This window comes from Pleuronectes platessa, chromosome 6 (genome assembly GCF_947347685.1).
Source record: "Pleuronectes platessa chromosome 6, fPlePla1.1, whole genome shotgun sequence".
Taxonomy (NCBI): Eukaryota; Metazoa; Chordata; class Actinopteri; order Pleuronectiformes; family Pleuronectidae; genus Pleuronectes; species Pleuronectes platessa.
In genome coordinates this window covers 14,016,515-14,138,410 of record NC_070631.1, presented here as the reverse complement: position 1 = coordinate 14,138,410, position 121,896 = coordinate 14,016,515, and the positions used below count along the sequence as shown (strand labels likewise).

At 41.9% G+C, this 121,896-nt stretch overlaps 10 protein-coding genes across 13 annotated transcripts in view; 3 read left to right on the top strand and 7 right to left on the bottom strand.

Moving 5' to 3' along the window:
- Nucleotides 1-449: 449 nt before the first annotated feature.
- Nucleotides 450-29,680, bottom strand: slc16a4 (solute carrier family 16 member 4). 2 transcript variants are annotated; one of them, XM_053424487.1, is made up of 9 exons: nucleotides 29,543-29,680; nucleotides 20,210-20,342; nucleotides 19,123-19,255; nucleotides 18,759-18,902; nucleotides 18,248-18,409; nucleotides 17,485-18,162; nucleotides 9,565-9,776; nucleotides 6,100-6,193; nucleotides 450-4,269 (listed from the first exon to the last, which is right to left on the bottom strand). In XM_053424487.1, exons 2-9 carry the CDS (start codon nucleotides 20,324-20,326, stop codon nucleotides 4,061-4,063), a joined length of 1,749 nt encoding a protein of 582 aa, XP_053280462.1. In that variant the 5' UTR covers nucleotides 20,327-20,342; nucleotides 29,543-29,680; the 3' UTR covers nucleotides 450-4,060. The 2 variants fall into 2 exon arrangements, with proteins under 2 accessions (XP_053280462.1, XP_053280461.1); XM_053424486.1 differs by lacking the exon at nucleotides 29,543-29,680 and adding an exon at nucleotides 22,701-22,790.
- A 4,174-nt stretch (nucleotides 29,681-33,854) lies between these two features.
- On the bottom strand, nucleotides 33,855-37,115 carry lamtor5 (late endosomal/lysosomal adaptor, MAPK and MTOR activator 5). Its single transcript, XM_053424819.1, has 4 exons — nucleotides 36,972-37,115; nucleotides 36,783-36,844; nucleotides 34,855-34,972; nucleotides 33,855-34,256 (listed from the first exon to the last, which is right to left on the bottom strand). Exons 1-4 carry the CDS (start codon nucleotides 37,004-37,006, stop codon nucleotides 34,196-34,198), a joined length of 276 nt encoding a protein of 91 aa, XP_053280794.1. The 5' UTR covers nucleotides 37,007-37,115; the 3' UTR covers nucleotides 33,855-34,195.
- A 4,434-nt stretch (nucleotides 37,116-41,549) lies between these two features.
- Nucleotides 41,550-44,367, top strand: prok1 (prokineticin 1). The gene is made up of 3 exons (XM_053425303.1): nucleotides 41,550-41,795; nucleotides 42,692-42,817; nucleotides 43,458-44,367. The coding sequence occupies exons 1-3, from the start codon at nucleotides 41,721-41,723 to the stop codon at nucleotides 43,575-43,577; spliced, it is 321 nt and encodes a 106-aa protein (XP_053281278.1). The 5' UTR covers nucleotides 41,550-41,720; the 3' UTR covers nucleotides 43,578-44,367.
- Nucleotides 44,368-45,561: 1,194 nt separating this feature from the next.
- On the top strand, nucleotides 45,562-48,138 carry LOC128442577 (pepsin A). Its single transcript, XM_053425093.1, has 9 exons — nucleotides 45,562-45,635; nucleotides 45,907-46,048; nucleotides 46,214-46,331; nucleotides 46,725-46,843; nucleotides 46,929-47,125; nucleotides 47,222-47,338; nucleotides 47,458-47,602; nucleotides 47,812-47,910; nucleotides 48,004-48,138. The coding sequence occupies exons 1-9, from the start codon at nucleotides 45,577-45,579 to the stop codon at nucleotides 48,136-48,138; spliced, it is 1,131 nt and encodes a 376-aa protein (XP_053281068.1). The 5' UTR covers nucleotides 45,562-45,576.
- Nucleotides 48,139-48,412: 274 nt separating this feature from the next.
- Nucleotides 48,413-50,465, bottom strand: LOC128442191 (uncharacterized). Its single transcript, XM_053424505.1, has 6 exons — nucleotides 50,315-50,465; nucleotides 49,930-50,241; nucleotides 49,600-49,729; nucleotides 49,391-49,509; nucleotides 49,196-49,242; nucleotides 48,413-49,082 (listed from the first exon to the last, which is right to left on the bottom strand). The coding sequence occupies exons 1-6, from the start codon at nucleotides 50,346-50,348 to the stop codon at nucleotides 48,921-48,923; spliced, it is 804 nt and encodes a 267-aa protein (XP_053280480.1). The 5' UTR covers nucleotides 50,349-50,465; the 3' UTR covers nucleotides 48,413-48,920.
- A 1,263-nt stretch (nucleotides 50,466-51,728) lies between these two features.
- LOC128442192 (CMRF35-like molecule 8) lies at nucleotides 51,729-54,853 on the bottom strand. 2 transcript variants are annotated; one of them, XM_053424506.1, is made up of 6 exons: nucleotides 54,774-54,853; nucleotides 54,455-54,552; nucleotides 54,063-54,374; nucleotides 53,726-53,855; nucleotides 53,508-53,629; nucleotides 51,729-52,480 (listed from the first exon to the last, which is right to left on the bottom strand). In XM_053424506.1, exons 2-6 carry the CDS (start codon nucleotides 54,498-54,500, stop codon nucleotides 52,359-52,361), a joined length of 732 nt encoding a protein of 243 aa, XP_053280481.1. In that variant the 5' UTR covers nucleotides 54,501-54,552; nucleotides 54,774-54,853; the 3' UTR covers nucleotides 51,729-52,358. The 2 variants fall into 2 exon arrangements, with proteins under 2 accessions (XP_053280481.1, XP_053280482.1); XM_053424507.1 differs by lacking the exon at nucleotides 51,729-52,480 and adding an exon at nucleotides 53,198-53,400.
- A 380-nt stretch (nucleotides 54,854-55,233) lies between these two features.
- On the bottom strand, nucleotides 55,234-68,391 carry LOC128442190 (zinc finger protein 335). Its single transcript, XM_053424504.1, has 28 exons — nucleotides 68,114-68,391; nucleotides 66,038-66,235; nucleotides 65,636-65,912; nucleotides 65,442-65,519; nucleotides 63,979-65,106; nucleotides 63,706-63,888; nucleotides 63,412-63,576; nucleotides 63,032-63,290; nucleotides 62,766-62,943; nucleotides 62,561-62,673; nucleotides 62,445-62,463; nucleotides 62,237-62,353; nucleotides 61,437-61,513; nucleotides 61,127-61,287; nucleotides 60,803-61,023; nucleotides 60,605-60,704; nucleotides 60,431-60,519; nucleotides 60,058-60,314; nucleotides 59,796-59,910; nucleotides 59,505-59,702; nucleotides 57,434-57,576; nucleotides 57,184-57,323; nucleotides 56,952-57,049; nucleotides 56,746-56,832; nucleotides 56,541-56,624; nucleotides 56,380-56,439; nucleotides 56,187-56,292; nucleotides 55,234-55,978 (listed from the first exon to the last, which is right to left on the bottom strand). The coding sequence occupies exons 2-28, from the start codon at nucleotides 66,227-66,229 to the stop codon at nucleotides 55,866-55,868; spliced, it is 4,758 nt and encodes a 1,585-aa protein (XP_053280479.1). The 5' UTR covers nucleotides 66,230-66,235; nucleotides 68,114-68,391; the 3' UTR covers nucleotides 55,234-55,865.
- A 1,200-nt stretch (nucleotides 68,392-69,591) lies between these two features.
- Nucleotides 69,592-74,064, bottom strand: mmp9 (matrix metallopeptidase 9). The gene is made up of 13 exons (XM_053425360.1): nucleotides 73,724-74,064; nucleotides 73,214-73,452; nucleotides 72,933-73,081; nucleotides 72,689-72,817; nucleotides 72,396-72,569; nucleotides 72,109-72,282; nucleotides 71,849-72,022; nucleotides 71,588-71,743; nucleotides 71,314-71,503; nucleotides 71,081-71,220; nucleotides 70,829-70,979; nucleotides 70,432-70,535; nucleotides 69,592-70,303 (listed from the first exon to the last, which is right to left on the bottom strand). Exons 1-13 carry the CDS (start codon nucleotides 73,859-73,861, stop codon nucleotides 70,179-70,181), a joined length of 2,043 nt encoding a protein of 680 aa, XP_053281335.1. The 5' UTR covers nucleotides 73,862-74,064; the 3' UTR covers nucleotides 69,592-70,178.
- A 10,590-nt stretch (nucleotides 74,065-84,654) lies between these two features.
- On the bottom strand, nucleotides 84,655-95,562 carry adora1b (adenosine A1 receptor b). Of its 2 annotated transcripts, XM_053425172.1 has the most exons (3): nucleotides 95,541-95,562; nucleotides 89,239-89,548; nucleotides 84,655-87,722 (listed from the first exon to the last, which is right to left on the bottom strand). In XM_053425172.1, exons 1-3 carry the CDS (start codon nucleotides 95,560-95,562, stop codon nucleotides 86,933-86,935), a joined length of 1,122 nt encoding a protein of 373 aa, XP_053281147.1. In that variant the 3' UTR covers nucleotides 84,655-86,932. The 2 variants fall into 2 exon arrangements, with proteins under 2 accessions (XP_053281147.1, XP_053281149.1); XM_053425174.1 differs by lacking the exon at nucleotides 95,541-95,562 and having other exon boundaries at nucleotides 89,239-89,785.
- A 23,214-nt stretch (nucleotides 95,563-118,776) lies between these two features.
- dclre1b (DNA cross-link repair 1B) overlaps nucleotides 118,777-121,896 on the top strand; it is a 5,024-nt gene continuing 1,904 nt past the window's right edge. Inside the window, exons 1-4 of the mRNA XM_053425633.1 lie at nucleotides 118,777-119,299; nucleotides 120,554-120,719; nucleotides 120,830-121,012; nucleotides 121,188-121,896. The exon at nucleotides 121,188-121,896 is cut by the window's right edge and continues 1,904 nt beyond it. Coding sequence (XP_053281608.1) covers nucleotides 119,102-119,299; nucleotides 120,554-120,719; nucleotides 120,830-121,012; nucleotides 121,188-121,896 — 1,256 coding nt within the window. The 5' untranslated portion in view covers nucleotides 118,777-119,101. The remainder of the gene's footprint in view (nucleotides 119,300-120,553; nucleotides 120,720-120,829; nucleotides 121,013-121,187) is intronic.

Genomic DNA, 121,896 nt, shown 5'->3' with positions numbered 1-121,896 from the left:
ATCTGATTCACTGGTGGGAAAAATAAAGCTACAAAAGTCATAATTAGGATATCACAATGATGTTCATCATCTGTACTGCAGTTCACTGTAGTATGAAAAAGTTAGAGGGATGTTGTTACATTGCCAATCAGAATATACATTTAACTTTGTAATAACAAACATTTTTACTTTTTTTTTAATCAAAACAATTAAACCGTTGATTGTGACCATTTCACACTGTTTACTTCTGTTAACATTATAACCTTTTTGCATGTCGCCCATACAGATCTCCACTAGATGGCCGCTGCATCTGATAAACACACCATCAGGTCTCATCTCCTGTAAGTAACCTTGCTTTGATTAATGAAATTAAATAACAAAGTGTTTCTTACGTTATAAAGTTGATATTTTCCGAGTATTGATTGTAACAAGCCTTTGCTGGGTCCAAGATAAAAATGAATGCCATAATATTCACAAATAATCTTGTTTATTCACTGTAGTATGTCATAATAATGTGTCAATAAAAATGTTAAATCCATTGAGACTTGTGTGTTTTTTGCATTGAGATAAATTGGTCTGGTATCATTGCATTTATTACTTTGAGTCGTCTTAATGACACAAAAACAGACTGAGTTACGCGTCAGTTTATTAGAGCTGAGTGTGCACTGTTACATTGTTTGGAAAAAATGATATCTATGATGGGTTAAGCATATTTTCTAAACTCAGTTTGCAAATCCAGGAGCAAACAATGCTTCACCCATGAATGCATCTGCTGCAACGAACACGTCCAACATCATTGAACAGAACTCACTTCCTTACCAGGGAGGTTTGAGACATTACCAAAGAGCCATAGAAAGTATTGCTTAAAGATACAGTTCCTTAACATACCCAGATAACTAACAAGTAAAGTAATTCCAAATGGAATCTACCTTTTTAAAGCATCAAATACATTTCATAAAAGATTTATTAAGGTACAAAATATACAGAGGCCCTAAATCCTGATAGCATACTGGTGGTGAATGCAACCCGTGAGGCTAAAGAGCTTTTGTGCATGACTGTCGTTATTGAAACAATACAAAGAGCCTTGCTCAGTATTGTGAAAGTGAGTTGAGGGGGAATAACTTGGTACTAATTGACACGGCATTCTTTGAGTAGATGCATTCCTCTGCCATAAGAGGGCAGCATAACAAAACACATGTCCATCTCTCGATTCTGGGCCATCCATAATCAAGACTGGGAAATGACATGCATAATGGATGGTAATAGTGGTCTAAATTATACACGCTGTCCAAACTCATAATGAGCTTCAAGTTGTAGACAGGTTTCTAATGTCTTTGGCTGACATCACAGGAAGTTAAGAAAGATACAGCACAGTACCCTGTAAGGCAAACCGGTGAAAAACAAGGAATCCCCTGACAAAACAAAAACCTCTGCTATATATATAAAAAAAGATTCAACAACCAATAGACTCCCATGTATAAACAAAATAAAATGATATAACATGTTGCATTGCCATTAATTGGCTGCCTGCAGGCACTGTAAAGGTTCGGCAACAGTCAGTGTGGTGGGCCCTTGCATTCATACGGGCGACATTGTCAAAACATCTTTGTAACACAATTGGTCAGAGATTTACAGATATAAAAAGTTGATAAAATGACACGTTATCACACAGAAGCTCCGGCTGTTCAGCGGACAACATTTCCATCAGCTCTCTCTGTGATTGGTATGTTCAGGAAACATTAAGAGAGCTGGAATCTTTGCCTGGGTTAGAATGTGTAGGCGGATGGTAAAAAGAAAAACCTGCTCAGTTTGTATTTGCCTAGAAAAGCTCACAGGCGATGACGAGCAGGGCGTGAGTGTTCTCTTAACAGCAGGTACTACCACATACCATTTTAAATGCTTATTATTATTATTACTGACAGACACAAGCAGCAGTTTCTAGTTGCATCATTTAAAAAGGCCATCACTGAGGTTTTAATTTAATATCAACATTACTGAGGGAAATTAAGTGACCTCCCCTGTGTAGAAAATTGCCAATGCAATGAGTGTAAATAGGTTAAAAAGGTGGTAAATGTGGTGTGAGGAGCTGAAGGGTTGGTTGAAGTACTGTAAGCAGCGCAGGTGTCCGCAGCAGAGTTTGCACTACCTCTGCCAAGGAGGTTACGTTCTCACCCCAGATCAAACAAAGACAACTGAGCAGTTTTGCATGAAACTTGGGTGAAAGATGTGGCGTCACTCAGGGAAGAAGCCATTTAATTTTGGGTGAGTTCCAGATCAGGGGCCGGACCAGGATTTAGTTTATGAATTCCCATGGAATCAATTGTGGATCTAGATCAGAAAAAACTAAATCTGGCATGTATTGGCAGAATTAAGGGTCGAACAGAGTTTAAGCAGATGTCAGCCCCTTTTTGTGAGCAATTTAAATGACATTTTATGAAACATGTTTCGGTTGGACATTCCAGTGATGAATTGTAAGCTATTGGAATTCACCTTAAGCTAACGTGCAGGGTACAGTGGACGCATGTGCCCTGTGAACGGTTTCAGTACAGGTTCGTCCAACATGTCAGCACGGACCCTGAAGGTATCTGAGCTCTCAGTTCAGGGACGAGAGATAATAGTCAGTTTATATTACGGGGTTTTGAAAGGGTTGAAGGGTTAAAATGTTACAGTTTTTCTGAATTGTTAAAACAAATTTTACTGAAACCTCCTCTCCAATTATCAATAAGTAAAAAACAAACACATAAATTCAAGCTCCACTCACAAAACGTTTGACTTCTCTTGCAAAATCAAACAATTGATTCAAAACTATTTTATCTTTACCCAGAACCAAACACTGCCATCAAATAACAAAGAAAGCCAGCTAATGCATAAACAGGACTCAGCAATAATGACACACTACACAAATAAATGCAAAACACTGCACTCTGGGCAAATCTGTACTGAAAAATTACAGGGAAATATTTATTGTAGGATATCGGAACATTCCTGCCAAGTAAGTCATCGGTTCGATAAAGTTGTTTATCAAGGTGACAGTTTTGTTTAGAGAACAGGGTGTAGTGTTTTGGCAATTCAGAAAAACTGTAAAGCCCTTTCCCTTGGGTGCACAGATCAGTGTCACCAGCCGTTACAGTCTCAAAAAATCTCCTAAAAAAGAATAAAACTTCAACTTCCAGTAAAACTGTAAAAGGTATGAAAGAGCTGAAGGTATAAATGAGTATGTAGGGGTTAGGGATATAAAAAAAATGCCAAGCCAGAATCTCAATTCAAAATAAACTGCCCATTAGGTATATTGGGCAGTTTATTTTTGTATAAACTGTCCATTATACAAAAAAATTATGTATAAACATAAATATGTTTGCAATACAATTTGTTTGGGTTAAGAGAATATTTTTCTTTCTTTTTTGTGGATCTGTATGGAGCAAACTACACATTGTGTCTTCAGAGGCAGGCTGCAATTCCGTTGTTCAGTATCTCAACTGTCTGAGAGTAAAAGGTCAGAAGAAAAATATCATGCAGCGTGATCTCAACTTGGCCCCAAAGTGCATGTCAGTGAGTGAAGGTGTAAAGACACAGCTAAAGGCATTCAGGGAGATCAGGATCCCCTTGTGGATATGTGCTTGCATTAATGTCATCGCAGAAAATTTGTATGAAAACAGGAAGTCAAGCTAAACTGCATAGCTTAGTTTCCAGCTATGATATGTTTCTGCAAAGCTGTTGCATTAGAAAATCAGATCATGTTTCCGTAAGTCGTGGTTGCTCAGCTGCTAACATGCTGGCTGTGGTCTGTGGGGGGTTGTTCTCGGTTGGGATGCATAAACCTCTGATAATATAAAGATAGGGGGTATAATATTTTACAGTTTTACAGGAACATTTTGGCCTTTTAAAAGTTCAACACAATAATCTAATAATGTCCATACTACCGTAGTCTCTTAGAAATCATGCTACTGTGGTCATATTCCCCTCCCCCCAGCCTAAGTGACTCTCTTGCAGACATTAAGAGTCACTTAGGTTCCAACTTTAAGTTGCAATCCATGGTCCAAGGTTTGCAGGCCCACTGCGAGGCTCTCCCTGGGTGTCATTCTTACACAACGCCGTTCTGCAGGCGCTCCAGGGTGAAGCAGCCATTTGTCTTGCAGCTGCTTTCTGCCGTCTTGGCCAGGGCCAGTTTATTCTTGGCCTTCCAGCGCTGAGCCAGCGGCTCCAAGAACAGGGAGAGGGAGGAGATCAGGTAGCAGAGCCCGGCCAGGTAGAAAGAACAGTCGTAAGTCTGAGTGTAGTCGTAAAGGAACCCTGCAAAACACCAACAACACAGGATCACTTCAAGAGCCAAATGTAGAGACAATTGCTGAGGTGGTGCTTTCACAATGTGTCTAGTTTGTCTGAGTATTATTATTAGAGAAAAAATACATGCATCTACACTGCTTATGTGGCCTCAGACGTGTTGTTGTAAAAAACAAAATTCCAACTCAATGGAAGGATCAACCACACTCTCAAATCTGGGCAAAAAGTTTTCTACCGACTGACAAGATCGACCACTTGGAAATGATATGTTTCATCTCTCATCTCGTGGCCACGACTTATCTCATTCCCACACGTAATAATTTCGTGACCACATCATATTTCCCCCCCAGATATCACAACAGCCACTGTAGCCCATTATTAAGTAAATAAAAAACACCATAAACCAATCAATTACCATTTACAACTGCATTAGCAACAAATCAAAAAGCCATTTCAGATGACGTTAAAGATTACTTGAGATATTTTCAAGGCCTTGCATAACAATTATTCTTATTAATCCTTCATAACAGCTTCATAAAATGTAACCATTACCATTAGTTGCATTATATTATATGCATTTATATTTCATATTGGAACTTTTTTTTTCATTCTTCACATGTCACAGATAGTGAGGTCTCACCTGTTTGACATATGGCTGACCCACGTGTCGACTACACTGCAGGTGACAGTCTACATAATTTCATTCCTGTGTTCATATTTGTTTTCTTTAACGATGAGTCATGTTTAAATTTAATTTCAAACAGGTGAATTGTGAGGTGCAAACGAAAAGCAGGCGTGGCAGCAGCTGGTCAAACAGTTGACAGTTGGAAGAACTGGTCAACAGGGACTTTATCACAACCTGTGGCCCGAGGGCACAACCACACTTCACCTAAAACCAGTTTCTAACGTGAACCGCTGGGATTATAAACAGAGCCTCACGCTGTTTCCGTTTCACCTTAAAGGGGGTCATTAGTCAAATTTCAATCCTGAAACACCCATACAGGGACCATGTCAATAGACCCCCCCCCCCCCCCCCCCCCCCCACACACACACTACACTTTAACTGGGGCCAAATGTTGACAACAAGAGCAGAGGAGTTGCTTTTTCCTGGGAATACCTCAAACAACCACAGAAAGCTCTTTGCAAAAGTTCCAGTGCCCGGTATACTAAAGATTAAAAATTGGTTTCTCTCATGATCGGTGTTGCTGGTATTTTCTGAGCTGACCTAGAAAAGACATTGTCAATTAGACGAAATATGCAACAACCTGATCGGACCAAAACACACTGTAACAAAAAACTGATGTCCGATTAGAAACAGCTCCGTGCGGCTAACAAGGACAATCTGCCATCACTTAAACAGAGTGACTCATACCATGCCACGCACACATGATTCGCCCATGGGCTGCGTAAAATCTGATCCGGCAACCCCCAAAGTCCAAGTCTGCATTGAGGGCTGGACTAACTATAAGCTGTTCCCCGGTGCATTTCAGTTTCACACACCTTAGTCTCTTTGATGCTCATCTAGGCAGGCCAACACACACTTAGAAGCAGTGCAAGGGATTCAAGGCCCCCTGAAAATGAGCTGCGCAACACCCTAAAGGGTTTTCCCTAAGCTGGGCTCTTCAGACCCATCCCCGATCCCTCCGCTCACTTACTGCCTGTCTGAAGCTATGACACCTGTGTACAAGCCTCTCACTCTCACTCTGGGCTTTTGGCTCCAATCCCACGCACATGCAGTGCAAATGTCTAGTAAGTGTTTGTTATTGTGTGCGCACGTGTAAAAAAGTGGTTTAACACATGTACAAATCCTGAAGGTTTTCAACGGCACGGTCCACTCACCGGATAAAGGAGGCCCCGTGAGGCAGCCCAGGCCGACAAAGAACATGGAGAAGCCCATGGAGTTGTTTAGTTTCTCCGCCCCCACGAGATCCACCTGAAGAGCAAAACAACACATGTTACGACTGTGCTTACTCTAACTGCCGATAGTGAGTGTTTTGTTTATTTGATCTCTGCACAACTCACATATGCTTCATATTACTATGACAATACGATAAGAAAAATGTTCCAAAGCATCTATTGATTTGAAATGAATAGCGATTAGGCTGGTCAATAAAACGCCAGCACAAAAGCCTTTTGTAGGCACGGCGAGGAGGTGATGGACATGAGGGATCTATTTCAGATGGTTTAAAGGTCTTGCTGTTTTGTCATTCTCTGCTCAGAAAGAAGAGTTAAAGACTAAAAGAGTTAAAAGAAATAATAATGGGACATTTATCATGAGAATTATCGATGTCGACATTAACATTTTTATCTGTCTATAATTTTTGGCCATAGCATCTAATCCTGGAGCAATCAATTACGTCCGGCAAGCGAGTCCTCGAATGACCAAATGTCCAAATCACAGTGTTTTCTTTTACTGATTCTGAACCAGCACTGAGTTTATAAACCTGTTCAGTAACTCAGATCTATTACTTGTCTTGAGCTGAAAGAGTCAATAATCTGTTTGGGCGTGACAGCGGCTTCCAGGCCTTAGGGTTGCACATTGGCCTTAGTGTTATCCTTAACTTAGCCTGATATGACGACAGCATGTTTTATGATATGATGACACCTGCCCTACTTTTTAAACACATCCTTTAATTCAAAGTGTCCGTATCTGCAGCTTCATAATTGGGACATTCTGGTAGAATAGGTTTATATTATAGTAAATGTACATGACTTAACTTTATAAATTTAACACATTATTTGCCCCACTGCTGAGGCGCTTCCTTTCACCCTACAGCTATAAGTTACAGCTTCTGTAGTAAACACTACTGTGGCACTTTGACAGTGTTGACAAAAATAGTTCACTGAAGGAAAGGGAATGTGTGTGTGTGTGTGTGTGTGTGTGTGTGTGTGTGTGTGTGTGTGTGTGTGTGTGTGTGGGTGTGTGTGTGTGTGTGTGTGTGTGTGTGCGTGTGCGTGTGTGTGTGTTTAAGGCTTAAGTCTTTTAGGTTTTTAGTTCATAGTTACAAATAGTTTTAGATGGAAATAAGGCTAAGGGCTGAGGTTAGGCATTGGTGATGGTTCAAGCTTTGGGTTAGGGCCAATATGAGCAACCTCAAAAAGAGTGTGTGAGGCGAGTGTGTGTGTGTGTAATCATGGCAAAATGTAGTCTTGCCATGATGGGAGCAACAACTGAAGTGGGTTTTGAACACTTTGTGTTAATGTGTATCACGATATCGAAACCCAGATCCCCATGAAGTCCCAGTTTGAAGATGGGTGTGGATAAACCCATGAGTACAAATCCAATAATGCAGTATTGACTACTGAGCACTGGCTCAGGACGTCAACATGTTGTCGGTGTGATCCCATCCCAAGATGGTCTCCAGTCACGCTTCTCATCTCTTTGGCCCTGAGGCACGTCATGGCCTTTGAGGCAACACCACTGCCAAATGAAGTCACACCACATATGTTCTCATGTTTTGGTTATCAGGTGTGATGTGACTTCAAGACACTGGATACTCGCTGACCTAATGCGTTGTTCCACCCATAACGGCAGCTGAGGAATATCAACGATCAACTGCTTCAGCTTTTCTCTTTCAGTGCGTGACACAATGATGTGATGGTGTTATTTCACCTTTACGTGGTACAAAAGTTCCCCGCACACAAATAGACGTTACTGCGAATTCACCGGATGTAACCGTCTAATACTGGAAGGTCTCACAGGGTAAATAATCTACCCTCTGATAATAGAGAGAGTGACGCTGATGGTGTCGTGTGAAAAGTCAAGTGATATAGAGAGAGCTCTGTTTGAGAACCACGTATTCACAGCATCTTAACTCTAACTGCCCTGTGACCATGATAATGGCTAAAGATGAGCTGACACATCTTTGAATTAATCAGTGAAAGTTTGGCAACAGTATATTTCATGTTTCTATCCTGAAAAAAGTACAATACTGGTCAAAGATTTTAGAATACTTCCATTTTTGCATATTTGCATATTTCAGTGTCTCAATGCTTCTGAAAGTACAAAAGGGAACAAATTAACAATGGATGATATTAAATAGATATAAAATCTTGTTGAGACAAATTTGATCTAAATTATTTTGCAAACCCAGCATCATAAGCCATGCTGTTTGGTTCATCTCAAACCTGCTCGCTGGGGTTTAAGTTGTAATTTAATTCAGTTTTTTTGTTTTACCATGGGCAGTTTACTGTTCACATTTGTAACAGCCTAACTGGCAAACACCAGTAACGTTTGCTGAGAAAAATAACGTATTTAGTCAAAAACGAGTTAGCTTTGTTGGATTTGTAAGAAGTTGTTGATTTAAGAAGAAACTATTTTAAAGAACAGCTTCATTCACACTTAAGTGCAAATATGTATTCTTTCATTCTTAGCCATGATGTGATATTTCATCACTTTGGTCCAGACAGAGGAAACCTTTTTCACGATTGCACTGAAATTCTTATGTTCTTTTTTAAATGATATAGTATCGCAATGATTGAGGCGATTCCTTTTCTTGGCTTTGAATGAACTGTCTCAACAACTATTGGATGAAATTCTATAAAATTTGGTGCAGAAATTCATTATCTCCAGAGAATGTCGTGTATTCACATGTGTTATACTCTGACTTTTCATCTAGTGACATCACCGGGTTAAAATGTGTCCAATTCTTTGGTTTGTGACCAAAAGTCTACAAAAAATGAAGACATCCCCTTCTGTGTGTTAATTGCTAGTTGTCAACTTCTTGCATGCTAATGGTGAGCATTGGTTAACATGATACATACTTAACATGAGCTGCTAGTACCTCTGCAGACTAAAGTCTTGTTTTTTCATTGGTTATTATTATTATTTCCACTTCATTATGTTGTATTGTTTGCTTCTTGCATGTTCAGTTTAACTGCTGTCAACAGATCTGAATACAGGAAAACAACTCCACTATGGTATGATCTTGATAAAGACATTTGATAAATAATCATATTATTAATTAATTAAGTAATAATATTGGGTTAATGCACTTGTATTAGAGATGGTAATAGTAAAGTTATAGTTTTTATCTGGACAGTGAAAAGTTTGTTAAAGTTTGGATGAGCTGGAGGAAAGTGCGATGTGTGATGAGAGTGGGCGTGTCAGTTTGAGCCTTCACCTTTACGGACAATTTATTTTTGTTATTATTTCATGCTAAACAAACTTGACCCAATAAATCCATCGATCTATTTATCTATTACTGATTTAAAAAGTACAAGCCTGGTGAACTATAGTAACAGAGTTTGATTGAAGTGAGAACAAATGCACGACACATTTCTCGGATAAGACGGCCTCCTTACTAGAACAGGCAGCAGCAGCGCCATGTAGCCGCCACAGAAGACGGCAAAGAAGATGGCGTAGACCATGAGCAGGATGTAGGTGTTTGCGAGTGGCGACAGCAGGTTGACTATGCCACAGAGGATCAGGTAGGCTTTGTGGTAGTGGTATTTATGAAACAGGTTCTTGTCTGTCACCCAGCCTGAGGCTAGCTGGGCGATGGTCTCTGTGATACCTGCAACAAAAAGCAAACAGGTGAGGGGGATGGGTGGGTGGAGTGAAGACATGTGTGAGATTTGTGTACATTTACATATATATATATATATAGAGGAATTTATAATGCAGCTTGATAACAATTAGAGGAAAGTTACTTGGAAATTGGAAGAAAAAATTGTTAAATCCAAAATTAGAAACGTATATTGACGTCACGCACTTAACCGTATGTTACAGCAAACCTATGGAGGAGTCAAAGGTCAACATCTCTGAGGACAACAGGTAAATTGTTTGAATCAAGAGAGGTTAAGAATGAATCACATTTTCTTCTGTATTGACCTTATTATGAAGCGTTCAGAATATCTATATTATATAACTGTTCCTGGTCGCTCTCTCTTTCTTCTCTCCCCTCTTTTCCACCAACCCACCTCTCCTCTCTACCCCATTTTTATCCTCTCACTCCAACCCGGTCGAGAGACATTTAGATGATGTCTGCTGTGATTTGGCGCAATACAAATAAAATTATTAATGTCTTATCAAAATCTGTTTCACGGATGACGACAGAATGGAATAGTTGTTTAATTTTACTGCTTTTAAATTGCTTTTTAAATATTGGGGGAAAAAACAGATGGTTTATTTGTTAAATAATGTTCTTGATGCTGCTACCCTGGCTTCTTTCTTATTCTTTTTCCTTTCTCTAAATAATGGTGTCCTGCATAACCTCTACACAAGCTCCCTGGAAGAGCAGCGGTGATACTGAGTGATCCTGCTGGAGTTTCTTAATAGGAAGGAATGAGAGACGGGGGAAAAACATTCACCACAATAAAATATTCAGGTAGTAACAGGAAGCTGCTGTTTGGAAAGAGCAGCTCTCTTCTCCTTTCGAAATCCGGAACCAGTCCAGTCCAGAAACCAGAGTGATTTACAGTTATTTAAAAACCTAGTTACTGTTTAGACTTAGTGGTGAAGATGCAAATTTATCTGGTTATCTGTCAAACACATGACCTGATGGGAGGTAGTGTAGTTTCAATTCACCTGAGATAACCTGTGAAAGATGAACGCAGGGAGCTCGGAGCATACAAGTGTAGTGTCTTTAGAATATTTCTCCTAATTGTCTGCTTTATAAAAACATAGGCAGGACGATGTGTGGGCAGTAATTGCATGTGCGTGTGTATGATGGTAGGGCAAAGAAAGAATGTGACGCACCCTGTAAAAAAGGGGCGTAGATGTTACTTGCACCAAGTCCAGACAAGTCCCTGTTGTCCCCGGTCTGTGAAACGAAAAAACTGCCGTACCATAAGAAGGCGAGGGCACTATAGAATTTGCATGTTAACATCTGTATAACACCCCGACAACTGCCAGCTCAGCTAAATTCCAGCCCATCCTGATTGATTGTATGCTCCATGCAGGTGCAGTATGATGACTGGCCAAATATGTGCTGCTCAGTGCTGAGGTCAACTGGAACGCGATAGGCGCTGCGGAAACTGCAGTGGTGTATTGACCCGTCACAGGAATAGCTACAAGCAGGCTGCGCCACTGATCAATGAAACAAGCTGGTTCTGTGCAGATCGGAGTTACCCATCCTCTCTCTCAGCCTCTGCAGCACAACTGCAAACTGAGCTTGAACCCGATGCAGGAGAAACGACTGAGCTTTCATGCAGCACTGATGTGAACGTACTAAGTTAGGGATGCATATTTACACGTCATCTTACATCCATCAACACGTGGATGTTAATTAATGATCAGGTACATATTCAATCTTTGAGGCTCCGAATGAAACCCCAATGAATGGACGGTGGAAAGTCCCGTCAGTGAACGCCTCCGCTTTCCTTACATAAGAGAACCGTGAGCGTCCCTCTCGTCCGAGGTTAGAGAGATGACATGATGCAGCTGTGCTATGTTTGTGTGTCCTCCTCTGGCGACCCAAAGACAATGTCCCGGGGTGTCCCCTGCTTGCGTACAGATGAGCAGTGAGTCTGTTTGTGTGTCTTAGGCTCAGCAGGTCGGCCCAGGCCTGCAGCTGTTCGTGTTCAAACACAGCACAATGCAGTTTAGATGTGGCCTCTCCAAGTAGCAGCTGAAGCTGAGTGCACTGGGGACATTATCACTTTTGTCCGGTTCTCTCTGTAGTTCTAGCAGGTATGGGTTTATTAGCTGTCACGTCTTTCTGCTAATGTCGTGTTTGTCTAGTCCTTAAGGGCCCCATCTCACAATAAAAATCAACGTCACTTGCGAAGTGAGTGTAAATTTCAGGCTCATTCAGACGTACATTTTCTTGTCCGAACAGCAGATGCACTTGTGTCATGTGCTTTAGACCATGCTATTATAGAGTTTAAGTAGAGACCCTCGTGTTTCTGTCATTATTTCCTGTTTTATTATGAAATATTCACCTCTTGTCTTGCATTTATTTGTCTCCCCTCCCCAAGAGAACAGTGTCTGTCCTGATCTAGTCTCAATCGCTCATTGTAGGACCACGGTGTGTCTAGCGTTAAAACCCCTGGTTCCTTATCTGGTTTCATGTGTATGATCAGATTTTCAATTTGTGATTTGGGTCTTTAAGTCTGCTTGTGCCTGTTTCTTACACAGGGAGAATTTCAACAAATGGGAGCTGCATTCCCTCGGATTCAAAGCAGGACATTTCATCAATAGATTAGAGCAGCGGCTCATAAAAGGAATATTGGTTCTTCCAGCTTCTCTGAGGTTGTTGTTGGCTCGTCTTGCCTCCTCTTTTGTACGTCTTGCCGCCTCAGTGCTCCTCTGAAAAGGATCGGCCACTTTAGAGCGGGACATGAACAACATTGAGAGCCCCTGTTGTCACCACGCCAACAACTTTACTCGGTAAGCTGTTGCTTAGCGACTTCAGCTAGCTCCAGTGACGGTGGCTGAGAGTTGACGAACAGACCCGACCCGGATGATAGTGGCCTCCCTCGTTCATCCAAGTCAATGGGCCCCTATGACGAGCGCTGGGCCCGGGGGAAGAGACACAGTGGGACACTGGGATTCGGGCTTTGTGGTGCGGGTGGCACCCCGTCTCCCTCGCTCTGTCTCTCATTACAGCGCACATGACCAGACAATGTGACAGAACAAACGTTCTGCTCGCTGCTCGCTGGCACGAATCCTCATCTTGGTAAACCAACAGCCCATCAGATAGTGTTTGTTTACAGCTCCATAGATGAGGTTCCATAGAAACTGGTCTAAAACCTGTTCATTTTACACAGCAATATTATTTGACCCCAATCCTAGTTTGGTCTCGATCTATCAATGCTTCCATCCCAGCTGCCTTTCTGGTGAGGGACATATTATTTTGAGGCCTCTGTCTTTTTTCTCCACTTTCTCTTGCAGCAGCGGTGCTCAGCTGCTGTTTCTTCTGCGCTAACAAATGTAACACTGTATTTTTCCTAGAAGTCTACATAACATACGGTGGACATAAAAAATCTACACAGCAGAGGTAGGGTTATGTGATGTGAACAATTTAACCAAAATAAATAATTTCAGAACTTCTCCCTTCAATGTGACCTATAACCCAAAAAAACTTGGGGAATATAAAATACTGCACACTTGTTGCATAAGGGTGTTACAATGAAGGACGTGGCTGTGATCAGAATCAACCAATCACATTCTTATTCATGTTCAACAGTCGTTTGCATTCCTGCAATAAATTTAAATGACTGATAAAACTCTAAATAAATAAATAAAATAAGATTTTCTCAGCTGTGCAAAATCCATCCTCCACAAGGATCCTGAAACATGAAAGAGATCAAACTGTGGCTCAGCAGTGACATCCCTCCAAAACAGATGACAAGAGAACTGGTGAGTGAGGATTCAGCCATTAGACCTAAACCAACACTAAAGAAGGAACTGCAATTAAAGAAATAACGAAGCCTAGAACCAGGCATGGAAAGGACTCTGACACAGGAGGAGCAAATAGTGGTGGTTGCTTCCTACATGTGATATCTCCATCTCCAGGAGACAAATATCTGGGCTATATAAAGACATGTCATGCTAAGTTAAAAATTATTCTGTCTCTCAAAACCACATGAAAAAACGTGTTGTCTGATAAGAGGTGAAAACAAAATTTCCACCAGAGAGAAACCGGCACAGTGTTCGATACTAATCACCAAGTGGTTCCATTGGAAATGCCCATCTCAAGTAAATGCAGCATAAAATGACAATTACCGAGAGTGAAACATAAGACAGAGTGTAGTGTGTCAGTGTTACTATAAATGTTAACGGGTACTATCACGGTGTCAGCATCATGCTTTTCTTGTGTCAGCGTCAGGGTCGTAAATAGCTCCCAAAACTGGAGTGTAATCCTGAAGGTTACCTGAGGAAAAGTTTACGTAAGGACAAGGGGCCAAATAAGGTTAAGTCAAGATGTGGCAAGCTGAAAAACTGGCACATACAACCAGGAGATTGTACAAATGTTTTAATTAGAGCTGTGAAAAATAACGCGTTAACGCGTTATGATTAAATTACAGGATTAATTCGTTTTTTTTTTTTTAACGCATTTAACGCATGCGCAGAAGGACCTTCCAATTCCGCCGCCTCTGCACTAGTCGCCGCTCTAATGCAGTCAGACGGCAGCTGCCATTCAAACAAACAAACAACATGGATAATTCTGATGAACCTGAGGACCTTCTGGACGGGAAGATCGTGTTCCAAAAAAACAAAGATCGAACATTCAGTAAAACCAAGGTGATATGCACACTCTGCGAGAAGACGTTATCGTTTCACCGTAGCAATACCCGCCTAACCACCGCAACGCGAAGCATGTGTTGGTCGGCGAGGGGCGTTCAAGTGGAATGCGCCAAACCAGACTCACTCGCCGGACACATTGTGCAAAAGAAGCGGTCAGCTTTACTGTCAGAGAATTTGAACAAGTTAGTTTGCCTCACCAACTGGCTAAAGACCGAGTAGCTAAGAGGGCCTTTAGAGGCATTAGATTGTATCATGGTGTGGTTAATGGTTGTGTGAAAAAAATATAAAAAATGTCAACCATCCTATGGCTAAGAAGCTCAAATAATTTCTGTTTAATTTTTAAAAAAAAGTTTTATTCAACCACACAATGGCTAAGGAGCCCGAATATTGTTTAGGATGAAGATTATATTAATGTTCCATATGGAAAAGCAATGATAACTGCTGAAGAACTGCTGAGTTGCAGCACAAAAGAAAAGTTAAATGTCATAAATCTTGTTTTCACAAAAATATTCCGAAAAAATCGGTAATGTGATTAATCATGATTAATCTATAGAAACCTGTGATTAATTTGATTAAAAATTTTAATCATTTCACAGCCCTAGTTTTAATTTCTATTTAGTTTTACCCTTTTACCCGAAGTAAGATAACGCAAAGCGGACGGATAACCAAAGCAAAAACACCAGAAAGAAAACATAAATGCCTCCATACTGCTCCTGTGGTGTTATACAATTGTCCGTAAGCCCTGGCATTCCGGAAGCGGACATTTACGCTAAAAACATGGTATAAATGACACTGTTTCCAGTTGAATATGAATGTCGAGGCTGACACCAAAAGAGCAGTATGGACGCATGTTATGTTTTTTTGCTGGAATGCTGTTTTCCCCTGAAACTCTTAAAGTGTGTTTGTAGACTCAAACACTTTACCCACCTTTCCATCGGCATAGTGCTGAGTAGCTAACGAGTGAATTTTCAATTTTCGGAGAACTATCCCTTTAAGGAAACAACCAGATGCAACTTTACATCATGCTCTGTGAAAAAAAACTCCTTGCCTAACCTCACAATCACATCTCGCACACCATCAACTTCATTACATCTTCAGACCTGGGATCACAAATGTGTCTCGTACCTTGTGAAAGTCACATCTAAAAGGTAATACTCTCTCTGTCTGCTGATTGCCCAGTACTGAAGGAGAGACTACAAAACAGAAGCCTGTAACTTATAAATGCTCGACCCCATCTGGAGCACTTCAATTATTAACAAAGCCTGACCAAGCACTCATAAAGAATTACACGTGCACATGTGGCGTGTGGTCAACATGTTAATGCTGTTTTCTGTTCATATGGAGTGGCCTCATCAATGGCGTACTGCTGAACCCACACACCCTGGCCAGTGGACTAAAGTTCAGCTTTTATGTAAGCACATTCATTACATAAGACTGCAGAGACTGAGCAGCTCACAAATAATTAATGCCTAGAAGTTGACTAGGGAATTTTTTTTTTGGGATCACCATTTAAACCTGGACCTCCTGCCTCACAGTCTCTGTGCAATTCCAGCTGGAAGCCACAGTCGGAAAAGATCAAATGGCAACAGTCAGTCAGTTCATAAAGAGTGCGGTTGTTTGACTTTGATCTTTATCCACATGTGTAAGTGGCGTCTTATCTAATAGACATTGATAAGACAGCTTGTGTGATGAGACTAGCTTTGACCTTCATAAGGTCATTGTCGTGTATATTCGTTAGAGAAGATCATTTTGGTATGTGCTTAAAACATAATGACAGGCTTACATTTATGATGCCTGCTTTCTGGACTCTCAGACATTCTCAGAGAGTCCTCCAGATGTTTGTTTTTAGAAGTTCTCTACCTTGTTGGAAGGACCTTCAACTTAGGGAATGATCTCTGATCGGCTAATGGATGGGTGAAGAAGGAACGTTCTTGACCAATGTTTCTTCATCTTCAGACACAAAAACATGCCCTTCTTTAGTCAGAAATCCCATTGGGGACGTCATTCACCTGAAGTCATGGGCGGAACTAACCTCTCTATATAAATGTGTGTAAGGCCCCGGCTAGTCAGACTTCACTATTTGGCCTGGGTGATTTCTCCTATCATCTAGAGCTCGTCCTGACCTGTACTACTTTTGTGTAATAAACATTATTATACTAGTAAGTACTTAGTCCGCGGTGTCCTTCCTTCACAACAACTTCAACAACAACATCGACCTCTCGGCTGGATAGAATATACCATATCATACTTAAAGAATTACTCACGTTTAAAAAGTATGAAGCGGTAAGACAAAAATGTAAAGTTACAGGGAACACAGCAGCGGTCGCTACACGTGAACTCCAGATAATGTGCAAATCAATTCGTCTAGACATTTTCCTGACTTTATCTTTCACATCTGCAGAACGCAGTGGGAGATTGTCCTGGTCCATCGTGTTAAAACAACAGGAAAATGTCCGGAGTGTTCAGGTTAAGGGTGGTGCCTGCTGGGTAGATCATACAGGAGGCTGTACGTGACGTATACATTCCTCTACATGTTTTTATCACCAAAAGCTCTCAAACATAGCTGTGTTTCATTCTGCCATATTTTAGTTATTTCTTTCGTTTTGTGTCTGTCACATGCTAGGAACATCATCATCATCATGCCCACTCACTCACTCTCTATAAAATATCAATCTCCACTCTCACACAGGCTCACTCTCTTTTTACCAGGGGGCCAGCAGAAAGAATATCCACAGAGACTGACTCTGACATTTGTGTCGTCACATAAGAAGTCCAGTGAATGTCTGCAAACAGCTCTACAGAGGTAACCAGGGAGGGAAGTCTTGTGAAATGGGTGCTGCTATTAGATATTAGGATTTCTGGTAGAATTTCTATTGAAATATGGTGACGAGAAGCAGCTCTGCTAGTAAACATGATAGTGTTTTTAATCATATCATGTAACCCTCATCAAAAGAGCAAATAGACTTCTAACACACTATTCCTCTAGGTGGATAATAACAGCACAGTACAAACATTGGACCGATGTGTCTCACCTGCCACAGAGATGATAAATGAAGCATCCATGGCATCGATGCCCAGGGTTCTGGCTCGGGCAGACAGGTGGAAATAAGGGATGAAGTAGGCCAGCTGGCTGAAGACCACGGACCAAGTGTAGATGCAAAAAAACGGGTCCTTTAGCAACGAAAAGTCCAGCACTTTGGTTTGTACGACGGCCACCTCGCTGGGTGTGCAGTCATGCGAGGGATGTCCAACAATGCTGGACCCATTCATGCCGCCATTGTGCTCGGCTGAGCTGTCCGGAGTGCTGGGTTTACACTGAACCGAGTCATGGTAAGGCTCGTGGCCATTCACACCACTGAGGACCAGGCTTGTCAGTTCAGGTTTCACTGACTGGTCCTCGGGCCCCTGAGTACATTGGCCCCCCAGGTTCTCAGTGTCCCTGTGAGGGAGAGGAAGGGAAGGGGATGAGTCTGATTTGGCGATGCCATTGGATAAGTGAGTGGAGCCGTTCAAGCAGCTCTTGGAGTATTCCTTCTCTAAGGAGCTCTTGGAGTATTCCTTCTCTAAGGAGCTCTTGAGGGAAACAGCAGGGCTCTTTTGGTCGGGGGAAGAGGTAGCGTTTGGCACAGGAGGCTTTACATTGAGTGGTCGCAGAAGCATCCCAGAGGCCACCAGGTTCAGCATTAGACCTCCAAGAATCAGCATCGCCCCTGTGGAACAGAAATAAAACTCAACCGTCCACAAAAAATGCTAAGAAAACCCTGCTTGCTAAATTAAAAGATGTGTGCTGCCTACCTTGCCAGGCATATAGGTCCAGGAGCAGCTGAGTAAATGGGGCAAGGGCAAAGGTCAAACCCATCCCAGAACGTCCAATCGCATACGCTGTTGCTAACCGCTTTCGAAAGTACAGAGCTGTGACCACTGAGAAGGCCTGGTATAGTAGTGCGAAACCCATCCCTAAGCGAAAAGAACGTGTCAGCGATCGGAATGTGAGCAGTCAAGAGAGAGTCGTTCACAAACAATGACCTTAAATCAGTAGTTGTCAAACTTTTCTTGTTGTGACTCACTTCCGAAGTCACAAAAACAATATATAGGTCATAATGAAAGGGCAAACAACAAATAAAGAAATTCCAACTTGAATTTAACTTGTTTATTTACCTTCCCAGCCACCATTGCATTGGCTGTATGCCCCCACCCTCCAGTTTGAGAACCACTGACTTAAATAACTGTCCTCATGCAGAGGAGGACCTTTGTCCTTTTAGAGTCATTAGGAAAACATTTTGGTTTGAATCTCATTTGTACTTACCAACTACCACTCCCATGCTGACGTAGAGGAACACCAAGCTGTTTGCGTAAACACTCATGATGAAGCCTCCGCTGACCAGCAACGCCCCAGTGATGGAGGTCTTCCGGGTTCCGAACTTGGCACACGCCACAGAGGCCATGGGTGCTGCAAAACACGCAGAGGAAGAAGCACAGACCCTCAGGATCTAAAAATACCACTTGTTTTTCTGCTGTTCAATCCTTAAGAGTAAACATGCATAAAGAGGAAAACAGAGTTCAAGTGATATAGATACATACAGCTTGAATCTCGTCTTTCTACATTAACAGCAGATACAGAGGAGAGAGAATTCAATCAAATGAGCTACATAGATGATGCAGATTCAAACCTCCAGACAGCCGCATGCTTGACATGATGGAACCAATCCAGCTGATGCTTTCTGACGAGCCTCCAAAGTCGTCTTGGAAAGCCACAAAGAAGATCCCAAAGCTCTTCAGTGTTCCCATCACTAGGACATTCACCTGATTGTACACATGGAAATAAAAATCATTATTAGCCGAGGCTGTCTCTGAGGTAGATGAACTTTTCTCTATTATGTTGTCATTTCAGGTTTTGTGCTCAAACTCTGCAAAACACACATATGGGCAAACACATGAAAATATAACATAAATCAGTGTTATCAAAAAGTGGCACAAGTACTGCAGTACAAGTTGGGACCTGTACAATGTTATTGGATTTAATATTTCCTCTTAACACAAACTTCTATTTGTCATAGTATCGAAGCAAATTTGTGCTAAAATTCCCCAATCAGCTCATCACGTGAAGCTAAACATCATTGTGTATCCGTTACCTTAGAATGAGCCTTTTATACTATACAGGTAGAGGTGAACGGTACACAGTGATGTACTGGTGTTTTGAAACGGATGCGGACAGCCACTGGTAACCAGTGAAGGGAGCAGAGGAGCGGAGTAGTGTGAGTGAACTTAGGTTAAAGATCAGCCGAGCTGCTGCATTCTGGATGAGCTGCAGAGGTCGGATGGCACTAGCAGGCAGACGAGCCAGCAGGTAGTTAAAATAGTTTAGGCGTGAGGTGATCAGGACCTGGACAAAAAGCTGCACCATTGAGTGAGAAGGGGATGTATACTCCTAATGTTGAGCAGCATGTCTCTACAGGAACCGTCTGTTGCAGTAATGTTGGCAGTTAGGGAGAGGTTAATGTCGAGTGTCACACCCAGTCTGGGTGGAGGCTTCAAAGGAAGGTCAATGGTAATTGCCAGCAGGCAAGATACATTGTATCTCAACACACTGCTTGGCTAATCCAGGGAACATCCAAAGAATGGCGCCATCCACGTCAAGCATAACTTTATATTACATTTTGTGCAATAAATGGGTAAAATCATGACAGTGTTCTGACTGAATTGACGTTATTACACTGCATAAGCCACCACCATATCATACAAATGAGGCGGACATACCAGGAAGCAATGCAGCACCACCATCCAGCCCCAACCTCCATCTGGAGGGTCCTCGTATTGGATCTCTTTATCCTTCTCCTTCTTTGAGCTCATGGCGTCCTTCCTGAACAGGTTCATGGCTGCCTTGGTTTAACTAGAGGGGAAAAAAAGGGAAATATACATAATTTTCATCTCAGGCTGAATAATACGAAGCATCCACAATCACAAGGTAACATGATTATAAATACAAATGGTGCATCATTCTAAGGTCATGTTCGAGATTCATTGAAAAAATAAATCAAAATGAACGGTATTTTGAAGCGTTGCATGCGTTTTGCGCACCTGCGTCCGTCACGTGATGTTGATTCTTGCCTGCTAACTGCTCATTACGGTCAATGCTATCAATTGCACATCACACTGTGAAAATATTATGTAAATTGAATAGTTGTAAAACAAAGCTTATTTCCTGTTACCAGTGGGTGGCGCCATCGGTATTATTACATACAGTCTAATAGATCTGTTCAAGTCTGGGCTCTGATGTAGGGTGAGCAATTTTGTGTCAATGAACAACTTCATTTTCACATTGATCAATAGGTGGCGCTATTACCCTGAGAAAATATTGACACATAGAGCTGTTCAGGCTTGGACTCCTATCAGGAGACAGAAGTTTGCTGGTGATAGGACAAAGGGAGAGAGAGACGTCACCTTTGAAAGACATCAAAGATTCCTATGAACTATGACCTCTGACTGTCACTTTAGGAGTGGAGTTGTTTGTTGACGGCTCAGCATCAAAGGATTCATGGTCCATCAAACTTTGACGCTATGCCACTGTCACACCATGTCACGAAAAAAACTGTCTTTGAGTTTTTATCTCCATCAAGTTTAGATGACACTCATCTCAATTTGAAGTTGATCTGATGTAAGCCCTGGTACAAGTACCTCAAAGTAAAAATGTGGAATATGGCATAACTGGTCACCAAGATCTGTGTGAAGATCGGTCAATATGAACGCGTTCCAGGGGTCTCGGGGGGGGGGGGGGGCATTGTGCCATTTTTCCACGGCCATATAAAATTACTCCAGAATACATACATTTTCACCACTTCCTAATTTTCTGACCATTTTTGTACGAATTTCAGCATGTTAAAGCCCTCAAAAAGCCAATTAATTTCCCTTTTTCAATAGGGCCTCCCACTGTCTTCTATTGCTCGGTGCGCGGGACCTAAAAATAACAATTATATATTCACATAGTAACCCACATGGATTTCACAGTTGAATCCACCAGTTATAGCTTTTTACATGTTAAAGAAAAACATGGAGCATATAAGAGTTAAAAAATAAACCACTGATATAATATTTATTTTTCTTCATGCAACCACCTAGAAACCGGCATGACATAAACTCGATTAAATCCATTTCATCCATTCAAAATATGATATGTGACATCAAATTGCTGCTTTGAGGGTAACGACAGACGACAGTTTTATTGTATTAACTTGAAAAGGCACTGAGCTGTGAAACTGCTCAGTTACAGTGCGGCTTCCCCACAGGACTGTGTCTCAGCAGTGTTTACATTAAGTGTGACTATGTCTGAGCAAGAGCATTATTCAAGATCCCTTTCAGCATGAAACAGCATGCATGAATTTGCTTTGCTTTGATGATGTCTCGTGATGATTTACTCTGTGAACGGTAAACTCTGGGGCTTTTCCAGGAGGCGGTTGTGCAAAGTTTATCTGGAAACTTAGCGGAGTAAAACCACGAAACCCTCAGTTATTCACACTCAGCTAACAGAAGCAGTGTTTGAACAACTTGAAACAACACAGATGAAAAACAGGACCGACCTGCTCAAACGTACGCTGCTGTTTCCGTCAGAATCAGAATTTAATTATTTCGGATAAGAGGAGTGAAGCCCTGTGGGGGTTTTTTTTTCCTTCTCATGCTGTCACAGCAAAACCTTTGTAATGCACATATGATGTAAGAGTCGGCGGTTGTAATGTAGCAATGTGCTAAAAAGGAGAGGTGTAAAGTAACGAACTACATTTGCTCACGTTACTGTAATTGAGTAGTCTTTTTGTGTACTTTGTAATTTTTTGAGTAGTTTTTGAAATGGATAATTTTACTTTTACTTAAGTAGATTTTGACTTAAGTATTGTACTTCGCTACATTGGAAATTACGTCCGTAACTGAGTCAAAAAATAAAGTTCAAGGCGCAAGGCAACTCTCACTGCAGTGGTAGATGCTGCATAGAGAGGATAACGTTCCTTCACGTGCACGTTCAACATATGAAAACTGATCGTAAAATTCACTGTTCGCAATAAATATGCGCGACATGCACAACACTGCACAGGGAGCCACTGCAGATGGGCCTAAGAGCCGCGGGTTGCCGACCCCTGGCTCCGGCGAAAAAGCGACTTGTTAACTGCTCCGCCGTTAAAGAGATGCGGACGTCAAAGCATTAGTTCGGCTATAATATTAGTTCATCCTCGCATTTTCACCTCCCGGTCGCGCGCCCCACCTGTTATGTCTCCGTGCTCCGTGTTATGCCTCGATAAGGCGCACCACACAGTTTGAGAATCACTGCGCTACACAGGGCCGGCCCTAGCACATTTGGGGCTCTATGCAAGCTTCACTCCTGGCTGTTCACTTCAAAGCGAGCCCGGATGAGCTCTACTCACCTTGAAAATCAGCTGCTGCTTAAACTCAACAAGAAGTGTGTAGACTAGTTATCAAAAGGTCAACCAAAGTTTAAACAAAAGTTTAAATATACAGTGGGACAGCGGCATTTTAACTTTTATTTTAGCTGTCATGTGGTTCATGTCTTGACATGTCCTCCCAAAAGTTCTTAAATGTTGTGTTGACATGTTAAATGTTTGACATGTTTAATGTCATTGCACTTATATCTGTAAAGATTCTCCTTTAATTAAAAAAAAAACAGTTTTGGGATTGGATTTATGACCCCTTGTCCTTTTTTGCACTGTATAGGAGCGGCCCCCATCAAGTTGTTGGAAGTAACTAAGTAACTTTTACTTAAAGTACATTTTAAATGAACTACTTTTGACTTTTACTTGAGTAGATTTTTAGATGGGTACTTTTAATTGTACTTAAGTAAAATGTCATCAAAGTAAAGGTACATTTACTTGAGTACAATATTTCAGTACTTTTTACACCTCTGCTAAAAAGGCCTGGGATGAAAACTGCTGGGGATCTAGGGACGTAAACAAGGATATAAACAATACGCATTTAAAATTCCTCCCAAAATTAGCAACTTTATGGATGGAATGCATCCCACACAAGGCCTCAAGGGTAAATAGAAATGGTTCTAATGGGAAAAAGGAAGAAACCCTTTCTTAAGAGACCTTTAAGTGAATCAATTTTGTATTTACAACGTGACATTAATGTAGAAATCTTAATAAGAAGGCTATAAAGTGCATTAAAAATGAAAATAAACAAGCTATTTAAATGTGTGTTCACACTTGTGGTCTGTAGGATAGGATGTTTGTATTGTGTAATGGGAGCAGAGGGTCAATTCAGTGCATTAATAATACCTTGTATTTTTGGTGAGTATAATGTTCTGCCACTCGTCCGTGTGTGTGTGTGTGTGTGTGTGTGTGTACAGTATATGTGTAACTTATGAAAGTAAGACTTAAGCCCCAAGTCTGCGGCTTAGTGAAATGAACCTGTTCTCCTGTTGTGACGCGAGTCAGGAGCTATGTTTCTGCCTGTGATGTGAATCAACTGCACTGCAGTTTGCACCCCCCAGCAGGCAGAGTGTGACCCTGAACCACAGCGAGCCCTTCTTGTAACATGTTTCGATCGGATACTCCCTCTGTCCTGAATTCAGATTGTTTTAACTCAGGTAACAACTCCCTTTGCAACAACTTATCATTCATATATTTGTACTGATACTCCTCAGACATTCGCAAATAATAAGAACATCTTTCTTAGAGTTGGTCTAGATCAGTCAGCAATACAAAGCAGTAGAAAACATACATAAGAACAACATTTTGCCATCTTTCATTATTCAAACGAAACCGATTGGCAGTGTATTACATAATAAGGCCAGGTGAGTTTGCTTTATGTGTGCTGCAGCTGGCACTCCAGTCTTAGGGCCAGGTCACACATACACAAACTGAAAAGGAATTTCGTGGGTCAAAGTTCAGCCAAGTTGAACTCCACATGAAGCCAAACTACGATTTTCTTTTCCACGGGATGTTTTACTCGCCTCCTCGCTCGCAGAGATTGGAAGTGAACGGGAGGCGAAGGTTCGCCGCTGATACATTCACGTAACCGGGGCCTTGACTCGTCACAAATGGGTGTTCGGTCAGGACCCCTTGGCATCGCACACTGTGTCTTCTTATCAATCTTATTGTTTTAAAACAAACTACAGTCTTTTCCTAATCTTTACTAAGTGTGTATGGGGATCGCAGGCATTTCTCATCAGCCTGAATCCCACTTTCGCCCCTGAGTATGATAACGTGCCAACATGTCCTGAGTTAACATGCTTTTAAAAATAATAAATCGCTGTGTGACATGTCTCTAACTGTTCTCAGGTCTGCGTGCGTCACCAAGTAATTAAATTGAAACGTCTGTTAAAAACTGTCTTTCCTAACCACTTCGTCAAGATGTGGAGAATGTATAATAAAACCTCGCCTCAGATGCTGAAAGTCACCTTGAACAAAGTAGGAGCAGGGGGCATAATAAACCAGTGTTCATAACTAGTCTATTGTGGCCTTCAGCACTAACTCAGTCTGACTTAGACCTGCATAAGAAGCCGTGACCAAATTAGAGAGCAGAGAGCGGATTAAAAAGGGGAATGAATTGGGCCAGTGTACTGCGGGGAAAATATTTCGCCCATGTGCTGTTCACAAGTTGTCCCCAGAGTGTGCTTTAGTGCATGTTTGTGAACGTGCCGGGTTGTGAGGGTTTGCCCCGTCTTACGGCCCATGTCCAGCAGGACATGTGGATTGAACGGTCTCCGGATTCTGTCTCCATTTGACCTACATTCCATTTATAGGGATATACATTTACAAACGTGTTTCCTGCACGAGGAAAGACTCACAACAAACAATGAGATACCACTCAGATCTTCTAAAAGTCTGATTCATCAGTTTAAGGGAGGACTGAGTGGGGGCGAGTAAAAAGGCACGCCGGGCCAGTCAAACCTTTATAGATTTTTTATGGTCCATTGCCTCCAATGGTGCAGGTTTGTCATTGGACAAATTCTGCTAAGAGGCTCCTCCCTGACCCGTGGCATATGACAATTACACTTCAACTCACTTCATCTTTTGGTCTAAGAATGATCAGACCTATGCATAACAGAATTGGGTATAACAATATATTTAATTAATAGAAGTTGTTCTATAAATTCCCAAGATAAGTGGATATTAACATTTCCCTAAATAAGACATTGTTATCATAGAATGTAGAAAGGAAACACTGAGCTTTGGCTTTAATTGGTAAAGGCTAATTGTCTGGTGTCTCCTCTACTGACAAACCTGAGCGTAGCTCCTGTAAATGATAGGGGACAATATAGATTTGATCAGCTGCATCAGGCTCATTCAAACTGGCTCTTAAACTAATCCTTTGACAGACGGATGTCAGAGTGATAGATCTTCACGTCTCAACAGTAGAATGAAGACCAGAAGATTTTGCTCCAGCTCGAGAGCTAACATTTATTTCAGTCAGAATGAAGCCGATAACCACAAGTTTAAAACCCTAATTTAAACACACATATAAATGCTTAGAGCTAAACCATTTACCATGTAGCAAGATTTAGCTCAATACAGCTATTGTTTTATATGCTGTAATATCAAAGCAGGTAAAATCATGTGTGGATCGGAAAAAAAATCAACTGTCAAAAGTATATTTCCTATTAAAGCCCATTTTTGTCATTTAAATTAGAGGGAATAACCAAACGTAAAAAATTTTTATCATCATCCCCATCGTACACTACATTTATATTTGTCTGCCATGTACAGAGAATAAAACAGTGGAGCATTAAAAAAACATTGTATCACACAACTTTCTTGTAATCCCACAATGCATTGGGATCACGTTGTGGATGCAAAAGTTTAGACAACACTGCACTTCACAACATTAAACTTCATGCATGATGATTCATAAGTGTATGAAATCTAAATTGACTGCTTATAACACGAAAAAACTACTGTCCATTAAAGAGGGAGAAGTGAATGAGCATTTTAAGACACATCCCCAGAAAAATTTACTTTTGATTCCCATAAGCTGCCATCAATGAGGAAATGTAAGGAATGCAGAAGTTCACTCTCTTCACTCTCTGATCGCCACACCCTCGCTTCCACCCTTCGACCAGTCGACAGATTTGTTAACCATATATATTAATGGTAAGAAAATAATTCTGTTTTACAGCTTATGCTTATTAATTTATAAAATTCATCAGAAACAGAGAAGAAGCTGTTGAGTTTGTCTCTAAATGTTCTGGGAGTGACTGTGGTTTCTGATCTTCATAGAATTGTAGTAATGGAACCAGTTTGTTATATTAAAATTAGGGCTGTGAAATGATTAAAATTTTTAATCAAATTAATCACAGGTTTCTATAGATTAATCATGATTAATCACATTACCGATTTTTTCGGAATATTTTTGTGAAAACAAGATTTATGACATTTAACTTTTCTTTTGTGCTGCAACTCAGCAGTTCTTCAGCAGTTATCATTGCTTTTCCATATGGAACATTAATATAATCTTCATCCTAAACAGAATTCGGGTTCCTTAGCCATTGTGTGGTTGAATAAAACTTTTTTTTTAAAATTAAACAGAAATTATTTGAGCTTCTTAGCCATAGGATGGTTGACATTTTTTATATTTTTTGTCACACAACCATTAACCACACCAATGCTACAATCTAATGCCTCTAAAGGCCCTCTTAGCTACTCGGTCTTTAGCCAGTTGGTGAGGCAAACTAACTTGTTCAAATTCTCTGACAGTAAAGCTGACCGCTTCTTTTGCACAATGTGTCCGGCGAGTGAGTCTGGTTTGGCGCATTCCACCTGAACGCCCCTCGCCGACCAACACATGCTTCGCGTTGCGGTGGTTATGTGGGTATTGCTACGGTGAAACGATAACGTCTTCTCGCAGAGTGTGCATATCACCTTGGTTTTACTGAATGTTCGATCTTTGTTTTTTTGGAACACGATCTTCCCGTCCAGAAGGTCCTCAGGTTCATCAGAATTATCCATGTTGTTTGTTTGTTTGAATGGCAGCTGCCGTCTGACTGCATTAGAGCGGCAACTAGTGCAGAGGCGGCGGAATTGGAAGGTCCTTCTGCGCATGCGTTAAATGCGTTAAAAAAAAAAAACGAATTAATCCTGTAATTTAATCATAACGCGTTAACGCGTTATTTTTCACAGCTCTAATTAAAATCACTGTTTTATTGATTTGTGTTTTTGATTCCCGCAAAAGTCGGCGAGAGCAACAAGACACAGAACAGTGGAACTGACTGTATGAGAGTTTCACTCTACTTAAATATAAGCAATATCTACAGTATGCATGGTTGAAAGGAGAGGAAGACAGACAGACAGAGAAATGAATGCAGGTCACAGGGCAGACAGCCAAACAACCCAAATTAAATATTAAACTATTAGTATAACATGTAGTATAACTATGTTAACATAAAGTTAAGACAGTTATGCATTCATGTTAAACATTGTTAGCCTGGGAGTTCATGAATAATGACCCGGTTTTCTTGAAGTCACGCTGACATCGACCTTTGACCTTTGACCACCAAATTAGTCCATCCTTGTGTCCATGAGATAATATTTGTCCAAAATGTTGAGAAACTCTCTAAAAGCCCTCATGAGTTGTTATTTGAAAAAAATAAATGACAATAGGAAGAACAGGAAACTCAATAACAGCTTCGCTGGGGTTTGTGAGGCTAAAATCTGCCAACAGAAACTATACAGCAGAAAACTAGAGCCCTACTCTATGATATGAGACCTATGATAAACAAACTCAATTGTGAAATATTGAAAGACAACGTTTTTCACTTATTCTCAGAGCATGGTATCACTGCTTCGCTTTGTTCTGGGGGAAAATTTCCTGTTGACTTCATTCTGCACAGAAAGTTTCCTTCCCAGCATAAAGTAGGGTCATCATGTTATGGATTTAGCCGCCAATACAGCGCAGATATCGTTCTTCCCTCTTACAAGAAATTCAAATACTATTTATCTAAAGTAAACGTTTGCATTTGGTGTCTCTGCACAATCAAAAGTTATTGCCATTCAAGGGATTCTTGGGTTATCGACATAATAGTTCGGTTGCAGATAGTTGACCTGCTTCATAAGGCAGCAGTTCTGCCGATTCTTCAGCTGCTCTGAGTGAGCTTCTATATGTTTTATTTTGTTTAAGACTTTTAATCTTTTGCGCTTCATTCCCTCTGCAAACAGAGAAGTCAATGAAGAACTGTGCCTCTCGTTATTTTTTGTTGATATTGATTTTTAACTGTGATATTTTGCGGTAGAACTCTGCTTCACTCAGTGTCAGATATATCCTATCTCCTCTTGAGTGAGTGCAGTGATAGTTGCTGACTGACCAACTACCCCCACCTTTTGTAACCAATGAGAGTTTGCATTACACCTTTTAAATATACACCATTACCCAACTGACTCTGAAAAAACATTTTCCTGAAGTGAATTGTGTGCTCAAGGATCTTGTGGGTCCAGTCTTTGAGAAGTGGCCCATTGAGCCAATTTCATCCTGGTTTATTTACTTCTGTTGACATTCACCTTCCTTGTATCAGACACGACTACGATTAATAGAGGTTCTGTTTTCCTTGACGAAGACAAACCTTAGTCTGTACTGTCTGTGGTCCGGCGTCTGGGCCCTAGGGATAGGGGGATGAGCCACGGTAGCAAGGCCCATTGGAGTCATGCGCTCGACCAATCACATGTCAGTCTCAGCTGTCAATCATGTAGTAATCACCCCATTTTTATAGCATCAAATAATTCATTAAAACCAAACTTGGCAGAAAAATTAACACTTGAACATATGTCAGTGTGATTTGAAATACCTAAAATAATTTTGGACAAAAAATTATTTACTTCCCTTTTGAGGAGCTGTCATGTCGTCCACCTTTATACAAAGTCTGTGTGGTGATCATCTTATACAAAACTGTTTCAGGTGAACCATTCCTCAAAGCTGCACATTCTCAGCAATTTTTTTTTAAAAACGCTACAGATTTAGCAGTGTAAATCTTAGAGTTTGCATGATGTATGTTTCCTCCAGCAGGATATAGATATACAAAAAGCATTGGGAGCTAATTCAAATGTTTAGGAAAGGTATGCTATAGGTCATTTTGATTGAATCAGCTTGTGTGGTTACCTGTTATACGGGTTTGGTCTTGTGCCTGCAGGCTGCAGCGGTGAAGAATCAAGTCAGAACTCCTATTCTCTAAGTGTCATCTTCAGGTTGGATGAAGGGCACTTGGAACTATGGCTTCATCAAGATTAGCTTAGCACCTGCAAGAAGAAGAGTGCAATGAAAAACTGAAACAACAAATTCTTCAATCTCTGAGACCTGAAAGCAGAGACACACTGTAAAGTTACACTCACCAGACAATAGTGGATACTAGACATGAATATTCTGTGCCTGAAATTTCAAAATTGAATATAGTTGATGGTGTCATGTGAACTGCAATATCAGCTTTTGCCGCTGCAATGCAAAAGACGGTGCTCAGAGCCTGGATTCTTCAGAGTCCAGGCATTTTATCCGAGCTGCACCGCTATTGAATATAAACGGCTGTAAGTTTTATCAATTCTGTCACAGGAAATCAATCTTTAACTGTCACCAAGCTGTAAAGTACTGGCACTTCAACCTCAATGTTTTAATTTTTGAAGGACATACCTCACTTAAAATTGCTGGCATTGTTTATTGTGTGTTTCTGTGTCCCCATTGCTTCTTGAACTGGAATGTCACATACCTCCAGTAAACTAATTCAAGGTGCACCAAATTGGGCACACTAATGGAAATCAGTTCCCTAAATATGTGTGATTTTCTAAATGAATTATTCTAAAAATCAATAAAAATATAGCAAAATCTCACAATGTTAATAAATGCTTGGTTCACCTGTTTATCTGGATCTGTTATATAAAATTTAAATACCCAAACCTATCAACAAAATGTCATGGTAGTCGGTTCAGGTTATGAGCGATAATTATATTTGCAAATGACACGACCTGTTGACATATTTAATGAACAAATACAGACGTCAGAGAATCCAGCTCCTGCACTGGGATGCAGAAATGATGCTCCAGTCAGCAGTATGACTCAACACGTGCAGCACAGAGACAGAGAGTCGCACTCTTCTTCATCCCACTCTCTTCCCATTTACTATGATAACCGTGACAAGCAGAGCTCGTGACTAAACATGCTTGTCTGTGACGGAAAGTCAACGAGAGGTTCAGCTGGGGATACGCCAGGTAATCACAGTCACGTGAACCTGTCAGAGCGATTGTCAGAGCCCGGCGTGCTGCACGTTGATGCAGCGGACATGTGGAAACAGGTTTAGCACTTGAGCCAAACCCCTTTTCAAATGTAAACGTATCATAAACTGTATATTGTAATCAAGATAAAGTTAGCATTGTATAGGCTTTGCAAAATGGTGGTAAAAGAATTGACAACATTAAGAGGAACTTTTTTTCATGTTTCAGGCCACTTTTCTTTTCTTTTTTTAAAGTGTGGGTGCGAGAGGCCATTGCAGTAATTGAGCCCTTTGCTTTGTTTTAATCTGGGCCACTGCAGAAAGGAAGGTTTTACACACATAAGTGGATCCAGGTTGTAACAGCTGCACCGAATATTTCTGTCTCAGGCTCAGGGTCAGGGTGACCCGTCACACACACAGACACATCTGGTGGATTGTTAAAAAGATAGCTATCAAATAGCCCATTCACAGGCTCCACCAATCTATACATATGTTTCCTTAATAATAGGAAGTTAAATCAATTCAATCTAACTTGCCCGGTTTAGTTTTGCGGGCCGACTTTTACATTACATTACATTACATGTCATTTAGCTGACGCTTTTATCCAAAGCGACTTACATTTTTTAGAACACTCAGCATTTATTAGCTCTTGCCCCAATCTAAGTGAGGAGGACAAATGCGGTTAGTCCAGAAAGCAGGAGAATACCCCCATCTTCCCCAGCTGTGCATTAGGAAACCTCACCGCCCTGCTCCTCAGGTTTGGAGTATCAACATGTTTGTCTTGCTGTGACACTTCCTGTTTTAGCTTAGTGTCCCTTTGTCAATAAGCACTGGCTATAGAATAGTTTGTGGTTTGACTGCATGAGTGCTTTGAATGGACCTGTCAAAGAGAGCACCAAGTGACAGCTCGCTAAATACATACGTCAGCTTGAAGGCAAGAGTTGACAGAACATCTGCACACTGCACAGACATGTTTCAAGGTAAAAAAATACACAGACAAACACACAATTCAGTCAGACGGCGTCATTCTTGGAATGGGCCGCCCAAACCTGTTCACAGTAAAAGAAAGAAGACAATCAAGCTTATTGGGAGAGGATCTGTCAAAAAGAAATGTCCCAGCTCCAAAATTCTAAATTAGCAGGAAAACCAACTTGAAGACAGCTGAATATGAACAGAATAAGAAGGAGAGAAACGTGAAGCAACATGAATTCTGACCTACCAGCAGTTTGAAATGCCTTTCCGAACTGAAAATCCTATTGGGAGATGAGCCTGACAGCAAACGCTGGCTGGAAACTGTTAAAATAGCAAAATAAACAATTGGTAAACTTTCAAGTTGAAATTCACTTAGAGATTAATGTCTGATTAAAGGCCATCCTCAGCATTCACTCCCATTCATCTCCATTTAAAAAATGTAAAAGCCCAAGTGTTAACTCACATGGCTACTTTAAAAAAAAGCCTCGCTGGGCTCAGAGGAGTTGCCTGTTGTCAAAGTTAAAAGGTTAATGATCATTTACGAAACAGGAAAATATCCTGATCTTGCTCGTTTTGCCAAACCTCAATTAACAAAAGGCTCTCAGACGATTATGCATTGATAGCTGAAATATTTGTCACTGGGAGATTTCTTCTCTAACTGGATCTGCATTTCCACATTTCTGACTGAAAATACCAGTGCTTTATTCCAAGTTAACTTTTTCTTGCTATTTTCTCCTGCATCGTCTGCCTGTCTGACTGTTTCCTCTAAGATGACTTAAGCCTCACTTCTACATTTTGCTCTGAGAAAATCCAGACATCAGTCCTGAGGAATTGTGGGATTACAGGCTTTTGAATGTGTTCAGCTGAGAGCTTTTTGGCTTAGTCCACACAACACCGTATGACTGTGAGGAGAAAACAGAGAGCTCTTACTGTGGCAGGCTGTGAGCCAGAGGTGATCTGCTCTTCACTCAGGCCTGTTGCATCGCAGCCCCTCACTCAATTCCAGTCAACTGCTGCTGGGGGGGGGGGGGGGGGGGGGGGGGCGAGAAGAGGGTCGTTCAGTGAGAATGGGAGAAAAACAGCGGAGAATTTTAAACAAGATGTCATCCAGCTTCCATCGGACTGAAAAAAGAGCCACAAACCTGCGCAATGTGGGAGGGTGTGGGTAGAGAACCACAAACAATTGTTTGTTTGTTTTTGCAGAAAAAAGTTTTGCGATGAAAAATAGTTAAATCAAATTGTAAATATTAATTCTTAGTTCAATTATCGTAGATTCTAGGCTGTGTCTACATATCTGGACTGTTTAATTTGTTCCATTAGTTGAGAGCAAATAAAGATGGGGAAAAAAATAGACATATATGTGGATAAAATTGGGAAAGTTACCTGAATTCTCCTTCTACCCTCGACTTGCTTCTGTCCCCAGAATTCAATTAGTATATTCTGGTGCGTTATTTGGGGGCTTCTCGCTCCGGTGTGGTGCGTCCCAGAAATGCGTGCGCGTCGCCGGTGATGGACTTTTTGGCAGAGAGGAGCTGCTGCAGGACCTTTCCCTCCGAGGACGGCGGTGCCATAACTTTGCCTCTATACTAGCGGGCCCCTCTGGAGTTGCATCTTACATCTCAGCCTCAACACCGCTGGGCTGAGCCGAGGAGCCGCAGGAAGGCAAAGGAGCTTTCACTGAGGAAAACCACGTGACTGATGAGAAGCAATGAACCTCATCTGCGGCCTTAGGAGGGGGGAGAGAGAGCGAGAGAGAGAGAGAGAGAGAGAGAGAGAGAGAGAGAGAGAGAGAGAGAGAGAGAGAGAGAGAGAGAGAGAGAGAGAGAGGGAGGGAGGGAGGTAGAGAGCTCTGCGGTCTAAACATCAAGTGCCACCGCAGACGTCCCTCTGGGGCGCCACCGAGATGCGCTCTGCTGTCAGCCTCTGCGGTTCGAAGCAGTGCGTGTACTGAGGAGGGAAGGAGGCAGAGTGCTGACAAGCCCACTCTGATCTCAATATACCTGCATCCAGAAGTGGTGCTGCCCCTTTTCCTTGTCCGCACACGCTCCCATGCAGTCAATAAATGCGACATCTCAGCGTCATGCATTGCTTCATGGCTGCATTAATGATTGCAAACTGTAAATCCTGCCTTGTCACGTTCAGGATGAATGATGCAACAGCTGCCAAAGAACATGTCTGGTTAACCGTGAAACCCTGAGCAAAGGATAAAATAATAAACACTTAACAAAGAAGAGGACAGCACAAAGTCAAGTTCAACTTTATTAAGAGGTGTTAATCTCTGCATGACTTGCACACACACACATTACATCACATTTGGGACCTGTTCCGCTCACAGCATCAATTATATAGTATTACCACCAGATTGGTGTGTGTTCATTTTAAAGAAAATAATAAACCAGGTAATTCACACTCCCGTTTTCAGTAGCTGTTAGAATATTAGGAAACAATCTGGTTTGAATACAGCAAACACAGCAGATCAATGAGGAACTTCTCTTTCTCAGAGCTCATTCAGATGTTTGTTTGTTTGTTTGTTAACATGTACATTTCTTTACAATAATCCCGCTCTGTGGGCACCGCTGTCTTCAAGATGCTATCTTGTGAACCGCTATTGTGATGGTCCCATGACTCCTCACCAGAATGTTTCTGCAGAAAAAAACAGAGCAAAAAGTTAATATATGGTAAGATTAGTGTGAATGTAAATGATTTGAACATTAGCCTTTAATTTCTAATATAGATCAAACCAACCCTGACACAATTTATTAGTTGAGTAACGTTTAATGGTATTTAATCACTAATAATCAGGACAGATTAACGCCACCAGCTGAGACTTAATATCTGACCTGATCATTTATGTCCATTCATATTAATACTCTACACCTTGTTGACACAAGTAGAATAAATCAATATAAGGTCAAAAGTTTAGCATGACTACTTACTCATTATCATTTGTTTTTAAGTATTAAGTATTGTTGAAGTCACTCGTACAAGTGCAGCAGATGATGTTTTACAGCGTCCAGAGGGTGGCAGCATAACCACACAAATGAGAAAACATTCATGTGCCAAGACTGACGAGCAGAAGCGTTCAATCTTTGATTCTGTATCATTTTCAGCGGCTTCTTCCAGATTTACAGAGCTCGACAGGTCCTCATCAAACCCACCATAGAAAAACATTGTAGATTCATGGACACTTAGAAAAAGGTGATCAGTTCCAATAACAGATAAAAGTTGTCTCAGTGCTCACCCTGACTCAGACTCCAGGCACACAGTCGGAGCGTCTGTTGGGTCTCTGGATAGAGCTGCAGCCTGTTTGGCCAGAACTGACACAACACCGCCATGTTCATCAGACAGCGAGCCGCGGCCTGAGGGTTGTGAAATTTAAAGGAATGTCAGTTGGCAATACTGAAGACATGTCAATCATAAACTTGTTTTAATTAACTTCACCATGGCATCTACAATTACTCTCTGTTTCACGTTACACGCTGCATTTAACACTTGAGAAGTCAAATCAACAAGTTTTTGTGATATTCATTTTATTTGCTGAGATAAAACCGACCAGATCTTACATGATAATAAGTGTTAGTTTCAGAGATGCTGTATTTCGGGTTTGTTACCTTTAGAGACAGACCCAGGCTGTGTCTGTTCCTCCTGTCTCCCTGGGTTTCTACATTTAAGTTTAACTGAGAAATAGCGTCTTTCTTAGTGGTAGAGTGCTTTTCAGATTATGGCTGCAGTGACCTGGTTATGAGGTGTATTTAATTTTGATAAGTTAGCAATGCAGGACAAATGAAGTGTTGTGCTGCTCGATGAGTGAACTTGATGTTTTGAAACTCGTAAAAGCGTCAACAAAAGTGTGAGGATTACATAAAATGATCTATACTGCTTTTTCCAATATCTCAAATACTATTTATACTAATGATAACTCACGGTTGTATAAAGAAACATCATCAGTCAGTTGTTTGTGTTATTAATGTGTAGAACCCAAGTAGTGGAACATAAATAAGTACATTTACTCACTTACTCTTCAGCCTTTCACTTCTAATTTGTAGCAATTCAGTGGTAAATAATGTATATTTTCCAAATCTACATTTATTGATTTTAGATACAAGTTTCTTTACAGATTTAGATGAGGCAAAATGCACTCCACAAATTTAGTATGACGAATAATTTTAGATTAATTTCAGACTTTATTGATTATTTAAATCTACAGTATAGATTATTCTGAAATGAGACATCCTGCAGTTTTACTTCATTTAATTTACTTCAAACATTAACAGTTTTTTGAAAGACATAAAGATTGACCCTTTTTATATTGCGGTTTTGTTAGGTTGCCCCATGATTTTGGTAATATTCACTCTTAGTGGTTTTTATATTATTACTTGTAGCAAGTAGGTTATGTTTTCACCCATGTTTGCCTGTTAGTTTATTTGTGAGCAGGATTATACTAAAATGACTAAACTGATTTCCACCAAACATGTAGGAGGGATGGGGCCTGGGCCTGAAAGGACCCCATTTCATTTTGGTCTGGATGTGGATTAGGCAGGGGTTCTCAAAGTGGGGTCCAGGGACCCACAAGGTACATTGAGGAGTTGCAGGGGGACTCTGGCAAAAAGGGGTATCATCTATTTTCAATATATCTTCATCCTAATGACTGACTGACCACGCTTCAAGTACTTCCTGTAATAAAACATTTAAGAGAAAAATCTTGTCAAATGGGGGTCTGTGGTTTAGATTGTGAAGGTTAAAGTATCCTTGAAGCAGAAAGTTTGAGAACAACTTGATAAGGAGGCAGATCCAGGATTTTTTTCACTGTAACAACTTCACCTTTCATTGTATATTTTTACTATCAGAGCTGGACAAGCATGTGCAGGATTAATTGGCCTCAGCAGAGTTATGCAATCTACCAAGCTTTGAAAACTATTTTCAAAGCATTTTATTATGTTTAAAATTTTCTCTTGAATCTCAAATTTCTGTTTACTTGAATTCTGCTGTATCATTGCACTTCCTCTTTCTTCATTTGCCTATTTTTCTATTGCTAATCGATGTGCAGTGACTGTAAAGCATGTATTGTCAGCACCAGTTGTTTTCTTATCACTTATGATAGACGTCAGTTTGGTGTGAAGACATTTCAGAACTCTCACAGAACAAGTATCTAGCTCAGTGTTAACTTACAGCCCAGGTTGTGTCCTTGTTGGTCCGTGCAGAGCACACCGACAACGGCAGGGTTCTTCATGCTGCCACACCCACACAGACAGACACACAACACATCACAACACAACACACGAAACAAGGAGAGAAAAGTCGTGTTTAGCATCCAAACATCTCACACACGACCTCTCACATAGGTTGGTGTTCACTTACGTATCATCCAGGTGCTGCTCCAGGGTCGACTCCATCGTTAACACAGGCAGAAACTTCAGAAAACAACAAGTTCTGACAACAGATTTGTTTTTGGGGCTGAATGCCGCTACCTCACAGCTTCCGGGTGCAGTCAGGTGACCGTCACGTGGTCTATGGGTCCCTACGAAGAGCAAACTGCACTGACCGCGATACAAAGCGAGTTAAAACAAGGTAGATAGATAAATAGATAGATAGATAGATAGATAGATAGATAGATAGATAGATAGATAGATAGATAGATAGATAGATAGATAGATAGATGGATACATGGATACATGGATAGATAGATAGATAGATAGATAGATAGATAGATAGATAGATAGATAGATAGATAGAGAGAGAGATAGATAGATAGAAGGATAGATGATAGATAGATGGATGGATGGATAGATGGATAGATAGATAGATAGATATATGGATAGATAGATAGATGGATGGATGGATGGATGGACGGCAGTGTTGTGCAAGTTCACTACTCTCATGAACAAGTTCAAAGTTCAGTTCATACAAGTAAACATGAATAGTTCACGTTCATAGTTCACCATTTAAATTCTGAACTAGTTCATATTTCAGTTCATTTCATAGTTTTAAGGTGGAAAGTGAGAATGAAAGACTTAACTTGTTAAAGAAAACCTTATCCATCACTACCCCTTGCCTTTACTGTCGGAATGTTTATCAGACAGTGTGTAAAAATCCCTCAGATAATAATAAGGTGCATCGGATCTCGGATGTAGTTGCTGAGTCTGCGTCTCTGCTTTCTCTTGCCATCTGTATATGAGACCGAGAGCTGTTGTGCTGCAGGTATGGCCTGCCCCTTTAAGGAAAGTTTGTAGTGTGTGACGTAGTGCACCAGGGTATTGTGGGAAAATACGCTAAAAGTGTGTTTATAAGGAGAAGTGACGGAGCACCTAGAGGTGATGCGAGTGTTGCTCCTGCTGTATATCCGAGAAATAAAGTGGCCGCATTCCAAGTAAAGAGACATCTCCTCCTCCTTCTTCACGGAGCGGTCCGGACGGCTGGTTACCGGCCAGACAGCGAGCCAAGATAACCAGTGACAGGGGCGGCTCCTGGTACAGGCGACATAGGAGACTGATTTATCATGATGTGACACATGCAATGTAAAACAATACATTAACGTCACACCATCATCCTCTAACCCCGGGACGCACCGGAGGTAGAAGCGCTGTGAAAAGCGCTCCGCCTCCTTTCCTCGCCCATGTTAAATACTTTGGCTGTTCGCACCGGCAGCGTAGTGCCGGCTGCCGGGAAGAACCAGGAAGCGCCGCGGCCACACACACAAGCACATAATCTCCTGTGGGGGGGATGGCGGCTACAGGCTTGCGTAGGTCATTCACCTGTGAAGACCAGCATCATTTACCCCTGAACCAGCGCGGAGAAATGATGATGAAATGTAATATACAAAAATTAAATATAAAATTAAATATAAACAATTTTAATTAAATTAAATATATATTTTTTAATTAAATGAAATGGGGGAAAAAGAAAAAAAACTGCGAGCGCACATCCTGCCCCATTGCGCACATCCTGCGCAAAAGCCTAGCGCACATCCTGCGCAGAAGCCTACTGCGCAGGAATTGCACGCGCAGCTTTTTTTTTTTTTTTTTAATGAATTTTTTTCCTGTTTATATATTTAATTAATTTAAATTAACATAGTGTAAGATATTTTGCAATTAATAGAAGAAGTCCTGCCAATTTTAAGTGTAACATATTGGCAGCTTGAAAATGGGAATAAGTGGGATTTGAACCCGGGTCGCTGTAGTTAGAGACCAAACGCTTTACCGATTAGGCCACTTCAGATGATGGTTTCTATCTGGAACTAAGCAGATTAAGACGATGGACAAATGATCGTGTGTGTGTGTCGGTGTTATTTTATGCTGCTTCTGATAAACACTTCAGAGAAAATATTTTCTACTTTACTACATATATCTGACAGCCTTACTTAAAAGTTACTTTTATATTTTTGGCTTTTAGTTACTGGATGAAACCTATTGTTAGAGAATAACCCAGTGTGGGGGGGGGGGGGGGGGGGGGATATTTTTTGAGAGAAGATTCCAAATTCATTCACTATACGGCTCAATAGAGCCGTATAGGTTCATCTCTGATCCATGAAGCTTCCTTCTACCAAGTTGTGTGGTACGGAGCCGAGACACTGGCCAGAGAAGAAAACACTTGGAATACGTTGCTTGTTTGGTCTACATATGTGTGCCATGGGTGATGGGTAACGTAGTGCGAAGTCTAGTTAGTTGGTTTCGGTTAGGCTAAATCGTGGACATTTTACGGGCACTGAGCAACGACATGATGAAAGCATTCGATTTAGACAGCGTCTCTCCTGAGGAGAAAGTATTGAAATGTCCCGAGGGTCTGTGAACAGGTAGGGGTGGGGCACGTGACAGTCTAGCCCAATGGCTGTAGGGTTTTGTGGGATGCCAGGCTCTCATTGGCTGATGAGTTGGCGAATCAAGGGTGAATGAGGAAGGGGAGTGAAGAATACAGTGCTGGATGAGAGGAGTGTCAGAGTTACGAACAAGAAACGTGTCGTGTTCGCTGGACTTTAATAAAGTTACACATAAAGAGAGAAGTTTCCTGTCGTCTATACGCTAGGACGCTACAATATGAACGTGTTCACCGTTCGTATTCATTATTTGTCATTGAGTTGCGTTCAGTTCATCGTTCTCATAAAAGTGAACGTGTTCAATGAGCGCGTTCTTTTGCGTTCGTTCATGCACAACACTGATGGACGGCCAGATAGACTGACAGACAGACGGACGGACGTACAAACAGACAGATAGATAGATAGAAGTAAATGCCTGGAAACAAAAATAAACATTTGTCCCCACCATCCAATCATAACAATGTAATTCAGGAAACAATTCTGCATGATGAACTATTTAAACTTTGACCAATGCAATAAACATTTAACCAATGAATTTTCCTTATTGTACATAAAGTATGGTGCTAATACAATGAGTATACGTCATAGAACTTTTATGATGAATTTCAGAAATGTGTTTTATTTCAAAGTGGGCTGCAGGCCACCTCCAGTTGGCTCACGTCCCTGCATGATTTCTGCTGCCTGTCCCAAGACAGTGAAGCTTCACCGCTCCTGCTGACGGGGCAGAAAAGGCTGAATGTAATTATGTGGCCACTGCATTGGAGGAATCCATCACCTGTGCAGCAGCAGGGTAATGTCCCATTGACTAACTCATGGGGTACGCAGCCCCCTCCTCTCTAATTCTTCTCTCTCTTCCTCACCTCTTCTTACACTCATATTTCTTTCCCCACCGCTTTAATCAGCTGAGCCCCGCCGCCTCCGCTTACAGCCTGCTGCCCATCACTGTCCGAGCATGCACGTAGGCAAACACACACACAGGCGCAGGTTTACGCATCTGGCCTGATATCATTTCCCCACACAAACACATTCACACACACACACAAAATTAATATTTATCCTGTATGAAAGCAGGTTGCCATAAACACTAAATATACACCCATTACTTTTTACATTTGGCCACTTTACCACCACATTCAATCTGCAGATGAGACAAACAACCTCAACTACAAATCAGACTCAGAGTCGATGCATCATCATCCTGCCATACCCTGTATTATGGCTTCCATAAGTCAGATATATCGAGACCCATTGTTCATATTTTGTTTTCCAGTAAGTGAAAATATGGTTTATAAGTAATGTCAGAGAGCTGTAAAGGCAGGTTTTCCAAATATTAAAACTTTAGTTGTGTTATTTATTGGTTTTCTAATGAAATAAATGTAAAATAATGGATTTAATTTAGACAGGGAAATGAACCAAGTTTTCTTTAACTCAAAATGACCCCATCTGGCATCATTTGGACAGAAGAGTAATACATTTGAATGTTCACATTAATTTCTACGATATGTACTAAAAGCATCTTTAACATCATGCACCCTACAGAAGTTACAGAATAGCTTCTGTGACCAAACAGACTAGTTTGTGGCCTCAGATGCTTTGTTCTCTCAGTGTGGAATAACAGGTGATACAGCTCAAGGGGACAACAGCTGTACATGGCCGTACTGGCACACATATCCTTTAATACAATAAGGAATATCACTTCCCAGCATATACCGGTTGTATTTGCAGTCTGGTCCATGAGTTAGCCTGTGATAATTTCAGTAAACCTGATAAATGGCTGCAATGTTAAATTGTCTTCTTCTTTCTTCTGCCCCAGATTGAGAAATAACTCAGGGTTTCCATTTTTTCACAAAGAGATGTCAGATCCACTTCACTTGCACATCAATGCCATCAGTTGTGAGGCAAGTTTCCATATAATATGTGTGGGCTTGAAATATTAGTGTCATGGAAACTTTGTCAAACCTCGCAGCATGTAAAAGGCAAATAATGTACAAGTAGAGAGGGCTACGGTGACCATCCATCAGCCATCATCCGGGGGAGCAGGATGACGAAGCATCTGAGGAGACAGACAGGGAGGGCGTGGGGAGATCTCAGACATGGAGGGGGGGGGGGGGGGGGGGGGGGGGGGTCGGAGTTGGGTAAAGAGAGGGAGAGAGTCTGGCTCCCTCACCCCACCTCTGAGGAGTTCTGGGAAGCTTCATGACTGACTGGAGAGTCGTGGATCCAGAGTGAGGTGGAGGAGAGTTTGTAACAGCAGCTGTTGTCCAGTGTTGCGAGAGCCCAGTTCTCCTGTTGCTGTCATGGGCTTCACGGCGGTGCTGCTGTCCCTCCTCCTGGTGTCTCTGAGCTGGTCCCGAGGAGCCATCATCACAGGGGTGAGTCATTAATTAGACTGATGACTAATCTAATTAATCTAATCATCCCCTTCTATAATTGTTTTTCGGTCTTTTCTGTAAAGTTGAATGTGACACTGTGTTTTTACACTGAAATTTAAATGATTTACTTTTGCAATACTAGCTTTAACTTACAATTCTCTTTATTATTGGATAGTCTGATCATTGTATTTTACAAGTAATCAAATAATGAAGTTATTGAGTAACATGTAAATAGTCTGACATGATGGTTCTCGTGACATGACAGGTTTCCTGCCCCTCAGACGATTTTTTTCACATTGCTTGTTTTGTCTGACCAACAATTTAAAACCCACAGATATGACAATTTGACAATATAAACAAGAGAAGTCTTTACATTTGTGAAGCAGCTGCTGAAAAATGCATTGAGCACATGTTCAATCAGTGATTGTGTTGAAAAATGACCGATTGATTCACTGACTAGTTGTTTCAGTCTACAAAATTGGAAGTGATGCATCTACACCCAAAAAAATCCACAATGAATTTAAATCAAACTTTTTACTATTGATTATCTCATATTTTCAGATGAGCATAAATGCTATTGTAACGCAAATGGAACAGCTAACTTTGGTGAAGGATTTTGTAAAATCTTGTTACGCACGACTGATGAGAGACCACATCCTCCTCCGCTTCGAGTCCACTGGACAAACGAAAGGAAATTATCTCAGTCCTCTGATTGATATTCATTTATAAATGGATTAGGGAAATGACAGGTTATAAATAAAATGTCTTTCACTGTTCTAACATGAGAGTCCATGTCTCACTGGTTTTAAAAAGAGCCCCCCCCCTGTCCCTACTGCCTCTTTTATTCTTCCCTGTCCGTACCTATGCAACATTGTCTGTCTCCGTCTGTGCTGCAGGCCTGTGATAGAGATGTGCAGTGTGGGTTCGGTCTGTGCTGTGCCGTCAGTCTTTGGCTGAGAGGTCTGAGGATATGCGTCCCGAGAGGTGTGGAGGGGGACGATTGCCATCCCTTCAGCCACAAGGTGGGGGAGAAATGTTGTGTTACTAATCCGAACAGATTCACACACACACGCACCAACACACACACACACACACACACACACACACACACACACACACACACACAGTTGTGTCTCCATGACTTCAGAGGACATTACATTGACGGAAATTGATTTTCTGGTGACCTTAACCAAAATTACCACTATACCCTGAACCTGAACCTAAACTTAATCAGAAGCTAAACCTTACCTTTCATCTTAAAACATGCCTTCACCTCACAATTTTACCATTTACATAATGGGGACTTGCTTTTTATCCCCATTAGGAAAACAAGTCCAAATAGTGTAACTGTGAAAGCTGATTTACACACACAAACACTTGATCTCTGTGTAAGTGGAAGCTCACATGATATCAAGTGCTGGCAGGTTGAGTGGAGCTTTAGACAAAGCTGCTGATAAATGCAGAGACTATTGATCCACTCCACAGTAATCAGGGCCATACATCACTCTGATCCGCTGGCGACGGCAACAGTTAGTTCAGCTAGCACCACATCCATCTGTGGATTCAGACGTTTAAAGGGCCACTTTTTATGACCTGCAGCTCCACCTGTCACTTGGAGAAGGATTTAAACTGTCAGATTATTTTCTTTGCCCCGACTTCCAGGTGCCATATCCGGGGAAAAGACAACACCACACCTGCCCCTGTCTCCCCCACCTGGTGTGCACCAGATACGCTGAGAGCAAGTATAGATGTACTGACGACTTCAAAAACATGGACTATTAATGGACGGCCAAACATTCAGATGAAGAGAGGCGCAGCAGAAAGAGCATCAGAGTGAAGATCTGAACAGGCCGAGGATCAAAAACATATATTTTATCTTCACAGGCTGTAATTCCTAATTTGTGTACTCTATGCACTTAATATATAGTTTGTATATTCTATCACTGGCAACACTGGCACTGGCGACGTCAAGGCAACTAACAAGAGCCACAGTCGATTTAAGACATATTTTCCTCAATGAAAACATAGTTCATTGTTTGTAAACCTTATAACATTGGCTGTTTAGTGTTCATGCTCATCTTGTTTTTATTTATCAGAAGAGTAATGTATAGATATAATTGCCAATAAAGGTACAAACACAACATTGTCATGTAACCTGGAGTACGTGTGGATGTTTTTTTCCATGTTGCTTGATTACAGATAACGTATGTAATGGGATGGAGAAAACAAGTGGCTTTAATCGTAGACTGATTATGATGAAGGTCATAATGTGCTTTGGCTTCCACCAGCAGACTCATGACCTTGCTATATGACCACTCTGATGACCAAAGGCATCTGACACGGGTCAAACATTTGATCAGTGCACATGTCCTTCACAGGGTTGTTCCACAAGAACATTTCCAGCAGAGGTTTCAATTTGTCTTCGTTGAAATAATTGACATTGTTGAGAACATAAAGAGCTCCAAAGCTCTTAAATCCCTAAAACAAAAGAGTAACTAATGATCCAGTTATGTAAACTGTGTGAAATGTTCTGTACAAGATGGTTTGAATTAAACGTTTACAGAAGATGCAATTATTTCAGGTGAATTCATTTTATATAAAGTGAAAAATATATGATAAATCTTCATGATCATCATTATTCTTGCTCATACATTTAAGTAATGTATGAACTTTACTTAAAAACGTCTGTGAAATACTTAACTTGAGTATATAGGTTCAGTAGTACTAAATACTTCACTATTGTGCTACATCTCGGAGGGAAATGTTACTTTTACTAAATAACATGCAGTTTTTAGCTAGTTTTGCAAACTATATAAAAAACCTATAATGAGCTCATCAAATATAATGTAATGTTTTTAATTGGTCTGCTCATATAGATTAACTGAGATAATCCAGTAATATAAAACCATAAAGTTAGATGAAAGCCCCTTCTCTGTATTAACTTTTTACATGTATGTACATTTTACTTAATAACTTGAAACTTTATTAGAGAACATAATTTGAGTAATTTTTTGGGGGTCATTTTAATGTCAATATTTTAAACATATTTTATGAAACCGAATGCCGCCCAAGGCGATAGACTCAATATAAATAATTTAAAGAGAAGTCAATTATGTAAAACTTATTTTGCATGCATAGTATGAAATAATCTAAAAACCACAATATATAAACTGGATTTGAGTACAGTTTTTAAGAATTCATGGAGCGTTTTGTAATCCTTGCTCACGCCACGGGTCACTCCTCTGTGTCTTTGTTTTGGGTATTGTTGTTATCAGATGAACCTTGCACAAGTCAACACGGCTCACACCTTTGGAAACCTGTGGAAAGATTTCATATCAGTGTTAAACAAAAGCTGCAGAGATCAGATCTCCTGATCTACATATCAACACATTAAGTGCACACTGCAAACACTCAGCTGCCCTTCATTGGATAATAACAGTCAGTTGTTTGAATCCTTTCTTTCAGCAATTTAGTTTTTCTCAACATTTTCTCCCCGGTGTTTTCATGATGTGGAGACATCCCTGAACGTATACGTATTACATGAACAACATGCAAGCTCCACATTTCCAAGTTTTACAATGTTTTTCTATTTTCTGTTTGTTTAATGGGATATTTGCTGGTAGATAAGAAGCCATTCATCACCATATCAATAGCTCTAATCTCCAGCTGATAGAGTTAGGAGAAAAGGACATTTTGGAAACAACCTTGACGAGTTGTATATAAGGGCTGAACTCTGCCACTGGAACTTCACTCCTCTGAGTTCAACGGCAAAGAAACCAACATGATGAAGTGGCTCGTCGTTCTCTCTGCCCTCGTGGCCTTCTCCGAGTGCCTCGTCAGGTAAGTCTGAGCTGGCTGCTTGAAAAAGCAACCTGCACTTTCTTTTCTCTGACATTTTAAACCTGAATGGGCTGCGAGTGTCACGAGACAATCTCTTCATCTGGTTTTCCTCGGGGAAACTCTAAAGGCCATCGCGCTCCATCTTGCTTTCAGCGTTCGCGCCTTTCAAACTTGCACAAAGCAGAGGGTAGAGCCCATTGTCTAACGTGTCCAGCTGTAAAGTGCTGGACATCGCTGAGTTTGGTTGATTCTTTATACACTTTGTTTGCAGGACTCCCCTGATCAAGGGAAAGACTGCCAGGGAAGACCTGCAGGAGAAAGGACTCTGGGAAAAGTACAGGAAGGAGCACCCATACAACCCAATGGCCAAGTTCATCCAGACTGGAACTGAGTCCATGACTAATGATGCTGATGTAAGAAAGAGCAGATTTGACTCCTTTCACTTTTTCTGCCAGTCCCCCCCCCATGACTGAAGGACATCAACACGATTGTGTATCACATATAGCAAACTCTAAAGGCAGTTTACATTGCGTCCTGACTATATTTTCCTGTATATGTGTATTATCTTTTCCCTCTAGTTGGCCTACTATGGTGTGATCTCCATCGGCACACCTCCTCAGTCCTTCAGCGTCATCTTTGACACCGGCTCCTCCAACCTGTGGATCCCCTCAGTCTACTGCTCCAGCCAGGCCTGTGGTGAGTACCACTGAGATTACAACTGCAGCCCAGAATGTTGTTCAAGTATTCTCCTTCTGTGGGTTGGAATTAGCGAGTAATGCTTCCAATTTATAGGCAATGCTTAAGATAGTTGTCAAATGCAATTTACTGAATAAAAAAAAAAATATATATAAAAAACGTGGATTTTAGTACTACTGTTTCACACGTCTTTATTCTTCCTTTAATTTCCTCACCTTTCTTACACAGTACTGGGTGTATGTAAATAATAACTCTACCTTAAGTTCTAAATGCTTCATTCACCACTGGTTTTATGGACTGTAACAGTTTATGAATTCAGTCTGTGACTCACTACATCACTAGAAAGGGTCCAAGCTGCTTGCAAACTCTGAAAAGGCAAATGTTCTTCTGCAGAGAACCACAAGAAATTCAACCCCCAGCAGTCCTCCACCTTCAAATGGGGCAACCAGCCTCTGTCCATCCAGTACGGCACTGGCAGCATGACCGGATATCTGGCCAGTGACACTGTTCAGGTAAACAAACCTTCGGGAACAAAATGCACTAAATATTAAGACCTGGTCTGTTCCGATGTGACTGACAGCTGTGGTCTATTTCCAGGTGGGCGGCATCTCTATTGCCAATCAGGTGTTTGGAATCAGCCAGACAGAGGCTGCCTTCATGGCCAGCATGAAGGCTGATGGCATCCTGGGTCTGGCCTTCCAGAGCATTGCCTCGGACAACGTTGTGCCCGTCTTCGATAACATGATCCAGCAGAACCTCGTGTCCCAGCCCCTGTTCTCCGTCTACCTGAGCAGGTGCTTAAACAGGACGGAAATCTTCTGGTTTGGATGTGTGAGTTTGTGACAAGAAATGTAATTCATGTATTCACGTTTGTTTTTTTAATTCCTCAGCAATGCTCAGCAGGGCAGTGAGGTGATCTTCGGTGGTTACGATTCCAGCCACTACACTGGTCAAATCAGCTGGATCCCTCTGACCTCTGCCACCTACTGGCAGATCAAGATGGACAGGTGGGAGGAAATGCATTGGAAACCAGTGACACAGAGCAAAATGGATGATTTCCCTTATCACATGCAAACGTAGTGCTCTGTCTTGACTGTAATCCACCTTGTGCTGTTCCTCCTCACAGTGTTACCATCAACGGACAGACCGTGGCCTGCTCCGGAGGCTGCCAGGCCATCATCGACACCGGCACCTCCCTGATCGTTGGCCCAAACACTGACATCAGCAACATGAATTCCCGGGTTGGAGCCTCAGCCAACCAGTACGGAGAGGTGAGTCACACCATCGACAGAGATTTTCCCTTTTTTTCTGAACCCACAGTAAACAGACATGTAACGCTCTGACGTCAGCACTCTCTAATAAAAATAATTAAGCAGAACCTTGACTGCTTGCATCAGCTGGAAAACTGTAAAATAGCAATAAATAAAACTGGTTCTGCTGCACGGTCTCTTCAACTCTGCGTGTGATGTTCTTCTCCCAGGCTACAGTGAACTGCCAGAGCATCCAGAGCATGCCTGATGTCACCTTCACTCTCAATGGAAAGGCCTTCACCGTCCCCGCATCTGCCTACGTCTCTCAGGTCAGTTGAACGCTGGCTGCAACAGAAAGCTGTTCAACCCCGTGATGACGATTGATGGAATAACGTGTTGTTTTTCCTTCCATCTCACCACAGAGCAACTATGGCTGCAGCACTGGCTTTGGTCAGGGTGGCTCTAACCTCTGGATCCTGGGAGACGTCTTCATCAGGGAGTACTACGCCGTCTTTGATGCCCCGTCCAAGTACATTGGTCTGGCCAAGTCTGTGTAATCAGACGAGACACCTGACGGATTGCCTGTAAATGTGTCATGACTGAGCAGGAGACAAAGTGGAAAGTATAGATAATAATAATAAAAAGATTAAAGCATCAACATCTTTCTGTGTGCTTTCCTCTGTATCCATGGTGACGAAACCAAAGCTCACATTCAAGGTTTGTGCCACAGTGTTGCTCCGAAATGTCACAGGAATAAGAATAAGTCTAGTCGGCTCACTCCTCAGAGAAACCAGATCTTATATGGATGATAGAAAAAGGACTGACACCATGTTTTTGTGTAAAAAAATTTTTTATCGAGCGGCAGAATACCAGAGGGCAAGGTTGGGCTGTAATCTGGAAGAAGCTGATGAGAACAAACAGAGTTGCGAGAAAAGACAAGATGTCACAAGCTAACAACGGTATTTGACCATGAAGATTTAAAAAGTATCATACCTCAAAGAATCCACACAAACCTTTTGCCCTATTATAATGAGAGATAGTTTCTTTGATCTAATTATCATTAAATTTTTTAGGCCTTCAATCATTTACACAAAAGCTCATGTTGTATACATTTTAAGATTTAGATCAGAGGTTTAACATGTACATACACAAAAGTGACAAAGAGACAAATAAAGCTGCAGAGTTCAAGAAATCTCGTCCCTTGTGCAGTTCAAGCTCCAACAGTGCTGGTGGACCCCTCATCCTCCATTCATGCAGGGGGCAGGGGGATTATGTAAAAAACAAACAGTGGTGTATATAGAATCAGCCCCAAGTTATAATCAGAGACTTTCCCCTGAATTCACTGGTGGATTGCCAGCGTGGAGTACTCCACCGTCTCAGTGTCCACTGCAGGGTCCGGGGCTGCTGCTCGGGTTTTGGGAATCCTCAGGTTTGAGTACAGCTCTTTGGATTTCTCACGAGCTGTGAAGTTCACTGTTGTGTAGACGACGCCACTCATTTCCTGCAGGAGACAAACTTAGTCAAGAGACGTTGCCATGTAGAGGAAGAAATCTTCTCATAAAGACAAGTGACCATGAGTCACACGAGGCGGCATGTTCCCTGTTTAGCACCTACCGTTGCATCTTGCTTCCGTGACTCACACAGAGTTTCTCCACATTTGTCTGCAAAGAAAAACAACACGTTCATTTATATATAGAAAGATATATATATATAGATATATCTATATATATAGATATATCTATATATATCTATATATATAGATATATTTACTGAATTCACTGAAACAATGAACGTTTTAAGGAAACCGACCTGGCTGTTCAGGTTTTGCCTTCTTTCTGCAGCAAACTACACCCATAACCAAAGTGATCACAATCATCACTGTAATTGACACAATGACCAATAGGGGCAGGCCAAAACTCCAGGGCATGCTGTGAGGGGGACACAGAAATTCAGATGAAATATTATTCTTCTTAAGTAGGAAAACACCCAACATGAAACAGGAAAGCGAGTTAATCCACCTGGGACTGTCGGCGTTGTCCTGTGAGAGGACGGGCCCGGTGGATTCTGGTCGGATTGATGTGGAGGTGCTGAGGGTTTTGATGGTTGTTGTCGGGGGAGGCTGAGACGCACTGTGGGGAATTGAGGATTCTGCAAAATGCAAGAACATCATATAAGATGAGAAGCAGAGTTTTAAGCCTTTACAAAATGGTGAGAGGGGAACAATAAAATACAACTTTGCTAACAAACATGTATCTGTATAAACTGTATTATGGGCACACTGGAAGCTTTTGTAGGAGACACATTTGTAGAATCACAAAAATGCAAATTGTAGGAAAAACTTATCCTACCTTCGACCTCGAAAAACTTGTCGATGTAGATGTGGTATGGTGCTTCCAGCACAAAGCATCTGTAGTTTCCTGCATGCTGTAACCTAATGTTTGATATTTTGAACTCGATCCAGCCGTTCCCCTCTGTTTTGGTCACTCTTCCTCTCATCAGCTCGTGGGTGTACCCTGTGCTGTCCAGAAGCGGGTAACAAATCGTTTCGTAGAATTTGCAGCAGGACTTGATGTAACTGTCGAAATATGGATCGAATTCGAGTCTCAGAAGAATGGCTTCAAACTCCTTGATCCTCTCCTGCCTGTTGAGTGGAGGGAAATCTGGAAACAAACATCACTTGTCAATATGTCGCTTAACACACTGCAAAGTGCAAAAATTGCTGATATTTCATACCTAATAAAAGAAGAAGGACAAAGGAAAACTTCATCTTCAGTGCAATTATCACGTCTCAGCACGGTTTGACATCATTTTCAAGAGGAAGCTCCTCCTCACCAGGGGAAGATGAGGAAGTGGTAATTTCATCAGCTCAGGGACATGCCTATTTCCTTACTGGCTTCCTGTCAAATTCAGAAATTATTTTAAGAATTTATTGATTGTTTTTAAGATTTTGTTTATTTGGTTGAACATTTGCACTTTTATCCTCCATCCCGAGGTCCCAACATCATCATCATCATCATAATCATCATCATCATCATCATCATCATCGCTGGAGTTGAGTTTGAGCTATTGTGCATTTTAATTCCCAAATATTTTTGATGATTAACTTTCAATTGCTTTTTGTATTTCTTTTATTTGCATTTTACATTTTACTTTCGTAATTAAGCCTGTGGAGTTCTTTGGGCAGCTGTGTGTTGCTTTAAACGTGCAACATGTGTTGCAGAACATTTCCTTCATAAAAGCAAAACACACGCACACAAAAAATGTTAACCTTAAAATAGCAGCTTCAAAATGAGTTGAAATAGGGAGAATGGTTCCTCTTTCATTCCCATAACTCACCCTGGTCGTCTATTCTTGCTCAATGTAACTTTAGTGGGGGGCTCGATTTCCTGTGAGAAGTGTGGAACTGCCTGATTGTCGCAAATGTATTTTGACAGAATCCGGTGCAGCGGGTTGGAGGGAGCTGAAGCTGAACTGTAGATATTTAAAAACTTTTGAATTTATCTCCAGTATTCAGCAAGGAAACTTTTCACATGTGAAGAATTCTTAACAGAGTTTTTGTTATAGCGGCAGCTCTGATATGGAGCTGGGTATCATGGGTAAATATCCACAGTTTAGTTGTGTTTCAGTTCTTTGAGTGGGACAGTCAAAGCTCCAGTGAACAGATTGATGTTTTTCCCCAAATGAAAACCACTTAATTGCTCGGACACAAAGCCTAACAGAATTGAATCAACACATTTGGCTGCAGAGGGGGCTGTTACTCAGTAAAGGTTACATAGATTTTCTGAATATAAGGTACAAGACAAAGTATGATTTAACTGTAAAGAACATTTTGGATGTTGTATATTTGAGTTGTTATATTTGTATTTGTGTTGGTTATGATTGAATTGCATTCGATGAATTTGCATCATCTAATGTTCTATTGCAAAATTCTGCACGTGCATTTTCCATTAGCCCAACCTGTCGCAATAGAAAAAACCACAAAGCGTGTTGCATAATGACTGAAGAGGTGAATAAACTGATCCTGAAAAAAGTGTCTCAGGCGAGTGATTGTGTTTGGATAACTTTTTTAATGTCTGCTGCAGTAATTCAGTATATATACAAATACACAGGAATAGATATAAGAAATCAATAAAGTAAGCTCTGAGTATTTATGGATACAGAGAATATACACAAAGTGATTTATTTGGTGTCAGCTTTTAGCTTATTAAACACTTCAAATTCACTCATTCAAAACAAATCGCTCTTCACAGAACAAAAGACAAATGTAAAAGGTATGTACATGTTCATATTCAGTAAACATGAGGTTGTGGCATTCTAGCAATCAACATGTCTCATTACAGATCAAAAATAAACGCTCCCCTTTCCATTTTCTCCATCTGAAAACTAAAATGTTCATTTGGATACTCTGTATATTTCCAAACACACGATATAAGCCGTTTCATTTTCTTTGATAACATTGTCTTGCAAATCGAAGCAGTTGAGGCACATAAACACAAATACATTTTCAGAGTTACAATCCCGCTCCTAAATGCACAGCCCCTATGATTAAGTTAGAAGCGCTGGGTGCAATAATCTGAATTTACAAAAAGCTGTTGATCTTACTAAACAGTGCAAACACCCCCGAGCAGATGAGACCGTGGAGGACACGATGCTTTAGTTCACAGCCAGCTGGATGCATAAATAAGTTGAGGTCACTGCACGGTACTTGTCAGCTCATAGTGGTTTGTATTGGTCCTAGGCGACGCAGGTTTGAGTCCCAGTAGTTTTAAGAAGCCGTCTATTCATCAGTGAAGGTGATGACATCATAGTGGATGCCCTGCTGCTGCAGCTGTTCCAGCTGTTTAGGTGTAGCTTCAGTGTAGACCGTCTGAGTCTGCGCCATCTCTTCATCTGCTACTGCTACAGGAACAAAGATGATCCATTTAGTGTGATTTGTTGTCTGGTGCAATTGTTGCTATTAGTTTACATAAAGGTGATTTCATACTTCATGTTATTGTTAAGCCCTTTGGTAAATAAGATCATGAGCTGGTTGCCCACAGCAACCCGTCTGTAGTTGCTTATTATCTATGAATGGTGATCATCCCTACAGCATTAAACACTGTTGATAACCAGATTGTTCCCAGTCATTTTAGTCAAGTTTGTAAATCCACCTGCAGAGAAAAGCTGCGTTCTTGTCTCCTTGCAAATTTATGAAAATAGTCGAAACAATATTTAGTATTTAATCTGAGTGTAAAATCCAATCTGATTTATTTATATTTCATAGATTATGATTAAGGCCCGACCAATTAATCATATAGGGGATCAAAATCGGTCAATATGAGCCTTTCACATCGGTATTTATGTTAGATTTATAATCACTTCAGATATGTGTCGAGAGGAAGAATTACATTTTACAGACTAGACAATACAGGACCTTTGATTATTTTAAATATCGATATATTTGTTTGTATTCTTTTTTTGTGTTCATAGATATTTATAATAAACTTTACAATTAAAGTTAAATTGGAAAATATCAAAGCTCAATGACGTCTTCAATCTTAAGTAACATTGGCAATTTTATATATATATGATCCTATGTATCAGTATTACTAATGTTTACTGTCTAATATCGGCCCCAAAAATATATATATTGCTGTGTGGAATTGTGATGAGCCATTTCCTGCAGGAGACAAACTTAGTCAAGAGACGGTCCCATGTAGAGGAGGAAATCTTCTCATAAAGACAAGTGACCATGAGTCACACGAGGCGGCATGTTCCCTGTTTAGCACCTACCGTTGTATCTTGCTTCTGTGACTTACACAGAGTTTCTCCACATTTGTCTCGGAGAAAAACAACTCGTTCATATATATATATATATATATATATATATATATATTAAATTTTGTTTCTCAGTCATTGAAACAATGAACGTTTTAAGGAAACCGACCTGGCTGTTCAGGTTTTGCCTTCAGTCTGCAGCAAACTACTACACCCATAACCAAAGTGATCACAATCATCACTGTAATTGACACAACGACCAATAGGGGCAGGCCAAAACTCCAGGGCATGCTGTGAGGGGGACACAGAAATTCAGATGAAATATTATTCTTCTTAAGTAGGAAAACACTATACAACCAACATGAAACAGGAAATGAGTTAATCCACCTGGAACTGTGGGCGCTGCCCTGTGAGAGGACGGGCCCGGTGGATTCTGGTCGGATTGATGTGGAGGTGCTGAGGGTTTTGATGGTTGTTGTCGGGGGAGGCTGAGACGCACTGTGGGGAATTGAGGATTCTGCAAAATTCAAGAACAACATATAAGACGAGAAGCAGAGTTTTAATCCTTTACAAAGAGGTGAGAGGGGAACAATAAAATACAACTTTGCAAACAAACATTTATCTTGTGAAGCTGTAACACTGTATTATGGGCACACTGGAAGCTTTTGTGTAAGAAACATTTGTAACATCACTAAAATGCAAATAGTAGGAATACTTATCCTACCTGTGACCTCGAGAAACGTGTTGATGTAGACAATGTATGGTGTTTCCAGCACAGAGCATCTGTAGTATCCTGCATCCTGTAACGTAACGTTTGATATTTTGAACTCAATCCAGCCGTCCCCCTCTGTTTGGGTCACTCTTCCTCTCAGCAGCTCGTAGGTGTACCCTGTGCTGTCCAGCAGCGGGTAACAAAACCTTACAAAGAGTCTGCAGCAGGACTTCATGCTACTGTTGTAAACTGAAGGGAACTCGAATCTCAGCAGAATGGGTTTAAACACCTTGATCCTCTCCTGCCCGTTGAGATGATTGAAATCTGGAAAACAAACATCTCTTATCAATATGTCGCTTAACACACTGCAAAGTGAAAAAATTGCTAATATAATTATTTCATACCTAATAAAAGAAGAAAGACGAAGGAAAACTTCAACTTCACTGCCATTATCAAGTCTCAGCATGGTTTGACATCATTTTTAGAGGATCTGAAGCTCCTCCTAACCAGGGGAAGATGAGGAACTCATATATTTATGATGATTAACTTTCCATTGCTTTTTGTATTTTATCAGTTTTGTTTACATTTTACATTTTATTTTCGTAATTAAGCCTGTGGAGTTCTTCGTTCAGCAGTGTGTTGCTCCAAACGTGCAGCATGTGTTGCAGAACATTTCTGACATGTTTCATGAAAGCAAAATACATGCACACATATTTTTTTAACCTTAAAATAGCAGCTTCAAAATGAGTTGAAATAGGGAGAATGGTTCCTCTTTCATTCCCATAACTCACCCTGGTCGTCTATTCTTGCTCAATGTAACTTTAGTGGGGGGGCTCAATTTCCTGTGAGAAGTGTGGAACTGACTGATTGTCGCAAAAGTATTTTGACAGAATCCGGTGCAGCGGGTTTGAGGGAGCTGAAGCTGAACTGTAGATCATTTAAAAACTATTGCATTCATCTCCAGTATTCAGCAAGGAAACTTTTCATGTATGAAAAATTCTTAAAAGAGTTTTTGGTATATAGCGTGTTGCATAATCACTGAAGAGGTGAATAAACTGATCCTGAAAAAAGTTTCTCAGCCGAGTGATTGTAGTAGAATAACTTTTTAAACGTCTGCTGCAGTACTTCAGTATATACAAATACATAGGAATAGATATAAGAAATCAATAAAGTAAGCTCTGAGTATTTATGGATACAGAGAATATACACAAAGTGATTTATTTGGTGTCAGCTTTTAGCTTATTAAACACTTCATATTCACTCATTCAAAACAAATCGCTCTTCACAGAACAAAAGACAAATGTAAAAGGTATGTACATGTTCATATTCAGTAAACATGAGGTCGTGGCATTCTAGCAATCAACATGTCTCATTACAGATCAAAAATAAACGCTCCCCTTTCCATTTTCTCCACCTGAAAACTAAAATGTTCATTTGGATACTCTGTATATTTCCAAGCACACGATATAAGCCGTTTCATTTTCTTTGATAACATTGTCTTGCAAATCGAAGCAGTTGAGGCACATAAACACAAATACATTTTCAGAGTTACAATCCCGCTCCTAAATGCACAGCCCCTATGATTAAGTTAGAAGCACTGGGTGCAATAATCAGAATTTACAAAAAGCTGTTGATCTTACTAAACAGTGCAAACACCCCCGAGCAGATGAGACCGTGGAGGACACGATGCTTTAGTTCACAGCCAGCTGGATGCATAAATAAGTTGAGGTCACTGCACGGTACTTGTCAGCTCATAGTGGTTTGTATTGGTCCTGGGCGACGCAGGTTTGAGTCCCAATAGTTTTAAGAAGCCGTCTATTCATCAGTGAAGGTGATGACATCATAGTGGATGCCCTGCTGCTGCAGCTGTTCCAGTTGTTCAGGTGTAGCTTCAGTGTAGACCGTCTGAGTCTGCGCCATCTCTTCCTCTGTTACAAGAAGAAAGATGATCCATTTAGTGTGATTTGTTGTCTGGTGCAATTGTTGCTATTCGTTTTCATAAAGGTGATTTCATACTTCATGTTATTGTTGAGCCTATTGGTAAATGGACTTATTTTTATTTTATAGATTATGACTAGAGCCCGACCAATTAATCATATAGGTGATAAAAATGATAAATGAAAATAGAGAACCGACCTGTGACAGCAGATTGGGCCGCGGCCTCCAGGTCTTCAGGATTCACCATCTGTTGCTCCGAGCTGATGGGCAAATACTGGATCTGACCGTCATGACTCACGGCGATCTGAAAACATAAACAATATGGAGCAATGAACTTCGGTCAAAACAACAAACTGTTACTATGCAGAGCATTTCAGACGATGCTCCTCACCTGCTGCTCCTGCAGAAAGGTCCCGTCATGCTCATACTGGATGATCTGTCCATCTGGCATCTGAGGAACAGTTAGAGATCAGTAAGCGTCCCCTAGACACACAGCATTTAATAAGATCATTGTCAGTTAGAGGAACTAAAAACCGCAGTGGTTACACTGACCTGGATGTGGTTACCGTCAGCTACTACTACATACTCCTGAGGGATCAAATGCGGGACTCCGTCTTGTGAGATGATATACTGGACCTGAAACAGGACATGAAACGAGAAACTTGAGCTGAAAGTGGAACTGGAATGTTCTTCTGACATATTTATTTAACTTTCATTTTTGTCATGTACATTAGAACATGAAGTGGTAGAGTCTCACCTCTGTGACCTGGTTGTCTCCTGTCATCAGGTGCTGAACTGTCTGTCCATCTATGGTGGTTATCTGCTGAATGTATGTGCCCTCCTCCTGCAAAATGCACACAGTAATGCATTTAGTTTTGAAGTCAGAACTATCAAGTTACTGCATGAAACAACAACAAAAAAATCGAAGAATTGTGTGACGTTACAAATAAGTAGGGAACGTACCTGGTCTGACAGCGTCTGTTCTTGAGATACAATGATGTGTTCCTGTCCCAAGGCCTGCAGCCGCTCTGGAGTAATGACAGTCTGATTTGCCTGCAGGGCTGTTGTAGATGTAGACACGCACACACATACAGGTTTAGATTTATTTTCTGTGACTTCCGTTATATAGATCAGATGTGAACCTTAATACTACATGCATTGGGGTTCCTTCATTTATATATATAGGGTTCCTTACACTGCAGCGTGGCTAAAGCCTCCTCGTCACTGTTGACTATGATGGTTTGTTGAGAGGAGTCGCTATGTGTCTTGCGAGTATGATGATCCTGACTGTGGAGCCGCTCCATGTGAAACTTCAGATGGCCATTACGGTTAAACCTGAGGTATTGAAGAAAAAAATTGATATTAATTAACATGAACAGCTTTTCCTGCCCACTTTGTGCTGCTTACTAAACAGATGTTTTGCGTCGACTGAAACTCCTTCTGACCTTTGCCCGCAGAGTTTGCAGGTGAAGGGTTTCTCGTTGGTGTGGGTCATCGTGTGTCGACGCAGGTCCTTCTTGTTCTTGGAGGCAAAGCTGCAGTTTGGACACTTGTGGGGACGTAAGTAGGAGTGCAGCTCCATGTGATCCTAAAATAAAGCAGGATATCAATCAGTCAGAAAAGTCGAGGTCCAAAGAACAGAATTGCCTTTGAAATCACACTTCTGAAAAATACAACAAAAAATCTGACATACAGCGGGTAGAAAAAGTAATGAACACGTCATAATTTTTCACAGTAAATATGTTTCTAAAGGTGCTATTGACATGTCGGTCACAACCCAAGTAATCCATACATACAAAGAAAACCAATCAAACAAGTTCAGAAATTAAGTTCTGTGTAATAAAATGGAATGACACAGGGAAAAAGTTTTGAACACATGAAGATAGGGAGATGCAAAAAGGTATGGAAACCCAAGACACCAGCGGAAATCTATCAGTAGTTAGAAAGCAATCCTATCCCCTTGTCAGCGCAAATAAATATCAGCTGGTTTAGTGCCAACTGATTGCCTATGAAAAGTGTCTCATTACCAAGGTGTCACACAGGATACATCTCATGATGGGTAAAGAAAAGAGCTCTCTCAAGACCTTTGCAACCTTAGTGTTGCAAAACATATTGATGGTATTGGCTACAGAAGGATTTCTAAACTTCTGAATGTTCCAGTGAGCACTGTTGGGGCCATAAAAACATAATTTCACCATAAAGTGTGAGAAGAATTATCAGAAGAGTTGTCCAAGAGCCAAGGAGCACTTGTGGAGAGCTTCAGAAAGACCTGGAATGAGCAGGTACAATTGTTAAAAAAAAAAAAGAAAAAAGTAATGCACTCAACCGCCATGGCCTGTATGCCCGCTCTCCACACAAGACTCCATTGCTGAAGAAAAAGCATGTTGAAGCTTGTTTAAAGTTTGCTGCACAAAATTTAGACAAGCCCGTGAAATACTGGGAGGATATAGTCTGGTCAGATGAGACCAAAATTGAACTCTTTGGATGTCATAATACACATTTGGACCATACCAACTGTGAAGTTTGGAGCTGGGAACATCATGGTGTGGGGCTGTTTCTTAGCATACGCCTCTGGCAAACTTCATATAATTGAAGGAAGGATGAATGAAAAAATGTACCGAGACATTGCTGATAAAAAATAAAAAAAATCGACTGCCATCTACCATAATGATGCAACTGAAACAAGGGCGGACATTTTAGCAAGACAATGATCCCAAGCACACAACTCTCAATTGATTTCGGAGAAAGAAAATAAAGCTGCTGGAATGGCCCAGCCAATCACCTGACTTGAATCCAATAGAAAATCTATGGAAAGAACTAAAGCTCAGAGTTCAAAGAAGAGGCCCACAGATCCTTCAGGGTTTGAAGACTGTTTGTGTCGAAGAATAGGCCAAAAATCACACCTGAGCAAAGAGACTAGTTTCTCCCTAAAGGAGGTGTCTTGAAGCGGTCATTACCAACAAAGGCTTTTATACGAAGTATTAAATAAATTTCAGTAAGCTTGTTCAATACTTTTCCCCTGTGTCATTGCATTTTATTCCACAGAACTTAATTTCTGACCTTATTTGTTTGGTTTTCTTTGTACGTATGGATTACTTAGGTTGTTACGGACATCTGGTGAAAATGTCAGGTCTGTAGCACCTTTTGAAATATATTTATTGAGTAAAATGGTGATGTGTTCAATACTTGTCTTGTATGAGGGTGGAGAGGCTCTTTTTCTTTTCTTTTAAACTAATAATACGTAATTTGATGAGCTGGGAAACTATTAATATTACTGTGCCCCGTGGATATTCGTACAAAGATTTATGACTTTTGCAATGAAGACAAATATACTATGATGAAATAAGAACTCAAGAGGCCCATGGATTGCACATCAAATGGGATCAAAACATGTACTTAATATAGGTCGTCGGAGGTGTGTGTTGTGTCCGCAGGGCTGTCTACAGAGTAACATTAGCCAGCATGATGACGTAATGACTCACATACCAAAGTGCTGCATAACTTTGAGAGACACACCTTAACCTCAGGCCAGGAGGAGGAAGTAAAGTCACAGTCTGGACACTTGAACGTGTTGGGATCTATGTGCGCCCTCTTGTGGTTCTCCATGTCAGAGCGTCCATGGAAAGACTCCATACAGATCCGGCAGGAGAACCTCTTGGAGCCGAAATTGGCAGAGCTCGCGGCAGAGGGAGAGGCTGGAGCTTCACTGCTTAGCTGACAGAAATAAAAAAGACATAATCAAAGATTAAAAATACAGACGAGTACATCGCTATGTCCCGAGAATTGTATATTACAGTGGATACTTACCTCCACTTGTTGCAACACGCCATCGGGCAACGATGAAGTGAGATAGAACTTTTCACTTTTTGTGCTCTCTGATCCAGAGACATCTAAAGTCTGCGATGGACTGCTGTCATCATTACTGCAAAAACAGCCGTTTCATGAAATTACAGATTGTTGAGACATTAAAAAGTTGATTTACAATTAATCTCTAGTCATGTGACTATGGTTCTCTATGCAACGGCACATTTCTCATAATCAAAGAAAGTGAGACTGTGCGTTATGTTACCTGTATCCAGGGCTGTGGATTTCTTCAGCAGCCTGTTCCACCACATTGAAGTCGCCACCACTTTCGTAGGCTTCTATTGCGATCTGGGTGAGCTCTCCTGTTTCAGAGGTGGTGGCCTCGTAGGCCTCCTGTAGCACCGTGTCACCGTTCTCAGACACATGGAAGGTCATGACCTTTTGGTTCTGGCCCGGTTCTGTGGTCACTGTGCTCCAAGTGCCCTTCTCCAAAGCTTTACCTTCTGACTTGAGCACAGCCACCTGAGGAGCACAATAAGGACATCTTTAATTTGTGTTTTGTTCCAAAATGACAGCACACTTTGTGTAGAAAACTCGCCCCTTTTAATGCAAACAGAGATTTTTCAACCAGCACCAACCTGTAAGGCATTTCCAGCCAGTTCACGTGCGTTGCTCATGTTCAGCAGGAGGTCCAGGGCATTCTGGGCAGATAGTTCACTGGATTCAGCTGAGGAGTGGATGGAGACAAAGTCAGCAAAGCAACATAATAGACCAGAAATATGAAATCATTCTCATGTGGAATATTCGCTGACCTTGTTCATAAATAATGGTGGTGTTTCCCATTGCATCCTGGGACACAGAGGCATTTTCAATACCGTGCATGGCTTGTAGTGTCGCGGAATCCACAGCAACCTAAAGAACCAGAGAGCAAAATCTATGATCTCCCAATGCCACAACATGAGAATAAATGAAAGAACGAAATAAAACAGAAATTTAGAAAACAGACTCACAATAGTGCTCTGTAAACTCTGTGTGTCGTCATTTTGTTGTTTGAGATCCTCGATCTGCTGGAGGGTGAAGAAGGGTCTGCGTCGTCTCCTCACAGGCTCCTCAGGGTGAGCCGAAGACCACTCCTCAAACGCCTCAGGATGGCGACACTGAACATGTAGACGCAGGTTCTTCCTATGCTTGGTCGTGAAGTGACACATATCGCAGGAGAAAGGCTTCTCTCCTGTAGAGATTTTAAACACAAAATGAAGAGGTATCATTCATCCATGAGGATATAAATAGAACTGGTTTACAGAAACTTCATGAAAGTGTCTCTGATCACTGACCTGTGTGTTTGATGGCTAGATGGGAGACCAGGAACTCCTCTTTAGAAGAGGTGTATTTACAGTAGTCACACTTGAAGGGTCTGTCGTTGGTGTGGGACAGCTGATGGTTGAGCAGCAGCTTCTTGTTGTCACAACTGAAGTCGCAAAACTCACACTTGAACCTGGGACATGTACATCAACAAGTTATTCATTATGATATCTCATCCCACTAACATCAAAGTCATGACTTATTCTAGCCCGGAATTCCAAACCACAAGACATGCAAACTGTTAAATGAAAAAGGGGAGGAGGTATTGCTTGCAGTACTGACTTGCTGTCTCCAAGACTCTGGATGTGGGTCAGTAGGTGCATTTTGAATGTGTACCTCTTCTTGAAGGATTTACCGCACTGCAAAGACATACAAGCTTCTTCACCAAGATATTTCAGAACTTCAGAGCAGGAAAAATTATCGGTTCAATTTCCAGTATCCCAGTAACACAAAATGAATCTACTGGGCAGCAGATCATGCATTCGGAATCATGATAACAGTAACATTATTTAAGAATAATTTCATAGGAAATCCTTACTACCTTGAATACAACATTGAAATGTATTAAATTTTGTTTCTCATGGAAAAACATGTGATAATTTTTTTGGCCACTCTGCCAAGCACAGGCATTTTCCCATTGCAATTGTCGGTCATCACTTAAAAGGTCCAGTGTGTAAGATTTAGGTGAAAGGGATCTGTTGACAGATAATATAAAATAATCCTAGTGATGTTTTCACAATTTTTTTGTTTTATTTGCCCTGGAATGGGCCCTTTATATTGAAATACTTTATATCGACATCAGGGGGGCTCCTCTGTATGGAGGCCGCCATGTTTGTTGGAGTAGCGCAGACTGGACAAACTAAACACCTTTCGAGTTTTTATGAATAGTAAAGGACACCAAAGATTCTCTTCATGTTTGGAAGGGGAGGATGTGTTGAGGGGTATTCAGCTGCAACTTCACCACTAGATGTTCCTTAATTCTACACACTGCAACTTTAATACCATAATATATTTTTCTTAAAATATTAGTATATCATATATATATTTATTTATTAATGAATTGATTTATCTTTGTGTCTGACCTTGTCACACATGTGTGGTTTCTCTGCGCAGTGGGTTTTCATATGCTGGGTCAATCTCTTTTGCATAGGATAAACTCTGTGACACACAGGGCAGGGGAACTCTGACACCTTTGGTACCTGCGTGAATCAGCACATATAATCACAAAATGAGTTTATCATAAACAGAATTTAACCACCATTTAAATATGGGAAACTTGAGGTTTCTTACCAACTCTGTCTTTCTCTTCCTGTATAAAGAAAAGAAAACAGTAACAACATATGAAAATCAGTAATCAACAGTTCTTCACTTAATAACTTGCTGTACATGCTGTCTGAGTTTCTTACTTGTCTTTGTTATGGACTGCTGCGTGGCGAAGTACATCTTTCCTGTAGACACTTGTGTAATCACACTCCTCACACTTGAAAGGCTTGATACCCTCATGATTAAACATGTGTTCCTGTAAAACAGTGCCAATAATTATAAAACACAATGGAATCTTCACATAAACGGAGGTTAACCTGAGTGCTGTGCAGTTGTATGGCGACTAACCTTGAGTGAGGACCAGCGCTTGCAGCGATAGTTGCACTGGAGACACTTAAACAGCTCTGGGTCATTGCCCTCGTGAGAATCCACATGGAAACGCAAATCTTCCTGAGTGAGGAAGCGCGAGCCACAGATCCAGCAGTTGTGAGGTCTCAGGAGAGGTTTGAGGGATTTATAGTAACGACTGTAAGATAATGGTGGGACGGAAATAAGCATGGCGAAAGTACTGTGATATACTTTTTACGACACAACTTTAAACAAAAGTTACCTACTTTCGATTTAGGTACTTCTTATATTTCTTGCGAAGGAAGCGCTTGGAGGGTCGGCCCCGTTTCCTCTGGAAGAACTCCTCCTCTGGCTGAGAGTTGGATGAAGGGTCTTTGTTCTCAGAGTCAGATTGGCTTATTGTGGCCTCAGCAGTGTCCCCTTCAATCGCGACAGCAGAACCGCTGCCTAACCCGGAGGAGCTCGCCTCTTCAGGAACACTAGCATCAGCGCTAACCCTGGGCTTCTTAGCAATACTTTCCGAATCTGTAAAAAACACATGAGAAGGAATGAAGAAAATTGATCCGAAGGGTTAGTTGTCTATTTTAGGTCCCATTTGCAGTGATAGGCTGGTTTTTGTTTTGCTTGTTAAAATTTGCAAACCCACCTTTGCTGTTGTAACCGTCTTCTAAAGAGCTGTACTTCCTCGGACGACCAACCTTACGTCGAGGACGCCCGTGAGAGGACGAGGAAATAGGGGGAGTGGGCTTTTTCAGTAGGGCAGGTGGTCTTTCTTTGCAGTCCTCTTCTGTTGGGCTGTAGTCACTATCCTCTGCATATAAACAGAAGAGCAGGGACAGTGAATATTACTCTTATATTGTAACTGTTTAAACTGACTTAAAAAAACAATCCATTTCTATATGATCTGATTTGGGGTTCAACAAAAATCTACCAGTCTGACCTTCAGGATCGTCAATAGCACCAGCATCCACAACATCATCCTCTTCTTCCTCTGCCTGGTGAGGCTCCGCAGCCTTCACCTTAGCTGCCTTTCTTTCCTCAGCTTCCTCCCTCTCTGCCTGGCGACGGGCCAACGTCTCACTTTTAGGAGGTCGTCCACGTTTACGTTTCTTTGGCACGTTCCCTGAACAAGCAACATTTCATGAATAAGAAAATAATTCAAAACTTACAAGCAAAGTAAAGTTTCACTGTGATACATAATAAAATACCTCACCTGCAGGTTTAAAGTGTTTGTCTCTCATGTGGTTAATGAGTGTGTCTTTGGAAGCACTCTTGTATGGACACATCTTACACTTGAACTGCTGTACAATCACTACTTCCATCATCTCCTCCAGCTCAGCCAGGTTTGGTCCTCTGTCCCCTTGGACTTCTGCTACCGTTGATGTCTCCATCTCCCTGACCAGCTCAGCTTCACTCTGAGGCCCCTGGGAGCCCTGCGGCTCTTCTTGGCTGGGTGAGCACTGTTGAGCCGGTTCAGGCTCTGGATTTGAGTTATATGTCCCACTGCTGCTGATATAGGGCCCAGACTGGCTCTCACTGCTCTCCAGCGCCTCAGGAAGCCCGCCTGAGCCCGCTGTGTCTGCCAGAGGGTGGTCTGATGAGTTGCTGTCATCAGCATAGAGCGAGGCCTCAGGGCCATTGCTGCTCTCCATGTAACAGGAGTGCTGCGGCTGCTGTCGGGAGTGCTGTGGCTGATCCGGATCCTGGTTCTGATCGTCATCTTCATCATCATCGTCCCCAGCTTGGTACTGAGAACAACCCGGCTGCTCAGAGTCTGCAGCTGCAATACATTCTGCGCCATACTCTACCCCATACTGCCGACTTATCAGGGAGCGGTGGTCTGCACTGCTGTCAATGTAACTGCGTGAATGATGAGGCTGCTGTCCATCGTCCTCTGCACACTCAAGATACCCCGCGCTGCACTCTACCACATAGTGACCTTGGCTGGTAGCGTTCGAGTCAGCTCCGCTGCATTCCACGTATCCAGGCAGGTCCTGGTCACTGTTATCCCCACTGTAGTCAGGGAAGCCTGAATGGGAGCGTGTCTGGTCAGGTTCCTCGCCCGAACACTCCACATAGGAAGATGAGGACTCCCCTGTCTGGTCAGGGCCATCTGCACTGCAGTCCATGTACTGGGAGGGGTGGGATTGCTGGGGCTGGTCAGGCTGACTGCTGCTGTCCTCTGGGTAACCCGAGTGTCCAGGCTGATCATCAGGCTGGTCGAGGTTGCCCTGCAGGTCCCCCTGGTCCAGACAGGTGGATGTGGGACCTTCAGCGAGAGCTTCTATGGCTATACGATTGGACTGGGCTGAAGATGACATATGAGCTACCATAGGAGCACCTATAGTGGAAAATACAAACAGATGTATTGTACATAGTTGACTTAAAAGGATTCCAATATTTTCATTCCGAGGCTTACTTACATGTCATCACACTAAGTGGAGTTTATATCACTTTTAAAAGTGAAAACTCACTTATTATAGGATTAAAATAAAGTACCTGCATTATATTCTTATTAAATACCCTGGAAATATTCAATTAGTTATTTGCTGTGTAAAGAAATGCTGTATGAACGTGGTGGTCATATATTTTCTGGGGGTCATTAACTTTCTATGTTTTGATGTTTTGAAAGGGGCTGAAGTATAAATGAGTCAGAAGTAATATTGGCTCACTTACCGTCATCTGGTCCTTGTAATATCAGATACTGGGTTGTTTCTGCAGCCCCATCTTCTGCACTGGTCACAGCTACACAACCTGATAGAAAAGCAGAACAGTACAGTACAGTGTAAGTAGAATTACAAGGCTTGAAGCTGCTCAGCCTTAAACACAATAGATGTAAGAGTAACAGCTAGAGAGATACCAAGAGATACCATTCATAATGTCAGGCCCAATGGTGGACTCTATGATTTTGTCAATGGCAGACCCCAGGTCTGACGAGGTAGAAGCAGTTGAGTCAGAAACCATCATGGCTCCGTCAGACACTGCGCTGGAGTGGACCAGCACTTGGGCTGACCCAGACACCAGCACTGACTGAGTAACCGTGGAGACACTGGACACGCTGGTGGACTGGGCCACTGAGGAGGAGTCGGGGAGGTGGACTGATGAAACTCTGACATCTGTACTGGAGCTGGTTTCCGGGATGAACACCTTGAGAGGGAAGGGGAGAGAACATGACGTGTTAAAATATTTAAATAAAACACAACTGCCATATTGTTTATTTTTTTCTGGCTTGAATATATCACAGTTTTTACAGGCGTTTTTGCAAAGCTTACCACAACTCCCTCTGAGCTCTGTCCCACATGGCAGTCCGACTCTGGGGCCTGTGTATGAGAGGCAGCAGCATCACTGCTGTCTGCAGACATGGCCTCGGATGACTCCATCCCCATGCCGCTTTCGGATGGCTCCTCCATCCCCGAGGGGCCTGCATCACTGCTGCTCTCCACTTCATTCTCCTCTGAATCCATAACTATCTACAATAAATTTGACATGAACAAACACAGTTTTAATCTGCACCACACTTAAAGCCCGCCTTGAGCAGCATTACTGCAAGTTCATTGTGTTAAAGTTAACACAATTCATGTTTAACTCCTTGGTCGCTTGCCCTTAAGAACATTTGTGTCAGTAATTGCACAACTTAAGATATTCTATAATCTTTGCTGATGTTTCGCTGGATAACAGAAATATACAATGACTTTTAAAACAAATCTAAAGTGTTGGGACAGAAACAGAAACAGTTTGTCCAACTTGCTCAACTGTGAAGAATGAATGATTTTGAACAAGGTAACTTAGTAGCCTTGCTATCGAAAATAATAGGTAACACCTTGATGTTGTTGTACAGTGTGTGTCGCCTATGTGTTACTAATTCTGCCAGATGCTCATCCAACTGGATATTAACTTCAGTTTTTCTGTAATACTTCACTTTCCCAGTTTCCAAGGTCACCGTGTTTAGTGTGCGTCATGATGGGTTCGTGCAAGAGGATTATATTTCAACAGTCACGAGTTTGTACGAGAGGGGATCTTTTGCATGAAGTGATGGTTATGAACCACTGCATTAGGTGGCTGTTAATGCAGGTGAATTACACATTACTATGATATGTATGAAGAATGTATAGATATCCAAGGGGAATAACGAAGTTTAACTTTTTTTGTTTGACACTATTAGTTTTATCTGGTTGAACCAAACGAAAACTACCACATGGGTAGCCTGTTGTGTATGACATGATAAACATGGGCTTTTTTCATTATAAATAAAGTCCAATGTCTTTTAATATATATAATATATATATATAAAGACATTGCCCTTTTAGCTCAACACAGCTGAACAGCTCTTTTATTGTGTTATTGTTTGGTGCATGTTTGTCAGTGCATATCTGTATTTTGTTATTTTCTCTTAGCTAAAACCAAATTGCCTTCTGAAGTAATAAAGTTGTATTGTATGCGAAACTTGAGTTGTTTAGCTTCCATATAGGATGTTTGGGCTGTAATGAAATGTTTGGCTGTTCCCCCACTTGTACATCATTAATACACAGTTTACACCAGTTTTCTCCCAATTAAACATGTTTTGTTCCCCAATACTTTGCATTGTTGTGATATCCGGTACTTACAAGAAACATACACATTCTGTTATCATTGTATATAAGAGAATTTTATTGATGCCTGATCCAATGCAAGTACATTGTTTGTCATCCATCACTTAGTGGGAAGGTGTTTATTCCAGATAACTTATACACGAGTACCGCTGCCACTCCACACATTTAACCGACTGAAGGGACTGGTTTGTTTCCCTTCACGGATGTTAAGGTTGTGGGAAATACATCTCAATATTCTATGGACCATATTTACCCGCGATTGTACACGGAAAAACGACATCTTTGGGCCTCAGAGCCTCAATGTCATCGGACACTAGCGCTAGTTCCCCGTGCAGCAGGGCAGCTAACGCTAGCACGTAGCTGGCAGACCTGCTTTGTTTTCCTGCATCTGTCGTGGTCTGCTAGGCTTTAAAAACACACGCACGACATTTGCCCCTCGAGCCCGGAGGGTTTGAACGTTGGAATGAAATGTGAGTGAAGGCTGCGTCACAGATGTGTAGTGTTCGACACATCGGCAGAAACAGCCTCGGGAGTGACGTGCGCTAGCCGAGTTTTTAAAAACGGGCCTAGCTGCCCTTAACCCTGCCTGCACAGCGTCGCCATTTTCCGCCAGGCAGCCGCTTTTCCACTCAGGCATTCAGAGAGCTCTACTGGGGACCTCGAGGGCCTGAGCCGCCGCAGACCGTCCCGATTCTCTCCCTGAAGAAAATGAAAACCTTCCCTGCGCCCGCCACCTCGATCTCCACGCTTTTTCCTTACCGTGTGTTGTCGCGCAGATGGGTGTCCTCCGGTGCAGAGGCGCCAAACACGACACAAATTACTAACCGATAATTCTTGCCTCTTTCTAGTCGGGCGCCATGAGTATCTCCTTGCTTCCTGTCCCTGCAACCGGATCTTATTTATTATTTTTTGTTTAAACCCGACCTGTCGTCTTATTGAACAGTCATATATTCACTCGTTTTAATTTGATTTATTCTGCGATATTTTGGCAGTCGCGTGTTGCTCCAAATATTCAGTAATTGAGATGTTAATAAACACTCAGTGGACTATTGTTTCTAGAGGAAGGCACATTACGCAACTTGGTGCGGAGTAATATGTGTCCGCCTATGTCAATAGAGAGGTTTTGTTTATACCGGTTTAAACTTTGAATACGTTTGAAAACTCATTGAAATACATCAATCGTGATTGTTGTGGGTAATTAAGTCACATTAATCGTAGTGAAATATATTAATATATATAACATGTATGTTCAATAGAAGAACAACGGGGAAAGGGAAATAACAAGACGTTTTGCTGGACTGTTTGACTTTATGGTTTTTATTTGGTTGAACCAAACAATAGTTGAACTACCATAATAATGATAATAAGTGATAGTATCTTACAACCTGTTGATCTATTCTTACTGTAATGCAATATACAGATGAGTTTCACTCATTAACAACATTATAGGCATATACAGTACAAGTATATATAAAAAGTATGCTCAGTTTACACATGCTTTCTGCAGCTCAACCACACTGTGCTGTTGTTTATATCGTTTTAATTGTAGACTTTTATAGTTTTTTTTTTATAGAGTTTATACTTATGATAGGTTGACTCTTGCGGGAATTTTCATCCAGCGGCTTATAACAGGTGAAATAATAGAAATGACAATTTAATAATGTAATATCACGACATAGAGTTGGAGGATCAAACATGTGAATTTTCATGATATATATAAATGTATATATATATATATTTTAAAATACATTGCACTTTTAGCTCAACGCAGTTGATTAGCTGTTATTGTTTTGTTGTTTGGTGTATGTTTATCAGTGCATATCTGTATTCTGTTATTTACCCAAATACAGATAAAATTGCCTTCGGGATTGAAACAGCTGTTTTGTATGAAAAACTTGAGTTATTTTGATGCCAAATAGGATTTTTGGGCTGCAATTAAATTATGAATCAACATTGTTAACATCTTTTTTTCCCAATTAAACATGTTTCTGTTTCCCAATACTGGTCCCTGTTTTGATATCCAGTATTTACAATAAATATACAAAAATGTGCAAATTCAGTTATTAGAGAATCTTATTGATGCCCGACACAGTGAAATTACATTGTAAATCACAGTCTGCATTAACTTTTCTCACTAATGTGAGAGTGTGGTTTCAAAATTTAGAGAGTACTTTTGGGTGTGATGGAAATTTAAAAAGATCTATATGCTAATGGAAAAAGTGAGACAGGAGACAGTGTTATAGCAAGATTCCAAGTAATGTTTATTGCATTTAAAGTTACAACTTTTAATACAAGACACATCAGTTACATAAATAATTTCAGTGAAGGAGACATGTTTTGTCTTCCAGTGCAAGTAATTGGCTCTGAAGCCATCTTGAGAAAAACACAAATAGAATTATACAAAACAAATAAGCTTTAGGACACAAAAATAAAAGATATTACTATAAATATCAAAATAATCTAATACTGTTGAGAGTCCGAACCCGTCAGACACAAAGGTTTTGTTTGAAATCTGATCCAAACATCGTTTGAGAATAGTTAAATTGTGGTTATTGATCTAAGACTTTAGGCTACCATAACATTATGAGTTCACAGATAATCTGACTGAGGGCAAGTCAGTGTCAAAGATCACAATTTGCTTTCCTGTTTTGGGACTTTGACTGATTGTTGGGCTAGTGCTGTATGTTTTAGTACCAACAGCAATGATGGTCAATTATTTACATCCCAGAAAGCACATGCATCATACAAAAGGCGCTACACACAAATACTGCATCACATTCTCCCTGACACCCGATTTTGAGCTCGTTCCTGTGGGTTCATCATCTCAGTATTGGTAGCCTGCAGAATCAGAGCACTTGAGGAGGTCATATTTCACGTAGCCAACACGGTCCACCTGTCTGCGGGAGTTCATACGCCAGTAGAAGCTTTCCCGGCAAAAGTAGATGTGACCTAAAGTAGAAACAAGGGAAACAAATAAATTGCTAAATTCACATATACGTGCATATATCTACTGTTACAGTAATGTGATTTTGGTTATTTAGAGTAAACAAAGGTTTGAAGTTGACAGATCTATTTACTTTTGTACTGGAATACATCATGAGCGTCACTGGGGACGCCACCGAAGTAGACATCTGTGAACCTGGGGTACCCGTTGTCGATTTTCTGGGCCTTCACGTCAAGCCTGCGTTGATAAGACACAAAACCATCCCAGAAAATGTCACTAAAACTGTCAAAAACAAACAGTCGCTCTCCTCCTAAAGCACAGACTTTAATAATGTCGTAAAATTGTTATAAGTTGACAGTTAGTTTGACTGAACAACCACAGTGGGGTTGGGGTTTAACTGCCCCGTTAAAAAACAAACAAATTAGATGCTAAGAATAGAAGAAATAGTCGAATTTGAGCCAAACATCTTTCGGCAACAACATTCTTCCCATCTTAAAAAAAAAAATGCTCAAAGGCACAAGTCAACTCACCTCCAGAAGTTCTCCCCACTGAAGAGCAGCACTTTGCCCTTCCCTTTCTGCAGCGCTCCCTCCACCTTCTGAATGCTGCCGGGGAGACCGAGCTTCTCAATGCTGCGGGGCCCCAGAACACTCTCCCCTGTGTACACCCAGAATCTGTTCCCTACATAGATGGGAAAAAATGACAGCGTGAAGCTCTGCACTTCTGTTTTTGTTTGTTAGTGCATGGTACTTTTATATCTACACTTTATGAAGCTTCTTTACCTGAGAAGAAGTAGATCTTCTTGGTCAGTGGGTCCTGGAAAGCAGAGTCAATGACAGCTGGCAGAGCTGGCCACTCCTCAGAAAGAGAAAACGGTCCCTTGACTGCTCCATCACCACTGCTGGGCATCTTCCAGTAATTTCTGTCGATTAGTAGATAAAACCAAGACATCCATCAATGCTGCCAGCTTGTTGTCATTTATACTTCTCTTTTAGAAAAAGACAGATTTGCTCACCCGTTCTCAAAAAAGTGTAGTTCTTCACCAATTGCAGTGATGGTGTCAAATTTGCGCAACTTGCAAGCATCTCTGGTTGGATCCACAGGTTGAGGTGTGGTGGTGGTTCCAGTCGGTTTAGGTTCTGGCTGGGGGACAGTGGTGGGGGGGTTGGGCTGAGGAGGGGTGGGTTCCGGGCCTGTTCCGCCTCCTAAACACAGACATGGTTGAGAAGAGTTTAATGATTGAGAGTGTTTTTTTTTTTACTTTTCCAGGAAGCCTGTTGTAACCTCACCATAGAGATACTGAATGCCTTCGATGTCATCTTTGTTCAGGGAGAAGTTTTCCACATAGCTGTACATGGGGTACATGAGAGCCTCTCTAATGTTGGAGTGATCCAGGCCGAGGGAGTGTCCAAACTCATGGGCTGCCACGAGGAACAGACTGTAACCTGTTCCACACACAGTACGGACATTTCATGAATCATGAACGTAAACACACAGCCATATCACTTTGTCCATTCTCCACACTGTGTCTTATATTTATGTTCACTCACCCTGGTCAGCACAAAAACCCCATTTCGTGTCCTCGTCATAGTTGTCAGTGGTACTGCACCACAACTTGCCATCTTCTCGTCCCTCACTGGTGCAGGAGTCATACTCTTTTCCCTGGAACACAAAGGGGAAGTGGCAGGGCTCTCCCTCTGAATTGCCACCAGTAACAGCGGTGTCTGAGATGACAAGAGAGAACAGTCAGAACACAATCCGCTGTGGCTGAACTCCACACTGTTTACGTGATGTGGTTCCTGTCACTCACCTCGACTGGGACAGAATCCATACTTCTGGTCTTTGTCAAAGTTGCCTGTGGTGGCACACCAGCGGTAATCATCACTGCGGCCCTCTGTGGTACATTTGTCAAACTCCTGGTCCAGAAAGATGAAGGGGAAGACACACCCAGCTCCGTCTGAGTTCCCTCCAATTGTGTAGAGAACTGTGAGGAGGAGAATTGGGGGCAAGGATGAGCGGGCGAAGCGAATCCACATGTCACAAAAGCAAATGCCCTTATCAAGGTGACCTATGATTGCCCTAGAAGAATAAACTTACGTTCACTTGGGCAGAAGCCATATTTTTTGTCTCTGCCGAAATCGGCTGTAGTGGCGCACCATGGCAGGTTGTCTGTGCGGCCGTCAGTGGTGCAGGTGGTGTAGGACTTGCCCTCGAAAGTGTATGGGAAGTGGCACATGGCACCTTCCGCATTCCCGTAGCTGGTCTTCACAGCTTGGTTGAGTAAATGAAACATATTCATTTAATGCATGTATGATATGAACACCAGGGGGAGACACCTACATATGTATTGTTTAGGAGAGTAGTATATTTTGCTATGTGCTGCCAATTACCTGGTCCTTTACCCAGGGTCCAGTTCTCATCATCGTCAAAGTGAGCGTCTCCCTGGATCCCCTCCCCAGGGGGATAAGCATGAGCCAGAAGGCCTTCCTTACCATCGAAGGGGTATGGGTCTCCATGGTCTGAATAGAAAATCAAATCATACATCAATCCTTGATTTAGCTCCTAAATAACGTTTCAAATATGTAACATCAGTGTGTAGAAAACAATAGAAATGACCACCCTACACGAACATACCTCCTTTACCAAATGAAATCATGATGTCGGCTGTTCCGTCAAAGAGGCGTGTAAAAGTTAGAGGGGTCACATCACTCCACACCTTGAAGGCTCTGTGAAAGGCATCGTCAATCAGGGAGCTCTCCATGTCTGGAGAATAATTAAGGATTCTGTGGAGAGAGAGCAGAATGACAATGAGACCTCTGGATACCCGTCGGATGTTGTCCCCTGCATTACAGAGCAAATCATGGTGTTAAAATGTGTTAAAAGCTTGTGTTGAAATTGTCTTTCTTTCTACTCACCTATAAGTGACGTCCTTGTGGTCCCATTTGAGGTCTCCCTCAAAGGTTTGGAAGTTGGCCACATCGGGAACCCCACAGCGAGGACGCTTCATGACCTCCAGGGTGGACTTATCCAGCACTCCACTCTCTTCCAGCCCCATCTGCCTCTGCATCCTCTTCAGAGCCTTGGAGGTGGACACCATCGACTGGAAGCCACTGCGGTGCAAGGTTTCCAAGTAGCCAAACCTCTGCAGATAAGTCTGAAGGAGAAAATGACAATCAAGGTCAGCGGGTCCAGGTAGACGATTATATCACATGAGAAACAGGGTGGAGTGGGCCCTTAAGACGTTAACCATTCAGTCCAAATGTTTTTGTGATACTTTAGCTTAAATTGAGTGGAAAATATATTCTCTTTTTTTTAATATAATAACGATCATTTCTGTTCAGTAAATGACCTCCTGGCACAGCTTCATTGCATTCTGTTTTGAGGATTCCAGTCTATTAAGACAAAATGAACCATCTGCTACTCACGTTTGCCAAATCCGAATCATTCTTGTTTTTGAGGATGTCTCCTGGGAAGATGACACTGACAGTCTTGAGGGGAAGGCTCCATCCGTCCTGGATGCTTATCCCCAAAACCAAACACACAGCTAAAGCGCAGCATCTCATGATGAGACCTACTTTGGATTTCTGAAAAAATTTCAGAAAACAAACTAAAAGAGCCCCGCAGGGAACAAGTACTCAGTCAGCCAAAAGAAATGAGAAAGCCCCTTGAAGATCAGTGTCGTTGGCTTTCCTCCTCTTTGTTTTGACCGGTGGCTCCTGCTGTTGTCTCTCTGCCTTGTGCCCTTAGTTGTGGACCTTGTATTTATGCAGGGTAACTCCTTAGTCACATATCCTTGTCCCCGCCTACTACTGATCTCATACCTCCCACTTACATCTTGACAAACTGTCTAGTTACATGGAAATGGGGAAATTCCAAAATATCCACATTTAGCTTTACCAAATAGGTATTGAGTGGTTAACTAATCATTCTGTGTGGTGGTGGATATGACCAATTATGGCAACATTTAATAAGTTAATGCATGCCTGAAAAACCCACACAAATTATTCACTTAATGACAAATAACTTTAGAAGCTTTTAAACTTTCAGTTTTCTTAGGAACTTACATAATTAAAACTGGGAAAAAAAATAGGTTCGGGATAAAACCTAAAGATTCTAAACACATTGATATTATCTTTCAATTCATGGGAGAAGCTGTCATGCAAATGTATTTTTATTTCTACCTGAGTACAACACACTCATCATGGGACCGGGCCAGACACTTCTGTTATTTCTATGCTTAAAGTAGTGATATGGTTCCACTTTTTTTTATCATAAATAGAAATTTCCTCTTAATCTAAAGTTGGATTCTGAATAAAATGAGGACAAGTCAAAAGGGGCTCAGTTACTTTTTTGTTTTCAAAGATGACAAATTACTGAGGTGTTGAAGCCTTTAGATTTGATTGTTTGCAGTATTACAGTGTGGTTGTTTCTGGCCAGATTCTTTGGAACTATCTCCTTCATCATCACCTTGTGCTGATGCAACACCTCCACTGGCACGATCCCCACGAATGAATGCAATACATTGCATTAGTAACAACGCCTATGTCTCATTCGGTAATGATTAACCAATGTTTCTGTATTTTTCTCAAAAAGAGGACTTGTATTTTTCGTTAGAAATCTCTGCTGCATAACAAATTGTGCAATGGATAAAAAAGTCCAAACAATATATACATATATTTTTATTCCAGAGAACAAATTGAGTGTTGGTTAGTCTATGATCTTGAGAGAGCCTGCTACAGTGCCTTGCATAAGTATTCACCCCCTTTGGACTTTTCTACATTTTGTCATGGTATAACCACAGATTAAAATGTATTTCATCGTGAGTTTATGTAATGGACCAACACAAAATAGTGCATCATTTGGAAGTGGGGGGAAATATTACATGGATTTCACAATTATTTACAAATAAAAATCTGAAAAGTGTTGAGTGCATATGTATTCACCCCCTTTACTGTGAAACCCCTAACAAAGATCTGGTGCGACCAATTGCATTCACAAGTCACATTTGCAAGTCACATAATTAGTAAATAGGGTCCACCTGTCTGCAATTTAATCTCAGTATAAATACACCTGTTCTGTGACGGACTCAGAGTTTGTTGGAGATCATTACTGAACAAACAGCATCATGAAGACCAAGGAGCTCACCAAACAGGTCAGGGATAAAGTTGTGGAGAAATATGAAGCAGGGTTAGGTTATAAAAAAATATCCAGAGCTTTGAACATCTCTCTGAGCACCATAAAATCCATCATAAGAAAATGGAAAGAATATGGCACAACCGCAAACCTACCAAGAGGAGGCCGTCCACCCAAACTGAAGAGTCGGACAAGGAGAAAATGAATCAGAGAAGCAACCAGGAGGCCCATGGTTACTCTGGAGGAGTTGCAGAGATCCACAGCTGAGGTGGGAGAATCTGTCCACAGGACAACTATTAGTCGTCTACTCCACAAATCTGGCCTTTATGGAAGAGTGGCAAGAAGAAAGCCATTGTTGAAAGGGATCCATAAAAAATCCCGTTTGGAGTTTGCCAGAAGCCATGTGGGAGACACAGCAAACATGTGGAAGAAGGTGCTCTGGTCAGATGAGACCAAAATTGAACTTTTTGGCCTCAATGCAAAACGCTATGTGTGGCGAAAACCCAACACTGCCCATCACCCTGAGCACACCATCCCAACAGTGAAACATGGTGGTGGTAGCATCATGCTGTGGGGATGCTTCTCTTCAGCAGGTACAGGGAAACTGGTCAGAATAGAGGGAAAGATGGATGGAGCCAAATACAGAGAAATCCTTGAAGAAAATCTGATGCAGTCTGCAAAAGACTTGAGACTTGGGCGGAGGTTCATCTTCCAGCAGGACAATGAGCCTTAACATACAGCCAGAGCTACAAAGGAATGGTTTGGATTAAAGAATGTTAATGTCTTAAATTGGCCCAGTCAAAGCCCAGACCTCAATCCAATAGAGAATCTATGGCAAGACTTGAAGATTGCGGTTCACAGACGGTCTCCATCCAATCTGACTGAGCTTCATCTTTTTTGCCAAGAAGAATGGACAAACCTTTCCATCTCTAGATGTGCAAAGCTGGTAGAGACATACCCCAAAAGACTTGCAGCTGTAATTGCAGCGAAAGGGGGTTCTACCAAGTATTGACACAGGGGGGTGAATACTTATGCACCCAACAGATGTCAACTTTTTTGTTCTCATTATTGTTTGTGTCACAATAAAATTTATTTTGCACCTCCAAAGTACTATGCATGTTTTGTTGATCAAACGGGAAAAAGTTTATTTAAGTCTATTTGAATTCCAGTTAGTAACAGTACATAATGGGAAAAAGTCCAAGGGGGGTGAATACTTATGCAAGGCACTGTATGTGCAGTCGTGGGTGCATGTTGGGTAGAGGCTGATATTTGAGTATCAAGGTGTTGTGGGCTCGGATGTGTCTCAGTCAGCACATCATGAGTCACTCTGCTCCCACATGAGTGGCCACAGCTGCAGATGAGGGGCAGTGCATTTTCAGATGCAGCTAAATACACAGTTATTTTCAGCTGATAAGTCATAAGAGAGGGTGTTTCCTGCCCAATCCCCCAATAACACTTTTACAAATCAGACAATTGGTTGTAATTGAAACCAGACTTGAACTAAATTAAGCCCCTGTGTGTGTGTGTGTGTGTTTGTGTGTGTAATTGTATTATAGGTTTCTATTGTATGCTGCTTTGTTATTATAATTTTGCTTTGCCACGGTGCGGCACATTATCCCTTTTTAAATGTACAGCACATTGAATTTCTTTGAATTTCCTCTCATAGTAACTTAAATCTATTAATGTCCTAATGAGGAGGCTGCGTGTTGTTCTTGCGGTTTGATGAGGTGATGCATCCTTCCTCATTCTTGACTGCTTTGTTCCTGATGTGGTTGACACATCACACATATTGGAGCAATCACACCCCATTTGCTAATCCATTGTTGACGTGTTTAAGAGATGTGGTCATATATTCTATGAAACCGTGTGTAATCAGCATATGTGTACACCGGTTTCATTAGTCCTTATATGTTCTCAGACCTGATGACACACATCTGCAGTTTTGATGATGATACTCAAAATAGGTTGTAAATCTTTTATTTCCTGTATTTATTTATTTCCTATATTTACCTCAGATTTATTTCTTAGTTTGCAGGATTCTGCAAAAACTACACAACCGATTTCCATGAAATTCTGTGCAGGGGTGAGGCATGATCCAAAGTATAAGCCTTTGAAGTTTGGCATGGATCTAAAATGAGACATGTAAGGAGAGAGATATTTATGAATGTGTGAAATTTGGTGCAGATCAAAATAATTATCCGGTTATATTGAATTTAAATATGGTTTTATAAGTGGACTGTTTGCCCTTGGTGTTATGGGCTCTCCAGGTGCTATTCTAGTTTGTAATTTATATGCCGGAAATGTTAATTCTGCATTGAACTGAAAAATATGAATTGATTTCAGTGGTACAGAAATTAATTTTAAAAACAGATATTAGATATAAGATATAATACAGATACACACAGAGAATGCCAGCTAGAGCGTAGTTGTATTTAACACTTACACAGTCTGTGAACCATGTTATGTTACATTCAGACTAAATTTGGTCTATGCAGCCTCAAATAGAACAACAGCCCACTTCCATTTGACGCAAGGTTATTTCTTTTTATGTGTCTCATGGCAGATCCCTGGGCCTCCTTTGAAAACATCTGTCACTAATTTCCCATGGCGTCAAAGCCTTAATGAATATGGCTCTGTGTATTTTAACAAATGCCACATTTCACTGGGTTTCACCACTCTGCTCTCAGAAAGGAGTCTGGCAGAGACGCTCGAAAAAAACAATTTTTTTTGGCATGACCTTCTTCCCCAAATTTCCCCTCAATGGCAGCGCTGGCGGTTGGCACATGCCACGGAGCTGTATGGGGTGGCAAACTGCGTCATCACAGAACTGGATAATATCATCGTAGAGGAGCGAGACCCTCACTGCTTACAGGGGTGGGATCTTTATGATGAGGATAACCGTGTAACAACAGAGCGGTGTAATGTGGAAAAGGTTTTCCTGAGGCTGTTAAAACACACAGAGAGGCTGAATACGACCAAACACTGAATGAATTTTGGCATTTTAAGGGCAGTGATTGCTCAGGGTGAAAACTCTGATTATGTGTGAAGCAATGCAGTCGTGTATTCGCATGGAAATTCAATGTATTTCATGCTCTGATTTGAAGTAGCTGGCCTGGATCTTTCTGTTTACAGTCGAGCGCTGTACAGACAGTTTTGCAACTAGGTCCTTAATTGTGACATGCCCTGTTTAGTTTCAAGCTGCCTTGTTAAAGCAATCTGTTCACGTCTTATGGTATGTTTCTAGCGGGCAGTTATAAATGCAAAAATCCCTTCCTGTCTGCGGCAGTTAATGTGGCTCCCTGGCCGGCTTCATTGTTCAGCTGAGTTGAGTTTTACGGCGACTGGTTTGCTGACTTTGTGGTGGGACACAGCGACTGTGCAACTCGGAGGACCATCACAGTGTTTGATGTGGACGACGCGTTACCCCATCACCAGGTACTTTACCCAGCCCTGCTGAGTCTGCTGTGCCTTTGCAGTTATTCTGGGAAGAGTTTTGTTTTTATACCCCACTAACCTCTCACAACAGTTTATCTTGGCTTTGCAGGGAGTTCGCCTCTGTGTTCCCTTTGTTTTATTTTCGGTCACTCTGTGTTGTCGACTTCATTTTTCACGATGACAATGAAACTATAAACAGCAATGAACAGCATGTCTAATGTACTGTCTCTGAATATTTATAACACCTTTCTAATTAGTGAGGATACTAAGCATGCTTGTGGGTTACACTGATACAAACACAAACAAAACAAGGGACACAACCAAACAAGAAACTGATCAAAACAGGCAATGGCCAGGGAGGAAACCATATTGCGGCCTCTACAGCCCTCAAGTGTCACTCATATAACAGCTTGTCTGCAGTGACTCATAAGTCAGCATGATAAACGCGACACATATAATTCCATGAACACACTGTAAAGTTGTGTACAGTCATCTGAATGGGATCGTAGGAGCACAAGAGGCCACCGATTTGACTCATGTCTCCCCGGGGCTACAGACAGGAGTGTCACTTCTGCTTCATAAACCCTTTATCAAAATCTACAGCATTAGTCACCTTTGGGAATATTTCTCTCTCCCTGTGTTTAACCACTTAATGGCCATGAAAGGAATCCAACAAACATACAATGTAAATATTTTTCAACACTCCTAGACATGAGTCTCAGATGCCGAACGTGTAATAATAGTGATAATGACACTCTTCATATTTGTGCTGTGTCATCCAATGTCACAGCCAGCCCTGGCTGAGCAACATAAAATACGAGGTTAGCTTAAAGTAGGTCATTCCAAGTGCACTTCTCTTACTGTATGAAAATGGAATTCAATCAAACGAAAAGTAGATCGTAGCTGTTTTAATCTGATGAAACCTTCATCTGGTTCACATCAGCAGATGACTACTTCCCCCGATCTGATGTGGTGGAGTGAGGTTCCAGCACACTGCTGCGGATCAAAGCACAGTTCAACGTCAACTTGATCAAAGCTGCTCAAAAAACGCATGTCATATAAACCATTTCTGCTTATCGCTGTTTTCTTTCCCTCCACTCTGGCTCTGATTCTTTGGTGGAAACCACAGACCCAAAATGTAAACTTCCTCTGCTTCCACTCAGGTACTCTCCAGGATTGGGACACAAACTGATGAGTGAAGCAGGATATGACAGGACGGCCTTTAACCACAGGGATGCACATAGACTAATGTTTTGCAATGACTTGGTATATGTATATAAATATATATATACACACACACACACACACATATGTAAATGTCTATATAAATCTATAAATAAATGCATATATATAAACACACACACACAAATCTATATATCTGTGTATATATTTATGAAAGAGAAACAGATAGATAGCTTCACAAAGAAAGAAGAGAGAATGACACACAACAAAGATTCCCATGCCAGAGGCCGGTCAGGGACACTGTGGTTCATCGTCGGCGCCTTAACCCGAGGCCACCCGAGGGAGTTATACTTTTAAATGATGCTGCTGACAATTTGTATGACCTTGTGTAATGATATAATAACAGTATCAAGCAGCAGGCAAGTTTGGCCAAAAGCCGAGCGAGGGGGTAGAGTACTCCTGCCGAGGCGTGGGCTGCCCCTGCAGAACAAGTCCAGACAGGCAGTGTTGTGTTGACTTTACGGACAGCCATCTTCACCACCACCCTTAAAAGCTCATTACTGCCAGTCATAAGCAGTGGCCTCGATGGGCGTTCCATTCCCTGCCATCCAAATCGCAGCCACAGTGTGTCACTCCCTGAGCCACGATGTCAGCTCTGATTTCATCTAATATTATTATATTCCCATCTCACGTCACATGAAGCAAAGCCGCCACAACTTCTTTTAAAGAGTAGTTTTTTTAATCTTCTAGAAAAACAGAGAGCCTGTTAAGTAAAACAAATAAAGTGCTGTGTTACAGTTAACGTTATGTGAGCTGTAATTCAAACAGAGTGAGTAATAAGGAGGTCATGTAACTTACGCTCCATTCAACAGGTTTTTAAAAACAATCTTTCAGGGAATGGGAAGAGGTTGGGAATTTACCCTTGTTGACAAGGGACAAGCAGCTGATAGAATGCGGGAAGTGAGTCAGGCTCAGCACTTCAGCTGCCTCTGCACACTCTGGCTCAGACTTGTTGAGGCAGGCACTTATTTCTCCCTCTGATGTGTTTGCTCAAAGTTCCCACATGTGGGGTAGCCGTGGTTTGAACTCGCACGGCCTTAAATAAATGCAGCATTTTCCCCTCCGGGTCAACGACAGGTTGTTTTCCTGCAATGCAGAAAAACAACCTGTACCTTGACATTACTCCTGGTGGTTTTGTTAGACGTTGTAAAGCTGCTGACGTCACTGAAGCTGATAGCAATAAATCCAGCATAACACCTTCCCAGGCATTTAGCATTTTTACCTTAGGTTACCTGTTTGAAATGCCAGAGGAGAGAAGCAATAAATAAAAATCCAAACTGCTTTCACTGTCTTTTGATCCTCTACGTCAATCTGAAGTTCATCAGCGGGTCCCTGTGACAGCATGAGGTTGATCTTGGTGTGGGAACATTTTCGGGATCATACTTTTGGGATCTTTGTGAGATAATCAACAACCTCGACCAGCGGGTTTGCTGCTTACAAATCTGATAAAGTGATAAAAAAAAAAAGTTGTTTGTGATAAAAAGTGGACGATAAACGGTCTGGTCATTTCTACTGTGCAGCCCCTGAAGTGCAGATTCTTGTTGTGGTGTTTGCTCTGCTGAACAGTGTAAAACAGGCCAGATTAAGCATGTGGTCCAACTGAACAACAGTGGCTTCACAGTCTATCTGAGCACAGTGGATGTCAATTAAAATGTGGAACAGTGTTTTTTTTTAAACTTTTATCCCCATTCCAAGATCTCATTGTAGATATGTCTCTGGGTTATGATTAGTTTTTTGTCAAGGAGCTAAGCAGGTCTTAGGAAGTGCCATCAGAAGATTTTGAATAAAAGCCTTTGGATACTGAACTGGTCACCAGGACCCGTGGGAGAAGCTTAATGAAGGAACCAGATGTGACCTTCTTCCCCTTCATCACACACAGAGCCAGATACACAGTGCTCCTGGCCCTGCTCATATTTACCAGCAGGGGGCCCTCTCTCACAAGGACAGTCACTGGTGACAGAAATAGAGCTCTGGTACAGGGAATTAGTGTCAGGAGGAAAATGTAGCATCAAGCTTTGACAGCCACATACTGTACGTGGAAAATCTCTCTTTGACCCGAGGACGTGAATTATGTAGCAAACAATGCAGGAAACCTCGCTGCTCGATTTGTTACATAAAAACGTCCTTTTCAATGAAATAATTTGAACCAATTATCCCAAATTGTCTTCGTCAAGGTTGACGCAGGAGGAAATGTTTCCATATTACAACCTTCCTTCAAGGCTGTGCGCTCAAAATGCCTCCTGAGGCAGAGAATGGATTTAAGACGTGATTGATGTTGTTCTAAAAGCCTGTTTGGTGAATGACTGATTGTTCGGCTATATTTGTTTTCTTTGTTTTGCGCACCGAGGCCATTGCATCGAAGGGTATTCACACGTGCTGCGATCCGTCATTGCTGTTTTTGGTTCGTAGAAGACGATTAATCAGAGAGTTTCAGCACTTTTAGATTATATTCACAAGGACGACTGATGACATTAATCCCAGTAATGCTTATCTAAGACGCGTTGCATATTATCACGTTTTCATCTGCCCTGTTCAGTTGTTACAGCATGGATGGAAATTTCCCATCTGCTGTAAATTAGCATCCATCCCTCGTTTTCTGTACGTTTTCAGTTGCAGATTCTCATTAGTGACGATGTCAAACGAATGGCCCCACACAAACACAGATGCTCTCTCAGCACAATCGCTCGGTTTTCATGAATGATTGCTTTTCTGTGAAACCACACGGAAGAAAACCACTAGTCAACCGTATACGTGATGGCGGATGTTGCTCCGCGTTTTCTTGCATAACACCATCATACTGTAAATGCTGATGTGACTTAATCCAAGACAGATGTTGTGGTGGTGCATAAACTGTTCTGACAAGGGGCCTTGTTTCCAGTTGTGCGGCAGCAACGGGGGCCCTACACCTTTGCTTAGTCATGATGCCGGATCAAAGGCCAGGTAGATCAAAGTGCTCCTCGAATTTTTGATAGAGAAAAACCTTCACTGGGACATAAATATCATTCCTTGCATTTTACCCTCAGCCTGCCCCCCCCGTGAAAGAACAGATAGTCGTTGGGGAATTGAAACGTTTTTGTCTGTCAGAGCTTCGGCGAATGTACAGAGCAAAATATTGACCTGACACACGGTTGATATTGATCCAATTAGGAGAATTCCACCGACGGAGATAAGGGCAGGCGTGGCGGTCATTTGCATTCTTGTTATAACAACCCTTTGACGTCAAATTTACCTTAGTTCCAAAACACATGATTACCACGACACATTTTTCTTGTGAATTCCCTTTGCAAACCAAACACATGCAAATAAACTCTGACATCTTCACTCTGATCACAGCAGGCCAGTGCTGTGGGCTCCGCTCCTCCCTTCAGGATCTGCGGTCAATAGCTGCATTAGCACCCAGGGCAGTAGGTTCCCACAGGTAAAGGTCACCTCTGCTATATTAGAAATACGCAGCAGCGGTATTTCCTTTCCTCATTTACTTCTTATCTCTAGTTTCATCCTGATATCCTGCCCTGAAACTTTACATCTTTGCATCCAGGAAACTGAGCCAACATGATGGCATATGTAAAACATTCCAGCAGTTGAACCAGACTATTGATTTGCATTTCTTTCTGTTCAGTATAACATTGCATGAAAGTGCATTCATACTCAGTTTTCATGGATTCCGGACAAGCTATATTTGAAAGAGGTTACAGAAGTGAATAAATTGACAGCTTGACTCAGATTACGTGTTCTCTCCAGGAAAATCTTAAGTTGCCAGATATTAAAGGAATTCACACACAGAGGAGAAAGATGGGCTGTCAGAGCTGTGACAACTCTTGACTGTTATCCAAGAGCTGCTTTCTGCATTATTGCACCGTGGTAATGAGAATTCTGACAGTGCTGCTGAGCTGCAACAAGGTGCCAATACAGAGTAGAGATATCCGGGGCCTTATGTGTTGATTGCTGTGGGAAAAATAATAATACAGGGGGTGCTTTCTTGTCAAGAGGAGTGAATGGGTAGAAAGTATGACTGATATAGTGTTCTGTTTAGAAAGAAAAACACCTGCATTGATGCACCACGTAGGAGGGTGTTTGTATGAATGAGTGTATCATCAATTTGCAGACAGGAAGTGGTTTTGTAGGAGGGAAAGACTGAAAAGCATTTATCTTTAGACCCCCATTTCCTTTCTTGTTTATTCACCTGTTCTGCTGAGGACAGCAGAAATAAACGTCATCACATCCACTTCTGGCTGAGGGACCGTCTGTCTGTCTGTCTGTCTCTACAAGTAATGTCAAATAAAGCAACAAACTAAAGCAATGCAGACTTCAATCGACCCCTTTAGTGAGACTAACTGTTGACATAAAGTAGTTGTTCTTATGAAATTAGTGGACTCAATTTGTCTTCCAGAAGTTATGTATATCACATTGGTTTCTCAGTTACATTGTTGTGAGAAACACAACAGCATCAGGTTAAGGACATTTTTTGTTAAATTGTAATAAATACATGTCTCATGCTGAAAATCAGCTGAGACTTCTTTTGTGTTAAACAAGACTTTGCTGTGCCTTAAACCATACAAAGTTTAATAAAGTTGTAGTCACTGCGAGCAGTTACAGTGCAAGATTGGCAAATAAATACTTGATATCAACAAATAACTTGACATTCTGTATTTACATTTTTACCAGACCAGATGAAAACATTTTGTAACCAGGATATTTATGGAAATCATAATCCAACAAGTAGAGTGGATGCCTCCACCAAGGTCCCCTTAAATTCAACTCAACTCACAAACTTCCACAAACTCATTGATATCAAACCCCACAGTGTGACTGATATGTTATATTAAGATCCAGTTATCATTTCCCTCCCAAAATGGTGAAAATGTTGAAAGAAGCCCTATGTCCCAATCTTAAAAAAAAGTGAAAAATGTCCACACTAAAATAGAATGTGTGCTTCTCTGACCCATGCCACATCCTTTCACAAAGTTTTGTAGAAATTCGTTCAGTTTTCTGTGTGTCATCTTGCTTACAAACAAAAAAATCAACCAACAAACAAACAGACAGGGGTAAAAACGTAGCCTCTTTGGCAGAAGGAATCCGCACTACGTTTCTTAGCCCTGCGATTCGCTGGAGACCTGTCCAGGTGGTACCCTGCCTCTCGCCCAATGTTAGCTGTGATTGGCTCTAGCTTCCCACGAGACCCCCTAAGTGGTAAAGATAATGGATGCATGGACTACGTTTCTTTCACATATTTACTGGCAGACAGGTTTGGATTGTGTGCTCAGTCCTAACGTTTGCACCACAAGTCATTCATCAAGCGCAGAAAAAAACATATTGTACTTCCCACTATGGGGATAAACATCGTAAAGGTCACCTAGAAGAAGAATTAGCTATAGAAAGCACATGATTATCATACATTTATTCATCCACTGTTTTCCTCACATCTGTGATATGTACAGTCTACCTGGCCTGTATGATTTGTAGACAGGTGGTGTGGATTGAATAAAGGTTTCAGTTGACACCGTCACGTCGGTCGTCAAAATGTTCCCTGCTCGTCCCCGACAGAAAGATGTTGGTTCAAGGCAGCGAGAGAAAAAGTCTTACATAAGAGATTGTCACCCACTTAGGAGAACATCAGTGAGACCAGAGCTCGGAGGCTTCACAAGAGACACAGCAAAATGACTTTACATTCTTACACAGTCTTTTCTTTTCAAGCCAGCGACACTGACCATAGTTTAATCTCTACACGCTCCAGTTTGGCTGTATGCAAAAAAAGTTGAGCTTGTCGTGTGGTTAAGACACTCACAATCTTCAGGTTATCCTTTCTAGTCCAGTCCCTCGAATTGAAATACTGAATAAGGCCATGGAAGCCACTGTCTCTAGTGGTCAGTTGTGATAAGGTTATCATCAGTCCACGTGGGGGGAACAGAAAAAACACAGGAAACAAAAAGCCTGATCATAGCACCAGCTGCCATGTAGGCTGGATAAACAGGGGCTTTAAGTGCATCTGGTCTCTCTCCCCTGTGACTTGCTTTCGTCTTGCAGACACGAGTTTCCTGCACGCAGCTTCTAAAAGGTTAGAACCTCCCATTCCCTCCAGCTGTTTGTTTCTTATCCCTGGCCACCTCCGTTTTAATGGATCCTTGCTGCTGGGTGACTGAAGGTCTCCGCTCCAGTGGGGAAGAGTTATGGGAGTGAAAAACATGCACACAGCCTCGCTGCAGAGATATATATCCCATAGCTCTACTTGCTCTGCCACTGTTGTGCTATTAAGACCCTGAAGAAGTGATGAGCATTCACAGCTGTGCTGCCACAGTCTCCTATTTACATAATTTTTACATTCATGTTCTTCAGCCACTGTCAGTTGAAACACACACACACAGTAGTACAGTAGTAAGATGAACCTGCTCCACATTGAAACTCATGAATGTTCATTCTACGGCAAGTTTTGATAATCTGATACTGCGCAACCACGATAACTTACATTGCACGTTTTTGTAATGTTCACACCAAGTTGTTTCACCAAAAGGAACCAAACTGTTAAAGCTTAATATCTTCAGTCTGTTACTAAGATAGACGCTGTCGCTGTCAATACAACTTCCATTATTGCGAGGTTTATAAATACCCTTTTTGCCTTGTTTTTCTTTTCTCACCAAGCCTTCAGTAAATCCTCTCCTCCTGAGATACAGATAAATGACCTTCCTGTATTTATTATAGTATTTATTTCAGTCACTTCATCGTAGCGCTTCAGACTCCCCACTAGATTACATTCAGGTGAGGAGCGAGCCAATGCATGTGTACTGATCATTACTTTTTCAGCCCAGTAATCAGTTCCATCCCTTGGCTTAGACTGTGTTCTGCTCCAGTGAGGGAGGATGCTCTTTAGGCTGCTGCAGTGGTTCGGGCCTCTGGTTCTGCTGCTCAGGTGGAGACGGCAGCTGTGGTGGTGGATCCGACTTAGGGACGTCCTTCTGCGGTGGCAGGGCTTGCAGTGGCTCTGAATCGGGCATCTCCTTCCTGTCGCTGGGCTGAATCTCCAGAGCTGGCGTGTCCTTGCAGCAGAAGTACTGGTGCCAGATTTTCCGGAAGGCTGTGCGGAACTTCTTGATGCGAAAAGCGTAGATGATTGGGTTGACAGCGGAGTTGCCGTGGGTGAGCAGGATGGCGATGTAGATGACGGATAAGGGCTTCTCGCAGTCGGGGCAGAAGAGTGTGATGCAGTTGATGATGTGGAGGGGGAGCCAGCTGACAGCAAAGAGAAAAAGGACCAGAGCCAGGGATTTGGCAAGATTTAGCTCCTTGTCGTAGTACTTGTTGGGGTCGGTGTGGCTGGTGGTGAACTTCTTTTTGTTGAGTTGCTTGTGGATCACGTAGAAGATCTCTGCGTAGATTATCAGCATGAGGAGGAGGGGCGGCAGCACCCAGCTGAAGAAGTTAAAATACACCATGTAGTCCATGCTGATGACATTTTCAAACTGACAGGTGATCATGAGGTTGGAGCTGTTGAGGCCGTCCTGCTGGAGGCGCCACAGGTTGTTCCAGCCCAACATGGGTGTGAAGCCCACGATGAAAGCCACCGTCCAGCATACCACCACCGCCAGCCCCGCTCGCCGAGGGGTCACCACCTGCTTGTACCTGCAGGAGCAAACAACACAGCCTCGTGTCAGCACTTTCTCTAACAGCACTCAGGGGGAGAGCGAGCTTTCTTTTCTGCCTCGATTTTCATTTTTTGGCAGTGTCCTTGTATTTACAAAAATCGAGATTCAGAGGAAAGAGCTATCATTTAGAGCAGAAAGCCCTGGACTCCCTCCACAAAGCTTCTTGCAGGATATTTCCGCTGGAACAAGCCAGCCTCTGAAAACCCTTGTAAGTACCTTACCCTTTTCAGCTCTGCTGGGTTTCATACTTCTTTTCTTCAGAGGAGAACAGAATTATAGTTGCTAAAAGTCAATATCATCTACTAATTTACTACAGCAGCACGAAAAATACAAGCTGCAGTGTTTGGCATGCTACAACCGACTTTCATTGTTACCAGTGTTTATGGATAAGAAGCAGGGGGTAGAGGAAGGTCAAAGATGCAGAGACACTAAAATCGTATCACCTCTTGTGACCCATGAATGACACAGAGGAAGACTCAGCCTTATACTTGCCTACAGCCAGAGAGGAAAACAGTTATCTGATCCGGCACGTTTGGAAAGTGTGAAACAATTAATTCCACTTGGATAGTGAATGGTTGATATGTTGCAATTATAAGAGAAACCCTAGTAATGATAACCTCAGCTTTGTTTAAGTATAGCCTGAGGAAAAGTCTTGAATATAGTATTGATTAGGGATGCATGTGTTAAGTTGTGTCTATGGCTGAAGATCGTTATTCACAGTGAGCCTGATAAAAGTGCTATCATGTGCCTGGAAGAGCTTCTGGTGTCTTAGACATGAGATTAAAGTCTGAGGCCATCACAGACAATTTTCCCAGACAATATATTCCCTCTCTTCTACTACAGGCTTATCTGTGGAGCCTTTCAGCTCCACTGCTCAGCCTTTTGTTTCAGCCTGGCATGAGAAACCACCACTGGTGCTGTGCATCAGATACAGAAAGCGTAGACTGAACAGTGTTGACAGCAAACCTGACCCTCTTTTGTTTTCTTCAGAAACACAAGAAGAGATTCGTGTGAATACAACATCCCTCCGAAACCCCAGAATGTTCTAAATCTGTCACTATTGTACTGTTCCACACATATTAGAGATCCTGGGGAGGGAAGCACTAATCAGAGCTGTTAGGTGATCAGCCATGTTCTGGTTAGCTGTCATGTCAGCACTGGTGAGTCAGATATATGTGCATGTAAAGGGACTGGCATCCTGTGAAGTGAAACAAGACCCATGAGGGAAGCAATGCAAACAGCACAAGAGCTGTGAATGACTTCTGCTCTGTGTGCTTGTGTGTGTGTGTGTGTGTGTGTGTGTGTGTGTGTGTGTGTGTGTGTGTGTGCGTGCGTGCGAGAATCGAGAGAGAGAGGAGGCTAAATTCGCTTGCAAATAAAATAATCTTAATCATAATCAAACATCATCATCATCATCATCAGGATCATCTTTTCATGTGGCACATCCATGTCTCTCCACATAATGGGCATGTGCTGTGAAACCCCCATATTACCTGGTCGGGATCTTGACCCTGAGATAGCGGTCAATTGCTATAGCCAGGAGGGCGAGGATTGAACTTTGCGTCAACACCAGCACCGTGCACGCCACGAGCAGGCAGCTGTAAAAGTGAGTCTGAAGTCCGATGCTGATGGTGATGGCCAGCGGGATGACGAGGGCGCCCACTGCAATATCCGCCAGAGCCAGAGAGACGATGAAGCAAAACGTGTTATCTCGAAGCGACTTGTTAATTTTCACCGCCCAGACCACCATCACGTTCCCGATCACAGACGCGACCGCGATCAGCACCTCCATCCCGATGTAGAAGGGTGGTGCTCCGGGCATCCTCGCAAAAGCACCTATGTCCTTAATGATGAGAATAAGATTGAGTTCAGTGAAGCCAACTGAGCGCTTTTGTGCGTAAAACTGTTTTCCCAACGTGGTATGCGTCCATCACTTCGGTTATAAGTTGCAAGGGGAAGAATCCAGTAATTGTTTACAACAGGATGAAGGCTGTTTCCTTTGTAGCAGGTGTTGAGGTCTGCAGGCTGCTGTGCTGTGCGTCGCTCCTGCTTCTCTGCGCCCCGCGTGCGCCTCTGCTTGGCCAAATACACCTGCCCCGTGCACCGAGTGCAGCGTCCGTCCCGTGCGCTCCGGCTCATACAGTGGAGGGCTTTGTCTTCAGCTGCGGTTTGATTAAAAAAAATCTGCTCTTTAGCAAAGCAAATGAGATATAGTGGTAAAAAGGCACAGTTGCAGCTCCATGCACGCACATGCAGGCGGGCGGGCAGGCGGGTACTCCCTCCTTCTCTCCCCCCCCTTGCAGCGATCTCGGTGAGAACAATGATGCAGTTGCCTAAAATAGCAGTTAGGCGATTTTTCTCCTCATTTTGTTCGTTCCGTTCAGATTTGCTGTCTGTGGGACATATAGGCCTCCTCACTTATCCTTATCCCACTCGATATTTATCTATTTGCTGTGGTGGTGGGCGCCACAGCCTCATGTTCGGTGCAGAAATATAAATGGTGCCGCGGCAGCCTTCTGCAGGATCGTCCCAAGGAAGTCAGGTGCAGAGTTCATCCACCTACTGCCACTTGATTTCTCGCCTTACTCCCACACCCTTGCACGTTTGTGAACCTTGCTCACCTTGTTCAGATAAGAGGTCGGGAAGAACAATAACAAGAGAGAGGTATTACAGGTACAGATAAAGGTATTATAAATGGCAGCAATCATTGTGGCATAGTTACTGAGTGACAAAGAAATGAGTCAACGGTGGTGCAATTGATTTAACAAATCAAAGCCCACATGATTTCCTGATTTAGCCAATAACCAATTCAAAACATCTATAAGAGAAGAAAAAGAGATATTCAGGTGATTCTAAATATATCTTCAAAGACATCCACTCAGAGCTTGAAGCCTCCGAACTAATGGGAAATCTACAGCAAGGCTTGTAAACCTTGCAACGGATATAGACTTATTGATCAGCCAGGTCTGTGAAAAGGACATTACTGCCTGCCTATGACACTGAACATTCTGGAACAGGACACCAGTGACACAATAAGCCATCCTGTCACTCCCTGAAAAACCCCAAATTAACCTCAGGCAACATCCATACTACTACGTTTTGGTTTGAAACCACATTTGAAACCACATTAACAAAAGTAAATGTTTGGAAACAACATTAGTAGACACTCGTAACCGCTTGCTGATTGGGTCTTTTTTCCGGATAATGACGTGTGGCCTTCACTGACATGACCCTATAACATGACCCCCCTTTGAAAGACAACTACCGGTCTGTTGTTTTTGCTGACAGCTGCTGTGAAGTTAAATTCTGCATTTTACAATGACAGAACTGCTTCAATGTGTCAGAGATGATCTATTATTCAACCAATTCCTGTGTTCACAGGAGCCTACCTAACATGCCCTCCTGTTTACACTGGCACGAGCATGCCCAGTGTATGCGAGTGGTCACGTGATAGCTGAGCGTGTTCAGGTCGAGGATTAAAACTGATACAGACCCACTACGCCTTTTCCAAATGAAAACGATGTAGCCTTAAACAGCCAAGCACTGAAAACATACAGGAGGAAACAACAGCACTGGTGTCTTGAGTCTTTTTCCCGCTGGGGTTCAAAGGTCAACAGCCGGCAGCAGAGTGAGCTCTGACCATGGCATGGATCTCTGTTTTCACATCCAGGAAGGGATGACTGCTGGACGTAAGGGGGTCCCAGGTGGTGCATGACTGTGTTTGCTCACAGTTACTCATCTAAGATGCAGGAGAGGGGAAGTCAAGAGTATCTGCTGAGCGTCGGCATGGGATTCAGAGTGAGACAAAAACAAATGGCCCGAAGTAGGGTAATACTGTGGTCGTGAGTTCACACCTGCAGGCACTGTGATAGACGGCCAACAGTTAGCAGAAGCTCCAGTGATGACAGCATCCATCTGGGGCCAGCGTCCCGGTCGGAGGCATTAGCGTGAGGTATGAGGTCTGCCAACAGGCACAGTGGGAGGAAGCAGCCATATGGTCTCGTTGCAGTGATTGGCACAAGACCCGCTTTTGACATTTTAATGAGCTTATCATTGTTTAGGCATAACACATGAGAAATCAGTCATTATGGAGCAAATGCTGTGAGATAACACACTTAGGCTAAAAAATAAGGGATTTTTTGTTTTAAATTAGAAATCAGTCTTTATGACAGCCACTGTTATAATGAGTCAAGCCTCAGTTGAGAGTATTACTCCATCATCTCGGACTGTTGTTTTCTCAATGTGTCCTTTTTGCAGCTTAGAGACTCAGAGCCGGCAGCTCTACACGGGGTGAAGCCAATACCTCATGATGCTGTTAGTGCTGGTCAGTGCAACCAGACAATGAGAAAGAAGTAAAACTATCCTAAAAATAACTTCATCCCAGCAAGGTTGGAATTTCAACCACCCTGAAGTTCTTCTTAGGCAGACAATTCATGGACAATAGCTGCCTTGTGCACCGAGGCTGGAGATAAGGAAATGCTTCACTAGATGTTTGTCAGATTTTGCCACTTGGGGCCATTGAGGCCAGTGAAGTGCAGTGTGCATCAGTTTTATGAGACAGATTATACAGTTCAGTGCTCTCTTCCTGACTGAGCCCAGAATCAAATATCTCAGCAACTTTTCAAATCCAAAATTTATGTGTGGCCTTCACAAAAAACACTATCAGAGTTTTTGATGTGTAAAAAAGACGCTGTTAGGTTATTCAGTTAACTGGCTCTTAACAAAACCTCTTCATTGAACCTAAATCATCCAGGAAGATGACATAGAAATCCCTCTAATGGGCACAGGCACAGTGGAAAATCCTGACAGCTTGAAATGCACATCAACCTTCGTACACTGACAATTTATACGAAGGTCTAAACTGCCTGGACGGAGAAACCAAGCACTGAGCCAGGTCCATATTCAAATGAGAAAAGATCACATAGCGTCCTCTTTTCCAGTCTCCTCTCTGCTGAACTGGCTGGAGAAACAATATTGCTCAGTCATTAGAAAAAAAGCCCCACAGATGAACATCCGTGGTGTTCTCAGCGGACGGATGAACCAGACGGCAGCAACATTACTAAAACTGACATAGGCTTGGGACCTCTTCCTGTTAGCCAGGACTCCTTCCAGGAAAACAGTTTAAACATTTCAAATTAGACCGGAGACACTGAGGAATAAAGGTGCAGCGTTATTGCACAGGACACTGGAGGGGGAAACAAAACACACAAGATGGATAGCCCTGGCTCCGTTGTTTAGAAAACCTTCCGTGAAAATCTCAGATAGGGGGGAATGAGAGAGCACTCAAGCTTTCATGTATTCCCTGGACAATCCAACAAGCACCCTGATAGCTGCTAAACTAATACAGCTGCTGGGAATTTGTGGCCCTTTGTAATTTATCTGGAGACTGGCTCAAAAGAAAAAAGAAAAAAACTGATATGTTCCAAAGCATATGAATCTTTTCTACACTAATTATTTTCTCAAACAAACAGCAATCAATTCACCTTATTTCTTCTACACAATTAAAATAAATTGCCATAAAAGTAATGGTGGATATAAGCAGGATCATCTGTATACACATGAGAGTGAGTACAGGAATAATAGATTTCAGTGCTGAATCGATGACTGCATGGAAAGACACATTACTCATTTCATTCCAGGACAAATAATATTTTTATATTTTTTTCGATATCATCCAGACTCACAAGAATAATAAATACATATTGCTAATGTGGGGATAAAACAACCGTATACTGAGGACAGTAATGTTTTCAAACCGTGTGAGCACATGTTGGTGTTCGAGCTCCTCTCAGAGCTGCCAGCTGGCCGCTCCACATCGTCTCACCTGCTCATGGCCCATAATGGGTCTGGGAAATTAAAAAACGACACTCTCCTGAAGCTTGAAGGTGAAAATTTAAAATGTCAACAGCTAGTTGTCATTCTGAAGAGACAGTCGGCCTTTTCTTTGAACTCCAGCAGGCTACCTCTTCCTGAGGTGACTGGCGATGACAACTCTGTGTCCATGGTGTCCATGGAGCTGAGAGGAACACTTGGTATGCGTTGCTAAGCAATGATATTATTCTACCCCATCCTGATGAAAACGCCTGCTGTGTAAATAAGCTCATAGACGTTCACTGCACTTCAGTTTGAGTTAGTTTCAGGGATTGAAAACATGGTCATCCTCTAATAGAGGCCACAGGCAGCTAGTTAGCTTAGCATAGCAGTGGAAGGGGGGGGGGGGGGGGGGGGGGGGACGACAGCTAGCCTGGTGACAAAATCCACTGACCACGATTACTCAAAAACTACTGACCTGATTTCCATGAGTCTTTATGAAGGGTTGGGTTATGACCCATGCAGGATAATATTGATGTTTAGCTAGGGTGACCATATTTTCATTTGGGAAAACCAGGACACCTTGTCGGGGGGGGGGTGAAGGTGGGGCGGGGCGGGGGGGGGGGGGGGGCTGGGGGGGGGGCGGTCATGTGGAGGATGCTGCTGCTTTAATAGTATTTTATTATTATTCAATTATACCGGTATATTATATTATATAGATAGAACAAGATATTTACAGTTGGTTTATTAACAATGCTTTTCAGTAAAAGTCAATAACAATAACTCCAATAATGACTGAATCGGGGAGGGTCTTTTTGAGCAATGCACTAGTGCAGTCCATGGATCTGTAACTGTTGTGGTGTTTCACTGTGTGAAATGACCATGCAGCCTCCGCTGCATTCGCTGCATTCACTGCATCCTCGTTCCCTGGTCTGAGAAAGTACTGTGTGATCGAGCTAGCACTACCCTCGCCTCGGACAGCTGTTTTGTGCTTCTCGGTGTCCAGGTGGATTTTCAGATAAATTGCACCTCCATTGGACACCGAGACATATGTGCCTGCTTTGCACACTGTGCACAAGGCTTCCCATTTGTCTCGACCCGGTCTGAAAGCCGGGAAACTCTTTAGTAATTCTTCGGTAAACGAGCACTTGCGCTTCGGCATGTTGCTTGCGTATGACTGACAGTCACATTGTCTACGTTCTGATTAATAGGGCTGACAGCATAGGGGCGGGGATTAGGCTACGTCGCACGCAGCGCCGTGGGCAGTGCCCTAGTGCATGTAAATGTAATGGTCCAAAGAAGGTAATTTTAAAAACCAGGACATTTCCTCACTTTCTAAAAATAACCCGGGACACCCGGGACAGGTCGTGAAATACGGACATGTCCCGGGAAATACGGACGTATGGTCACCCTAGTTTAGCGGGTAGGTATCGAGCAGTGTGTGCGATTCCTTGCATATCCAGACAAATATTTGAATCTAGTGCATTTAAATGTGTTTTTTATCTATGTTTAGGCTTTTTTCAGCCACTATATGGTAACAAATAGGGCCAGAAACTGGAAACTACCAACAATATGGATTTGAGAAACATAATGTGGGCGTAGCTATGAGGCTTGTTCAAGGGAAATGTCCGGCCTTTACAGAGGTATGTGCTCTACTGAGTGCTATCCTAGTTCATACTAAAACCAAAGACTTTATTATGTATAAATCACATCTACCCATTCCCATACAAACTAATACAGAACTACACTTTCTCTATCACACACCATACAATGTCGGCAAAGCCATCGAGGACAATTTTGGGTTTGATATCTGGTATTGAACCACCAACCTTCTGGCCCCAATACAGTCCCTTAATTGCTAGGGATCACACAAGCAAGATGATAATTGGTGAGCTCTATATTGCTTTGTTATATTTCTGTTTGTAGGACGTCAAGCCAAAGTTTTAATCTTCTCCTTTAACAATATCTATCCTCTAAGACATTTTCAGTTGATAGAAGTCTAGCATGCAATATATCTGTCTGTATTTTATGTCTGTACTTATTCAGGTATGTTGCTTCAACATCATTTGTTCTCCTTCTGAAGGTTTCCTCATCTGGGCATTTAAGGGGATTCCCAAATGTGTTTCCTTCCCCGTGTGCTTAAATGTGAAGAAGAGGGCGATTCCAACTGAAACCCAAACCCCAAGCTCCCTCATGCAGCTCTGTGGGGAGGGCATCTCTACGTCATCCAACTCTTTGCCCCAAATAAGATTACGCAGCATAAAATACTGAGCTTCTGAAACGTTCCACTGTATCTCCCACGGCGCCGCTCTACATCCGTCTGCACACAGAAAAACAGACGGAGTCACGCTTTCTGATTCTTTCAAAGTTAAATGTGTAACACGTCCATACCTTGGATGTTGAGATGTTCAATATTAAGTGAGCGTTGCACTGAGCTGCTGCTCCCACAGATGATTTTACTGTAGCCTACAAACCTTTCACAGATTTGCATACAGAGCTATATGTAATTATGTGTTGCTCTGTGCTTTTTTATGGCTTACCATGACTTACCATGTGAGAAGATTTATGATTAGCCTCAATTTCTCCTGATGGCTGCGCACATATCGAAAGGGGTCTGGATAATGAGGAGGAATGTTTAATGTCTTTTCCCAACATGTGCTCCTGTTACTGCTGCAAAACAATAATTGGAAGCACTTTAACACCAGCATGTACACTAACATACCGCCCATGATCACAGCTTAGACATGAAATATTGATGCTTTATGTTATATCAGCCGTTGATTTCAATTTTCTAATTTGTCAACAAAGATGGTAATTAGGGGGAGAACACTGTGTAATGGCATAGGGGCTGCATAAACAAGTCTCACAATACAATTAGATCAATTTGAAATCAGTAGAAGCGAGAGGAATAAAAGTACACCTGAATAATTGTAGTTTGAAAACACAAGTCAGCGTTTCCCTTTGAAATCAGACCCTTGTTTTGCGCTTCAGCAGCAGTGAACTGGCTCTCTGCGCCAAATATAGAGGCAGTACAAAGGAAACTGGTGGAGTTCCAGCGAAAGAGAGTGATAATATAATTAGTTTTAGGAGTAGGAGAGAGGCATCAGTTAGGATCAGATAGAAGAGAGAGCAGATGAAAGGAAATGGAGGGAGAGGTGGAAAAATGTGTGGCTTAATGACAAAACTCAGAATCTAATCTATTTTCAGAGGTGTGGCCTATCCAATCTTCCTGTGCCCTCTTGAGCATTTATCTCCTACCGATGTGTCTTTAAAGCCACGGACATTGTCTGCCCACTTTTGCTGCGATGTTACTTTGAAAAGACTCTTTGCAAAACTAAGTCCTGAGGAGCAAAAAGAAAACTGGGTCAAACGTGTAGTTTTAGTTCTGTGTGATGCTCCAGCTCCTCTTTCATGTTGGGTCAGTGATTTTGGATGTTGTCAGGATCCAGTGGTGTAAAAGACAGGATCAATAATAAAGTCTAATTCTAGAGCAGAGTACATTAAGAGGCTTCACTATTCAGTATGCAGTCTGTGTACAGAAGACTGTTTGAATTGTGGACCTTTGTTCCCGTTGCTCTAATGCTAAATAAAATTGGGCTGGGACCATGGATTGGTCCGGATCTATCATGCACAACAGTCTGGCTGCCACTAATCACACGCTGACAGACGATGGGGAATGATGCATCATACGCAAACATATTCTCGTTGCTGCTGATTAGACGGGTTGGACGCATTTTTATCCCTTAAATTATTCTGATTTGAGTGCCTCTGTGTTTGTCTGATTGTCTCCAGCATGATAAAGTGGATGTCGTTGACTTGATTTGTACCAAAAATCATCCCCTTCATTGCCGTGATCTATTGCTTTCTGCACTGATTGGCCAAAGTAGGCACACGACTGTTTGTTTTTTGAGCTTCGCCGAAGACATTTTGTTGCCAAAGTACATCCATTTGTTCATTCTGGGAATAAAGTCTGTGACCCTCTGTGTAGCGTTTCAATTAGTTTTATTATCAATGCAAAAACCCTATTGAGATCTATTGATTTGTTGACCGCTTGGCCTCAAAAGATTTGACAAATCCCGAATAACTACTGCCTCGAGCTATACTGACTATAGAAATCCTAAGACTTCCGTTTCTGTCAAATTGACAGCAGAACCTATTGATTTCACATTCAGATTTTGTATTGCTTTCACTCAAAACCCAGAGCTGGCACTCAAACAGCCACTGTTTGTGCCAAGATTTACTCTGCTTGTTGTTTGAACAGATTTCCTTCGCTCAAGCTTCAGCTCCTCTCCTCGTGCTCACGCTGCTTCAGTGCTCTTGGATTATTTTTATGTGTGCGCTTGGATTTGTTAGTCTGTCCTAATTCTTCATTGCCAGGTGTAGTGTTGACAAAGGAAATTGCCCCTCCCTTGTTGTGAGTGCGTTAGCTTTACATGAAGAGTCTCATTAGCTCCTTTAACAGCGTGCATGACGTTTTATTTACACAGCTATCACACCAGAAAACAATTTAAGAGAGCGGAGGTTTCAGATGCAACGTGAGAAGCTGGAGCGCAGGAAATCTGTCGAAGCAAGTGCACGATTAGATCACAAGCAGAGCGAATCTAAGCACAAGCAGGGGCTATTTAAATGTAAGTGCAGGGTTTTGAGTGAAAGCGTTAAAAAAACACGAACATGAAATCAATGAGCCCTGCTCTCAAACTGAAAGATCACTCCTAAATAAAGACAGGAAAAAAACAAAGGACTACTCTGCCATGGCTTCTTTGGTGGAAATTATTTAGAGTCTCTCTTTACTACATCTGTCACACATCTGTACATGACGAAGATCTGTCGCCCTTTCTCCTTAAAACAAAACCCACCCTCAACAACCCTCTAGGGGGATTAGCTGGTGTGTGTATAAGTCCCGCCTCCAAACCAACATCGGCACTGCCGACAGAATTCACGAGGCAGGAAACTTTCGCTTCATTGAATGTGCGCTGCCTTCCCACTGCATGCCAACCTGCATGGTTCACTGCAGCACTTTTCCTCTTCACCACCTCTCAGTCATAAGAATCCTCCGAGTTATGTGGGTCCTCTGAGGCTTTTGGTATATCCAACACATGGGATTAACGCTGTGGGCAAGACAGCATCTTCTTACATTTTCAGCCTCCAGCAGTGACACATCTCAATGAATAAGACATTGTGTTTTGTGCAAGACGCAGTCTGCCTGCCTTGTTTTTCTACTCCTATTCTCCCAATAAAAAAAAGAAAGAAAGAACATAGCTGCATGGTTAGATTGGTTGTTATTGGACACACTAAATGATTTCCAGAATTTCACCTCAGCTTGACACAAATGTAGCCACTCCAGAACACAATATTCTCTTTGGTCTCTCGATTAAAATGTAACTGCCTGGGGGAGAGAGAATATTACAATCTGCAATATTTGAAAACAAACCACCACTGAGGAAAAAAGGCTTTTCTTCCTTGTCAGATTTATACAGCATGTGCATGTCCATCTCCTTAACGCTCCCTGTAAGAGACACTGGAAATGTATTCTAGTGGTTGTCTTTGCCTTCAGCCACCCTGAGTTCCTCTCACTCATCTGAGGCCTGAATGGAGCTAGATAGTTGATTAATGTTATAAATCGCTGCCCTGCAGGGCACATTTGCCATTTCCATTCAAGTGCAATATTGCAAATTAAGGAAATTGTTGGTTCTGGGATTATAAAGCACCATTTTGAAGAACCGCTAGTTGACACAGATGGGATCGCTAAATATTGGAGCCACAACAGGATATAATTACAGCAATGTGAAATGCATTAATTCTCACTTATGTGTGTGGATGTGGGAAAACATCAGGCAATAAAACTTCTGCAATGTGAGTGCTTGTGTCACATTGTGAGGGGATCAAATCCCAGTGAAATACGAGGAGGCATTATTAACTTGCAGAGAGGAGTGAGTACAGGCATCGTTTTAGTCTGTCATTTGAACTGTGGTGATTAAATTATCAAGGCAATCATGTGGTGCACTCTGCCCTGCATCTTTGAACCGAGATTGACTTCACCGGCTTCCGCTTTGACGGATTTAATGTGAGCAGGTTTTCATTAGCTTCATTAACAGTTAAATTGAGGAGTTTTAGCATCAAGGCACCCGAGTGCAGCTCCTGGAGATTAGGATGTAAACAATGATGTAGCTGGTCATCATTTAGCTTGATTTATTTTCCGCTGATGTTCAAGCCATCCATCCATCCATCCAACCATTGATTTAAATGGATTCTGGATGATTTGTGTACAATTTGCACGCTTCTCAGAGGCAGTTCAGTGAGCTATTGCTCCTAAGTCACCGATGAATATTCACCGACACGTTGCCACACATTGAGTGTAGATTGATGTGACTGCTCCCCACTCAGAGGTTACAGTATACAATGTTGCAGATTGCTACATGGCTTGTTCATAAGAAATTCTCTCTGATTACTTCTTGACCCACAGTGCTTGTGACAGCCATGCAAAAGCTCTTGATTACATGGTTTGTTCAGAGTGAAATGCATTCCTTATGCACTGGTGCATGCATCCTCCATCATCTCCCACCCCTCCATATGGGAATTGGTGTGTTTCTATGGTAACAGATATAAATATGGGAACGAATGCATCTTAAACATTTTCAGTGGAGAAAACATTTGCAGTGTTTAGTGATACAATCACTCAAACAGACTGAAGTCACACTCAGTTCTTATTAGCTGCAGTGAAGTCAAGCTGGAGGTTTTCTGTGGAAAGGAGCAGGGACTGCATTTCCAAAACCACTCAGTTTGCATTTTGTCCCTCATTTGCCCCAAAACCTTTTAACCCAGGCTTGTGGAGCGTGGCTGCAAACAACTTAAATGTTTTATGCCTGGGCAATCCCAGTCTATTCACACAGTCCTGGAGAGACTGGGTATGGCCCGTGAAAAGAAATAAAGTGAGAAGGTGAGGTGGTCTTCAGGGCTCAAGACCTCATATTTGCAGGTGTGTACAGGTCCATAGAGAATCACATAGACGGTGGGTGTTGGAATAAGAAACCAGGCCAAATACGAGGACTGCTGCCCGGTGGGATACAAAAAAAGCAGAACCTGTCATAATATGTGACGCAGGGAGGAAAGAGAGGTAAGTGAAACACCTCAGGATTCAGCCAGAACTGCTGTCGACGGGAAGAAAACCACATTGGCATTTACTTGAAATGACAGCTGAGTTTCCAGTGGCTATTGGAGTGCCCGTGCCTCATTACACAGAGAGAGAGAGACAGAGACCGAGTTTATCGGTCACCACAAAGAGCCGCTGGAATGCATTAGGACACTCCACGCCTCAAAACCGATCAGTGTTAACGCTGGCAGCAGACAAACTGCTGACGGACTCAGTGTTCCTAAAGCAGATGTGTTACAAGGCTGTGAAACCAGCCAGTGGCATAGCCCTCCCCCATTTGCATATTCATGTGCAGGAATTGATTCTGTCTGACACAACAGAACACAGACACACTGACGTATACACACACACACACACACACACACACACACACACACACACACACACACACACACACACACACACACACACACACACACACACACACACACACAAACACACACACACACACACACACACACACACACACACACACACACACACACACACACACACACACACACACACACACACACACACACGCGCACGCATGCATGCACACTGCAGCTGCAACCTGAGACTCTGTGCTGCATTATGTGATATATTAAATTCATTAACAGGGGCCTGTGTTATATTCTCTGGCCACAGAAGTTCTGAATAACACCTTTACAAAAGTCTGTTTGTCTTGATTATAAGTTTAGACCCACTTAACTGATGTAAAATACCTTGTTCACATTAGTGCATCACCACTTACATCAATGCAATTTCATCAAGATAAAGACTCTGCTGGCTTGAACTGAACCCCTCAATCACAGAGGAACCTGGCTGACACACATTAATTATACCTGAGATGAGATTGATTGACTGCCTTGGAGGACCTTTTACCCCGTCTCATTAAATCCAGACACTACATTTATAACATTGCCACTTATAAAGCTATTTCAAGCATCGTGCTAAACTAAAATTACAATTTCCTTGAGCCACAAACAAGTACAAAGTAAACAAACAACATCATCAGAGGAAATACATTATTAACCGCATAGTCTACATGGGCCCAAATTCTAAATCTTTTAGTGTATTTGGCTTCACTCTACAGCTTTGGAATCACCAGAAAATCTGTATCCGTGCATCTGAAATTATATAATTTTTTCCACAGAGATATATCAATTAAATAGTGCAAGGATTTACAAGGTTTGATTTCCTGTGATGTATTTCTACTCCTGGAGACCAGAGGACGTTTGTCATTTAAAGCCTGTCTCCATTCTAAACTAACTAAAAGTCAGAATAAAGAAGAGTTGAAATGAGATGAGACAAAATATTTATTTCATCCAGAATAACATTCACACTAACATAATAAATAGGCGTATTGTTGCTATGACATAAAAAATACAACAGCAGAGTGTAGTTTGCACCCTACACCCACAAATCCAGAGCACAAACCAAAACAAGAGTTTGCCAGAGTTACATTTTCACACTTGTGTCATCATCTTCTGTCCCTACAGGCATTTTAAATTCGGATAAATGTGCTGCAGAAGTCTTTGCTATTAAATGCTCCTTAATTCATGATACATCGTCAGGAAAAGAGTGCACACAAGATGAAAATTTGCCAATATTAATATTTCATAATTACATTTCCATTCACATGGGGGGGGGGGGGTCACTTTCAAGGCTCAGGAGGGCACGGACAATATTCCTGCAAACAGTAATGTCCACGTGTGTTTCATGTGCACTGATCAATATTCATTGCACAGACTGTCATCCCTTTTCTTGTTCCTTCACTTTCCCTTGGTTCCGTCTCATTGGACTGAGTTTTACTAGTCCATCAGAATTAAGTTTCAGGGGATTGCATGAACGCTGACAGAGATTAATTAACTTTTTTTAAAACATGCATTTTCACAAGGAGACAGTGGGTGAAACATGACAGAAGATATGAGCTTGACTAACATGACATGTAACATAAAGGTCACTGTTTGGAAATTGAGGGAATGTAATAGTTCACATGATGAATTCCATTCTATCTCAAAGGCGTTCAAAAGATGCCCCCCCCCCCCCCCCCCCCCATCAAAAATACCAGATCCTCAGGTCAGCGTTGGTCTTTGGTGCACAGAAGACATATTGCTGAACTATGTTGATGAAATTATTGCCTTGCCTGTTATTTTAATAATCCTGATATGGATTTTCTCAGGGATCTGGCGATTTTAAGACATTTCCTAAAACCTAAAAAGCCTTTCATTATCATATTGCTAAGAATTTGCTGGATGATGGGCAGTTGAATTAAATGTATATTGATCTCTCCATGTAAAATACTTAATGCTTATTCAAAAGGTGTAATATGAATGAAGTATACTGTTATCCATTCAGCATTTTATTTATAGTTATGGCTCCACTTCAATCGTTTGGTGTGTATATTTTTACATAAAAGGATGTAATAAATATTTCAGCCTGTAGGAGCCACCGGTGGAGCTTTTTTCCTCTGGTCTCCTCCAATGGAATGTACAGCACTTTGTTGATGTCTTTGATTAGTCCTGATGCAGATGGTCAACTCTATTCCATTATTTGTTTTGTTTGTTTGATTTGTCTTGCTTGTGTATTTTTTAGCCATATTTCTGCCACACAGAAAGATCTAAATGATCCCAGTTTTATAGAAGCCCATTCGTCTCATTGACAGGGTATGGACCAGTTATGTTATATTGGCTTCAAACGTTTCGTTATATATCAGAAAAAAAACCTCAGTGACATGGCATACTGAGCACTTCCTTTTATTGAGGGATGAGATTGTCTCGACTGGAATCATGTTGTGTGGTTTACTGACAAACGAGGGCACAGATTAAACAGGCAGGCATGCACACACACTCTCACACACACACACACAGCCACCCACCCACCCACACACACACACCCACCCACCTTCCCCCCCCCCAAACCCACACACGCACACGCACGCGCACACACCCACCCACCCACCCACACACACACACACACGCACGCGCACACACCCACCCACCCACCCACACACACACGCACACGCCCTCGCACACGCTCACCCACATGCACACACATACTAACTCATGCAATGCCATGATGGTGGGATCCGGATAATCCCATGTGTTGTTAAGACATCTGCTGAGATACTCTCTAATCTGGCCAAGTCTGTCTCAGCCCTTACACTCTGCTGTACACACTTCTACAACACAATGAAAATCCCTTCCCCTCTCCTGTAGGCTGGAGCTGTATGATAAATCTGTGCTCCCAGGTTGCAATTGTAAACAGTTCTAGAGGTGTCAACAATAAATGCACATGAATAATACATGCCAAGGTCATGTCCCTCTATTAAATCTCTCTAAAGGATATACCGAGGGGTCCTTACCCAAGGGCAGGACACCTTGCCTCTGCGCATACTGATCACGAACCAGCACTACAGTGCACCACCTCTGGCTCACATGAGACACTGAGCACAGGTTTAACTCCGTGTTTGAACATTCATACCAGATTTTTTTGACAATGGGTTGTTGTTCAAATAAAACCACGCTTGAAATATACATATATATCCAATAGGGACATCAGATTAGATGTAGCAAATGTGTAATCCTGAAGGTTGATTAGTATTTTGTTGATATGGCTGAATTAGTTAGAGCAGCAAACAGTGCAGAACATGGCTAAAGGGCGAGATGTCAGCTCATTCAGGATAAAACAAGCCGTGTTCAGCTTTTAAGACCGAAGACGAGCCGAATTGAACCCTTGTTAATTCCTTGTTATGACCACAGCTGTGAATCTGGCTTTCTTAACCTGCACCGTCCATTAACATAAAGGTTAAACATGGATTTACTTGTTGGTTCATTGGGGCAGGTATAGTTCCGCCTGCCCTTTTCACAATTTGACAGAATCCTTTCCAATTAAGCACAGTCACCATGAATTATTTTTTTATGTCCATTTCACATATTTCCAGGGAAAAGATATCTGTGTTAGACTAAGACAAAGGTTTGTCTTCGATACCCATAGGTCAAATTGACTTAATTAGACACCGCACCCTGAGAGCACTTGAGACACGCTGGATCTAAAAATCAAATCAGCAGCACTTGGCGAGGGCCACTCTGGTTGTACCACAGACTGAGAGAAGAAGAAGAAGAGCACACACACACACACTGTCTAAAGTAAGCAACTCCACGGGACAAGTTTGCTAAATTATACATGACCTGGACAACTGGAAAGGCAGTTTCTCTTAATGGAAAACATTTTAAGTAAAACAGCGCGATGTGGAGAGCGGGAGAGAGAGGAGCTCTTTTAAAAGAAAAATCAGAAGCTCTATATTTCAGTAGAGAGGTTGGTTAGAGATAAATATTTCATTCTTCCCTCCCTCCAGATCAACTCAGTCTATCTTTCTGTATCTGTTCAAGACAAGATGATTCTGCCTGAGCAGAGTGTCTGTCTTTTCCTGAGACATTTCATGCACGACCCTGGCCTCAATCTCAGCCCCTAGCTCAAGCCACACCTGCCTTCAGCTTATGGCCGCCCTGTTCTGACACTCAGTTGAGTCTAAGAGGTTTTTCTTGCCATCTCGTCAAACTGTTCTCTTTATAATCACCACACCTACATTTCCCTTCCTCTTGATATTTTCTCTAGGTCCTTTTTCTCCTCTGTCTTTCACCTTTTCTCCAGCTGTCAAATGATTTTTCTTTCAGCCTGAGATCTCCACTTCACCGACCCCTTCGTCTTTTCTTTCAGCCCTCCATCTAACGATTCCTGCACTTACACAACAAACCCCACCTCCCACACTCAGGAAACACAGTAATGATGCACTTGTGTGTTAACCCTGTGTTTTTGTGTTTCACCCGCTAGTGCCATGCAGTGTAAGCATTACACTCACGCTGTCACATGCGTTGTAATGTAGAGCTATGGGGGTGCTCTCAGCAGGAGGCTAAGCTCCATTTCAATCAGAATACAATCAGGGACGACACTCAACTGACGCCTGATCCCTGACATGTCATCAGAGAAGTGCCTACTTAATGGGGATGGTGGAATTTACTCCCTGTGTCTTTCTCCATTTGAGATTGCCACATAGTTTTGTTCATTATTATGCAAATGTGTGTGTGTTTTAATTTTCTCCTTGCGCGCGTACGTCATGTCACTTGCTAATAGGTATCGGATGACACACACTAACATTGTGAGCCTTGACTTGGTGGCAGTTGTAATGAACAGCAGAATTCCTCGGAGAGACTCCATCACCAACAGCTCGGAGAGTTGTCTGGCTTTCTCTGAGGAGCGCTTCTCTCGCTAACCTGGAGGAACCTTGCTTTTCAAAATAAATGTCTTTCCCCCTCGAGGCAGGTAGACATATCGGGGCTGATGAGATGTCAGCGCCTCATTCTGCAACTCTTTTCCTCTTTGCAGGTTGTCCATTGGCGGATGAGGTGGCCAGGATTGTTTGAAGAGTGTCTGTATTTAAAAAAAGCACAGTCAATAAAATAACAAGCAGAGTTAAGATTAGCTTCAGTCAAAGTGTAATATTTGTTATATTTCTATCATTTCTGATGCAAAATCCAACACAAGCTGTGCAGCTACAAATGAAACATCTGTATACATAAGATGCATACATACAGTAAGTGCTCTATATCCTCATGAATAATGAATGTCCGCTCATGCTGCTCTTAAAATAGTCGGCTGTCAACATGCCAGCCTGGCATGACAGCAGAAGGATGTTGAATATTGGATTGCATCTCTCGTTGCTGTAATCAATAGCTGGTAGGTCAGTGTTCAGACATTATCTGACACACCAAAGGAAAGAGGATATTCAAGGTTATAGAAAGGCTGGAGTGCACCTTCCAGCTCCGGCTCAGCTTGGAGAGAAACTCGACGGCCTTTCTGAACTCGATCACTCACAAATTTGATGAAAAAAGGACCAAAGCCTCTTTTTTGCAAACATATGTGCTTCTGCCGTCTCACTGCTCGACTGTACTTCTTACTCTCAATGAGAATATGTGGCCTCAAGAAAAACATTAGAGCAAAAGCTCGCTTTTCTCTGACCATTAATTACACAAGCACTCCTTAATGAGTCAAATGGAGTGAGGGTAGATTTGGGACTGTGGGAATCATTCTTTTATTCTTCTTCTCATTTTCTGCTCACTCACTTTCATATACAACTCAGAGAACTGTCTTAAAGTCTGTGTCACTTTTGAAAAATGTTTTCTGTGCATGACTTTGCACTTCATAACCCCTAGCAAAAACTATTTCTGTTACTCCTGTTTGCGCATAGCTCTGTCTATCTGCACAATAAGGAACTCAGTGAGTTTCACACAATCCGACCATATTTTTTGGACACAGGGAAAAGATCAACAGACCCTTTAAAAAGTGCTGAGGTGCGGAGTTTTACAGCAGTAATGGCCTTTCCCTCTCTGTTCGAGTGGGCTTATCTTGTTCAGTGAAAGCTGCAGCTGATTTGTAAAGTATATCACTGGAATGATTTGTCTTATTGGTGGGAGTAGTTCATTCAAGTCTAATAAAGACTAAGCTTCCAGGGATACTGAACACAATCATACTGGACAGCAGCATCTCAGCAACACCAGGACTTTTTACTTGTCTTATCAAAATGATTGTTCTAAGGGATTTCATTTTAAAAAGGGAGAGAAATACTGGACTTAAGTTTCACACTGGTATTGATTTTTCCTGCTGCAATCAATAGTGGTTATGTGGTCTTTTAAAACTTAATATCTCGCGGACCTGGACGCCAGATGTGGTGAATTTCGATCCTGAAGTTTTGTCTCTGTAACAGGGAGGAGAAGAGCAATAAAGCAAAAGTCAAACAATCCACAGACTAAAACGTCTCAGTCCTGAGCTGCTATCCGCTCTGCAGGAGAGGTTAAGAGCAGATCTTGAATTTACTGTCTGAGCTCTGGACACTCTGTCCCTGCAGCCTCCGCCTGAGAGAGACACTAAAAATATCTCGGACAAATGTCTGAATCCTGTTTTAGGCTTATTCACTCCAACTGAGTTCTTTGGGCAAATAGCACTCTGCCAATAACTCCCTGCCAACTGAGCCTCATAAAATGGTAATGAGAACGCTGCCGTCTGCTGACAATGAGAACACAAATGACCTGGCAGCAGATCGAGATTGGCTGCTTATTTCACCGTTTGAAAAATGCTGAACGCTGGAAAAGAGAATCGTCTTGGAATATTTTTTTTAATCGTTTGTCTTGCCGGCTCAGTGTCTAAAAATGCAAAGAGCCGTTTCTTTTCACCGACACCTAGAGAGTGCCGTGCGTCCTACTTCTACTGCGGTTGCTTACGAGAATAATATATATTTGACAGTAGCAAAAAAAGAAAAAAATTAATTAATTGTCTGTTTAGGAATAGCACATGCGCAAGTGCTCCTTTGGCTCCGATGAGGAGGGCTCCAGAGCACTCTAGCTGCTATTTCTTTAATCTTGCTGCTCTTTGCTGCAGTCCCCAGTGAGTAGCAAACATCTTTTGTTAACACTACGAGCCCGGGTGTAAAGCCCCAACTCTCCGGGGGGCTGCTGAAGGTATGAATATTTCACTCCCTGTACATAGGATGAAACTTGAAAGACCATCGAACTGCAGAGCGCTTATCTAAAGGGTCAGGTGACACAACAGATGGAGAAAGATGTGGATCCAAACCTTTTCGGTCTCAGAGGAGGAGAGGATGGAAATCTGTCTTTGCTCCTTGTGCAGCAAGATGCAAATGATTAAGTCCCCGCCTACACACAAGATGCTCTTACATTTAGAAGGAGTGGAAACTCATAACACTGCTTCATTCCTTTCTGACCAGAGATCAGTCTGTTAAATAAATAATAAAGCAACTCTGTCAATAAAAATTTTTTTATAGAATCAATATTTTTAACTGGCATTAACAGGGGGTCATATATAAAAGGGTTCACTTGAAGTCATTAACTGTAGAAGAAAACATTTCCCCTGAGGCCTACTAATCTTTACTGCCTCTTTTAGCTCATATATTTGACCTAACTTTATTATTTTGGTTCACTCTCCATTAACATCATCACTTTGAGCTAAATTAGCTTTAATAATAACCAGTTTCCCCCGCCCAGCACCAAACAGAAGACAGACACAATTGGAAACTAGATAGTGAACATACTGTAATGGTTTATTTAACAGCTTAAGAGCCAGATAATTACTTTGGGTGATGGTGGCGACCAAAGCAGTGTGAAAAGGAAAGGAAATATTGAACCTATCAGGTGAACCCCTCTAAATGAATGCAGACGTCTGTTGTATCTGTAAATAGGCAAGAAGTTTAATGTTTATGTTTAAACCTTTCTGATTCCCCTAAAGGGGTAAGAGCTGTTATTGTAGGTTGAATGATTATCAACGATTGTTGTGTGATGCATTATTATTATTGTCATTATTACTATCAATAATATTAATAATAATGCATTTTATTTATGTAGCAATTTTAACAATGTTCAAAGACACAGTAAAGCAAATAAAAGCAAATAACTTGACATTTAAAATGCACATAATTAATCACACATTAACAGCAGTTCTGAAGAGTCATATTTTGAAGGTGGACGGGTTGGTGCAGTTTCTGATTTATTTAGGGAGAAACTTCCAGATGCAGGAAGCACACAGCTTTGGAGAGGGCTCTATTGCTCCAGGTGCGTTGCTTGGTCCTGAGTGGAGGTGACAGGGGGTTAGAGAAGAGCGGATGCCGTGTGGTGGTGGAGCATGTTGGTGAGGTCGGACAGGGCCAGGTTATGGAGGACATGTGAGCAAGAAGAAAGACTTTAAATCGGAGCTGAAGGACAGGGGGTGACTCGGTCACGGGAGCCGGCGTGGGTGAGCAGGCGAGCAGCAGAGTTCTGGATTTTCTGAAGGCATGGATTAGAGTTTCAGCAGCAGGGAAGGAGAGCGACGGGCTGAGGCGAGCTATATTTGTGAGATGGAAATAGTCAGTTCTGGTGATTTGGTTGATTTGATGTCTGAGGGAAAAGAGGTTGCTGTCGAAAACGACTCCAAGGTTTGTGGATGTGTGGTAAGGGAGAGAGAGGAGAGTATCGGTGGTCGGTGAAGGATTTGGAACCGACGATGATCATCTCTGATTTGTCACGGTGGAGTATGAGGAAGTTGACTTGTCGGTGATTTAATTTCCTTGAAGCAGTTGGTGTGAGTGGAGTAAGTGATGAGGCAGCGATGATGGATTTTGTGGAGAGCTGGATGCCATCAGCATGGCAGTGGAAGCAGAGTCCATTACAGCCTCCCTCTGTGGGATCTGTGTGGTCTGTTGACATGGGATCACACAGTTGAATGTTGCACTGCCTTAGTGGATTACTTCATTTTAGTTCCCTTTACACTCGGTTAAATACCAGACAAGAGGTAATGAAGACAAATGAACGCTCGCTGTTCGTGCTCATTATTGAAAATCAATCCTGTGAATAAAGGCTCTGTGCATTTAGACATCGGAGGGAACAGCTGTAGTCATCTGGTCCGTCCAGGATGCAGCAATTTGCTTCATGGCTGAGTCACAGTTGTAAATTCAGTTTGTCTGAACAGCGTACACTGATACCACACCTAATTGGATAAACAGTCAAATGCATTACAATGCAACAACCCTGCAATAAAAACGTTATCCCAAAAACTTGATTCATTAATTTGGTGATGTGATGTTTTGAATGTTTTATATAGAGGGGGAGAAGGCGGACAGCAGACAGGCGTCGCAAAAAGGGTTATGCTGTAAATGCTGTGGCATGTGTGTGTGAGGCATTGGTCATCGTCCATAAACATTGAGTGAGATGAAAACACCTTTCAGAGCAGCACAGTTGAGCCCAACGATACCACTAACTGGAGCTGTAAAAGTGACCATAAAGGTGAATCATCACATCTCTACGCACAGTGGTAATAAAGTCTGAACATGTTATCCTTGACACAGATATTATATAATCGCATCAATCACACAGATGTTCCAAATGAAGTGTTTACTCCGGAGCTTCAGACGCTAATTATGACCACGAAGATTCCACTGCTCGTTTTGGTTCACTTCCTTGTGGCAGACTGCATCACCATTACCACTAACTAGAGCACTTTATTACTTGTATTGAAAAGTGCTATACAAATTAACTTATTATTAGTACTATTATTATGCTGTGGCATTTTCACTTTCGGTCAAGTTCTTTTTGGGATTGTGGTTTATGTACACCCATTCCAGATGCCCTGGATTTCTCTTCCCATTGACTCTCACCCACACTTTGGTTGTTTGGGTCTGTTGTTGGTTTCTTCGTTGCTTTGCACTTTTACTGTTTATCTGAGGACGTTCACTATTAATATTCTTTGTATAAACAGATGACGAGCGGTCGGCAGTAGCAGCAGCTGGGACCTTATTAGTGTAAGTGACGTTGTCGATCACAACAGCGTGTTCACGACAACAGACAACAACTGACTCTCTGAATTCGTCGTAAACCGGTGAACAGCTCTTAGTGCAGCAGCCGTAGCTTCATGGCTCTGCAGACTGAGGTAAAAGTCGGATGAAAACATCCCCTGCATCACCTTTAAAGCCACTGCATCAGCTAACTCGATCTTCTGCGAGGCCACGTGCACTGATCAAACTCACTTTACGCCGATGCTGAGCAGGCCATCCGTAAGCATTAAATATTGGCATCTGGGCTGGGGCACTGAAGAGGGAGCGAGATGAGATAAAAGAGCATTTTTCATTCACTCGTGTCCCTGTGGTGGAAACACTCGAGGATGTTTACCTGAACATGTTTCAGTTTTTTTGTGTGCACACATCTGCTCATTTAAAAATTAAAATGTTGTCAAATATCTAGAGTTCGGTTCGAGGGTTACCATAATTTTCAAGGAGAAATAACAGGGAAGAAATCAAACGTATCCACAGATACTTGAATGTAAAATGTAAATGCATGCAGCTCCTACGATTTAAACATCCTTTACTGTAGATAGACAGATTTGTGATTTTCTCTCTAGTTTATTCCACTCTGGCAAACACGCAAAGCAACAAACCCTCACAGCCTGTAAAATAATATACAGCATAATATTTAGCTTTGTGCTTTCATCTTATCAATTACTTCGATCGCTTTCATGATAACATTGGGAGTCATTGTTTGTATAAAGCAGTGGGGATACTAAAACTAAATTGGTTCAAGAACTGAGAAAACTAAAGTTAGATGAAAAAGGCTGCTGTTTGAAAAAACTACACACGTATCCCCCAAAAAACGAGGGCAAGAACAGAAGCAACCTGGGGGAAAAAAAAACAGGCAGAGATGCCATAAAAGTGTCTTTTATGTCAGCCCAACTGGAGCTGCATGAATAATTTCAGCCATTTTCTATTCCACTATCTGAATCCAAAATTGTGTAAATGATAGCAAAAGCATCACAAAAAGTGGGTTACCTCGAAAGCCAACTAATGGGGAATCCAAAGGTTTTCGTCTTGTTATTTTTGTATGGAAAACCTTGCTGTTACTCCTTTCAGCTCAGCCATCTATTATCAGCCCCAACAAAGCACATCCTCTGAGGCTGATGGAGCTGCAGCACTAATGTGGTGACAGCCTCCATCATTTATACTTTGAAGACACTATTTAACTCGTATATTAAAAGGCGATGTCCAACTGAGACAGAGGACGTGAATCCCAACATCGTTTAATCTTTCTCTTGTTTTTGTTCTCTTCCTGACTTTCTCTGCAAATATACTCAGCTGCCTAATCCTGCAGGGGGAGTTGAGTCAAGCTGCCATCAGAGTGTGTGCTGCTCATCTCATATTGGATATTTACTGACTGAACTTTTCCTCTTTAGAGATTGTAAACCCTCCACACAAAGGTCGCGCAGATCACCACTGGAGCAGAACATTTAATAAAGGATGAATCTCCACAGCATAAAAGGCCCCTTGACAAATGAATCATCGCGCAGCCTCCCTGCTAATCGTGGCAGAAAAATGTTCTTTCATTGATTATCTGAGAAATAAATTAATACTGCAGAGACAGTGCATTGATTGTCTTCCCGTGAGAATACAGCTGCCGTTTCATTTACTGATAATCAATCCAGCGTCACGGATACATGGCATCCAGCAGAATGGCTGTACTGCCACATAGTGCTGATAATGAGGCGGCTAATGAGGAGTTGTTACCCACTGCCTTTTTACATATTGACACGCTGGTACCTGCATTTTCACTAACCTGCTGTTTTGCCCTATTGGCTATAAGCCTACTGGGGGAAACTCACACTTAATACACTCGGGCTGTGTGTGTGTGTTCTAGGTTTTGTTACATTTTTAGGACCTTCTCTGGACCAGTAGACCTCATGGGGACCTCCTAATGAGGCATTTTCGGAGGTCCTGGTTCAGGGTTTGAGGTAAGATGTCAATTATGTTAAGGGTTTCTCTAGGCTGTCACAATGAATTTAAGTAATTGCAAAGTCCTAATAAAGATAGATGCGCGAATGTGCATGAATGTGTGTGCGTGAGTGTGTGTGTGTGTGTGTGTGTGTGTGTGTGTGTGTGTGTGTGTGTGTGTGCCTCATTAGCAGCTGTGCAATGTGTGGTTCCAACATATGTCTGCTGTTCCAGCGAGACTGTAATAAGCCCAACCAAGGTTACCCCTTTTTTTTCTGCTGCTGCTCAGTGTCAACCCCTTCAAGGCTGCTGTCAGCAAGAATCCAACAAAACGCACCACACCTCCACAGTCACCCACAATAACAACAGAGCATTTCTCCTGTCTATTCCCATTGGGCGCTATTACGAGGAATGTTTGCAGCGAGAGGGGAAGCAGCCCTTGTAGCCTAGTGGGTCTTTGGAAAACAATACAACAGTTCCTCTGCAGTAAATGCAGCTCTGGAACCTGTTCCATATACGCATTATATACATGGGGGGGGCACTTGGCTTAATGATGAGCAAACAAAATAAAGTGTAATGCACATTGATAGAGTAAAGCACATTGCAGTCGTGTGAGCACAGTTTCTTTGGGGCCTTTATGATAAATTATTTAGCCAATCTTTTATTACGACTTAGTGTTCTGGGTACTATTGGCACGAATAAGCACTTCTTTAGATCTGTACCATCTGTAAAGCAAAATTACAGTCGTCACATCTGAAGAAGTGGAATCTTCAACACAGCTTGGATATTGATTTTCTCAGACTTTCTGTAACCATCCCACATGAAGACTCGACATATGTGCAGTGAAATCGTGCTTCTCTCTAATAAGGCCCTTTGCTGTACCCTGCTCAGCCATCTTGTGCTTCCACCGGAGCCTGAAGCCTGCAGACTTGAAACTACTTGAAAAACCATTTTTCCACAAGAGAACAGAAGCGCTCCTCTTCTTTCTTCCATTCCAAGACTTCCATTTATCTGACCATCATCCAATCTCTAGTGATTTACGTTTTACATCACTTCTCCTGTTGTAGACAGAGGGGTTTCTAGGTGGAGGTGTTAAAATGTGTTTTCTTCTTTGTTATATTCTAAATGCCACAAAACATTTGTGAAATCCTGATCCACCTTAGAAAAGTAATAGCACAGAGTCAACAGAAGTGACACGAAGGCAATTGAAAATCCCTCCTAACATCGCACCAGCCAACCAGTCGTGCAGAATATTGTATTTTTACATGGATAGACTGAGGCAATGTGTATATATCTGCTCACTGCATCACTCCCCTTTGCTGATGCGGAAAAATAAATGATACGCAGCTGGTCGTTCTTGTTGTTGTTGACGGTACATTTGTGAGATGTTGAGATATAGTTGTATATAATATCTGCTAGCTTCAGCCAAATGCAGCAAATCTTGTGTGTCAACAAAACAATTTTTTTGCAAGACAGCTTTTGTCTAAAGCTCAGGGCAGAGGAGTTTTGGTAATGGCTGCACTGGAGATAAATGGACTATATTACACAGAACATCACACATAATCAATACAACATAGGAAACTGCTTGAGTAACCCACTTGGACCTTCAAGCCCTCTGGTCCCGTGCATGTGGGGACAAAGTGCAAAAATATATGCATGAAAAAAACGTAATTATTTTTTATTTTTTTTACATTCAAGCCCAGACACCACCTGAATACAAATAAAGCGCAAAAATATTCCATCATGCTTCTTGTGCAATTTTCACATCGTTGATACTGTGGCACATTCCTGTGAGGCAGAGGATTCCATTCTCCTTCAAAAAGCATGGGTTGCATTAAATGGGCCGGGCCTGTGCTTCAGCATTTAAGATAACAATGGATGTCTCCAGCCTCCTATGACGCTTATTAAGACGGCTCCATCTGAGCTCTCTCTACTCAGCCATGATGCACACGCCCAATACCAGCCAAGAAGATTTCTAAAAGACTTGGAGCCCTCCAGGAAGACAATTAGAGTCGTCTCTCTCCCAGTATGCATCGTTGCCGTGACATCAAGCGACGAGCACATTGCCATGCATTATGCAGCCCCTAAACCTGCACCCTTTGCTGGTCCATAGAGGATCTTCAGCAGGCTCTCCCTGCGTGCCACACCACGCAGCCCAACCCCAACTGAATTTCTAATGAAGCGAGCTAATCAAATCCGATGAGTGCTCTCGTAACCCACTGTGTGCTGTGGCGTGCCATGGCTGGCAACCTGGCTGGAAATAGAGGGTGGTCACCAGAGCTGGCAGAAAAGGGGTTTAGACAGTGACCATGCTGCTGGACTGTGGTGATGTGTGTTTGTGCCAGAGAGAGGGCAAAAAAAGAGACATCATGAAAACCCTACTGGGGATGACAGAGTGGAAATGGATAGCATCAAGAAAACAAAGCCTAGACACATCAGTGCAGAGGAGAGAGAGTGTGTGCGGGGGATGAAACCAGAGAGTGACAGAGAGATAAACAGAGAAAGACAGATGAAGTAAGCGAGGGCACATGCCAAAATAAAAAATATGTGTTACTTCTCAAAAGCTCGTTACAGCCAACAACTTGCCCTTTGTCCTCGAGGGACAACTTTGACTTCTCCCACACGTCCATAAATGTCTCTGCAGGGGTGTGTGTACTGCGCCGCTGCAGCATCCCTGGGGACAGGAGGCTTTGAGAGGGGGTGAGGAGGCTGGTTGCTATTGCGCTGTACAAATTTGCTGACTCAGAAATGAATGGACCCAATGGAGATTTTTCGCTCTATTGTTCATGTGAGGTTGATAAATATTGATACAGCAGATAGGGGCAGAGTCCTCCGATTCAATTATATTTTTAATTTCACTGAGTTTCAACATCACAACATTTTCTAAAAGCTTATAACCACATTCCTATAGCATAGAAATAAATATAGAACAGGTCACTCCGCTCTACTGAGGCCAGCTGAAGTGAACTAAAAGCAGAGGGGGATCACAGGCTGTGCACCCATCTGCTTTCCAAGCATCAGTGCTGCTGTCTGACTGCACTTTTGTTTGCCTCTGCATAACAACATGACAGATAAGACAACTCATCCCCCCCCCCGACCTCAGCAACCTTTGGTTTGACATGTAAACAGAGCTGCTGTTTTCTATTCCCATAGCCTCGCTCATATTCTTATTATTCTGGAGAATGAAGAAGTGCGCCAGGATTTTTACTTCCACCAGGGTTGTCATGTTTCCTTCCTGTCAGTTTGTTTGTTTCTAAGAAAGATTACACAAATAAAAATGAATGGATTTCTACAAAACTTGGATGGAGAGATGTGGTACGGGTCAGGGAAGACCTCTTTACATTTTGGTGTGGATCAGGATGAGGGAGTAGATCCAGGATTTTCTTTCCATTTTCATTGTGAGGTATGGTGTTTTTCAGTTTCCCAGTGAATATTTAATTGAAGTGGATTTTAAATAATCAGGCATGTTTAAGGAACTGATGAGGTATGTGCTCTGTATGTGCAATTCTAGTTTATAATGTGGTTAAACATGAGCTGTGACTCTGTAGTAATGAGGGCGCTAAAAGTTAATTTGTTGAATACATTATCCGTGGAATAATACATAAAAACTTTATTTTTTTTCCTATGTGTATTACTACGCAGTCCTGTGGATTAATACGAGGAATATTTTCCAGATGAAAAATATTTCATGTAATTACCTCCCAGCTTGACGGCATAAAGTCACCCCACTGTGCAGCAATCCACAAGGCACTCAGCTGTATAAGTTAACATAAAGATGTGAATAGTAACAGGGGGTCCACTGATTTCCCTGACTGAACTCAACCCACTCCTCTTCAGTTAATCACATACATTTCATCTCAAGCACAAGGTTTCAAAGGGTGTGTGTGTTTGTTTGTGTGTGTGCACTTGTGTTTGTACAAACACAAACTAACTCATAGGAATGTCTGCGCCGCAACAAAAAAGAAGAAGGTCCCCACAGGTTCAAACTTCTGAAGGGCTTAGGAGCACATTACCCCTATGGAGACACAAGTTTGTGTCTGTGTGTAAGTGTGTGTGGTGTGAAGTGTGTAGTGTGTGCTGAGGAGAGACAGTTAATTAAGTGTAAATCAGAGTATGATTAATGTGGTTGTGGGTACGTGGAGAGGAAGCTCACTGTGTGATAAAAGGAATGTGCAGTAGTCCCAGGTATAATCCTGAAAAGGGAGCAGTGTGCAAAGGGGAGGGGGGGAGGGGGTTACAATGGGATCGCTGTCACCATAGCAACGACCCCATTTTTGTTAAATATCCCAACACACACACCCTTTCTTAAATCAATCCATCATCTAATATATCACAATCAGATAAACACATTTCATTGATTGTACCTCAGTTTGTTTATATTTTGGTAGTGAAGCCATGAAGACTTCGTAAATGTCACCTTGTCGAGAAAAAAAAAAATTAATGTTGTGCTTTATGTTTATAAGTAAATTTATATTTTTACAAGGACGTTATTAAATCAAACTGAAGATGAAATCTATACTTTCTCCTGATTCTGTTGAAAAAGAAAAATGAAAAATTAAAGAATCAATCATAAAATGTTTAAAATTAAAAGTCCTCCACAGACTCATTTTTCTTTCCTCTAAGATGAGAGTGTCATAACATAGCAGTTTCCTCTGTCTTGGCTCCATCTAGTGGAAAACAGCGAGAAATTCCGTTTCAGTGAGATGAAGTGTGTCCTCATTTCTTGATTTGGGCTTTTGGTATTTTAAGAAAAGGACTTTAAAACGATCTAAATGATAAGAGATGTATAACTGGTGTCGATAAATCCTACAAATAAAAGACTTGTTCCAATGGTGTCAGAAACAATTTAAAAGTTCTACCTATATCTAAATTTACATCCAGATTTTGTATGCACCTGAAACAGTTTCACTCAGCAGTTCCTCACTTCAATGTCTGAGTATCGATTGGTGCTATATGCTGCATTTCTAGTTGCTTGTGATTTATTTTGTTTGCATTCATGAAAAAACACTGATATCAGAATTTATTATTGTATATTTCCACACACATTTGACGTTAATACTTTTTAAGTTGGATTTAGTCAGCATTCAGCAAATGTTTTTTTTCTTGAATAAAGCATGAATAAATGGTAAATGGCTTTGTATTTATATAGCGCTTTTCTAGTCTTGATGACCACTCAAAGCGCTTTACAGTACAGTTTTACATTCACCCATTCACACACACATTCATACAGTGCATCTATTCGCAGCACTTTGTTATTCTATGGAGGGCCATTCAGGGTTCAGCATCTTGCCCAAGGACACTTCGGCATGTAGATGGGTCAGACTGGGGATCGAACTGCCGACCTTCAGGTTGGAGGACGACCACTCTACCCCTCATCAACAGCCGCCCCGGTTTGTGCATCTATGAATGTGAAAAATGATATAATACTGATTTAACAAAAGCTGATTTGATGTTGCTAAAACTGTTTGAGGAATTCATGTCTGAATCCAAGACTACTCGCAGGTTTCTGGCCTCATCACCGATCTAAATCTACATCATCTCTCAGTGACTGTACAACACTTATAGATCTACCACTCTGTTTGTTTTGAATGTGCTTCATAAAACAAACATGTCTTGACCTTTACTGTAGGATATTACTTAAATATTAAAACAGTCCAGCTGTTATTGCCACTGACTCAGCGGGGGATTTGTAATGCGGCCAGCATGATTGCCCTGTGTCGTACACGCAATGACCTACAGGTGGCAGTGTGATTCAACAACCACTTTGAGACCGAGGGAGAAGAAGAAAACGCGGAACAAATTGTAAACACAAATGGCGGGCAAGTGTGTGTTAGCAGGCCAACCCGACAATGAACCCAGAAGAGGAAGTGTTCGACATGTAACGACTGAGGAGCTGTGTGCGTGCTGCTGCAGGATACAGAGAAGATGTTTGCTCGCCTCTCAACGCTAGCTAGAGTTAGCTTCCACTGCTTTGTACTATTTGTCGTGGACTCAGAAACAATCTGAACTTTTCAACTCGTTGTGTTAGTGAGAAACTTAAAACAAATATACAAAACTCGAAACTTGCCTTCAGTCGTCGCTTAGTGTTGAATTTCCAGTGTGACCTCAGACCATGGCCGTCAATGGGAAAGTCATCCCGCACACGCCGCTGGCCGTCGACTTCTGGCAGGTTCGGAAGTGTCCGGGTGCTCGGCTGTTTTTCTTGACCCACATGCACAGCGACCACACGGTGGGATTGACCTCGACGTGGAGCAACAGGCCCATCTACTGCTCCCCCACCACCGCCACACTGCTCAGGCTGAAGCTGCAGGTGAGGAGGGTCACACGAGCTCCACCTGTCATTCCTCTGCCTCCTCCAGGACAGTGTACTGAGGGATGAAGGGACATAATGCACTCTGTTTTTTGCATCCAGATGTGGTTTAAAGTTTTCTACACATCTGTAATATATAGCTTTGTAGTTTGTTAATTGGATGGACTGGTTTTGGAATCTACGAGAGATGTGCTACATATAAACTTGGTTACCTACTTAACTTGTGTGATATTTGTGTCTATATGTCTGGGTCTACAAAGCCACTCTGGTTTCTATGGTCAGGAAACTGTTGAGGAATTTTTGACCATCCTCACATATGACTGTATATATGCCACTATATATTATTGTATATTACATTATATATGTACAAGAGAGTAGTGCCTGTCTAATTCCACAGATACTCCATTATCTCTCTAAGCAGTACCCAAGGTCAGGTTATAGCTAAAGGACCAACATACAATGCATTTTAGTGTGTATGCTTCGGGACTTTCAAATCCAGCTCAACTCTCTAGTGTATTTCACCAGTGGCAAGACGTAAGGACACAATGTGATTAGGATGCGAACAGCTACATGTAACATAGAGAGTGACAGCAATTCTAGCCATTCGTGAGTTCTCAATTCAGCAGCTCTAGAAAACTTCCAGAACAAAAATCTGATCATCATTGAACAAATCCTCTTCAAAACATGTCATGTTCGACAGTGCTCGCGTAAAAAAACACGTTTTTTAATATGACAAACACTACAAACTTGTGTTTTGGTTTGATGCGAGATGTCCAATAAGGTACACCGGCTTCAAATGGCTTGCTTCAAATCGCATGCTTCAAGCATGTCAGGATGAACAAAAGGGAATGATGCAGGTTAGATGTACAGTAGCAGCAATTGAAATTGAATCATGGATTTGAATAATCTTTGAATGGATGACAAACATCATCTGTTGTTCTGATGGTGGTGGAGAGTACTTATATCTTTTATTGGTGTTGAGATGAACTGAGATCTAATGACCGAGGATCACATTATATAAACGCATCTTTTATGGGTGTATAAAAAATCTACAATCATTTACTCAAGGTTTTCCTTCAAAATTCTGTGTGTGTTGCCTCACTGAGGAGTTAGAATAAGCAGATATGGATATACCATAATACCAGGTGCATCATTTTGGGAAATTACTTGTTTTAGTCATAAGGGTAACAATGGTTGTGTGTGTGTGCAGTCCTTTGCAGTAACCTGCTGCTGATCATTTCTGATTCTGCTCAGGTAAAGGAACAGTGGATCCATCCATTAGAGCTGGGGGACCCACACCTGCTGCCGCTGGATGACATTGGCAAGGAGAAGCTGACAGTCACCCTGATAGAGGCCAACCACTGTCCAGGGGCGGTGATGTTTCTCTTCGAAGGCTATTTTGGTTCTATACTGTACACTGGTCAGTGTCTGAAGCCACTGGAAGATTAGTTTCATACAATGAAAACATATGCACTGGTTCTATATTGAGTTGAGCATTGCAGGAATGAATTGTGTCCCTATTTATTTCAGGTGACTTCAGGTATACTCCCTCAATGCTTCGTGAGCCATGTCTTAGGACAAACATCACTATTGACGTCCTGTACCTGGACAACACCAACTGTGACCCCAACCGCACGCTCCCTTCCAGGAAGCAAGCCACTCAACAAATCAAAGAGATCATCCGCAGCCACCCCAGCCACAACGTTGTCATAGGTAATTTTGTATGGAGTTCTTCGTTGGGATGATTTTACAACAAGAAATTATTACTGTAAAAGAGCAAATATATAATTACAGCCTGATGTGATATGAGATTTAAAAAAGACGTTGTTAGTTATCATGTTATCCAATGTTGCATTGTTATTTTTGCTGACTTTGGGATTCATTACAGGTTTGTATGCACTGGGAAAGGAGTCCCTGCTGCTGGACCTGGCAATGGAGTTCAAAACCTGGATTGAGGTGAGTTTTGAGAGGATGGAGACCCTCAAAGCTCTGGAGCTGCCTGACGTTTTCACCACTGACCGGGGTGCCGGTCGCATCCGAGCTGTATATCAGTCAGAAATCTGTTTTGCCACTTTGAACCAGTGGAACATACAACATCCCACTTTGGCCATCTTGCCCACCAGCAGGCCCCTGGTCTCCTTCCACCCCGATATCCATGTGGTGCCCTACTCCGACCACTCCTCTTATCAAGAGCTGGAGGATTTTGTCTCTGCGCTTAAACCTACTTCCCTTGTACCCATCGTGGGAACTCGCGCACCTGGAAATCTCTCTGCCTTACTGCCCAGCAAAAAGCGCCCTGAAATCCTTGTGCCCGAGTCAGTCCGACAGTACATGCTGAGACAGCCTGAGATCCAGCTCAGATCATCAGCGTCTACCCGCCTTCGCAGCGGGCACCTCAGACCGGTTGCTCCCAAGGGGGTGATATTTGAGTCTCCTCCAAAGGGGTCCACGACGCCATGTGAAGAAGATGTCTGTGGACCAGAGTGTCTGGAGCAGGAGGCTTCTGAGGAGGAGATGGACATGGAAAGTAGTGAAAAGGACTCTGAGAGTATCCTTATCGACATTAGCAAGAAAGTAACCCCTAACAAAAACAGGGG

What these genes read in the sequence shown, in the direction of transcription:
- slc16a4 (XM_053424487.1), bottom strand. Translation starts at nt 20,326, where the DNA reads ATGAACCTGTTCAGGAAGGACGCCATGAGCTCAAAGAAGGAGAAGGAT. An exon ending in CAGCATGGGAGTGGTAGTTG is followed by an intron (nt 18,410 to 18,758) that starts GTAAGTACAAAT and finishes CTTTTCGCTTAG; the next exon opens with GGATGGGTTTCGCACTACTA. An exon ending in CACGGGGCCTCCTTTATCCG is followed by an intron (nt 4,270 to 6,099) that starts GTGAGTGGACCG and finishes GGTGTTTTGCAG; the next exon opens with GGTTCCTTTACGACTACACT.
- lamtor5 (XM_053424819.1), bottom strand. Translation starts at nt 37,006, where the DNA reads ATGGAGTCGACCCTGGAGCAGCACCTGGATGATAC. An exon ending in GAGCAGCACCTGGATGATAC is followed by an intron (nt 36,845 to 36,971) that starts GTAAGTGAACAC and finishes TGGGTGTGGCAG; the next exon opens with CATGAAGAACCCTGCCGTTG. An exon ending in TGCCTGGAGTCTGAGTCAGG is followed by an intron (nt 34,257 to 34,854) that starts GTGAGCACTGAG and finishes TTTTTTCTGCAG; the next exon opens with AAACATTCTGGTGAGGAGTC.
- prok1 (XM_053425303.1), top strand. Translation starts at nt 41,721, where the DNA reads ATGGGCTTCACGGCGGTGCTGCTGTCCCTCCTCCTGGTGTCTCTGAGC. An exon ending in GAGGAGCCATCATCACAGGG is followed by an intron (nt 41,796 to 42,691) that starts GTGAGTCATTAA and finishes TCTGTGCTGCAG; the next exon opens with GCCTGTGATAGAGATGTGCA. An exon ending in GCCATCCCTTCAGCCACAAG is followed by an intron (nt 42,818 to 43,457) that starts GTGGGGGAGAAA and finishes CCCGACTTCCAG; the next exon opens with GTGCCATATCCGGGGAAAAG.
- LOC128442577 (XM_053425093.1), top strand. Translation starts at nt 45,577, where the DNA reads ATGATGAAGTGGCTCGTCGTTCTCTCTGCCCTCGTGGCCTTCTCCGAG. An exon ending in TGGCCAGTGACACTGTTCAG is followed by an intron (nt 46,844 to 46,928) that starts GTAAACAAACCT and finishes GTCTATTTCCAG; the next exon opens with GTGGGCGGCATCTCTATTGC. An exon ending in TGGCAGATCAAGATGGACAG is followed by an intron (nt 47,339 to 47,457) that starts GTGGGAGGAAAT and finishes TCCTCCTCACAG; the next exon opens with TGTTACCATCAACGGACAGA.
- LOC128442191 (XM_053424505.1), bottom strand. Translation starts at nt 50,348, where the DNA reads ATGAAGTTTTCCTTTGTCCTTCTTCTTTTATTAG. An exon ending in CAAGTTTTTCGAGGTCGAAG is followed by an intron (nt 49,730 to 49,929) that starts GTAGGATAAGTT and finishes TGCATTTTGCAG; the next exon opens with AATCCTCAATTCCCCACAGT. An exon ending in GACAACGCCGACAGTCCCAG is followed by an intron (nt 49,510 to 49,599) that starts GTGGATTAACTC and finishes TCCCCCTCACAG; the next exon opens with CATGCCCTGGAGTTTTGGCC.
- LOC128442192 (XM_053424506.1), bottom strand. Translation starts at nt 54,500, where the DNA reads ATGGCAGTGAAGTTGAAGTTTTCCTTCGTCTTTCTTCTTTTATTAG. An exon ending in CGTCTTTCTTCTTTTATTAG is followed by an intron (nt 54,375 to 54,454) that starts GTATGAAATAAT and finishes TTTGTTTTCCAG; the next exon opens with ATTTCAATCATCTCAACGGG. An exon ending in GGCAAAACCTGAACAGCCAG is followed by an intron (nt 52,481 to 53,507) that starts GTCGGTTTCCTT and finishes TTGTTCCTGTAG; the next exon opens with CAGTAGCAGATGAAGAGATG.
- LOC128442190 (XM_053424504.1), bottom strand. Translation starts at nt 66,229, where the DNA reads ATGGATTCAGAGGAGAATGAAGTGGAGAGCAGCAGTGATGCAGGCCCC. An exon ending in AAGAAGTACCTAAATCGAAA is followed by an intron (nt 62,944 to 63,031) that starts GTAGGTAACTTT and finishes ATTATCTTACAG; the next exon opens with TCGTTACTATAAATCCCTCA. An exon ending in GGCCCAATCTGCTGTCACAG is followed by an intron (nt 55,979 to 56,186) that starts GTCGGTTCTCTA and finishes TTCTTGTAACAG; the next exon opens with AGGAAGAGATGGCGCAGACT.
- mmp9 (XM_053425360.1), bottom strand. Translation starts at nt 73,861, where the DNA reads ATGAGATGCTGCGCTTTAGCTGTGTGTTTGGTTTTGGGGATAAGCATC. An exon ending in CACAAGGACGTCACTTATAG is followed by an intron (nt 73,082 to 73,213) that starts GTGAGTAGAAAG and finishes CTCTCTCCACAG; the next exon opens with AATCCTTAATTATTCTCCAG. An exon ending in TGGCTTCTGCCCAAGTGAAC is followed by an intron (nt 72,283 to 72,395) that starts GTAAGTTTATTC and finishes TCCTCCTCACAG; the next exon opens with TTCTCTACACAATTGGAGGG.
- adora1b (XM_053425172.1), bottom strand. Translation starts at nt 95,562, where the DNA reads ATGCTAGACTTCTATCAACTGA. An exon ending in GCTAGACTTCTATCAACTGA is followed by an intron (nt 89,549 to 95,540) that starts AAATGTCTTAGA and finishes GAGCACCACCCT; the next exon opens with TCTACATCGGGATGGAGGTG. An exon ending in AGGGTCAAGATCCCGACCAG is followed by an intron (nt 87,723 to 89,238) that starts GTAATATGGGGG and finishes TTGCTCCTGCAG; the next exon opens with GTACAAGCAGGTGGTGACCC.